This window comes from Buteo buteo, chromosome 15 (assembly GCF_964188355.1).
Source record: "Buteo buteo chromosome 15, bButBut1.hap1.1, whole genome shotgun sequence".
NCBI lineage: Eukaryota > Metazoa > Chordata > Aves > Accipitriformes > Accipitridae > Buteo > Buteo buteo.
Window position 1 is genome coordinate 19468141 of NC_134185.1, and position 144179 is coordinate 19612319.

General features: G+C 39.1%; 1 protein-coding gene across 10 annotated transcripts; it reads right to left on the minus strand.

Annotated features, from left to right (window-relative positions):
• Positions 1 to 62441: 62441 nt before the first annotated feature.
• On the minus strand, positions 62442 to 115210 carry HACE1 (HECT domain and ankyrin repeat containing E3 ubiquitin protein ligase 1). Of its 10 annotated transcripts, XM_075046679.1 has the most exons (25): positions 115042 to 115210; positions 110468 to 110522; positions 109100 to 109189; positions 107214 to 107318; positions 105745 to 105820; positions 105339 to 105470; positions 104127 to 104209; positions 101610 to 101706; positions 99007 to 99108; positions 96493 to 96599; positions 91791 to 92037; positions 89452 to 89563; positions 86870 to 87044; positions 83867 to 83935; positions 83109 to 83196; positions 81235 to 81346; positions 81046 to 81143; positions 80768 to 80855; positions 79572 to 79721; positions 74539 to 74735; positions 69841 to 69972; positions 69036 to 69134; positions 68669 to 68739; positions 63747 to 63860; positions 62442 to 63342 (listed from the first exon to the last, which is right to left on the minus strand). In XM_075046679.1, exons 1-25 carry the CDS (start codon positions 115115 to 115117, stop codon positions 63240 to 63242), a joined length of 2778 nt encoding a protein of 925 aa, XP_074902780.1. In that variant the 5' UTR covers positions 115118 to 115210; the 3' UTR covers positions 62442 to 63239. The 10 variants fall into 10 exon arrangements, with proteins under 10 accessions (XP_074902780.1, XP_074902782.1, XP_074902779.1 ...); XM_075046681.1 differs by lacking the exon at positions 89452 to 89563 and having other exon boundaries at positions 86870 to 87210; positions 91887 to 92037; XM_075046678.1 differs by lacking the exon at positions 89452 to 89563 and having other exon boundaries at positions 86870 to 87210.
• Positions 115211 to 144179: the final 28969 nt, after the last annotated feature.

Sequence of the window (144179 nt, forward strand, 5' to 3'; positions counted from 1 at the left end):
TGTGTCAGCTGTGAAACAGAAAATGTTAAACAAAGAGTTTTGGAGTTTGAAATTATCCCAGAAAAAGTGTTGCATGCCATGAAAATCAATTGCTTTTTTAAAAAAAGTACAAGAAATGGAGGCCAGCCAAACTAATCATTGCCAAATCCTCTGGAAATTCAGCCATCTAACCTATTCTTAAAAGTAAAAAAAGTTTATGTGGCAGAGAGGACAAATTTTGGTAGTTGTTTTTCCTGGAAAGGACTATGGCATTTTTAATGACATAATCTTGGTCTTTCATCCAGCAGCAATATCCAAAATATATCCAAGATCACCGTAATTGCACACATTTGCTAACACTCGAGCTTTCTAGAGAATACACCTTGTGCTTGTAAGCTGACTTCTTCCATCCTAACGAGGGGTTTGGGGTGTTCATTCACTATATTTAGTCATTTTACAAAATATCAGGACAGCATCATTCCTCTGAAACTACAGTAAGTTGTGTGCAGCTGTGTAACTACAAGTAATGATTACTCCGGAAACAATCAATTCATTGTTCAAGTGTTCTAACTTCTAACTACTCATCAGCAACTAGGCACTGGAGGTGATTCTTGAGTATCCAGTGCAACCTCAGGAAAGCACTACCTTGAGAACAATGCCGCATCATAGACCTCCACAGCAGTTAGTGTCATGATTTGAACCTAAATGATTAAGCAGTGCAAGTCCTGGTTACCTATATACTTACATCTGAAGGAAAGAGGTAACTTTAGCCAGACAAGTCATGGAGGGGTTTTTGAAAATCTGCTCACTCTCAAAATTCACCATCATTAGGCCTTCAGGCTCCTGATTTTTATGTATTCATACATCTCAAAAATATTGAGAAGCTTCACAGCTCTCTAATCAAATGCTTTCAGTCTATAAACCAGTCACAATAAGAGTCTGATGCAATTCTCAGTATGCCAAATTTCTCAATGGATATTAATAATAGGAGTAAATAACACAATAATAAATGTAGTTCTAAACACACTAAAACCTTGCAATCCAGCTGTAAGGCTTACTGTCATTTCACATGAAAACCCAACTTTCAAGAAGCAACATTATTCAGAAGGAATTGCAGCTCTACAAGCATGGTTGGCCAGTGATATATCAGGCCAGTGAAGCCATGACTGAAACAGACAGTCCACCCTCTAACAGAGGAGATGTATTTAAATCGTATATAATTGTGTAAAAATAAGAAGCTTTGTAGTCCACATTAACAAGATCTCACCAATCTTTTGGCCAGGTATCTAGGGAGTCTTGGGAACCTGAAGACAGTATACGTAAGAAACTGATGCAGATTGAGTTTCGTTACATTCAAAATAATCACAGGGTCTTTGTTGTTGTCACCTTTTACAGTATCCAGGTCTTTGAGTCTGGTAATACCTCCACTTACCTCAGTAAGTGCTTTTCTACCTCAGCTGCAACATCCTTTCCGTTGTCTTTCCAAGGACACTTTCTTTGGCTTCCTTTATCTCCTTCTGTTCTGCTTAGGGAGTTTTAAATCACATAGTGGCAGCTATTCTTCCCATTACTTTTTACGGTTCAGTCATTGGTTCTTCATGCAAATGTGCTGCCAGCGACAGACTACTTGGCCTAAAATCCTCTCTCTGATGGCCATTTTAGGATAAACGTGATTTGGGGACCATCCAAATCAAGGTCTGGCATGGTAAGTGCCTCCACCACTCAGCATCTCTGGGGATATAGCCAATAACAGAGCTAAAAGTTCTTTCTGACATGTGCCCTTGATCAGCACAAGAAATGGCTACACAGTCTTAGTTCTTTGGACAGGTCATCAGTTTGGCACTTTTCATCACTCAGCCAGCAATGACAGCATAAGTCATGGACGTGATGTTTCCCACATTTGCATTAGCAATGCCACTACCCAGCTGGACATTTCAGAAGCAAGAATATTCCCTGGGAATTGCTGCTTGGCTAGCACAGCCTGCTGGAAATCCACAATGTGAAGTGTATTTAGAGACTTCAGCTACCTGGACCATCTTAGAGGAAAGCCAGGAGCCTTTTGCAGCTTTGATGAATTGATGCTTTAGGATCTTTTTAGAACTAAAGCTTTTTGGAACGATCCCTTGGAATAATCAGTTCTGACAACACTCATTCCACTCCAGCCTATCCACTCAGTTATCCAAATTATGAATCAGTGCTTACTCTTCTCATTCATTCTCTTGAGGAACGAAAAAAGAAAATATTAGTGAGCATCACTCATGAAAATATGACACTACTGGAAATGGTCTGAGAGCAAGTGCTGTTGTATAAACACTACAGTCATTTTTATGTCTCCTAAACAATAGCTGACATGAACAATAAAAGTAAATGTTCCTATTGATTTCCTATTTGGTATTCTTTTTCTCTCCCAAGGCATATTATTCAAAATATATCAGCACAGATCCTCTGTGAAGAAAGAGGCAACGATTCACGTCAAAATATTATAGTCACTAATGGAAAGACTGTAGTAAAAGAACAGGATTTAACCTTATGAAACCTTGTCATCATGTTTTTCTTCATTCATTGCTTCAATATGGATAACTTCCGATTCTTTCCAAAAATCAACTAATATATTTATAACTAGCATATTTTGTCAGGTACTGAGCACTTCTTAGACAGCTTAGGCATCTGTAAGGCCCTGCACAAAACAAGAGTTAAAAGTCCCATTCAGTAACATAGACCTCTTCCTATCCATCAGAGAATATTTTTTCCTTAAATACCCAATGAAGAATGGGTTTCCACGAAGCAAACAGCATCTTGCCTGCTTTTGCCATGCAACTCAGACTGTGTGCATTCAGTTCCTGCTGTATCTTCTCTTTCTGCTGTCTCTTGCTGCCCAGGGAAAGCAGCAGTGAAGCCCCAGAAGGGCTGACTGGAGCGAGGAGCTCCCAAGGGGCTGTGGCCAGCACAGAAGTGGAACAGGACAACTGCAGGTCCAGTGCTGCCTTACATCACCCTGAGTGACAACCAAAAAGTGAAAGGGGGCCGATATATGACCAAATTTTAACTGATCTGTCTGCAGACTGAAGGAATAAATGTTAAAAGGCAAATGTCAGACAGATGTCTAAAATTCAGCGCCCAGATCCATTTTTAAAGGTATCCAAATAAAGAGCTCAAGTATCACAGATGAGGTACAGTACGCCAAAGATTTACCATCTTACCCTCCCTCCTGAAATATATCATTTAAATCAGGAGGATTCCCATTTCCTTTGGGATGATACTGGTTGCTTTCCAGATCGATAAGATTTTATGCTCCAAAATTAGAACAGCTGCTGCTAAGCTCCAGCAACCCAGCACTGCACTACTCCATCTGCGCCTTCTTTCATTTCCTTGAGAATTACTTCGCTGCCAAACTAATCCGTTCGTACTAACCCCACAGTTCCCCTGTGCCCTTGGACAAGACTAGCACAACAGGCAAAATGAGAAACTTAATGTTTCACATTTGGGCGCTTTGCTATAATTAAAATTATTCTTGTACATTAAATCTAACTACTGGTCATGATTTCTGCTCTGTATCTGTAGGGAACAGAATCATAGAATGGTTTGAGTTGGAAGGGACCTTTAAAGGTCATCTAGTTCAACCCCCCTGCAATGAGCAGGGACATCTTCAACTAAACCACGGTGCGCAGAGCCCTGTCCAACCTGACCTTGAATGTTTCCAGGGATGGGGCATCTACCACCTCTCTGGGCAACCTGTTCCAGTGTCTCACCACCCTCATCATAAAAAATTTTTTCCTTATATCTAGTCTAAATCTACCCTCTTTTATTTTAAAGCCATTACCCCTTGTCCTGTTGCAACAGGGCCTGCTAAAAAGTTTGTCCCCATCTTTGTTATAAGCCCCTTTTAGGTACTGAAAGGCTGCAATAAGGTCTCTCTGGAGCCTTCTCTTCCCCAGGCTGAATAACCCCAACTCTCTCATCCTTTCTTCATAGGAGAGGTGTTCCATCCCTCTGATCATTTTTGTGGCCTCCTCTGGACCCGCTCCAGCAGGTCCCTGTCTTCCCTGTGCTGAGGACTCCAGAGCTGAACGCAGTACTGCAGGTGGGGTCTCACCAGAGTGGAGTAGAGGGGGAGAATCACCTCCCTCGACCTGCTAGCCACACTTCTTTTGATGCAGACCAGGATGCAATTGGTTTTTCTGGGCTGTGAGCGCACATTGCTGGCTCATATTCAGTTTTTCATCCACTAATACCCCCAAGTCCTTCTCCTCAGGGCTGCTCTCAATCCACTCATCGCCCACCCTGAATTTGTGCTTGGGATTGCCCTGACCCATGTGCAGCACCTTGCACTTGGCCTTGTTGAACATCATGAGGTGCATATGGGCCCACCTCTCCAGCCTGTCAAGGTCCCTCCGGATGGCATCCCTTCCCTCCAGCGTGTCGACTGCACCACACAGCTTGGTGTCATCAGCAATCTTGCTGAGGGTGCACTCGATCCCACTGTCCATGTCACTGATGAAGATATTAAACAGTATAGAGCATCCTGTAAAAACCCTAAAGTCTTTCTCTCTCTCATTACCTTAGGTTAATTTTAAGCTTGCTTCCTTTACATAAAAGGCATTATAGTGCTGTCATTACAGAAAAGAGTGCAGTGTGCTTCCTATCATCATCACTGTACAATTAACCTTAGAGCCATTTAAACTTAATTGGGGAATTTTGTTTGAGCAGGTGCTTTCATACCACCATCATGGCACAGTACTTCTGGCTACCACAAAAATATATTTTGCTGGCACAACTCCTTTCACAAAATTGTTCTACTTTTATATATAAAATCCATCACTACCATGCTCTTGAGTTGTAAAAGCCTATAATGGGGGTCCAGGTTTTGCAATGGCTTCTCTATCCACTTGCAAAAATGTGTGCCAATGCTCCTGCCACCACCTCACGTGAATGTACAAGTAGTGAATGCACTAAGAAGTTGAAAATATAAATCCAGTATCTAATTCTCTATGCAAGACAGTATATACATGTAGGACCAGATCAATTATTCTAACTTTTTGCATCTAATCTGAGGAGCACCATCACTTAACTCTCTAACAAACGGATAATAATAGGTAATTCCAGAAGCTGAGGCAGGCCTTAGATGGCTGGAATGAGATAGCTGGCACCCACATGCATGCCTCTATAACACTGCCAGTTTTAAAGGGATTGCGGAGGACTATGCTCTTACTTTAAGAACTTCAGCTAAACATCTTGAAAAGCTATGGTAAATCCATGCCTTCATCACAAACTGTAAAATGCTTGTGCCGATTGAAAATCAGCTTAGTCTTTGAGACCTACTGAAATCCACTTCAGCAGGAAATGGCTTGTTAAGGGAAGCAGCTAGCCCTGTAAGTAATTCTACCCATATGGACCCAACATTAGTCAAGTTTTTTATGTGCATTAGTATTGATGGCATCAAAGCCTAAATACTACTTAACATTGACTTGGTTACCACATTCCAGTTCTTAATGCAGTGAAAGAAATAGCCTTTAACTTTAGCCATCTAAGAATTAAAAATACTATTTAAAAATACATGTATCACATTAAAAAGAATTTTAGGATAGTCTATTCACAAAGCTAATTTTATTTCACAGCTACAAACACCACAGATGCTAAAATCAATATATTTAATGTCTGATTACAAAATTTTGATTTATTACTATAATTCTATCTGATTAAAAAACTCTAAACAACTGTCAAAATTGTGGTTGATTAAATTTAGCTTCATGTGACTTTCTTAGCACTAACATGTAAATTCCTCATCCAGAGAGGGCAAAAAGTTAAACATCTTCCCTGGACACCTCTACCAACAAATCCACCCTTTTCTGCCAAGCCTTGACACCAAGGATGGACGGTTAGATCACCTGAAACCTGTGAAGCTCCTTTCACGCTGGTAGTCTGTCTAGCACCAGACAGACCCACTGATTCACTTCTGAGCCTTCTGTTTTCTGAAACCCTAATTTACATTTGCATAAAGGAGTTTCTCTTGTCTGCTTACTTTTTACTAGTATCAGTTACTTAAAAGATACTGTCTCTCCCTACAAGTCCTGTCTTTTTTTCTACCCTTCAACCACAACAGCTATATGGTTATCACAACCCTTTCCCTCTCCCAGGGCACTCCAGCCCCTCAGCCATGCAGCAGAGCCGACCAGATTTCAATCTGCCTGTATCCAGCATCCCAAGATGCCCAAACTGATGCGGTAGGTATCATGCCGAGGAGGCCGCTCTCACTACCTAATAAACATTACATTGATGTGTGATCCTCCTCCTACCAACGTCAGGCCCCAGAACCGTATTTCTGAAGACCTGGACGCTGCTCCCACTGAAGTAGTGAGCTTCCACACCAGGCTAACAAAGCCTTTAAAAAGTGCTTCGTTTCCAGCGTACACATATACATGCGGCATTCCTCTGCACTGACTGATTTTTAAAAGCCCAGTTTCTGACAGATGGAAGTCTTAAGCAGCTACATTCTTCTTATTTATGTGAAAAGATCCTCCATGGAGATAGATGAAGATTCATTCATTCTCCTGAAAAAAAGTCTTCTAAATAAGGAGTGGGAATGCATCACATATATTCAAGCTTTTTCAAGTTTAATTCATCTACTCATTATCTCAAAGATCTTCTCAAGATCTTGACACAGAAAGGCATAACACTTTAGTTTACTACCTCTTCATTTTCAAGAAGCATTATATGCATATTACCTCTGCAATAAACTGTCTGATGCATTTTCTAGAGTTTAGCCTGAATTCCCAAAAACACCCAAGTGATTCAAGGTACCTTGACTTTATATTTCCAAAAGGAGGAAACTGCAGGTTATTAGGGACCCTTAACCTTAACAGCACTCGCCTGCTATTTTGTCCTGTGTCGCAGAAGCCTATCCACGTCTACTGCTTTGTGGGTGTTCATCCCTTTGAACATCTCTCCCTGGCTCTAGGTCAGGTACGTAAAACCAGAGGATGCCATTTGTAAGTTGCATTGTAAATGTGGACTCAGAGACTTGTTCAGGCACAGGCAGCGGGGCTCAAAGCAGGACAGACAGTACAATTGAAGGAGTCCTTGTTTAAATCTGCATGCCATGCAGCTAACACTCACTTTAACCAAGCTCAACTGAAGTCATGTTAACTAACCACGTGCTGAGTTAAGAACTTATACCTAAAAGTAGTCACTATGAGTAAACAATAGTAGATATCAATTGTGTCACAAAAAGGTGACAGTTTGCCTGGAGGTAAAGCTGAAATGTTAATGAGTTGTAAAAGGGCCTGCTTAGTGACAGAAGCTATTACTTCACTTATTAGAACTTTTTTAGGCTTGAGTAAATTTAGCAATAAAATTTCCTTTCATTTTTGTCATCTACCTTTCCATGAGCTGTATCGTCTGCTTTCAAGCTTCATTGTTAAACTTATTCTGAAAGCAATTTTAAAACTACTAGATCTCAGGTTTTCCAGCCGTAGTTGCTATGGTTACATATATGCCAATATACATCTGGATAAAAGGAGGAAAAGCATTTGACTGTTTGCCTTTTTAAAGGAGAGCATTATGTTCCACAGCTAAAAGCACAACTGAAGATCATTTCACCTGCTCTGCTTCAAAGTCAGTGGAAGCAGAGCTGAACTCCATGCCACCTTCTCTCCCTCTCCCACAGACCACCGACCAGCACGAAGATTGACCACCCCGCCTGCAAAAGCACCTCTGCTACCTGTGCGTGAGCCGTCGTGCCCGGCAGGGCAGGCAGGATGCCTGCGTTTGCCAGGTACACGGGATGGACGTCATGCCTCAGAGCGGTGCTCTGCACCCTCACACAAAGCACCTCAACCATCATTCATTCCCTTTTCTGCTCCCTATCATGCTTTCACTGCAGGGTCTTCTGGTCCAAGGTGCATGCACTCTGTGTCATCTCCAGTTTTGCTTTATTTTGCAAATAAAAGAGGGGTTATTTCCCCTCCTTTCCTTGCACTTCACTACCTTTGGTAATTGAGATTTGACCTTACGGTTATTGACTCAGGCGTGCTTTGGTTTTCAGAAACACACAAGCCAGGTCTTCTTGCAACCTATTGTTTAATCCCAGTGAACAGCATTTTGTGCCAAAAATGGGCCAGTCAGGGTGGCCATAATTTGCAGCAAGCAAGAAAAAAATATCTAAAGGGATTTGGGGGCATTGTTTCTTTACAGCTGTTGTGGTTTAACCCCAGTAGGCAGCTAAACCCCACACAGCCACTTGCTCACTCCTCCTTGGTGGGATGGGGGAGAGAATCAAAGGAGTAAAAGGTAGAAAACTTATGGGTTGAGATAAAGGCAGTTTAATAAGGAAAATGAAAAAAAAAAAAAGAAAAGAAAAAGAAGTGACGCAAAAAAAACCCAATTGCTTAGCACCAGCCAATCAATGCCTAGCCAGTCCCCAAGCAACGGCAGCCCTGACAAACTTCCCCCAGAGATTATATTGCTGAACATGACGTCCCATGGTCTGGAATACCCCTTGGGTCAGTCGGGGTCAGCTGTCCCGGCTGTGTCCCCTCCCAACTCCTTGTGCCCCCCCAGCCTGCTCGCTGGTGGGGTGGGGTGGGGTGAGGAGCAGCAAAGCCCTTGGCTCTGGGTAAGCACTGCTCGGCAGCAACGAAAACACCCCTGTATTATCAACACTGTTTTCAGCACAAATCCAGAACATAGCACGATACCAGCTACTATGAAGAAAATTAACTCTATCCCAGAGTACAACAGCATTTTACCACTTCTGTGTTCCCAAATATCACAGTAATTCAGGTCATTAGTCACTATTTGAAGATTCATATTTTTGTTAGTGTGGAGGAAAAGTAGTTACCTCTCAATTACATCTACTTCGCAAGATCAAATTCTGTAGCGTTAGCACAAGGCATTGAGCCTGGCACAAAGAGCTTAAGGGCATGTGAATTGGCTTCAAATCTCCCAAGAGAGAATGTGATTCCTCCGCTTGTCTTGCAAAATTATAGGATATATTTTCTTAAATGAGCGTAGTTCTTAACAGAGCACAAATCAATTGTAAGTAGACTCTAATTTGAGTGGTTTCAGAGGAAAACCTTACAGTACTTTGTCCATCAAAATTATTGAAGGTGTTCCCTATTGCATATACAAGATGTAGCCCTGGACAAGCCTCAGAGCAGAGAAGCTTCATGAATAAACTATTTCTCCCCATGAGCTAGAACCGATGACAAAGCATACAACAGAGCCTTATGAGCTGATCTGACCAGACTGAGCAAGAAAAATTCCTTCTTAATAACAATTATAGTGACCCAGTAAATTATTAATAAGCATGTGCTACATATTTCTTACCATCAACTGGAGTGAGGCAGTAAAAGGAACCAAATGTTCCTCTCCCTTGGGAAAAAAAAAAAAATCTCTCCTTTGGGAAACCTCCACTCTACTTGTGTTTATGTTCTATTCCAGTGCCATGAAAATTAGTATTACACTGTATTAACACATTTGCACAAAGCCTGAACAAGGAGATAGTCATTACTGATATTAAGCTGCTGATACTTAAATAATTGCTTTTCTTTATCAGCTTTATTATCAAATGATCTTGTTACAGCTAAAGAATTACCTATAATCACTTGCACAGAGAGGATTTTAAGCCTGATCAGAAAAGAATCATCAAACATTAATTAAAATACTGCATGTGCACTCTGTATTTGGCTTGACAGTTTGCAGGAGCAGCCTGTTAAACAATTCCTGCTAAGTGCAGAGATAAAGCAAGGTGTGTCTGTACTGAGTGCACAATTGGGAACTGGAAACATGACTTTAGTCCATTTACAAAGTTTTCTCATTAGGTTTCAATTCAGGAGCAATGCCACAATGGTATTTAAAGGATATTCAATCATTCATGACAGAAAAGCCAGACTGACATTGCACAAATAGTGTTTGATTATTACCAATCTATCATGTCTGTTAGCAGGAGGAAAAGATACATTTCAATTGATTTCAAAAGACCACTGTGACAAATGCGTTCCAGGAAGCTGGGCAGCAACAGATTTCAGATCCTGATTAATCTGGTATACACAAAACTGTATACCCAGGCCTTTTTTAAGCACACAACGCACTCTTCAACAGAAAATTTGAGCAGTTAGATGACCAAACACTGGATTATTTTCTTTCCAGTCTTTTATTTGCTTCTTGTGTTTGTAGGCTTAAGCTGACCAGCACATTATTCTGTTCAGCTCTCCGAGAGGTAGTGGTTGCAACATTCATTAAAAATCTGGACTTATACTCATTTGTTATACTGTCACCATAAGTAAGAAGTAAAAGAGTGTCTTTGAGAAAATGACCCAAAATATTTGGGGACTGTAAAAGTGAGTTGGATTACATAAGAGAAAGTAATACAATCAGCCAGGCTATGCTCCTTACATGGTGGAAAGGGAATGCTACCCACAGGCAATGCATTGTACAGTCTGCTACCTCCAGCTGCTCTGAGGGGTACCAGGGTCTACTGAGGGGTCTCCCTCAATAAGCAGACCTCTTTGTCAAAGAAACATCTCCATTGAGTTATTTTTTCCTTGTTGTGGACACTGGTAGTGAAACCTGGTGTGTAGTGTTCTCCAGAAACAATATGCAGGTTTTCCCATGTCTTCTGTGTTCCCAGGTTTGTTTGTCAAGTAAACACAGAAGAGCTATTGACCTTCCAAACATGAAGAAAACTTAAAGCAATAATAGTATGTTCAAATCTAACACTCCCCAAGCAGAGAGTCCTCATACAAAGGTTACTGGCATACGTGATTCCTTACAAATGGTCCCTTTACAAGGCAAAGAATTGTCCTTGCAGAAATTCCCTTTTCTTTCCATATGGGTAAGATAGCCATACATTTTTCTAGGTCTTCTCCACTCAGGATACCACAGAATCTAACTTTTTTTAAAAAAAAGGTCCCTTAAGAATACATTTTTAAGGGTGGAGAAAGGAGGGGACAAGGTAGAATTTCTTCTATGAAGGCTATTGCCTGTCTAGTGAGAACCATGTGATTGGGAAGATGTTTTTGAATATTACTGTAGGTCATGGAAGACTAAGTGCAAGAACTCATAAAAAACACAAGCCCCTTCATCACACTCCTTTCACATTAACTCTGATGGTCAGGGCAATCAACAGAAACAGAGGAAGAGCTACCCCTTTTGCTAATGTGACTAATGATTAACTAAGACTGTCTAGCACTGAGGGAAATATTCCAACAATTAATGGGGAAAGTGTGAAATGTAATCTGCTGGCTTCTTCGTTAGCTGAGCAACTTGAGAAAAGAATTAAGTTTAACAGTAATTGATGTGGGCTGATATAGTGAAAAAAACGAGAATTAATCCTATGGTTCGAAGTTTTGTTCTCTTGCACCAGTGCAATCATAGAAAAACATCTTTTGCCTTCACACTGGGAAAATGAACCAGATTATGAATCAATGTGAGGCAGTCTTTCATTGCAATGACTGTACATCGAGAACTTTTTGGCACTTCATAGAATCATAGAATGGTTTGGGTTGGAAGGGACCTTTAAGATCATCTAGTTCAACCCCCCTGCCACAGGCAGGGACACCTTCCACTAGACCAGGTTGCTCAAAGCCCCATCCAACCTGGCCTTGAACACTGCCAGGGATGGGGCAGCCACAGCCTCTGGGCAACCTGTTCCAGTGTCTCACCACCCTCACAGGGAAGAACTTCTTCCTTACATCTCATCTAAATCTACCCTCTCTCAGTTTAAAGCCATTACCCCTTGTCCTATCACTACATGCCCTTGTAAAAAGTCCCTCTCTGGCTTTCTTGTAGGCCCCTTTTGGGTACTGGAAGGCTGCTATAACACCTCCCCAGAGCCTTCTCTTCTCCAGGCTGAATAACCCCAACTCTGAGCCTGTCTTCATAGGAAAGGTTCTCCAGCCCTATGATCATCTTCATGGCCCTCCTCTGGACAGGCTTGAGCAGGTCCATGTCCTTCTTACGCTGGGGTCCCGAGTGCTGAACGCAGTACTGCAGGTGGGGTCTCACCAGAGTGGAGTAGAGGGGGAGAATCACCTCCCTCGACCTGCTAGCCACACTTCTTTTGATGCAGACCAGGATGCAATTGGCTTTCTGGGCTGTGAGTGCACATTGCTGGCTCATATTCAGTTTTTCATCCACTAATACCCCCAAGTCCTTCTCCTCAGGGCTGCTCTCAATCCACTCATCGCCCACCCTGAATTTGTGCTTGGGATTGCCCTGACCCATGTGCAGCACCTTGCACTTGGCCTTGTTGAACTTCATGAGGTTCACACAGCCCCACCTCTCAAGCCTGTCAAGGTCCCTCTGGATGGCATCCCTTCCCTCCAGCATGTCAACCGTACCACACACCTTGGTGTCATCAGCAATCTTGCTGAGGGTGCACTCGATCCCACTGTCCATGTCATCTACAAAAATGTTAAACAATGCCAGTCCCAACACCAACTCCTGAGGAATGCCACTCATCACTGCTCTCCACTCGGACATTGAGCTGTTGACCGCAACTCTTTGAGTACAAACATCCAGCCAACGCCTTATCCACCAAGTGGTCCATCCATCAAATCCATGTCTCTCCAATTTAGAGACGAGGATATTGTGCAGGACTTCTACCACATTTCCTCCTTCCAGCAACTGGCAAGAAGCATAATACTGTTGGATGACTCCCAATAGACTGATCCATAACAAAGGCTTTGGGAAGCTCCCTAAATTCCAGATAGGGCTCCTGAATTCTGTATTGTAAAGCAAAAATGAAAGCAGTCAGCCAGCTTCCTTCCATACATGCCTATAGTTGCTGCTTTCTCACTGGGATTATGACTATGGCTGAATGTTTGAAAGTCTGATTTCAGATTTTTCTTAAGGTTGGTTTCTCAGTACAGACATCTTTATTTCCAGCCCAGAAAAAAAAAACATCCCCAGTTTGCCTCACAGTGACACTGAGCTACAAGGTTTAATCATGATTAGCTAACAGGATGCTGAACACAGTTTCTCCTGGTGTAATAAGACTGTAAAATCACAATCAGAAGCACAGCAGCCATTTTTTCTTCACAACAAATTTTGCACTTTGATAAGCTTTTAGTCATGTTTTCAGTGACACTGTTCATAATGTGAGGGACTGCTCAGTGAGAGTAAAGGAAGCAGAACTGAGATTTGTGATTGGCACCATCCTTGTCTTATCAACCACAGAAAGGCACCTCTCTCTGATTGGGTCCTATGGGGTGTTCTGAGCACATGTAAAAACAGAACTGCTGAACTAATTATTTTACACTTCTCATAAGAGCAAAAAACCAAATCTACTCTTGAGTCTGCAGTCTTGTGTGACAAGTTCCAGTCCATTTACTAAAACCCCTTGACATATGGAATTCATAACCACTCTGGCGGCCTTAGTTAAAAGCGTGCCATTATAATCTGTCGCTCAACATAACTATTACCCCAAAATGATGTTCCTGCATATTCGCTTTGTGAAACATGGGCAGGCAAAGAAAGAGGGAGGGAGCTGGGACAGGGCAGCATGGCATCTGAAGTGGGCTTCGCTGTCTCACACCATTTGTTGAAAAAAGCACTTTGAAGTTAATCACATTGCTTTCACCTCAATAACCAATGTAGACCCTGAATGTTTAATTATGCCACTGGTTTTATACCTAATCAATCTTTTTCATTAAAATCCAGTGAAGCAGACAACTGAGATAATTACTGAAGAATCATCTTAATTAAAAATTTTAGCTTCTAATTAAGAGTCATTGTTTACCTCATCAGAAAGCCATTAGGATTCAGGACAAGGTTGCCCTGTTCATTATGTTTTCACCTTCTTTTTTTTTTTTTTTTTAAGCTTTGGGCAAAGAGAGTGATACAGGATTTTATGTTAAAAAATAGAATTATTATAGTTGTCCCACGAAAAGAGAGAATATGCACAAGCCAGTGTCACCATTTGTCAGAAGCCCCATAGCATATTTACATCCAGAGTAATTGCAGAATATCTTTGCATATAAATTGACACTGCCTTGGTCCTTGAAGATAAAGCCACATCTATACTTAAAATGGACATGGTGTCCTAAATTATTTCTTTATGGCTTTCCAGCTACAATGAAGATAATTTCAAAATCCCTATCCTGCAATCAGAAATTTCTCTCTGCTTTTCACTGTTGTTTTCACAAATGTCTGACACTGACTGAGGGCTGCTTCAACTTCAGGAAAGTACAATCGGACATTTCAAATAGGGAATTATAACTGCATAGCAGTTAAATGACATCACTGAAGATGTGCAGCTTCACCACACTCACACTCACTGCAAGTATCAGCACCAGCTATACAGATGCAATGGTGCTTCAACTGACAGAATTAATCAGGGAAAATTATTATCCAAGTCCTAACACTTGCAGGTTTCCCCTCCCTGTATATTCCAAGACAGAAGGCAAGAAACAAAGACCTCTCCATATCGAAGTTTTTTCCACCTTCACGTCTAGCAAGCAAGTTTGTAAAAATCATAATGATGTCAGACTAAGACGCTGAGTTCAGACATTTGAAATGCAAAGGTAAACATGTATAGCTGAAATGGTTGCTAATAAGCACTGACCATCTGCTATAGACAAAGCAAACTACATTATGATCAGCACTAAAACAAAACAAAACCTATTTTATAGAAACATCTTGTTCCATGTGTTTGTTTATTTACATTTAGTGGCATCCTGCAGGACATGGTGTAAGGAGCAATACAAATCTTCAGTTACACTTCTCAGCTGACCAATATTTCTGACAGAAGGAGTTCACACTTTGGAAACTACTGATCCACACTTCCCATGAGGAATTGAGAAGAGTATTAAGAGTAGGAAGAATTTCTTTGTCATGCAAGTTCTTTGTAACCATTTAAGTAGGTAAGGGTAGAATGAATAGCTGCCAGGGAATTCATGTAAAACTTTCGGGTACCACCTGGCTGTTCTTAAGTAACAATTGCCTCCACCAGTAGGAATCACATTTGCCAATAATAGAAGGGAGGCGATTATGGTTCAGAAGAAAGTATCAGATTATAGGTTCATTTTAAGGGAGAGAGAGAGACAGAGAAAACAGAAGACATTTAAAAGAAACTACACAGCAGAGTAAATAACAGCAGCTCCTAGCTGGTTTCAGACAAAGAACTCACTTGTGCTAGCTGGTGCCAGCACTTCTTAATCAGTCATACTTGCTCTAACCTTTTAATAAAGTCTGATCACAGGAGTCTGAAACAGCTCTTGCTCCACTCAACAGGTATTTTGAGCATGCACAGCTGAGTGGCAGGCAACCAGCTGCAATACAACACAGTGGCACACCAAGACGGAGGCTTTAGGGGTCTGAAATGCCAGTAGGTTTATGTTTGCGTGGGACACTCTTGCACAGAGGAGAGGCAAGATAAAAGGTTACGTCTACAGATGCACCTGGGTGACCTCACTGTAGTGTGAGGTGATCTGATCCAAAATTTAGATCTTCAAGCTATCGTCAGGTGCTGACTGTACAATTTTCAATGCACAAATATTTCTATTGCACTTCCACTGAACTGACCAAAATCTCTTGTGCAGTAAGAGTCTCAAGCCCTCCTGGGAGGCCACATCCTGTAAGTGTGTTCAGATATCTGAGACGAAGTTCAAATCCTCAGCCTTTCTGACTTGGATGAGTAAGCAGAGGAAAACCCACACCATTGCCTAGCCATTAGGGAATTCAGACCCAACACAATGTTTCACATTTCTGCTCCCAAGTAAATATGGGATCTCATCACTGGGATCTTGGATGTAGAGGAAGGAGAACCAAGAGCAAGAGCAAATCAATCATTTTAAGAACCAATCAAGTCTCCTATCTTCTGAAAAAGAGGTTCATGACTGCTCATCCAAAAGAAGTAGGGAAGCATTTCATTCCCATCAAGGGTTGGGTGCTTGCCTGCCCGCGCTAGAGGACAGAAAGCTTTTCAGTATGGTATCTGCAGGTGCTTAGGCACCTCTTCACTCAACTTTTTTGATGCTCCGTTGTCAGCACTTCTGCCTCCCTGTGCACTACAAGGGAGCCTATCTAGACTGACTTTATTACAGAAACTTTCTAGTTACTAAGTTAACAAGACTAGTCCTTGTAAAGCTAAGCTCTATCCACCATTACAGTTTGCTGAGTCACCTTTACTGGTCACTTTATACTGTGCCCATATAAAGCCTTTATTGTAGTCACTAATGGAAAACACATGCCAAACTAGTTACTTATTACAGCTGTAAGAAAGCTAATGACTTAAAACAGGCACAGTGCTTCGCCACTGACCCCTCATAAAATTTCAGGCCTGCCATTTTAATTGGTGGAACTAAATCAATTTATCACTTAATTATGCATCAATTTATGAAGAAAAGTGGGTTTTTATTTGCTTGCAATCCTACCGGTCAGGACTGCAGTGGCTAGAAAGTCAGAGATTTAAACATAAAAAACTCCTGTCTTTGCCAGAGCCACCCACTTCAACAACTCCTTTAACAAAAGAAATTGTTTGCTTATCCAAGTAAACCAAACTTCAGAGGTTCTGAAATTCAACAGTAGTGAAGAGCAATTGTAAGGAGCGTGGCAGGTACACCTGCCCTGATAGAGACTGAAACGTCTCGACTGCTGAAAGGAAAGAGTTAAAACTAGAAGCCGTGGTTTGGGGTCGAGCTGCCAGGCCGGTGTGGTGACTGTGGTCATGACACTCCTTGGCCGGTGGCGACCATCACGTACAAACCTCGGATAGGAAAGGCAGGGCCCTCAGCCAATGAAACACCTGGGTCAAGAGAAGTTTCTAGGCTGCTGACCATATATGACCACAGACCAGATTTGGCTAGGGCATAAATTGAGCCCTGTTGGAGGGCAAACTGAGTTGGTCCTCCTCGGAGCAGTGGGTGTGCGGGTGGGGACTCTCCCTGTGGGTCAGGACACCACCTGTGGGAACTCCTGCAGGCCGAGAGCCCTCATGTTTTAGGTGAGCGATGTACACATTTTGGATCATCGTTTCTAAAGTTTAAGAACTCTTAAGCTGGTTGTGCAGTGCTAATTTACTCTTACATCATTGAACCTGTGGTTTACTAATGTTGTTGGAGTTATAAATGATTTTGATTGGAGAATAAATTTCATTGAGTTTAATGCCTGTTTGATTTGACTGCGTAAGCCTCAGCGACAAGGACTTGTAAGGTAAAGGTGAAGATTTTCTAGGCTGGGAAAACATATTTACAGTTAGGGTAGACAAGCAAACATTCCCCATCTCAGTCTTTTGCTATTTAGGAAACCCTGAGACAAACGACAGAAGAAAAAACTCAGTCTTTTAAGCATTGTGCTTACTGGGGCATAAGTAGCTCCAGATCCTCATGTCCACCTGTGTGATCTAAACTTACAGAGGGATTTTATGGAGTCTGCATAATAGTTAACATTGCACTCACATGAGGCACAGGAACTGAAATGCCCATGCTTGCTCTGTTCCTGGGGCTGACTTGCTTGGTTGGTTGTAGGTCCTTGTCTCTGGGACAGCGGTGGCAGTGCCTGCAGCACAAATGGGTGGTTTTCCATAAAGCAACGCAAGGTCTGGCAGAATAAGAACCAGGAACTGCTAGCCAGCAGCAGGCTCTGCTGCTAAGTAAATAAGAAGTTAGTAATAAAGAAATGTCTCCTTAAAGGAAACCTTGTACAACACAACGTGCTCTTGAGACCATTGCGAGAGCAGTGTTAACTTAGGTCAGTCTGAGGAAGGGCAAGTAGAGAGAGGCCTCTGACTACAGAAAAAGAGGGCTGTAGTTATCCTTTCTGTGGAAAGCTGATGGGCTTTCTGTTGAAGGGGCAATATGATCTGCCTGCAACACTGAAAGCAGCCTGTGGATGGGCGAAGCACATCAAAACTAGTCCATACATGCCCACTCTTGCCTTCAAAGCTGAGTGGCTACTAAGCTATGAAACAGAGTAAGGAAAGGGATAGTAAGGAGCTACAGCTAAACAGGCATCTTAATAGATCCAGGAAAGGTGCTACCAACCCTCAAAACTTCCAGAAAGGCATTAGTAAACTGTATCCTGGAAAGAGAATGAAAGAACGGCCAAGCCAACCTCTAGACGCAAGCACTGCATGAATGTGTATAACAGCAGGATACAGGAGGCATTTTTTACACATAGCAGGAGAACACAGTGTTAAAGGATAACTGTCAAATACCTAGATTTCATTCTGATTAGCACAACAAGAAAAAGAAAAAAAAAACCCAAAACGTTTAGCAGTGGGAGTGAAAGCTGCAAAAATCATTAATCTTGGCAATATACAGGGGAATCCACATAAGGACAGCTCAAGGCAGAGGAAATTAAGAGATTTACTGACATGTTGGAGGGCATGGGACATCTGCTAATACAATGAACTCTATCACTGAACGCAGTGTCTGTGGTGCATGCAGAGCAATGCGCGTCAGTAGCATTATGGCCAAAGTGGGAGAGCAGCTCCAGCATACAGCATAATTAAGTGTAATTGGAAAGGTGGAGGAATCCTCAGAATGGGTTAGTTTGATTGCTGTAAGTAATAAAAAATCAAACACATGCCGGGCCGGTCTGAATGTGCAGAGGCCTTTGGGACCCACATACAGCTAAAATGGGGAAAATTGTACCACAGCCACCCTCCCAGATATAATTTGCAAGGATTGCACAAAGGCTGGGTTCAGCGCGTAGGAACAGATACATTCTACTCTCATCTGCTGGGGGAAGCAGAGAGGTTGTTACTTCCATTACTGCATTAGGAGGAAAGCACTTCTATACATTAGAAGCACTTCTTATCTTAGAAAAGGCAATGAGATTAGGAGAGGGGAAGTGATCTGATCTAATCCTCAAAGGAGAAAACTTGCAAGGATTTAAAGCACCAACCTCCACGAAAGAACTGAACCACACTGAGACTGTGGACTCCCTCTTAGTATTTACACAATGATTAAGAGCCATGTCAGCACTTCCATGAGGTCTGAGGGATAGAAGAGTGCAACTGGTAGAGAAGGAGATGGACAAGAGCATCTGGAATACAAAGGATGACGATCACACTCAAATTACTCAAATGAATTAAAAGTCAAAAAAAGAGCGAAAATCCTGTAGCAGCTGTCCTCTCATGCAGCAGAATGATGGCATACAAAAAAGAAGGGACAGATGTTCACTCACACCTATTATCTGCCAACAGAAATGGGAAATAGGAAGGGAAGCACAGTGTGTAGATACCATTGATTTCTTTTTAATACAGCCAGAGAAGCCTGGATGTCAGGCACACAACATAGCCATCAGAGATGTTTGGATTAAAAAAAAAAAAAAAAAAAAATCAGGCTCTGCATGTGGGAAATGAACAAGTCCAAAAGTGGTTTAAAGAAAAAAACCAAGGGATTCCAGAGAATATTTCCTCTAGACATTTGGAAGAAAGTCTGTGAGGGATGCTAAGATGCGGCACTGTACAAAAGGCAAACGAATGCCGAGGAATTTTCCAGAAAGACTTCACAAGTAACATAAATTCTCCTAGACTGTTTTTTTTATGCAAAGTATCAGAAAAAAACAGCAAGGAAGCAATGATAGTTCATGATGCACCTAATAGAGGCTTGGCAGCAATTGGTGCCTGATTTATATGAACATAGGCAGAACCACTACCTGCTGATACTTGATTATTACAGTCGTTTTGTCAAAGTAACTCAACTTAGAAACACATTATACAGCTCTGCAATGAGTCAGACCACGGTAATATTTACCAGGCATAGTATTTACAGCAAGCTAATTTGGAATAATGGCTTGCAATACATACCGAAGGAAGTCAGAAAATTTGCAAAGGACAGTATTTCATACACACAACAAGCAGTTTGTATTAGCTGCAGTCCAATGGTATGGCTGAAAACACACATTTGAGTAACTGAGTAGACGTTACTTAAGACAAATGAAGAGGGATTGAAATCCATACTTCAGTTTAGTACACTACCAAGTTGTGGGGTTTTATCAGCACTGATGCTGAAAGTGCAAGCAGCACCCTATCTAAGAAAAGGTGTAACACCCAGAGGTGCAAATCACTGAACACAATAGAACGTGGTGGAGAAAAGATAATGGAAATTTCACTGTGAAATGTCAGGCTCCTAAAACCTTTCACAAGATACATCAGCGTCATAACATCACATTCAGGCAGTAAGGTGCAGTAACAGGAGGATAAGACTATTTCAGGTTCCTCTGTAATACAGAATATTGTAATATATATATATACACACACTATAACATAGAATACTACCTCATCTGCAGTAAATAGCAGCTCTTACTCAGATGCACCCCACAAAGAATCTACCAAACCCACCGACCTGGCTGAGCAGTGAGCAGCTGTCACTCTTGCTAATGCACCCGTGCCGTTTCCTCAGGTTCCCACTTGTAGCTGACAGGTCTTCTGCTACCTGATCAGATCTGCTTTGCAAAGCCTGCTGATATCCCCAGGCAAATGCTGCACCCTCACATATAACTATGGGATTAATAGAAAATTAAATATAAAATAACACAGGAGTGAATATTAAGAGCATTAAGTATATTGAGATTCAAGCATTTGGTAGTTAGAGAATATCAAGATAATGTTAATTCATGCATGCCTCAATCTGTCCCGGCAGGCATAAGAACTATGAAAAATTGAAGTGTTTCTTTTATTCCACGCAAAAATGGCAAAACCAGGGCTGCAGAAAAGGGTTGGACTCAGAGGTGCTGTACAAACCATCCAGTTGCGAGGCATGTCCCACTCTCAAGGGTTTAGAGTTTAAAGTTTCCCAACAAACAAGAACAGAAGGTAAAACAAAGGCAGAAGAAACTTACCTGGGGTCACGTACCATGTCAGTGTTCAAAATGGGACCAACACTCGTCCTCCTGAACCCCAGTTCAGAGTTTATCCTTCAGATGTTGCATCATAAGAAAAGTCAACCATTGGCCAATAACTTGGGCACACCATAGGGTGCCATGAAACCATCAGTGTGGTTCTGACTTTGACTGCAAGAACACCAGTGTATTCACAGATAATGAATCTTTCCTCCCAAGGTCACAAGTCTTGCAGACTCAGTGGTAAAGCAAACTAGACCTGCTGGGAGTAAACAGACCTTTGGCTCATAGCTATGTAACAGAAATTCAAATATTATTCAAATCTTTAAAATAATGAGGACTTAGTTTTTTAATATCTAAATAATCCAAAGAAGGAGACTAGAGGATGCAGCCTCTCCCCGGACAGTTATAAGCAATGACATATTTCCAGTAATACCCTAACAGCAGCCTGAATATGTAATAGATTAAAAGTACACTGAAAGAGATGATTAACAGACAGTCCATTATGGGCTCCCTAAAGTAACATTTTCTGAAATATTAATATTTAATTATGGAGGTGGCAGCAGGCTGCAGGGTTTCCTTTCTTTCTTTTCAATGTGTTCTCCTTATCCGTCACTAAAATATTAGAGATAATGAGAAATCATGTACCTGTGTAAACTCTAATAGCAGTAATATGGCAAAGCAGAACAGAAAAATAAAAAAAAAAATAGGCCTCAAGCTGTTCATGGGGTCTCTGGTAATTGGAAGAGTCAATGGCTATATGATTCAAGAAAATACCTTCCCTGGAGAAGGAGACTGATTGTCCCACATTTATACAGCAGCTAACCAACACTAAACAGGCTTTCCTTTGCATATTATTGGTGCCAGCCCAATGAGGCAGAAAATTGCATCGTGTCATTTAATTTCCCAATCTTTGTTTTCATTGTATTAATCTTTTGGCTTTGCTTCACTTTATAATTTGAAGGCTCAGCAAGAAGCAAACCAAATGGAAATTCAGCTTACTTTCATGTCTAGCTGAATGTTCGTTGCAGTTTTGGAAAGTTTAATTCTGCATAATCTCACCCATGAATAATAATCATCTGGTTTTGTATGCAGACATATTAGTGGTTATTAAAGACTGCCTTAAAAATTCTTGGGATTGTGCCCAAAAGTCAGTCACCAAAACATGATTAACAAATAGGTTACAGGAAGAGAGCAGATGATAGGTTTTTTAAGCAGAACCGTGTGCCCTGTTGTTATAGAAGAAAGTAAAGAAGTTGGCAAACTTCCCGAACTTGGCTAATGATTTTAAAGTTTACAATTCCCAAACTGGAAATTCAGATACTGAGGATGTTGAGACAGAGTGGTTATCTTGGAAAAAGCACAGGAAATAAATGTAGAGGTTTCACTTAGATGGAAGGGGAGGAAAAAAAAGAAAAGAACCCACCGATTCTCTCCTTGTGCTCAGAGTTAGTTGGCTCACCAAGGGCTGTGCTGTGCTGGGTACTGCTCAGACAGCAGGGACCTACCGAGATCTTCCGTTCGGAAGTAGGAAGGGATTAGCAGTATCATCTCACAGAGAAATGCCTTGCCTCCACCTCGTCCACCATGCCAGGGCAAAGTGAGGAAGAGATCCTAAGTCCAGGCCTCCAGTTGACTCTCTTCCCCCCGAGAAGCATGCTGACTCCTTGTAGAAGATCTGAAGGCTCACTTAATCACTCCTGGGTGCCTTATGTGCATTACTCTTGTTTTCATTTATTGAACTATCGTGAAGACACACTGCAAATTTATACAACACAGCTAATATATATTTCATGCTGTGGTTATATGATTCCCAGTTCATCCAGACAGGATTCATGAGCCATATCTGATTAATAAAGCTATATTTAAAATGAGATGTCTTTTTCACGATTCTGTCTCTGTTGTCAAAAAAGTGGATTTTTCTTTCAATCAGAAACTCTGGTAACCACCATGAAGAGTTTAAAGCTTCCCCTGCTCAGATCTCCAAGGGCACATCCTTCTTACCTGTAAAAGTTTAGGGTTTTGCCTATTATCTTCAAAATGGGGAAAGTTTCCACACTTGCATGCACCTTAGTCACATGAAAAGAACATATAGCAAATATTGCCATCACTGTCTCAAGACCAAAACCACAAAAACCTAAACAAAATGAAACTTCTGTTTAAAAAAAAAGAGGACGGGGTATCCTTTATACATTCATGACCCAGGAGAAAAAGGGAGAGCACCATCAGCTAGACTCTGCACTGCAGTGCAGTTCTCCACGTCTTAGTAAGAGACCAAAAACCTCTGACCTGCTACTAACTAACTGATGGTGAATGGAAGGACCCAAAAGAAACCATGGACACAAGACTCATGAGAGCCAAGTTTCATTACAGAATTTTAGCCAACATATTTCATCTCTGTCAGGGCGAGTAGCCCTACCCAGTCACTTTTCTCTGTTTCCCAAAGAAAGCTGTCCTCGTGGAACACTTCAGGAACCTGATTGTAATTAAAAGACTCCAAACTTGCTCTGCTGTTGTCACTTGATCTACTTGTGTCCCCTGAATGCACAAATCACATAGGGGTGCAATTGCTTCTTGCTACTGGTGCCTGTTGCAAGTTTCTACAATTAAGCATGTGTCAAGTACTTTCTTATCATCAGGAAGTAGATAAGATGTTTTTTAATGCCTCTTGTGAGATGGTCATCATTCAGAGAGATGCATTCTGGAGTTTAAAATTAGATTCTTAAGCTTCAGATTTTGAACTAGGCTTTTGAAAAGTTTAGGAAAACTTTGCTAGAGTCACCCATGCTCCAAATGCACCAGAAATTATTGGACTGGAGCATAAAATACATCAGGAAATTCTGTATCTATAGTATTCTAGATGCATAATCAGATAGTCATAATGTTCCCTGTAGCTCCTGAATTTTGCAGGAAAAGATGAGCAGCAACTCAGAGCTCCATTAGTCTTACTGAAATCCTAGAAATACCATCCTCTTTCATCTGAGTTAATCTAGCCTCAAGCAAACTCAGAGCATTCAGGGCTGCTTCAGTTTGCACACTAAAATAATCATTCTTCTCCCATTGTAGACTCCCTGTGAGCTCATTTAAAACAGACCAGAGGTACCCAGAGTAGTTTCATAGACCTCAAAACTCCCTGACATAAATTCAGATACTCCACAGATTAAGTTCAATGAAGTTTTCAAAGTTCAAAGAAACAAGAATTGGATTTAATTCCATATATCTAGAATAAAACAAGTTCCAGTAACAGAAGGAATTGACGTTTTTTACATTCTGACTTAAATTGTCAAGAAACATGACCTGTTTCACCAAACTGTAATTGAGGCAATAGATGGACAACTGTCAAATACTATGATATGGTATAGATTTAAAGGGTCTTCTTACATAAAGGCTGATGTGCCTCTGAAAGTTAATTACTAGTATTTTGTGCAAACTGTCATGCAGTTTTCATAGCCAGGACCTGTCATGAATATATTGCGGATACTTAATTACAGAACTGAGAGAAGAGGAAACATGTATCATGACAACCAAATTATAAATGACAGTTACAAGTCCTGACGTTGGTAATTTATGGGTTTTTTCTATGTTTGATATCACTTTTTAGTGGACTTTATGCTTTCTGTAAGAATGTTTTTCTGTTTAACTTGTTTTTTCCAAACACTTGTTTTTCCTTGTTACTGTGATTTCATGCAGAAAGGATGAACCTTTTCTTCTGGAAATCTTGGCTGCAGAAGTAGCATGAGTATTTTGGGGCTGCATTACTGGAGGAGGAAAAATAATGCACACCTTCCCCTTTTCTTCTTTCTATGTCAGAAGACCCCAGGATGAATCCATCAATCTTCAAAGACCTCTCTCCCACCCTGTTCATAAAACGTGAGGAAATTACCTCTTTTCAACTCCTTCCTCTATTCTGCCCTGTTGACAAACCTGCTGGGAAGGAAGAATTTTAAATACCAGTGCCAGAGAATGCCTTATGGGTCTCCAACCTGGGCACCAGAGGAGGACAACAAGGCAGATGGGCCCGATCCTGGCCAGCAGCCAAGGAGAGCAGGCACAGGTCTAGGGCAGCAGCACAAGTGTGTCTGGAGGATGAAAGAAGGGTGTGGGATAACCCTGGTACAAAAGGTTTTCTGCTATGGCTCAGCCTAGATGTTAAGGAGAAAAGTGAAAAAAAGTGAAGTGCTAGCCCTTCCCCAGAAGACTTTCCCAAAGACTTCACTTGACAGTTAATTTATATCTTCACGAAGATCTGTATGTGTGTAGACACATTCATCAATAGCTTAAGGCAACCATGAATACACAACTATAACTGGAATAATAATGAAGTAAACAGAGTTATAACATTAAGAAAGTTGTGGACATCTTCAGTAAAAGAATAAAAGGACTGTGCAAAATGTTAAATAAACTAAACAGAATCACAGACTCTGATATGTTGTACAATAGATTAACCTCCATGAGAAATTACACGTACTGGAATAGCTTAATAAGCAGGTTTATTATAATGAAAAAAAAACTAAAAGGAAAGTTGTTGGCAAAAAAAACTGATAAGAAGTAGTATTAACATTATAATTACGTAGGAATTTTTCATTATGCCAATTACTCTTATTATCCAAGTTGCATTAAGTGAAAAAATGAAAGCAGACTTGGTCAGCCTAGTCTTCTAGGCATCTTTCTGATGGGAGTGAGGAGGAGAGATACTGAAGTTATGGCTACAGGCAAGTGCTATTTTATTACTCCATAAATACCTGAATTTTGGAACTGGTGCAGTCTGGAGCCAATCCCCTCCCAGAGATTCTGTCCATCCTTGTCTGTCACAGCTTGTAGGTAGGTGACTGCTGCTGAATTTACACTGGCGTGCGCTGCAGCCCAACCATGTCCCACAACCATCCTGGGACTTGCAGCTTCTTATTTCTGCTCTGTTTGGGAACAACACATCTCCTAAAATGGGAGAAAAGGACAACAACAACAAAGAAAGATAAGTTCTGCTAATAAGCATTATAGTCTCCATTTCACACAAGGGGAAACTAGGGCAGAGATTTGTTTGCCTGAAATTGCAGAAGTCTATGCCAGAACTAAAAACTGGAACCAGCCTCCGTGCTTTGACTATAACCAACCTATCCTCAGGTAGGGATTACCCACATCCTGCGGGGTGCCTTCAGTCCCTAACCAAATCACCTCTGACACCAGAGAAAACATAAGGAGCAGCGATGGCACCATGTGAAAATCCTCAATCCAGCACCATCAGGGTGGTTTTTACCTTCTCCAGAAGATACATATCGCCCCGTGGCAGTGTTGGAATGTGGATGCTAACACGCTTATCCCAACATGGGGGGACCTGTGCAGGGACGACAAGGTGGGCACTGTCAGGGAGACGAGCGAGTGTGTTGGTAGGGACAAGAGGCAGCCCTGCCCTGCCAAGCGCTCCGCCAGAGCCGTGTCCCAGACAGGGAGGGAAGGAGGAGCAAGGAGCAGGAACCAGATGGAGCTATAAAGAGATTCATGGAAGAAGTGCAATTGGAAAAGGTAACCTCTCAGCTAGAAAGAATTTGGTAGTTGGGAAATGGGAACAGGTCCACACTCAACAGTTTATGCAAAGAAATTTGAAAACTATTTGGAACAAATATTTCGAGTTCACATTTAAAGTTAAATTGGGAGAGACAGCAAATAATAAGAAACAATGCAGACAGATAAAGAAGGTCTTAGAGTAGATATTTTAAATACCAACCCAGCTAATAAATGCAAATGAAGTTCAGTGCAGATAAGCACAGAATTATGAGACTGAAAGCGAAGAATAAAAAGGAGGAACTATCTGCTTAGTGGCAATCAGCTGCACTGTAATGACCAAGAATGAGATCTGGGGAATTATTGTGAAAGAAATCCCTAAAGCTTTCAGCCCAGTGAGGAAATGATTGAAATAAACAAGATGATAGGCTTTATTAAACCACCAGAGTATAATGTTCAGCTTCCACACCCTGCAAAGGGTAGGAGTGAAATGCACCAAAGCAAAAGGATTCAAACCTAAAAAGCAGCTCTAACCTCATGGAGTAAGATGGATTTTTGCCCTTGGCTTTTGTCTGGAGCCTGAATCTCCTCTATTGCTCTGCTCCTTTGTTACTATAATGTCCTCTTTTATTATTTCTCTTCCTTTTACTATTTTTTTAATCTGTCATATAAAACTTTACGAGAACTTAGCTAAGAAAGGACAACATCTCCTTCACAATCACTGTAATCTATTGTTCAGGTCAGGCAGATTTTTAAGACATAAATCCATATTCTATGTTGGACGCCTGCCTGGATTACCAGATGACCTCAGAATTATGTGCAGGAACAAAATTAAAAGCAGTATTACTGCAGAATAGCAACGTTCAGAGGGGGCGTCAGCAGAGCCTGGGATGTGGCAAGGAGGAAGCATGTTGGACAGAAGGAGAGAAGGACTTGCACTGACAAAGGTCTGCTGTGGAGATGATACAAGAGCTATATGCAGAGAAAACCTATCGCTCCAGCAAAACCTATCGGTTTGCCCAGCCATCTCTTACCACAGGCCCTCCAGTACTGACTGGGCAGCTCCCGGCAGCCATTGGCATCTTCTCGTACAACCTGATGCCCCTTCAATCCCATCCCTCATCCCCACTGCTGACTCTAAGTACATGGCAGAACAGAAGAATGGACATAGTGTGGCAGCCTGAAAGTTCATTTAGCTCAGACCTGCTAAGGGGTTAAGCACAGAGCAAACATATAGCAATATTTTCCCAGGACTTTTTCAAGCCCCTAAATAAAATGCTGTTGTTCTAACAGGTCGCTTTGTTTCTCTTTAGTTTGTCAGGTTATGTTTTAAACTCATGTAAACTTTTACCACCCACACAATCTTGTGGCAAGAAATTTCATAGGTCCACCCAAAATAAGACCACTGTACTAGCTGAGGCTTTTCGAGTGATGAGCAGAACAGAGGATAAAGTTTTCCAGCTTTTTTTTATGGTTGCATATCCTGCCTCAAAAACATTCAGCTTGTGGTCTGCAACAGCCTTAGATTTTTTCCACAGACCTGGTTCCCAGCCAGTTGTTATTAATCCTGGTTTTGGCAGCAGTAAACAACTGCACTGAGTGTGGAGCCCTGCCTTTGTCATTATCTTTTTTTGTGCTTAGACTGTTTCTACATGTTGCCAACACCATTTAACCTGTCCTTCACATGGCTGCTCTCCCCTCCTCATTTTGTTTCAACTTGAAATTTAATAGGATATTTCCTATCCCTCAAGTAGGACATTAGTGACAACATTGACTTGTACCTGAACAAGAACAGACCCTTGCAGATACAATTCCATTCTGTCAGTGAAATATTGTCTAACTACTTTTCTGCTGTGTTTTGCACCTACCTTGCAGTAATTCCATCCAGTGCATAATTCCCAGTGTGCTTCCAAGAATGCTGTAAAGACAGACTCAGAAGTCTCACAAGCTTCAAGGGTTTTTTTAATTTTGTTTTGGTTTTTTTTCCAGTAGGTACTTGTATGTGGTTCACCTACTCCTGTATTTTCTCCACTTGAATTCAAGTTGACTGGCCTTCAGCAGCTCTTCCACCCATTTTATCCTTCATGAAAATAAGCACTACCTGACCTTCTCCCAGAACCTTACCCACAATCCCTGAGCTTACAGAGATAACTTCCTATGGCTCGAGGATCATTTCGGGCTCTAACCCTCCTACCGCTAAATTTTATACTGCCAAGCAGGAGCAAATTCAAAAGCTTGAACTTCAGATAACTATTCTCCACCTTCCCAAACTTAATTAGGATGTACGTGAACCTGCAATGAAAATGAAGAAGTAAAAGGCTTTAGGCACTCTGTTTCCATGACATTTTTGGTCCACAGCTTTCCTGCTCTGTTGAGCAGCAAGGAAAGGGTTGGCCCTTCCTTGGGCATCATCTCCTTCAGCAAGTATGGCTGAAGAATGATTTCTTGCTGCCCCTTATGTCTTCTGCTAGTCAAGTCGATTCTTTTCATGCAGAAGACTAATGAGCAACTAAAATGACAGTGACACAGCACTGATGTGATCAGGGTTCAAACTGCTGAGCTACAGGTGCAGCTTCCCCATTGCCTGGTGATGTATTAAAAATGGGTCCTCTGGTCTATTCCTGCAGACAGCTGTTTTCAGATGGATTCCCACATAATTGCACTTTCCAGGGCATATTGCTTCTTATTCTGTTCTAATCCTTCTATTTCGGTCAGTCCAGTGTACGAAAGCTTAAATCGAACATTTTCAGGCTGTCACAAAGGTTAAAAAAACCTATTTACTACAGAATTAGACTCTCGTTTATAGGAGATGCCAAACTCCTCCGGACTCGGCAGGGCTCCCATCTTTATTAGGACCTCTGAAAACAGCCATGCTCCTAATCAGGAGCTCTCAAGGCTGGATCTTTTTGTTTCAGCAAGGCTATTTTGCGCTCCTCTGCTGGCACAATGGAGCCCAAAACCTGGGGTAAGTGCTGCCTGGGCACTTCTAGAGGGCACAGAGCCTCCATAAACAACTCTCTCACTTTGCCTAGATGTTCCCAGCACAGCAGTACAGAGCTGCTTTCCTTATCCCTTTGAGTCCTTGTGTATTTAGAGGGAGCTTCCAAACGGCAGAGAAATGCCATAGTAAATTTTGCATCACTACCAAATCACCCAAACATCTGCAAAATGTGCCTGGCTCAGGGTCAGCTGCAGCTCAGCAGCCCCAAGGGGAGCTGGCACATTTCAGTGCAAACCCAGAGATGGGGGGGACTCAGTGTTGGAGGGGGCTAATATCCCATCTTTAGCACCTCTCGAGCACAGCTCTGCCTTTGGGTCATTGACTTTGTGACTTTCTTCACAGTGAAAAAAAATGAAAGGAGGACATGGTGAAACATAAGCACTTGAAAAGTACACCTTTAATAGCCTCTCCTGGGCAGAATCAGCTGAACTCAGATGCAAAACTGCCTTTTGCCAAACTGCATGAAAGCATCATAAGATCTCACTTTATCTCTGTTCTCTAGATTTATTGTAGTGATGCCCTCTCATACTTCCACTCCAAAAAGCATTCCCATTACAAACCTCCTCCCTTTTTCAAAGATTTTAACTCATCTCCGTATGTGCATGATGCTGTAGCTTGGCATACAAAGTCCTTAGTCCAGATGTGATTTTTTTTTTTTTTTTACAGAGGCTAAAATGAGTTCTGCAGTTTTTGATTTACAGACACATAAAGACTGTAAGATTTACACTTTAAAGAGCTAGGAAGGGTATCTGAAAAACAGAAATGATTGAAACTGGGGGAAAGATTAACTATCCCAGATTTTAATCCTGGAATCATCATTTTGAAAAGCAAAATATTTTTTCTCAGTCCTCATCTTCTGGGCATCTACCCTTCTTAAATATAGCAAAGGCTAAATTGATTCCACCTGCAATAAAGGTGCTGAGGTGTAATATAGTAAGAACAGAGAATTTTGCCTGTGATACGCGGTATGAGGGAACAATTTTGGTATTTGTAGTTATGGCTCAAGGAGTTACAAGGCATGACAAAAGAAACCAATATCATGTCACCAGACACAGATGACAGTAAAACACGATGCTAGCAAAGCTGGCACTGCCTGCAAAAGCTAACAACTTCTGAGAAGTAAAGAACATGGTGTCTGATGCCTTAGAAATACAGCTGCTAACAAGCTGTCCACACACCCACATAGGGCAGTTTTCTATGTGCGGTCTGAGCCCGGCGTAGCGTTCCAGGCAGCCCCAGTAAAACCAACTCAATTTTGCTGAGAAGTAAAACCTGCTACACACCAGTACTCAAGACGCTCCAAAGGGGGCTGTAGGTGCCACAAAGCAAAGAAGGGTCCGCCTCTGCTTTCCTGCATTGTTGCCTGAGTCCACCCCTAACTGTTTCAACAAACAGGCATAAAAGTCTCAAAGAGTTAGTTTACAGCAAAAAGGAACAAGATGCAGCTGGTAAAGGACCTAAAAAGCAGTGTTCTTATGTTGGCTGTTGAAAATGTCTTGCATAATTTTATAACCCAAGTGGTGCTTTCTGTATTCAGCAAATGAAACCACGAGTGGCAGCATCTTTTATACCATCCTGCCGATAAGTTAGAGCGGGTAACACAGGAGACCTGCTCATCAGATGTTCAAGACCAGAATGGACCACTGGTCCCATTTACTGTCTCCCTCTTCAGTAGCTAAGGATACAGTGCTACACTCTGTATCTCGTGCCTCAGCTCGGCAGAAGCTAGCGGAGCCAAAACTCTCCAGTGTGCTGAGCACATATTTCTTTTGCTAGCCAGTGCCATCGCACCGCTGCTGCTCTCCCTCTGCTCCCATGGCCCAGGCAGACATGCTATTAGGAGACTGAGCCGACAGTTCAGAAAGTTGCGCTAGCTCCTCGCTAGATACATTGCTGGTCTTCGCAAGCAGAAAGCCTGACTAGTTTTTCTGCTGCCTCACAACAGAGGGAGCCCCTTTGTATGTATTTAGCCTCCATTTGCTTTGAAAGACATCCCAAGCACTGAGATGCAAGGGGAAACTGAGGCTGTCTCACACTCAGCATCACATCCTCTGAATCCCCTTGGATTTGCTCTTTTTCTCTCTCTTTCACCATAACACACGCATTGAAACAGTCTTTCAGCTATTTCAAGAGCCATGCCAAAAATTTGGTATTTTACAAACGTTGTTTGCTGTAATATTACTACCACAGACTTTGCCTCATGCTTGGAAGCGATCAAACAAGAGAAAATAGGAACTTCACACTTAAATTAGACAAGTTCAAAAGTCAGATCACTGAAGGTATTTCAGTAGCAAACCAAAATGGGTCAAGACACTGTTTATGGCCTTATTAATTGTTTCTTGTAAATTGAGTAATAGAAGAGATAAAATAATGACTGTTTCATTGTGTTCTTTTTTGATACATTGCCTGAAAGACCTGACATATTTTAAAAGGACACTGTCATTGAACATTTTAGATTTCCCCTGGCATTATTTTACTATATATTCTAGAAAATATTTAGCTTATTGAGACATAAAAGAAGTGCACAAGGAGGTGGAAAAAAAGGAAGTGACATCAGAATTTTCTTTGTAAGGTGATTCATAAACCAACGTCTTGGTAACTGCTGACTGAGATATTTCAGTATGAACTTCAGAGTATTCAGTATGAAACTTCCCCAATATGTTCTGCAATGAGCAAGGAACGTGGGAACAGGATATTAACAAAGGTACAGCTTTATGATAATCCATTAAACCAATAACTTAAACAGCATTTAAAAATTAACTGCATTTGCTCTTACGTTCTGGTTACATTTTCTCTTTAAATTTACATGTAAATGCCTTTTAGAGGCAGTATTCTCACTACCTATCTCCTGCAGCTGTGAAGGTTTTATTCTTCTCACTTGATGGCGAGTAAAATGATCCCCCAATACATGCAATTTAAGTGGGTTTTGTTTAAGACAATTCTAGAAAAGAAAGTGTCATGGTATTGCAGTGCATAACAGTAGCCTTTGTTTTGCAGTTTCACCTTTCAAAAAATAAAAATCAAACCACTTGAAAACAGAATCAGTTAAAACTAAGTTAGGGAGCTCAGTATTTTCTGCTGTGCTTGTTCCACTGAGCAAGCTCAGTTATGAGCAGGGACTTTTCCTCCAGAGCAATGAATCCTGCAATAACATACAAGCGTAGAGCATTTACTTTCTCTCAATAAATTGTCATACTTGAAAACATCAAAAAAATGTTTCTATATTCACTTTAATCAAAATCAGTTCTATAAAAGCAGAATACACGTTTAAAGAAGGCCTCAAATAATACCTTACCATGATACTATAAAGCACAGTGTGTATGAGGTATGCTACACTGACGTTGCTACTGAGCTGGAGAGACCTGCAATGCAGTAAATGTTTGATAGGAAACGAAAGGCTAGGAAGGTTTTCATTTCCCTTACATGTAGTCAAAGCATTTCATATTTCAACATACTTATATAAACATGCCCTTGTTTCAAGCTTTTAGGGAAAAAAAAACAAGCACTGTTTACTACTAAATGACTACTATCTGCAAGTGGCAATTCCAGCTAGCAGCCTGTAATTTGTCAGGGAGAGATAACAGAATGCTGTTATGCTGCACCTGGTTAATCCTAGCCCCGTTTATCTTGTGTGGCATGTCTCTGCAGCCCAGAGATGTAAGCAGTAACGAATCTCATGGCATATGCGCACATGCTGTTGCCTTGTTCATCAGATTTTACTGTATATTTTTAAGCCCTATATAAAATGATCTTCCAAGGTTTGCTAACTATAGAATGTACCTTTGAACTCCAGGACAACTGAAACTTAATGGGAACCTCAACTCTCATTCAGCAGTTTTGAGAGAGGTAATGAGAGAGGAAAGAGAGATTTTTCTAAACAAATGAGTTTTCATATTGGAAATAGTCTACTTTATGTTTTAGTGCGTCATGGCGGAACATTAAAGTGTGCTGTGCAGGCTTTTAAAAGAGAGAATATTACCATTTGTGGTTAGTCACCATCCACAGCCCATTATTTGAAGGAAAATATTATCCACTAATGGCAGCACATAGGAAATTGCTCCCTTGATAGAAATGGTTTACAGCAAGTAGGAAACAACTTTGGAATGGAGATTTGCTAATAGCTTTGCCTTGTCTCTGCAACTTTTTATATTCTTCTTTGCCTTTACTGCAAAGTTGACTCCTTAAATAGGATAGAGCCTTTATCGGAGAATATTAGTTATTCATATAGCTTCTGTGAGCAGTGGAAATAAATCATTGCAAGTTGAAAATGTTTCTCAAAGACCATGAAAAGCACCCCTTTATATTGCTCCATTAGGTACAATTATTTTATTTATTTCCAGCTTTAGATTTCTCAGTTAGTATCTTGTTCACTGGTGCTAGGGACACGTTGTAATTCACCTTATCAAAATCACCCAGCCCAGTCTAAGTTTAAATTTAATTGGGAAAACAACTGGTAATGATATAGTTCATATTTAGCAAATATGAGATAAGTGCAGTGTGCCCAGACTTTTACATTAGGCAAATACTACACAGAATAGAATGGACCCAACATTAAATCTGGATGCTGCATCTTCCAGTCCATCAGCAGACATTGCAAAATGCAGACATTTCGGTAAATCTCTTTTTCAGAGTAAGATTTAACCATGTAACTCTCTTACACACTACAGAATGCACATTAATACCTTTTTTCTATACTGCCTTTCATCTGACAATCTCAAGTGGCTTTTGACATATTAAGGTATTAATCAAAAATGGTTAACATGCTGCCAGATGAGACTTCTTTCTCTGCTCTTGATCCATTTGAGTTTCTGTTCCCTTTATGGCCAGAATCCAAACATGGGGGTTTTTTCCAAGCCAGCAATAGGAGTCTGTTTCAAAGGAGTGCTCACCCTGTCTCATTTTGAACCACTAACACATATAATGACCTATATGACCCATTGGTATTTGCAGAGAGTGAAGCCCTTTCTGACTTCCACCCCCAGTCCTTTTCCTCAGGAGTTTGGAGGGGCTGGAGAACAACTCGTAGGCAGAAGTACCTGGTAGTTGGTTATATTGCGAGCCTCTGTCTTCTGTCTATCAAAGAGCAATTAGTCAACATAGGAAGCGGAGGTCAAGGGAGATGCCTGCTTACCTGTAAAACTCATGGGAGCTGATGTGGGAATCTGAGCAAGTAGCAAGGTTTTTGTCTCTCTGGGTGCCCCAAGGAAAAAAGAAAACTTGTTATTCACCCAGTAAGATTAACAATATGCTTAATTCATGCTCAGTTCAAGGTCATTTAGATCAGAACATCCAACAGTTTGGGCAGATACCTAGCATCCTCAGGAGCCTGAGTTGCCAGCTGACTTTCCAGGTGAGTACCCTCTTGAGTATTCAGAAGAAAGGTTTGCAGGTTCAAGCCTTACAAAAATCAGGCCATGACAGTCTTCATGCTTATATAAATTGACATGTATTCTGCCAACTCTCAGTATAGCTACTTCATACGTTAGCCAACAGCACAAACAATAGCAGAGATTGTCCTTTTTAGCTAGCTTGCGATAATGAAAAAACAAGCTAACTCTCTTCAGCTCTCTCCTGGTCAGGAGCACATGCAGGCACAACTCTCCTCTCACATCACAAGCCCATTTCTCCAGAAGGCAGCACTTGTAGTCAGCTCAAGGCTGAACCCAAACGGATCAGCTCTGCAGGGGGAGGAACAAGCTAATAACCCACCAGTGACAGGAGGAGCAAGATGCTGAGCCCTTCCAATAAATTCTCCCCACCTAGTAAGAACAGGCTGTTAGCTGTCTGCATAAGTTATCCCCACAATCCATAAAATTAGGAGATTCTACCTGTCCAGCCTGAATATGCTGTAACAGTAGGACATAACTCAGCTGCTGCAGATTAAAACTGTAATTCAGATGCCCAAGTACTTTACAGGCGAATTAAACCTGTGTTTGAGTTTTGTCTATTAAGCATTTCAGTTGAAAGGGAATGAGAAAGTTACATAATTTATTATTGAATGTTTTCAACAGACCTCACTATCATACTCAAAACCAAATAGTTTGCATGAGATGCATATGTAGACAGGAGTTATAAAAAGGCTATGTCAAAAGGTTTTATGGTAATGCAGATGCAATAAGAAGATTGCTTTATAAACGTGCTTTCTGTGCAGTACCTCATTTAAAGACTGGAGAATTCTTTGTTCATTATCACAAAAGCATACAAGACAAATTTAGTTTTTTTAATGACTGTGGAGAGCATGCCTCAGTCTTCCAAATTTTGGTCCTACTCTTTCCTTACCTCTCCTCACAATATGATATTTGCCTATTTCCTAAGTAAAGGTTAATTTCTTTAACATCCCTCACAAAAGATGAACCAAAACAGCACACTCCTTTATGCCTTCCTTTGGAACATCACCATTGCAAGTTACCTGTCCTGTCAGTTCTCATTTTCTGTTAGCTAGATGGCTTACTAGCACCACATTGGGTTCTACCAGGAGCTGTGCAATGTAATAAAACCTCCTCAATTTTCCTTTCGAAATGTTGTTAAAAATACTAAAATCACAGGGCCCAGCTACTGTCATTACCCAGAACATGAACAGCCATTTCAGTCATTAAAAGTCAGTTATTTAACACCAGTGTTGCAACCCAGTAGCATTTCCACCTACCTTTTGCAGTGGTACAGGCATCATATCCCGCTCAAGATGTGATTACTCTGTCTCATACTGCCAAGCCCTTTAAGGCGATGGAACCATTATAAGTGCCAGCTCAATACTCTGTGCTAATAGAAAATCAAGCACACATTTGGCTCCACAATGCCATGCAACAATAAAAGCATTTTTTTCTGTTATTTGACCCAGACGTTCTTAACTATAAAACACTCCAATCTGTAACCCAAGACCCTGAGAAGGCCTCCTATTTCAGGGACAAAAGGCAGAAACTGATATCATCACAGCTGAATTAGTGGCTTGCTTCAACACTTTCTCTGTCACCAGGCACGTAACTTTACGCATCAGATGTTGCCAGCAGGCTTACGGGAGGCCAACTTGCTCAATGTCTAGAGACAACAGCAATGACACGCCAGCTGTTTGAGAGAGAAAGGAAACCAGCAATCCTAACCTCAAGGGTCCAGTTCTGTATAGGGGCATCGGATGACTGGGAAGCATCAGAGAACCAGATACAAAATTCTGTAGACTCAAGTTAATTGAGGGACCCTGTGGGATACCAGTGGTTTGCGACAGCAGCGATCATCGGATGGGATGGGGGAAAATGCACAGATAATTGATCGAAGCAACATTTATGCCCTGATAACCCTCCAATTCTCAACTAATACTTAAAGGAGATGTCAAAGGAGCAATAGAGCTACCAATAACAATTATATCACTTTTCATCCCATAAGATCTTTGGATGCTTTTCAGACCACAGGATTGCTCATCCACTGCTGAATTACAGCTGGCTACAACAGCCATTTTGCAGCACTATACAATAGCTATTATGAAGGAAATGAAGAGTAAACTTCTTCTATTGATCCAGCAATGGGAATCTTGAATCGACAGAATGTAATTGCCTGAACTAAAATAGAGGAAGGTTGCAAAATGGCAGTAACTATGAGTATTAACAAAGTACAAACAAAGTTAGCAAAGTTAGCCTTGAAACAGCCAAGAAATCTCTGTGAAAAGTTACAGAGGACACAGCGGCAATCAGCAGCAAGCTTTAACATCACATCAGGGAGCAAGGAAGAAGGGAATCTCAGCTCTGCCCAACTATCCCACCTTCCTTCCCCCACAAACACAGCATCCTTTCCAGCCAAAACCACCACTCCCTATGGTCTTGTCACAGGAGTAAACGGTGACTGTATGTGCAAATATAATTAACTTGGTCTGAAAAAACAGAGTGGGAAAGGAAGATAAGGAAGACATCTTTCCAAAACAGTCTCCCTCACACTGCCTGTGGGGAATTACACTACTTACAGCCTTTTTGGGTGGCAGTCCTCCCTCATTCTCTGGCTCCAACGGAAGCCCTGGCTTTGCCTGTAGAACAGCAACACATCCTGGGAACACCCAGGACTGGCATTGCACAGTGTGTGCTTTGTTCCAAAACAAAGGATCTAAAAGTAGCTCCTAGAGACTCTCACTCTACAGCCTGAGGGCCCACAAAAAAAACCCCAAGTGTGATACACACAGCTATATTTCTCTCACATTCTGCACCTTTGTTGCCTCTAGTTATTGGCTCCTGCAGAGGACAGTAGTTTTCTTCTGGAATGAGGTTTTCATGTTTTCCCAGAAAATATGGCTACTTCAAAGCCCTAAGTAACAGGGGATCAGCAAATCTCACCATCCACAAAAACAACATTTTCTGAATTTGCATGTTACGGTGCAAAACTACTCTTTTCTGTATCAAAGACTGCCTGACACATATAATGGAAGAGAGGAACAAAGGTGGATCTAAAATTTACCTGTAAAAGCAGTGAGCTCAAGACTTTTTTTTTTCCCCCTAGATCACCTCAGAGCTCCCTCACTAATGTCTTCCTACTCTATCATCAAACTAGCCTTAGGATTGTTTTTCCAGAAATGTGTTGAATTTTTGCATTCAGTTCAGAACTTAAACATAAAAGACATGGGATTTGAAGGAGTTGATTGGGTTTGTTTTCATTTACGTTTAAGATTATTTAAGATTATCCAAAACAACTTTGGCTTCATGCAAGTAAGGAATGTACCTTTTCACCCAACAGTCATGTACCTGCAGGAGAAACAAAGGCCACACAATACCAGCTCCTGGTAGTTAAGACCACACTTTGATTTGAGCCTTAGGCATCTGAAGGCAGCTTATTCATTTGAATTGCAAACTCTTGAGAAATGTGCAAAGAAATATAAAGTCATTACAAATGACAAAACTCAGAAAAGGCATAAAAATCACTCCTTGACAAGGTGCAACAGTTTACCAACCATGCAGGGGTGGACACTAGTATGAATAGGAAGGTGCAGACCATCTTCCACTGGTATGGAGGAGAGAGGAATGTTAGTCATGACAGTCTTTTACAACTTCCGTCTATCATTTATCTAACAAAATCCATCAACCTTCAAAGAAAAAAAAAAACATGTAGAAAAGTCCATTTTGAAGAGACTTGTTGGACTGCCTGCCATAATGAATATTACTGCCTGCAAGCTGGTATTTTCTACAGCTTGCAGCAAGTCAGATCAGCAGAGTAAATCTGAAATAAAAACAAAAAAACCAAAATCTTTCATCTCCTGTTTGTCAGGAAACTGGCTGTGACTCGGGTACATTTAATCCATATTTTATAGACTTTGTAATATTCTGCAAACATTCCACTAAATGTTAGTTGTTGTGCTGTGGCATGATGGATTTAAACAACCTGATGACTTCATTGATTTAAATGGTCTTTGGATAAGACCCAGGCTTGCATCCTTGCCTAGTCTCATATTTGCCAAAACCCAATTTAAAAACCATTAAGTCCTGTGAGGAAGGGATTATCATTAAGAGATTATTTTAATTCAATACCATTTAAGCTTAAAGTAATAGCTAATAACAGCAGTCAGTGCTTAAAAGAATGTCTATTGCGCTTTGAAGATAGAAAGTGTTCTTCAGTATTTAGGGAGGAAGAAGGAATAAAGCAAGCTACTATGTGTCAGTCTAAATAAATAGCTTTTGTGCTACTTGAAAAGGCTCAGACAACTAATAAGACTGACATCTGAACCAGAAGATTTCAAGCATTTTGGTGCTATTAGGTACTAATCTATTTCTTTGAACACTTTCATAATAACGGCCATCTTCATCGGACAAGTAAAGTGGTAAAAATCGGGTCTCAGCAAGACAGCTTTTCAAGAGCTTGCCAAATTACAAAAAAGGACACACAATTAATTATGGCTTTGATTTAATTACCTTGGGTAAACTACAAACTAGCTGTTCTAGTTTCATTTTTTCCTCACAATACTACTCAGATTACTGTCCTTCAGTGATCAGAGGTGGATGAATCTCACAGGTGAACAGATCTCCCATGCAACAGTTGAAGTCATAAATGTGTTGATTCATATCCACCCTAGAGAGTGGAGGTTGCTGGGAGCTCAGAAGGGTAGAGGCAAACCTGCCTGAGCTATATCACCAGTGTGAAGCTGCAGCACATAAAACAAATGTTATTCCAGCACATATTAACGAGAGTTTAATTTGTTAAGATAGCAAATGGGGTTTTCAAAAAAACCTGAGACTGCTGCCTTAATGAAGCAAACGTCCAGGACCCTCGCTTCACTGCTCTGCCTTCAACACTGAGCGCAAGATTGAGCAGCAAGCAGTTCTACTGTGAACCCATTACCTTTCTGTGGTCTCTAATTCAGTGTCAAATCCGTGATCAGCGCCAATTTGACTTACTGTTGTCAAGCGCCATTGTAAAATCATCTTCTCTGAGGCCCTTCTTTTGGCTTTGCTACGTGGCAAGGGCACGAAGGCAGAGCTGCCCCCCTGTGGGGGTCGGGGGGGTGAGGGGGTGAGGCTGAGAAAGGGCAAGGGCGACTCGTGACTCTGTGTGAAATGCTCCGCTGCTGCTCATGCCCTGAGTTGTTCTCTAGCAGCACTACTAGGTTAAAAAGCACAGATGGAAGTTCATTCTGGTTACCCTTGAATAGTTACTTTCTTTCAGACTCAGCTATGCCAGAAAAAAGGGCAACCGTCATAGCTGCTGATCACCCTTCTCCCTCGTTGGAGGCTACTGTCCCTGCCAGTCTGTAAGTGGGGAAAGTCTGTCCCAGCACTCTCGTCTTGTTTCAAGCCAAGCCACGTGAATTAGCTCACACACCACCACAGATGTTTTCATCCTGAAGTGAATAAGAGCGAAAGCTTACACAGAAGTCCCCACAGTCTGACCAACATAGGAAGTAACCTCTTCCACCAGCTCAGCTAAAAGACACCTACGCACAGCCTACACTGCTGGTTTCTTACATTACTACCTTTTTCTTTCAATGGACAGATCCCCCAGGTCTCAACCACATGATGCCACGAGACAGTTTGTACAAACCGGTTACCTGTCTCCAGATAATTTGGCCAGTTCTCCTCAAGTTTCACTGTGTTTCAGGAGTGCCGTAGAAAGGGTCAGCTAAAGAAGAGGAAGAAGAGTAGCATCAACAAGATGACGCTTCTCTGTCAGAGTCTTCCTGAAGCCAGCACGAATAGGTCAAGACAGAGGGACATCAGGACATCAACAAACAGCCTCAGAAGTCAGATGATGTCACGAAGCTCTCAGTTGTGCTGAGAAGCATCTCTTGGGAGAAGTGTTTGCTTCTTGGGAAGCAAAGAAAGGAAGGAGATCCCCTTGAGGAACTGGGAAGAAAGAGATCCCTTGTTTTGTGCATTATCGTGGATCGCATGAATCTGCTACAGATTCTGCTCTTCGCTCCATGGGTGCCTGGCTGCCTATGCTAGATGCTGTCTGAAGGCACATTTACTTTCAGGTGCATGTTTGCTCAGGGTGACCTTCAGCAGATAAGTGCTATGAAAAATCCTCTTACCTGTTCTAATAGCAAATGCCTTTCTGGATCATGAAATGAAATCAGGATGAGTAAAATGACATTGAAATTGCACAGAAAATGATAGTAATGAATCAGCAGGAAGACAAACAGTACTTCTGCAATTACATGTGCTACACAGAAAGCTCTCTGTCAACAACAGCTGACCTCTTCAATTTGTCACGCATAATATCTGATTGTACAATTCACCATCTATAGCACTGAAGGGAGACAGTTGTCAAGCATCATTTCTTTATTATTATCATTTTCCATAGATTCAAATGCTCTTTGAAGTGATCAGAGATTAATAAATAGAAACAATTGGTCTGTTCCATCACTCTGCAAAGATTAACACACGATCGTGTCCTTGGCAAAACCTTGCCATGCAAAGCTAGCATGAATGCAGCAATAAGGAAGATGTTCAAGGGACTCTTCCAGACCTTGGAGCAATCTACAGCTGCATCCTCTGAGTGTCAAAACAGGAGTATAGCATGAGGCCTTGTCCCATAAAAGTTGAGTCTGGTTTAACATATCTCAGGAAAGGATATGAAATCAATGGAAACTGGCAGTGTATTTAACAAAAATCAGCATTAAAAAACAGTAGAGCAGGCTGCAATTTTTCTTTTGATACCTCCTGCTGTTATCACTGATCACCTCATAGGCCATACCAAGAACACATCCATGAGCTGAAAAGTAAGGCTAAATAACATGCCCAAGCTTTTTTAGGAAGTCTGCTGAAGAGGGGAGAAAAAAAAAAAAGAAAAGAAAAAAAGTCAACCTGATCATCCAAATCCCAGGCTAGCTTCCCAAGTACTGGAGCATCTTTCCTCTGCCAAGTACTTATCAGACCACTTCACAACTCATTGCCTTTCCAAATAGCTTTTCACTGAGGAACAGTAAGTTGCAAAAGGCTTTGTAGATTGAGCTAGAAAGGTCTTCAGAAGGTGAGCCAGGAATGATTTCAGGTACAGAAAGCAAAATGCTGTCTTGAAAGAGGTCAGAGAAACAGGTCCACATCACTTCAGTGATGCTGCAAAACTGATATGCTGAACATTTAGCCTCAAACATGAACTGAGGAGCCTCCATCCCCCCTCCCTGCCCCTGCTGCCTATTCCTTACGTGCTACTTGAGGATTTTTCAGCTGTTTCATCTCTTACAACAGCTTCTCAGAGCTCTTCTACAATCCCAGGGCAGACTCTGTTATAAAAACAGAATTATGCCTGTTACAGATGTGTCTTTTGATAAATTACCAGCATAACCCTTTATGTAGATACCAACTGCATCATGATAGTATCATATATGAACACTATTTCTTTTCCTCCCTTTCGAGTTAGACAACCAGCCTTACTGACTCTGTGAGCCGTGTACAAAGCTCCTATGACCAAGAGCCATAAAAACAGGTATATCAGAAAACTAAGGGGAAAGGAGGGGGCAGGTGACAAGAAAGGCTAGGGCATAACGGCTGCTCAGACCTTAAGGCTCCATTGCAGGATGGAACTTGGCAAAATATCCAGCTGGATCCAAGGGTGCCCCAACAATGTTCAGACAAACATCATCTAGTGACAGGATCCTGTAGTGACATGCTGCACGTGGCTCAGGAGTCACAGGCTGGCCACGTGGGAGTCCTCGGTACCACTATCGGACGCCTTCATAGTGGTATCCATGGGTCTGTCCGGGATGAGAGGAGGGAATTGTCCTGGTTTGGCTGGGATAGAGTTAATTTTCTTCCTAGTAGCTGGTGTAGTACCGTATTTTGGATTTAGGATGAGAATAATGTTGATAACACACTGATGTTTTAGTTAGTGTAAGCACTGCTCAGCCACAAGTCAAGGACTTTTCAGCTTCTCATGCTGCCCTGCCAGCAAGGAGGCTGGGGTGCACAAGGAGTTGGGAGGGGACACAGCTGGGACAGGTGACCCAACTGACCCAAGGGATATTTCAGACCATATGATGTCATACCCAATATATATAAACTAGGGGGAAAGCTGGCCAGGGGGCTGCTGCTCAGGAACAGACTGGGCATCGGTCAGTTGGTGGTGAGCAGCTGTTTTTAGTTTGCATCACTTGTTTTCTTAGGTTTTATTTCCCTCTCTTTTTGTTATTTTTCTTTTCATTACAATTTTATTATTATTATATTTCAGTTATTAAACTCTTCTCTGCTGAACCCACAAGCTTTCTCACTTTCACCTTTCCGATTCTCTCCCCCATCCCATAGGCAGGAGCAAGCGGCTGCGTGGTGCTTAGTTGCCGGCTGGGGTTAAACCACGACAGGAAATTTGTGCCCCTACCATCATCCTGACAGTTGGAGCAGAACAACTTTCACACTCAGGCAAGATTTCATTTCACTTATCTGACATAAAAAACTCCAGGGCAAAACCTTCTCAAGTGGATTTTGACAAAAAAAAAAGGAACCTACTTGCAGCTCAGCCACTAAGGACAACCATGCTCTTTCTGTCTGAAGCTGTCAGCGGTCCCCTGCTCAGCAGAACATCGACTCCAGCACCACAGGGTTTGAGGGCTGCGGGGAGGAAGAAGGTAGATTTTAAACAAGTCCCATCAATAATGTCTTACTGGGTAAAGTGCAAGAGGTTATTAGACCCAGGACCTTTCAACAAGACTTTCAGTTTTCTTCTTCTGAAATCCTGATTCACTGAATATTTTCCTCAGTCTGATCATATAAAATATGATTGAGGGATAAACAGAGACCTGGACACTTCACCTGAATACCTGCTTTCAAACAGCACATCCAGTAGTGTTCAAAAGGCAATGCCACATGAAGCGCTCCTCCACATTTTGCTTCAAGTTCTTTATAGCCTACCAGCATTTTTCAAAAACAAGACAGCACATCTGTAAAAAAAAAAACAGAATCTAAAAAGAGCTGCCAGTTTAGGGTCTTGAAGACTAGTTACTGCTGTGCTAGAGGAAGAAGACCACAAGCAAGGGGTCTAGTACCAGCAGAAGAATAAGGATAACTACACAGGTGCTTTTTTTCATCCAGTGTGCTCACCTCAACTTGCCTTGGGGAGGACAGGAAGGTACCTGGCACAGGGGATGAGCAATTGTTTAGTTGTTCTGAAAAGAAACTGCACAGAAAAAAGTTTAAAGTTCTCCTAGTTTTGGAGAACTGTTACTGACCTTTTTCACTGAGCTGATAAGGGTTTGGGAGGTGGGGTTTGTTGGGGTTTTTTTTCTTTTAAACTCTGAGATGTCACTTCCCAGTCTAAACTCAGGTCTCTGCCAGAAATCAGCTGCTACTTCTTCCTTGACTTACTGTCATCATTAGAAGCACTTTGATTTGAAAAAAATCAATTGAGACAAAAGTGCTTTTATTTACAATTCCAAAATATTTTAATGTAAGTTTTTCTTTAAGGTGAGCACTTTTGAGCTCTTAAAAATAAGAGAACAAAACTTAACATAATGAAGCATTTGGCTTCTACCATCAGCACTTCCCTGGATTGTGGCTTAGTTTTCTGAGATAGCTTAACTATCCTTAAAGCACACCAGGGTTAGAAAGGCATCAGACATACCCTGTGACTGTTGTGAAATTGGCTCAGAGGTGAAACCAGTAGAAACTGGGCTGCCAGCAAAGTGGGGAGTGTCACTGTCACTCCCAGAGACAGGTCCTCTGCCATGTGCCCCCCCAGCACGTGCATGTTGAGAACAGAGCTTCAGCTTTCTCCTAAGGGCATGGATTTTACACAACTGACAAAAACATATAAGCATCTGTGAAAATAGCAAGTGTAGAGATGTTCATTGTGAGTACGCCAAGATATCAAGTACTGAAATGTTATATGTTGTTATAAATAAAAAAAAAAAAAAAGAAAGAAAAAAACCCCAGAGAGATAAAATACATCAACTTCTAAGTAAAACACCTCTTAAAACAACCTATTAGAAGTAGAAGCTGGGGAGGTATTCATATTTCATTTCTTGATAAGAATATCTATTTGGAAACTCTCAGCCATTATTAAGAGACTTGATAGTTTGATGCTGCTTATGTCTAATCAGTATTTTTAGAGAGAGTTTGAGGGTTTGTGAATTTACTTGTACCATAATCCAGAAATCTTCCTCGTATTTCCTCACTTCTGTATCTCATGGTTGGTTTTAGCAATTTATTCTGACAAAAAACAAATACATTCATGCTAAGATGTTAAATACACATGCACTCTCCCAAGGAATTTCAATCTTGTTTATCACAAATGCATCTTTCATTTCTGATTTTTCTATTCCACAGTGGTAACCAGATGAGCCTTTTGCTTGTTCATTTGCATCCCATCCCATCTCCCTTTCAAAAAGCTCAAAAATATACTGCCAGCTAGGTCCACTGTATTTAATTATGCCCTGACAGTTCCTACACATTTGGAACTATAGGGGTAACGCTTTTGCTTTACACCATTAGCAAGCAGTAAGGTTGGGCAGCTCTTTCTTCTGATCCCCACCCACCTATTCCACCTGGATCTCTAAGCACTTCTGCAGTACAAGTATCATTACTTGCAATAATCATCTGCAGCTTATTTGCATAGACAGTACGTCTTGATGAGCAGTGTCAAAGCAGCATTGCATTCTGTTGAGATCAGCAGTGTATCAAGTTTGGTGCCAAAGGACAGTGGAAGATTTCCTGTATAAAGCATTCAGGTGGAGTGTGTTAAACCATGACGAAGAATGAAAAAAAAACCCACAATTCTGCTGCAGTTTTTCCATTCAGCTGCATGGTCTGTTTTGTCTTACATCTGCCTTTCAGTTTGCCAAAAGGATGTCAAATTTGGAGTACATTCTAGAAACTGTAAAGAGGAGTCCCACGTAATGCCAAGCCGGCACTTGTTTGTGCATTTGCCTTGCCTAAAACTAGGGTCTAAGAAAAAGCTCTGTAGAAAGGAAGGCATTTCAGTTAAAATACAAAAGCCAGGAGAGTTGCATTTCCAAAGTAAACACTTTTGACTTCCTTCTGTTCAAAATGGATATTTCTCGTGTCATTATCCTAACTTGTAAAAGTAATTGCTGAAACAATCACCCCAAGATCCTTCTCATGGGACAGAAGGGTTAGACATTTCCTTGAGCACTTCCATACACTTTAAGACATTGCTGTTATTAAACCCTCCATATGTTAGAACTGCACAAGAAATTTATCTGTTTCTACACGCCCATTCAATAATGGCATGGTCTGCTGGCCTATTGACAACAACGTTCCAATAAGGTCTTGCCGTGACAGAGCTGACAGCTAGGGTTGGCTTGCTTAACAGAATCTTAACATTAAAAAATATCTCTTTGGATCTTACAAAAACACTACCACATCGTGCCACAAGCTCAGTGAACTGCAACACTGTCTAGGTTTCCTTGAATTGCTCTAAGAAAAATTAATCTTTATTAAATATGAATTCAGAACAGAAATAAAACAAAATGAAGTAGCTTTTGGCAGGAAGCTGCTCTATGTTCTTTATCAGAAGCCAACCATGATTAGAAGTCTACTGGATCAATGTCAAAATCAGGGTGCCCAGCAAGAACTGAAGTGTGTCACCTTCATTTCCAGTCCCTGGAGTATATTTCAACCTGTATTTTCCCCTTTATTCTAGAATTTTTTTAATCACTTGCTCCAAAACAGCATTTAAAACATGCTTTCTAACTTGCTGAGTTATAGGGGGTCATTCCTAGGGTGCCATAAATAACGGCCTTCATTTCTGGTATTATTATCTTTCCCATTTTAGTATCTCTCAAAGTGACACTTTGCTGGGTGCCCCTGTGCCTGAGATGAAGTAACAATACTCACTGGTACTGAACCACATTTATTGGAGAAACATTCCCGGAGTTATTGACTTGTACTTTAATGTGGTTCTCCTTTACATTTTCATTGCAAATTTTAGATCCAATTATTTTACAGGTGGTTTCAAAGCAGAGCAGTACAGTTTCTCACACACTTTTCTTTCCTCTTGGAGGCATGTACTTGCATTAGTAAGTTACACTCATGTTTTACTGCTCATAGATTGAATTACATTTATCACTCTGCAAGCAGAAACAGCATGACTGCCCTTCTACATGTGAAACATGCAATTCATCGATTTCTGGAGCTGTAACCAGAGCTTTACATTTATCATATGTCAGTTCTGGTTTACTTAGCAGTCCCCTGTGCGGGACAATGTAGTTTAAAATGTTGCTATTAAAGAGGAAAAAAAAGAAACATTTCACATACAATGGTAACATTCATCAACTGTTCTTTGCAGAGTGATGTAGCACTATTTATCAACTACCAGTTTCCAATCTCTCTAGCAATAACTTTCTTACTCTTACGGATGGCTCAGAGATCCAAGTACAAAATGACAAAAAGAATAGTTCAAACACGACCCATATAAACCTGCTACCTGTGCTGAACTACAGCCCCTTTTTTACAATAGGAAGAAGCAATTTTTGATCCCTGAACTTTTTGGCTGAAGGTTCGTGACCCTTAAGGAAATTACTTTGCCCCCAAAATTAAGAGCGTCACTCCCAATTTTGAATACCCCCATTTGAGTGAACAACTCCGTATTGAGGCATCCTATTTCAGAAGCCTCTGAATCCCTCAAGCGCTCGGCTTCGTGTGGGCAGCCCCCGTTCAAGGGGACTGTCTGCTGACCTCATGGATGTGTTACAAACCCAAACAAACCTCGGCACCTGCCATTTGGTTTTCGGATTAAATGAAAGCGAGGGTAAGTGACAAAAACCTCATCCCTACCTCAACTATTTAAGTGAATATCCATAGAGATGAAACATCTTTACCTAGTTCTGAAGCTCTTCCACCCACTTGCCCCTTTTTTTAATTTGTGGCTGTGATCAGCACGAAGGCTCTGGCAATGGGTCAGGTGTACAGGGCCACTGTCTCTGGTTCCTGGTCAAGCAAGCCTATTCTGTTGTCCACGAAGTCAGGAGAAGGTTTTGTTCCTTTCTTTTCTGGAGATGTTGCACGTCCCTTCCAAATCCCAGATGGACAGTGGGAGAGAGGCTGCAGAAACACACCTAGGACCATCTGCAAAATGTTTAGCAAGCAAAATTTCAGCAACTTGGAGCTTGTCACATCTCTCTAGACTTTAAGGAACAAAGTGTATTGTTTGCAGGTAAATGCTAATCTTCTGTCTGCAAATGCACACTTTGTCTGCCCACTGCAGATACTCTCTTTCAGTTTTATGAAATGCAGCTATTCACGTCAGCAAAATCTACATGCCTTACCAGGCTCTTTACCATTAATTCTCATCTGTACCAAAGAAACAGGATGCTCTCTGAGATACCTGATGAAGGTACTCTTTAAGCACTTGTCATTGCATATATAGTGCATACAGAACACCACTGTTTGAGTATACCTCTGCAGTGCAGCATTGGAGAATGTACCTTATATATTACCATATTGTAGGCAACAAATACAAGCTTAGTGTAACAACATATTATTTTCAAAATCATCCAATATATATGTTAGAAGGTCAACTCTGCAGACTCATCTACATAGACAGCATAGCAAAAATGTTTACAAGTGATTTAGAAATAAAACTCTGGATGCTACAGTTCCAGGAGAAGTAAAAACTAAAAGCTACAAAATCATACAGGCTTCGTTTTGGACTGATTGAACTTCCAAGTACAGTTGCTTCAGACATTTTCCCAAGAGAATTGAAAGCCACTGGAGGAAAAAGCATTTGTGTGCACGCGTGCATATCTTGTGCATACACACAGACACATACATTATATTTATGCTTGCACATGGTGCGATTTCTCCTTTACACTGAGCAAAGCATACAGGATCCTAAGAGCTACCAGTTAATTTGGCGGCTGTATGTTCAGATACAGAGCACATCTGCCAAATGACAGAGAAATTGATTGATCGCCACAGATTCTTTTTTCTTACTTGATGCTGATGTAATTTATATCAGAAGCAGAGTTGGAATGCCAGCCTGGACCAGCAGCCGGCTGCGGCCCCAACACGTTAGCTCCCAGTTTCCTCTGTTAGTTGTATACCTCTGTAGATCTATCAACCTGTCAGGCCCAACTTCTGAACTGCTTTAATGTGCTCCAAAGATAAACACTCCTATATTTAGGAAAGGAAATGAGAGGCTTCTTTTGCTGATAAAAATATGATTTACAACAGGCATTGAGACAGAACCCTTCCAATTAAAAACACCACTTCAGCGTATTTTTTTTTGTCCTTGATATCAATGAAATCAGAATGCCGGTGTAATTCTGTTTGTTAATTTTAGCTTGATTTAACTAGGAGTAATCCCCCTGAGCCCGTAGCTGACCTCCAAAGCATTCCAGCTTCCTGTGGGATAACAAGGAATAATAAGAAACATGCTACTGTAAAATAAGCAAGGCTAGTGTCAAGTTTGTTCCTGTGTTGTCAGATAGACAAGCCTATAGCAAGTACTCAGCAATGATCAAATAATGTCCAGAGACCTTTTTCTAGCAGACAACTCAGCAACTTCAAACAGATTTCTTGCACTAATTCACTCATGGTACGGGCCAATAAAGTGGTATTAATCTCCTGCTTTAAATCAAGTTTCTGTCGTAAGGTTCCATTAATCTCTCCAGTGTTATCAAATGTCTTAGTGGTAGGAAATTATATTTCTAAATTGAATTTTGTTCTCTTTCAGTGTAATAAGAAATATTTCCCAGACTTCTAATAGGAAGTATAAAACCTATGACACCAACAATACATTTGAATAAATAAAAGCCATAAATTAAAGCCACTTTCTTCCAAGCCCCAACGTTGGAGCAAAATAACAAAAAATTGGTTACCTAGAAAGAAGAAATTTAATACAAGATTTTAAACAGAAGTGAGGCAACAGATGGTTATTTTTTTAATTACCTTTTTATAGCAATTGGATTTAAAAAAAAAAAAAATCTATAGTCAAATAATCTCCAGGCATTAATAAAAAACTTAGTGATTCTTAGTGTATATACTTTACAAGATGTCCTAACTTGCAGCCTCTACTATTTTTAATGGAAACAGATACTCTTTACACAAGTCTGCAAAGTTAGTGCCCCTTTGTTTCATAGGAGACAAATTTACAGTAAGTAAATGTCTCTGCATTAAATTTACTACGCTAAAGTTAAAATGAATAACCACAGGCAACAAAACAACGTAATTTTATGGCCAGCAGTAGAGCTGCAGGGTGGATAGGGGTAGGAGGCAGCAGAATCTACTGCAGCATTGTCATATTTTACAGCTTTTACTTTTCAAGAACAATACCATGACCTCAGTAATGTTCAGATAGACTTGTCCCACAGACTTTTTGAATATTATCTACTGCCAACCATTACCATCTCACTGAGTGCAACAAACAGCACTGGACAGGGACTTGGATCAGAAACACCACCTGCACAGTTGCACAGCAGTAAATAGAGAGAACTCTTACATATCAGTATATTTGAATTTGCACTGGGCAGAGCATTCAAAGCCACATGCCTGGGCACCACCACTCAATCCACATCAGCTTTGCAGCCAAACCCAAATCCAGGTGGTACAAAAGAGAGGAATCATCTTAATATATCAGGCTTTGGTTAAGTTAGATGGATTCAATTTCACTCAGATGCAATTTGCATTAAAAAAAAAAAAAAAAGACAACCTGTGTAGCTATAGATTTATTCCCTCTCTATAGTAATTAGACTTTTCTCACAAAATGAAAGGCAGAACCCTTACCACAAAACCTTTACTTTGGGGAGAGGTGAAGGTGGTGCTAACTTTTAAGTTCAACTGGAAAACCTGATGTAATGACTGAATACAATGAAGAGCACAGCAAGAACTGACTTGCCTTAAACATTCCTGCTTTCACTCCTATGACAATGGTCTCAGAGAGTCCCCTCCAGCATCACTGTGATCTTCATTGCTGCATTTTCTAATACATCCCAGCCTTTAAAGTATCTGTCCTCATAATTAGAGCTGATCATGAAAACATGAAATAGTTGTGAAAGTTTTGTCCATAAGGAAAATTTATTATAAACATTTCCCAAGGCTAATATGGGCATGTGCATGATATATTTGCAAGTAGAGCAGTCTCATACACACACAAAACTTACAGGAGTGAGCTGAGGAGGCTATGGCGAAAACCATCTCTCAGACTGCTGGATACTTTTGGTGGCAGGAACTAAAAAAGGTCTGATGCAGAGCAAAAATATAACTTAAGTGTTTCCACAAAACAGAGCACTTCGGTTTTGGACAGATTTCTTCGTGACAAAGGCAAGGATCATTCTCCTAGTCAATAGAAAAACAAGGGAGAAAAGAGAGAAGGGGGGGGGGAAGAGCGAAAGAAAAGAAAAAGCACCAGAGGGAGAGAAGGGCGGCCACAGCCACTGAGGCTGGGGAGAAAGGGGGAAGATATCCAAGAGCTAGCAAGCCTCAGGTTAGCATTGGAGCAGTGGTACTGCAGTTTCTGCAAATGATTAGTAATCAAAGGAGCCTGTTCCTGACGATGCATCCAAAGGGGCCTCAACGGTTTTTATAGTCCTTTTGTTTGCCCATCGGGCTACTTCTTCACAGCACTAAGTTTTTCCTCTTTCAAGTAAACCTGTTTTACTACACACATTTGAGAGGCATTTGCAGCCCCAGCTCCAAAGCATATAGATGGTGCGTACGGCCGTGTTCAGTGACCTGCACACACCACATCTCCACAGAGACTTCTTTGCCAGTTTGCCCTAGGCATGCCCCTGATAAGTAGCAGAAGAAAAGTCTTCCCAAAACACTGATGTCTTCCCTGGAGACTGCTGATCAGAGTCTTTTCCTACCATAACTGAGATCCAGCCATATAGAGGAAATACGGTCTTAGGACAATATAAACAGAACCACATGCTCTTCAGGATTTTAAGAAATCTTCAAGAGTACGTGTGAAAATATGTAGTGTAGGGCAGATGTTAACTCTCATATTTCAAGGTGCTCTTCTATGTGGAGAAAGAGAATCTAAAGAGACTAAAAGACTACTTTAAGGTAAGTGTCCTTATTTGTACTACCTGAATTCAGTAAAGATTTCAATAAGTCTCTGCTCAGAACATAAATATAGCAGTTTGGCAATAAAGAGAAAAGCCAGTAATCAAAAACAGAAAGAAGTGACAAAGCAAGTTCTTCAAAGGTCAAACCCACACCTCCCATAGACAGCAGTCTATTAAAAAAGGGCTAACATACAAATACTAAATTCACTAGAGGAAATCATATAATACTGCTCACTAGAGGAATATTGTACTGTATGATCCTCCCATTCCAGCAATTTCTTATACCAATTTACAAGCAAGAGACAATTTTCTTAAAGAAGGTGTTGATAAAAATGCTTTTTCCCAAAAGTTAAAAGCCAAGCACCTTTGGAAGCTCAGCAAAGGTTTCTGAACAGAGACTTCCCTTTACCCACCAAGTTACATGAGCCTGATGAACAGGGTGGCCAACATTTAGTTTGGCCTTTGACAGGTTTAAGGCCTGGCATCCTGTAAAGATAGAAATCAGAGCATTCTACCACTGGCAAGGGAGACTTAGCAGCAAATAATTCAAGATAATTACAAGTTAAATGCATTCCTATTGCTTGATGATACCGATTAATTCTTTGCATGAAGCGTGCAACAAAACCAAACCAGATGTTTACCTTCTGATGTAACTTTATATACCAAAAAAGCAGCTTAAATCCCTGAAGTAACAATGTCATATAATATTTAACGGAATGGCTGGCAAAATGATCTCACTTGTAGGGCTGGGTGCCACCAATATCTCAATTCTCCTGCAGTCAAAAAGAAAACACAATTGTCAGCAAATGTGGGTGTTCTGCAAGTAGCCCTGTACATTTTGAGATCTGATACTTTGAGACCATAATCTGAATTTCACGTGCTGTAATTGGAAATAGGGAGGTTATGCCATCTACATACATTGTATCTTTCATTATGAAATATTTTTAGTGTGTGATTTCTTGCTTCTGATGACGTTGCTCTTTGCATTACACCCAAGGAAATAAAAATGTCATGAAAATCACAAATAATTAAGTTCCCTTACTTAAGCAGGTTCAGACATACTGAACTGGCACAGCTTTATGGCCCAGGATCAGGGTAGATAGTTATCCTAAGGCAGAAAAAGCAACAGAAATATTTTAGACAGATTTATACTTGGCACTCCTTTTTTTAGGGCTGGCAGGAGCTGGTGTTTGGCGTATATCACCACCTGGCTATATAACACCTTCAGAATTAGAGGCCTTCAGACCCCACAGATTCTTTGCTGGTTTACTGCCTTATATCCTTGCCTTTTCAAGACATGCTCAGAAGCATTCCTGATGCTGTGAAGTTTGATTTGTCTGAAGGGGAGGATGACATGAAATTTAAAGATCTCATATTCCACAGTCACAGAAAAATAAGGTCTGTTTTAAAAAAAACAGCATCTCTAGAGCTGCAGGATAGCACCCTGGATGAAGAGGCTGGCATATTTCTGGAAAACCAAGAAACTTCCCACCCTTGCTCCCCAACTTCTTTTTTTTTTTTCTTTAAATGCTGCCTGTTTCAAATACAGACTTAAAGTTTTTTTTCATGTATGTAACTGTTCATCTTACAAAGACAGAAAGCACAGAGCAAAACAGACCAAACAACACTTACTTATCTTTACGTTGTCAGAAAACTGCTTTCTACTTTGTAGAAAACATCAACACCCAGCTTGCTTTTCCCCTCCAGGAAAATTTTTACAGAAGAGGAGGCATGTACCTACACCAATCACACCAACAGTAGGCTTTAAAGCATGATGACAATGCAGTACCGGGGGAAAATAACTCAGGAGTTTGAGTTAGACAAAACCTCCTAAAAATATAGGCATTGGGCTTTACTTTATTAAACTAAAAAAAAAAAAAGTGTTATTTGTAGCAAATATATATTGAAGGCACATATTAGATTTAGCATCGGAGTCTCTACATAACAGAGAAAAAAATGCAGACTTTAAGTATAGATTGTACTAATGAGAGCTTGTATGTATAGAAACAAGGTAGGATTGACACAAGATGGACTGTAAGTTCAACTTTAGGTGGTTTAGTCTTGGTACAGAAGTTGGCAGGTGATGTTGAATGGATACAGAAAAAGACCCAAACAAGAGGAGCATGATACTGACATCAAGGCACCTGAAAATTAATTTCATTTCTGCTGCGAGGAGAAAGTAAGATTTCCCATGAGACAATCCCTACTGCTTAAAAGCAACTTTCCAACTTTGCCAGAAGTTGGAAAGCAACAACTAGAAACTTATTTATCTGAAAGTTAAGGAATCGGCATTAAACCATGGGGATTTCCCACCTTTATCAAATGCACCCCTCCATTCAGACCATCAGCTGCTGCACATAAAAGCCTCCAGTAACAAAGCAGTGAGGACTCTTGAGAAGATGATGCCTCTAGGGCAAGTTAAAGCACCTGAGTCACACTCTTTACAGAGCATTCCCCACCAATTCATTAGCTCTTGAACATAACTGCTTTGCAGACAGGTCACAGGAATGAACCTATGGCTCCACACTTTACCAAGTATATAGTCAAGGTGACAGGGGAGGACAAGACGCTGAAGCAGAAGCAAGCCTTGGAGAGCGTTTGGCTGACCCTGAGTCCTTCTGTATAACTTTATGACCATTTTGAAAATTTGCGACCAGTGAGCACTGAACAGCATTTTCAAGAGAGAGAGTTTCTTGACTGGCTGTTTATAACAGCCCCTGCTCTGGTTTGCTCCAGCTGCCAGAAGAGCTCAGCAGGATGGCAAGACAGAAGAAGAGCAAGGAGACTCCCAAGGCCCCATCCAAGGGCTGTCTCCAAGGAACGGTCACCAGAATTAAGCCCTGGGTAAAAATAGACACTACATCTGGACACTTCCAGATGTCCCTACCGAACTCATCTGTTCTGTGAGGCATCACGCAGATACACAAAGGGTGTCTCCTCTCTCAGAAGTTTACAGCCTAACTATAATAGCATGGGCCTACATACAGAGACACGAAGTGATTTACTAAGGTTACAAAGGAGGTCAGTGGCAGAGGTAGACATCAAACGTGAGCCTCAGCAGTCTCTGTGTAACCTGTCTGTCCATTGAACTTTGCTGGCTGTAAACCACAAAAGATACACAACAGAGCAAAAGCCCCTGGTGAACTCACATCAAACCAGTCAAGACTGAGTAGCAAAAAAGCTTGGTACTGGAGACAAGACAGACACAGAAGCAGAAATAAACCCTACAGTCCAGCAGCACAAGACATGGCCAAAGGTGTTTTCCTGTAAAAGGTCCCAAGGAAATGATTTTCTTCAGGCTTTTACACACACACACACACACACACACAAAAATAAAGTGCACATAGCTATGAGCTGTAATTAACATACTGGCCTCTTGAAGAGTTTTAATCAAAGTACAACTTAATACAACTTATAGAAAGCATAGCTTGACATTAAAGGTTATCACAGTTACTCACTCATACTTTTCCATTACTTCAGTCCATTTCTCTGGTAACACTATCAGCAGAGATGTGGGAAATCATCACCAAATACACTGAAAGAAACTGTAATGAATAGCAAAGACTGTAAGCATGTTTGGTCTTTCCAACACCGTTCTTAAATTGCCACAATCCAGTCAGGGCTGGAGATGGAGACTCTAATTATGCTAAAACAAAAAGACTTCCATAGGAACACGAAACATAAATAAAGCAAGCAATGTCTACCTGAATTTAATCCAGTTGGATTTTCAACCTTTGTGTGTGAATTACTTCAGAGTAAAGTCAGGTGAACAGCTCTTTGCTGGCAAGAAAGGTAATATTAACAGTCAGAACATATTTTTGTTTTAAAAGTACACATACACTATTTCCAAGACATACAGGCAACATAAATAAGGTGCATTTGAAAAACATGTCAACAAGCTAGGGACCAAAAGCAGAAATATGGTAATCAGTTCCCACGTGTCTTGCCCACGCAGTTTACATTTGGAGCTTTCTTAAATTAGAGACACATTTTAGCAGTTATGCATGCTGTTGTGCTTAATGGGTAGCATCTTGTCTGTACAGAAGGCAGCCCCTTCTCATACACAGTCGGAAGCAGCGCCCTTTCAGCAGAAGCTTAACTTGCTTCAGCAAATACTGCCAAGAAAACCTACTTTAAGGCACAGGAAAAAAGAATCATCAAAATTATGAGTCAGCAGAAGATTCATTCTGGACTAGTACCAAATGTGAAAGACAAAATTCACCATCCCCACCAACCCTCCTCTAGAGCTGCTGAGCTCAACCAGTCTTCCCAGTTTGTGGCAACAGACTGCAGCCTTCGGACCAGGTGGGGAAGAAAAAAGGATCACATCTCGAGGGGGCCCAGGCACTTTTCTGACCTGCCAGCTGAATGACATATCTGTTGTTGAAAACACCCCTGTTATTCCACATTTCCATAGGATACAACTCACCTCTTCCCTGAAGATACCCTTCACTTTCAGAAGTGTGCTTCTACCATTTATTTTCTCTTGCTTACGTCTTACACAGAGCATCGCTAATACGTGCCACAAATCAGGGGTAAAGTGCATTAGTTGTCTCCAGGCCTAATCTATTACGGAATTTAGATTCCCTATAGTACAATCCCTTCCTTTAGGTGACATACACCTAAAAGCCATACTGCCATAACATCCACAGGTGTCCAAATACCAATCAATAGCATCACTTTATTTCTAGAGACAGCAATTAGAAGAATTTATCTAAAATAATGATTCTACATAGACTCACCTAAATACGTCAGAATAAACTTACTAACACAGACAAGCTGTGTAGTAGATACCTGTGAAATCTTCGCCAATGTGCATGTAAACCACTCTTCAGGTATTCAGTTTTCTTTCCAGTCCATGTAATTTGTAGACCAAGGTGTTTTTATATACTGGACAGCACTAAGGTTCAGTTTCCTTTTACCAGAGGTTATAAATTTGACTAGACAGCAACAATTGCTTTTTAATCTAAGCAAACTGATCTGTCAGAGGCAATCAGTACAGTGAAGCTATCCCAGAAGAATCCTAATAATCCCGATGAATCACTCGGCGCTATATGAAACTCAATAGCTGAACTCTTGGCACAGAATGTCACAAGCACTTAATGCAGCAAGTATATACAGCTGCAAGCAGCGGGCTCAGGGACACATGCCTACACTATGTTTGCACTCCTGCTGCATTTCTACACGTTTTGGCATTAATCAGTTTCTAATCATATTAGCATAACTTTGGGGGTTTTTTTAACAATTTCTCATGGAAAAAAAATAACACGCATTTAGGGATATTATTTGTTATTTCCATCAATGGGTACATATTACATTCAGAGAAAATGGTCCAGAAAAATCTGGATTAGAAATTGGAAGGGTTCTATTGTAAGAGAAAAATTAGCAATATACAGTAGTCAATGACATGAGGAGACCAAGATAGATGGAAGACATTGATTTCAGTGGAAATATTTCAATGGAACATTGCAGCCCTTCTCATTGGTGTTTTGAGCTTACCTGTAATATTTCAAACATACTAAGTAAGCATTTTAAAAAATTGTGCTCCACTACATTATATGCCATGTATGGAAAGACACACAATAATGCCATTTTTTAAAACCAAACTAAAGGTGCATAGGAAACCCATTCTATTTTAATTCAAATTTTATTAATTTATTCCATTAGTTAAAATTACATGCAGATTTTTATAACTGCAACAAGAAATACTACTTTATACGCTTAACTAGAAATGTTACAATCTACCTAACTGTATAGAGCTACTTTCAAATGAAACTAAGTATAAGAGTAAGCCAGTAAGTAACCTTATGCTAGGTTTCCTTATGTGGTTTGATTCCTACTGCCTCTAAGCTACAGCTAGTCCCACAAACGTCCATTAACTCTGTTATTGTCCTTAGAAAGTAAAAAATTTGTTGAATTGACAAGTGTGTCTATAAAACATATATCACAGTCTCTAGTCTATCAGCTGTATGATTATCTATAGTAAGTCTGGGTATAAACAGATGTTCTGACTTGAAAAAGCACTTATCTTTACAACTCAAGAATCCCTCAGGAAGTTTAATCTAGTTGATTTAAAGCTTTGGTTCTTAGCATCAGTTTAGTAGTTGGGTCATTTTACTTCTTAACTGGAGAAATACTTTTCTATGGACATGATAAAAATTCTTAGTAACAGCTGCATGTACAAACTACTGGTTTGCCCATAAATTCAACAGCCTAATTGAAAACCGACCCACTATTTCAAAATGAAGGTAAGGAAAACACACACATACATGCAAAATTCCCAACTACAAGGCCAAAATTGAAAGCCTTCTTTATTTAATCTGCAACAAGATTAAAAAAAAAAAGCACCCAGTTCATCACATTAATAGAGGGAAACAAAATCTCCACAGCCTAAGACACTCCGGTATGTAACATTTTACTATACTAGTACTAATAATATTGTATATATATTTTAAATATATTATATATAATCTAAACACTTTGAGTTTATGTAATGTATATATTTTATATTGTTTTATACTTTTTTAAATATTTATTGTTATATATTATATATAAAATAGCATAGAAACTACAGAGAAAAAGAAACTAGCCTTCAAAATCTGAAAAGCCATCTTGGGAAAACACCTTGTTCTTCACCCTTCAACATCTGCATCACATTCGAAAAGCTTGTGGTGGAGATAAAAGGTGCTAAATACAGATGACTATGCCTGTCTGGTAAGATTTAAGACAGGGTCATCCATTTCCTCTTACCACAGTTCATATTTATCAGTGTGTTAATTAATCAGCTAGTTTTCTTACAAGCATTCTTCCTAACACGCAAGAGAAATTCCCAGAGAGATAGTACCATCTTTGTTTTCTGATTTCTGAACTGATTGCTTCTGCCGCGGTTTAACCCCAGCTGGCAACTCAGCCCCACACAGCCACTCACTCACTGCCCCCACAGCGGGATGGGAGAGAGAACTGGAAAAGTGAAAGTGAGAAAACTCGCGGGCTGAGATAAAGACGTTTAACAGGTGAAGCAAAAGCCGCACACGCCAGCAAAGCAAAACAAGGGATTCCTTCAGCACTTCCCCTGGGCAGGCAGGTGTTCAGCCATCTCCAGGACAGCAGGGCTCCAGCATCACGTGTAACGGTTACTTTGGGAAGACAAACACCATCACTCTGAACATCTCCCCTTCCTTCTTCTTCCCCCAGCTGTATATGCTGAACATGACGTCATATGGTCTGGAACATCCCTTGGGTCAGTTGGGGTCAGCTGTCCCAGCTGTGTCCCCTCCAACTCCTCGTGCCCCCCCAGCCTGCTCGCTGGTGGGGTGGGGGGAGAAGCAGCAAAGCCCTTGGCTCTGGGTAAGCACTGCTCGGCAGCAACGAAAACAACCCCGAATTATCAACCAACCAACCCTGTTTTCAGCACAAATCCAAAACATAGCCCCATACCTGCTGCTATGAAGAAAATTAACTCTATCCCAACCAAAAGGAGCACAACTTACTACCTGGAATAGAGGATATCATTCAGCAGCTGTATTCTTTAGATTCAATCAGTTAAAAAAAATTAAGTCTTGATCATTGAGGGAACTCTGGATTCTGCTTTTCAGCCACGGATGCCTGGCTGTCAGAGGGCACTGGGAGGAATGGAAGCAGGCCAGTGCCAGCAAGAGACTTCCACTGCCTGAACATCAAAGAACCTCTTGTGTCCAGGGAGCAGAACTGCAGAGACGACTTTCCTTCTGAGTGAAGGATCAACCCACTACATGTACAAAAGGAATGACAATCGCTTGGTTCAATTTCTGTGCTCAATTCCTGTGCAACGCCATACAAGTATTACTGGAAAATCACCTACACGTTAAGACCTGGAGAAACACCTACGGCGTACTGCTTGTCTGCATATCATAAGGGAAATAAGATTTATTTACTTATTTATTCAAATGCTTTTCTAAAGCCATCTGAGCCATCTTCTTCACCTTCCTTGCCAATCTAGGTTGGATGTCGTGAAGAGAGCTTCCACTCCCGCTCAGGTCTGGAAGAGGAAGAGCAAGGCTTTTCTGAGGCACTGTTGAGCTGTACTTTGAAAGCTGAATCAGCTCATTAGACTTCAAGAACAGTCCAAATAAACAAAAACTTTATTTAGGAGTATAAACTCAAAATTATAGCGTTCACACACTTCCAAAGCAAAGATGGTCCTAACATTTTTTTCTACTGTACATATGCAAGTCCCAAGACTCTGGAAAATTCAGGCCAACCATCTTCTCCCTCTCATTCCCTTTTCAATCTTACTGACTACGGAACATACAGTGGAAGTCATTAAGCTACATTTCACAGTTTATGGTTTTAATGGTTTTGCAACATTAGATGCACAACACATTTTCAAGCATCAAAACCCAGGCTTTGCTGTCTAACATTTCATAAAGATAATAAAAGTTAATGAGCGCTCATGATCTATGATCTGACAAGACATCTGTTCTGTTCTTTTTGAGATAAAACACTCACCCTGCCTTGTTCTAGCACAGTGGGAGAGAACAAATACAAACCAATTAATCATTCTAAACTATAAGCTATATTAAGTTATAGTTTTTCAACAGGCTTTTCATACCCTGTTGCTAACAGGGCACAGGTGTCCGAAAAACAGTCTTTCAAAGCAGTAATTAAATCCCGCTAACTTCACATGGTCAACTGCAGCAGACAGTACTGTTCAGTGTTTCAGCAGGAAAAAACTTACTCAAAACACGCAATAACAAGGTTGCTGTTATACCAAGGGTCCAGTATCAAGAGCTCTATTCCCATTTTCTACATATTTTCATCATGCTTTTTTATTGCAGGAGTATTTTAATAAAATTTCATTCTGACCTATCAAGGGAGTCTTTGGTACAAATATTACAGGAAATACTACAAGATACCTCCTATAGGACATGACTAACATCAGTATGGGGGAGGAAGGAGTAATCTGCTTCTGAACCATTTGTGAGGCTGTAACGGAGATCTGTCATAGGGAACTGCTGAGAACATTAAAACTCTGTGTTCCATTACATTTCAAAACTAGTTGCTGAGCATTTTAAGAATACTGTTTGAGACCAAATTCAGCTTGTTGATACCTATGTCACCTACAGTATAACACAAAAGTGTAAGTGCAAAAAAAAAGAAAAAGAATCTGATTCTTTTTTCCCCCTTGTCATGGTATGACATGTTTTGGACACTACACAGGAGTACACAAGGTTTCCATTTCCTGCAAATCGCTGTATATTACCATGAAACAGAACATGTGAAATGAAAAAGAAAAAAAATTACAGATTGCCTAGCAGTAAATGAACAACAGTATTTACAGTAAAAGCCTCAGATAAAGATAAAATCCCAGTTTACATAAAGAAAACAAAAATACATAATTCTTGACAAATACCTTGTATTGCTCAATACACTGTCCTGCAATCAATCTACCTTGCAAAGGCACACAAAGAAATAAGCTATATAGCCAGGGAAACAAGCACTGCCCAACTGTGCAGAGAAGTGAAGTACTTTTGCTAACTGAAGGATGCAAGATAATTGGGATTTAATGCTAAAACCCCCTACAGCCTCAAACATCTAACCTATCTAAACAGTCTAAGCTTCCTAGAGCATGCCAGAGACAAACAGCAGCTCTCCACTGACTGAAGCAATAGTCTAACCAGCTTTCACTGGATTGACCTGCTGGAAGAGTCTGCTCTTTCCACTAACTAAAAGCGGTATTCTCCTTAAGTTGCAGTCAGAAACACCACGTAAGAATTTAAACCAACATTTATGCATACATGTGCACAAACAGAACTGAAAGGAAAATCAAGCTAGTAAGTCTATGTATAAAGCTTAGCCCAAAGGAAAATTACTGTGGCACCACTGAATCAGATGGTCCACAGGTTTCTCTCTCACACCCCTGGAGAGGTTATATATGTTTTAGATTAAAATAAGTAAAATCTGATAAAACAGCACTAAGTAAGCAGCCCAGACAGATCACAGCTGGTGAACTCAGGCTACACATATATTAGCACTTCGTTTAGGAAAGCATGAATGGATCAGAAGCAGTTTGTGCTGAGGACCTGGATCTTAAAATTTAGGTGGTTAGGGGATTCACTATATCTGCACTCATTTACTAAGTCTTCAGATCACCTCTTCAGATCAGTTAGGTCTTGGAGACATAATTAGATGTTCATCCATTAGCATTTGGTACATTTTTGGATCATGTTTTTCATGATCCAAATGTTTAGTTTCACCTGGAGAGAATTCAGTTTGCATGACAAGCAGGGATGACCAAATTAAAAAAAAAACAAAAAAAAACAAAAAAAAACAGACAACAACAGAAAACACACCATCAAACAAAACCAAAAAACCACTACTAGCCTGAACCAAAACAATAATGTAGACCTACTGTAGAGCCCCTAAAAAGCAGTTATGCAAATGCATCATCTACCCCAACATGTGCAGCTACTTATCAAAAACACATGCTGATTTGCCACTGCTGTGTATTTTTATATATTATTCAAGTGATATATTCTAATTTTCTATAAATTTTGGCATGAGATTCTGATTATTATAGTCTTGCCAGTTAATCTCAATAAGCTCAACTTCCTTCCTTGTGCATTTACTTATGTCCATCCACACACTTTGACAATGCCTTCTCAAATGCTGCTTCCATGACAATTTAAATTATAGTAAGATGAATAAAATCCGGGGGGGGGGATAAATAAAAAACCCACAAAGACACACAAACTTGTCACATTCAGATTCTGATAAAAATATTAAAATTTAATAATACCTTTTGAACATACAATTATGTCAAGGAAAGAGTAAAGGCATTCAAACAAATGGATAGATCTTAAATAATATTTACAAATTCTAAACTGCAAGTTGACTATAAAGTCACAAATACTTTAAATACTTAGTAGAATATAGTGTAAATTCTAATATAAATTAGATATTAAGTTCATCTGTTATTTTTTCCAGTCTAATCTTTACAGACTATATACATTAAAATACTAAAAAGTTATAAAATTTTATTTCTGTTACTATGCAAAGAAATGGAAAATACATCAGATCTGTCTTACTGTACAATATCCAAATTGAACTTTCTATAGCATTCTCTCTAAAAATAAACGGCACTTTCACATGCAACAAGGCATAAAGTACAAGTCTGTCCATTAGCAGTATGCCATCTGAGTGCAAAGTAAACTAAAATGCAAATGTCATTCAACCATATAGTTGAAAATCAAAAGTAAACTACGGAAAGAGATTCTGACAAACTTTCTGATTCAGACTGAAGTAATAATGAAAAGCATGTAAACTGATTTCCATACAGATCTATAATTTTAAAAAATGAAAATACAGCATGCTGAGAAGTTTGTCATGATGGTATCAAAGTTACTTTGACAACATGTAATGGAGGAAAAGCTGATGATCCTGTACAAATTCTGAAGCCCAGCCCTGCCAATGGGCTGCAGCATCTAAGCTGCTTTTCTATTGACAGTTTCTAAAATTACTTCTGCCACTCAGAATTGCACATCAGTAGTCAGATGAGTTTTCTAGACTTCTTTATGCCATTGTATAACCATAGCTTCCACAGTGCAACGCCACAAGAAGCCTGTCCTTAAGGATTTCTTTACTTGGGTATTCAGGTAACTTGAGCATGTTGATACTGAAAAGAAAAGAACAAAGCCACATCACAGTTCAGCAAGAAACCCAACAGTAAAGTTTTCTGATTGAAAACCCTGAAGATGTCACATTCATGAGAGAAAACAAACCTGTGCTGCATTACGACACCATTGAGCATTCAAATATATTGCAGGAAATAAGGTTTTTTTCACTTCAGTAAATTGTAATACAATAATTTAACTTGAATATTCCCTTATTGATCCCACTGCTTTTAGTTAAGCAAAATGAAGCAGTTAAACAACGAGCAAGCATAATGTAACATCATCTGAGATAAAACCCATCACTTTCATCTTGGATAGTGAATACTCTACACTACTCTACTTTTCACTGCGACTGACGTGAAAAAGCCCCATTTTTAAGATATTTCAACAACACTAGTTAGCATACCACGTGCTTGATGTTGGTAAAAGATTTGCAGTATATGGCACAGCAGCAATTGTAAAATTTTGCAATCCACTGCCACCCATTATATGGGCAAAGCCACCATGAGGCACCCTGGAACTGAGAAAATTCACAGAAATTAGACTATTACAAGAACATTATAAGCCAAAAAATATAATCTTTACACTGCAAATATCTCCTACTGCTACATGTGACCATTTACTAATACTTTTATCAAGCCTCTCCCTTTCTTACCCATATCAAAATTCTCACTGTCTAAATGCTTTTAATTACAATATTGAATAATGCATTTGTCCATTTACATTAGGCATCATATTGTTTGAATGATATTTAAGAGAATTCTGTTTGCACTTCTACAACCAGTTTTTATAACGGAACGTTATCTCAGTTCAGGCAAACATCTATGGATATTTATATTTACAGTTTAAGAAATAATGCATCATAAAAGTTTATTCTCCAATTACTATCGATGGGACAACTAACCAGTGTCCTTGACATCTCTTTTCATTTATTACTCCAGACCACATATTTCAACTAACTAATAAAACCATTACATCAGTCACACTATCACCCAGTGACAATATATAGCAAAACCAGAACACACTGAAAAAAATCACCAGCATCTTCAGGAATGCATTCTCACTTAATCGTATTACTCATTAATATTATCATTATTTTTTTCCTTTTACCAATATATTATTCAAGGATTACTCAAGGTGTAAATAGACAATAGCCCTGGAGTCTTCAGAGTCCCTTCCTATAATTTTAAACAGAGACAAATAGAATAAAATTCAGATATTTTTATAATATCAGCTTAAGTCGGTATGCATTACGAGGCAACATGTTGTTAGCATGGCCCTCACACACCAAAAAAAAAAAAACAAACCCAAAAACTATAATGAAAGGATAAGAACTAAAAAGAAGTTGAACGTGAGCCAGCAATGCATCCTTGCATCAAAGAAGGCCAGCAGCCTCTTGGGCTGCATCAGGAAGAACATCACCAGCAAGTCGAGGGAGATGATCCTTTCCCTGTACTCTGTGAGAAACATGTGGAGTCCAACTCCAGTCTCCCACTACAGGAGGGACAGGGACAAACTGCAGCAAGTTGAGCAAAGGGTGACTAAGATGGTAAGGGATTGGAGCACCTGACGCAGTAGGAAAGCGAGCTGGGACTATTCAGCCTGGAGAAAACAAGGCTCAGGGGAATCTGATCAGTGTATAGAAATACCTGAAGGGAGGAATAAATAAGATGGAGCACAAGGCTCAAGATGGAGCACCCAGTGGTGCCAAGTAACAGGACAGGAGGCAATGGGCACAAACTGAAATCCAGGAAGTTCCATTTAAACATGGGAAAAACTGTTTTACTGTGAGGTGGTCAAACACTGGAACAAGTTGCCCAGAGAAGCTGAAGGGTCACCGCCCCTGGAGACACTCAAAACCTGACTGGACAAGACCTTGAGCTCTACCTGATCCTGCTCTGAGCAGAGGGTTGGACTAGACAATCTCCAGAGGTCTCTTCCAACCTCAGCTATTCTGTGATTTTGTAGCTAGCAAAGAAAGAATCTGATAAAACAAAATAAACCTTCCATAAAATATATAACAGCTGTTAGAATTTTGGATTACAGGTACTTACATTAAAAACAATGGTCCCATATTCACAAAATCAAAGTGACTCTAAAAACCAGGAGCAAGAATGGAAAAGAAGAATGAAGTAATGTTTCCACTCACAATAGAGCTTCTTGGCAGAAATGCGGAATAGTAAGGGGTTGCTACTGCCAAATGTTAAGGAGCTAGGACAGAGCTTGTAATAATATTTTTTGAACATACCTTTAAGAGCTAGCTATATCATCCAACACATAAATCTGTATCACCTAGCCTAATGACAACAACATTGGGCATTTAGTTCTAGCACTGGTATATAAGGCAACCACTATGGAGGAAAGTGCTGTTTATTTGCAGCATGCTATTTCTGACATACAAACAGAATTGAGCTCACAGCCACAGTTCAGAACAGTTGTAAAGATTTTACAGCAGTACTCTTTTATACCATGGTTTTGGCTCACATTTCTAATACAGTGCTGCCTCCCCTGCACTGAATTTTTTTTTCCTCCCTCCAATGAACCAAGAGAATTCCACATTCAAATCAGCAATAAAACACAGACCTAACTGTTAAAAATTTCTCATTCAGTCCACTATTAGGTAATTTATTTTCTTTTTCTTTTTTACAATCTAACCTATTAAAATGTTTTTCATACAACAGGTCAAAATCATATAGTATGATCAGGGCTTTGAACATTTAAAAGTAACAGATGGCTGCCAACATATGCCTCCAAGAATGAGTTTTCTTTCCAAGCAAAACACTGCCAATATAGTAAAGAAAGCCTTCCAAGTATGTGCAAATAAGATCACAAGATCTTCTCTCTCCTACTGCATGTGCAAATAGCCTTTAGCAAGAGCAACAATTCAATTTCATAGCTTTGGAAACTTCAACGCTATTAAAATGTTTAAGTTTACATCTGAATCCTAAGTTTTCTACCTATTTTTCCACCTGCAGATTTTGCATAAAATTACTTGAAATGAAAAGCGTAGAACAGATACTTTAAGCCTTCCCTTATGTTTCATTTTACTTTTAAAAGCAGTTGTATATCTATCACGTTTATCAAATATGCTGAAATTCCCTTAAAACAGTAGATAGCTTATTACTCAACAGAAACTACAGTCCCCTAAGAAGTTAAACAGCAGTCCCGATACCTGCAGAATACCAATAAAGTAGAATTTATCATGATAAGCTGTCAACACTTCCGTCTAACTTAACTGAAAACTTGATCAAAAGTTGCCAATGGATAATTAACAATAATTTAGCCAAATACTATTATAAACACCAAACAGATCGGGGGGGGGGGGGGAATAAAGAAGTAAAATGTGGAAGACTTCATTACGTTGAAGCAAAAAGGGGGGAAGAAGACAAAAAGCAAAAGTTGAAGAAATATTTAGAGATCTCAGAGAAACACCAAAGACAAATATAAATGTTTTATTTAATTTGCTAAATTAATTTCATACTCTTGATTGGAAAGAATAGTACCACTTCACACCTCACCCCCACCCCCCCAAAAAATAGAAAATCAAGTGACTATGCAGAAGAGATTAAAGAGAAATGGAAAAAACAATGAAAATTTTGAATGCAGCCTGCCAAGCAGTACACACAGAAACAAATTCTTCACTAAGGAAATGCGACACCAAAAAAAGATAAGTTTGAAATCAGGTATACTTTTAGTGTAAAATGTCACTTAAGATACTGGCCTGTACTAGACTAACTGCTGTTTTAGCTCACAGACAACTCAGCATCTAAATCTTCCATGCCCAGAACCTAGGACTGTCTGGGGATTTATTTGCAAAAATGCCAGCTCTATACCACTATTAGAAGGTAACTCAAAGGTTAAATTTTTGTGGAAAAATATACCTATTACATTTCAACTACTGAAGAAAAAACACAATGGGTACCTACTAGCCAATACAGAAAAAAACTAAGCAATTTGTTTTTAAATCCCAGCCCAGAGTTCTTAAAAGACATACCAAAAATTTCTTTCCTACTAACAAGAAATCGGTAAGAACAAGTCAGTATGTGATTTGTGACTAAAATTAATGGTGCTCAAGCACGTATTAATCAGACAACATAATTGTTTACTTGATAGAAAGCATCCCTTAGAATCCAGTAGATAATCCCAAATGCCATGAAAATAGTGAATGCCGCTTCAGTATCACTTGGAATGTTTTAAGAAGCATTTGAAACATGACCTTACATCTTAAAGAACCTTATTTGCCATCTAGATTTAGAAATGGACTAGTCCACTAAAAATGAAAGACCAGCAGCTGGCATGCAACAGATGTGCAGTTAGAACTGCAGGAATCATTTCTGCAGAGGACAAAAAGAAAGATCGATGTGCACAGAACTAGCTTCTTAAATTGTCTGTGATCCCTAAAAACAATGAAATTCATAATAAATCAAGTGAAACTAATACAATTTGAAGACCGTGCCACTTGATGATACATCCATGACTCTGAAATTCCTTGGTATAAAAGACAAGGTTTGATGATCTTAATTTGTATTTTACCATTGCTTACCCACAAAACTTATAAGCAAAAGGTCAACTACTCTACTAATCCTAGAATATGAAGGGAATATCGAATTAAGGAGATGGTGTGATCTCTACTTGCCAGCAGAAAAATACATGGATTACGCAGCTCAGGTGCCACACGTATGTCTATGGATGCACTTTGCAAAAGGTCTGTATACACAAACTCAGCAATTCACCCAGCTCACAGGGGCATTTATTGTTCAAAACCTTCCCACACTGCCCCCAATCCATAAAGGAAATAAAAGTGCTTTCCTTGAAGAACAACTAGAATTTAGGACACAAATCCTATATAAAGCAAACATTCTTGCATAAGGTTACATCTTCACTTGATCTTGACACGCTGCACTAATGTTCAATTCAACTCAGCTTTGAGAGAATGATGTTCTGTTTACACTGACTGAAGTGATATCTAGTTATCTCATATATTAAAGTCTATATTGATTATTGGAGAAGCCAAGAGCCACATAAATATGCAAGAAGAAGAAGAATATAAAGCACAGTTAAATTCACTACTGCCTTGTTAAAAATTGCCTGGGACAGCAACAAAGGCCTCTTGCAAAGTAGTCAAGTATAACAAATATGTAATCAATCATTTTGCTGGCAATACAGGCAGCAAAAGTATTAACACACACTTTACTTTGATCAACATACAGAACACAAAAGCATGCAAAACAGTTTCTAGTTAGGTGATCTTGTACAGTAATCTGAAGTCTCTAGACTTATTTCAGAGTATTCAGACAATATATTTGTTGCTACAGAAGCGTTTCTCACCTGCCAGTAACGAACTGTAATAGTAATACTCTCTCTTCCTGAGTTAGTTCTTCCACAACGTCCCAGAACCACTAAATGAAAAATAAGTTAGTTTGTGTTCTCCATTAAATACTTGTAGTACTTGAAAAGATAATGGTAAAACAATAAATGGAATATTTGTGTGTTTGTTCCTTAAGTGATGGAAATTTTCATATGAAATTCATACATAACTAAGTCACTTAATGCAAGAATATAGTATAAAAAACCTTCACGAATTTCAACCAAAACAAGCTTCCATAAACACACAGAGAAAATGACAAGAACAACAAAAGCACCTTTTGAGGGATTAAAATGCAGTAGTCTACATTATTTAAAAAGACAATTTTACCTGAATAACTTGGTCTCCTCTCTCATAGCCACTGGTGTATTCTGTATTTTTTAACCAATCATTCACATCAATTTCTGGCATACCAGACAACAAAAGTTCCTTCATAAGAAGCACACAGATTGTGATTAGTCCTCCTGACTAACCATTAATTTCAAGTGTTCATGCTATTTTAAAAAGGCTTTAAGAAGTATAAAAATTACAGTGCTTTTTCTGTTTAATTGCAACCTTACAGAACCTACAACTAAAATTTAATACGAGAATCTTCTCGAATTCAGGTAACTTCACATGATCTGTTAAATTTAACTACACAGTATCAAGAGTTAGAAATTATTGCCAAAGAACCTAAAAGAAAAGAGCTCTGAGTCTTGGCATGACTTGAGACAAAACTTAAGATGTGCTGGTTACAGAAAATCAAACCACCACAAAAACTTATTGGGATTTGATTCTGTGACTCAGAAAAAGTAAAGACAATAGACAGCATCACCTTCCTTCCTCCCTTCTGAAAGAAAATCTGAAAAAGCTTAAATGCCAAAATATCCCAATTCCATTTTGAAATAACAATTTAAGGCACTTATCACTGGCATGTGAAGTTATCACGTTCCAAGAAGACAGTCATTGTAAGTACTTAGGATAAGCAGGAATACACATATCGAGAACCTCACTGACAGATGCCCAGAAAGCAAAAATAAAGTGAAAGATATAAAATTTCTATTTTGTGGGTACTGACCTTTACTTCTACATCATTACACTACTGATTAAGTATGCTGAACGAAGTATTTTAAAAGGTATAGGCATTTCTGCTTACCAGTTCATATTCATCAAAAAGCTGGATCAAAGATGGTGGAATGAACATATGGAAGCCTTGTAAAAAGGCATTTATCTGAGGCTGAATGGCTCTTGTCATCCTAAGCTCTGTGACAAGCTGGACATACTCAGCCTGCAATGTAGAAAACATCATTAAGATATACAATAGCAAAAATACATAGTACTCATGCAAACTCACACACACACAAATGCAGTCCTCAATACATATTACAAATCTCATCTACTGTCCCTATGCACTTTTCACACACAGAAACCACCCAAAATAATTTGGAAGACCTCTCAGAGTTCAGAGCCCCTTCTATTCTTCCCCTTTCCTTCCTTCCTTCCAAAAGCAACTCCCAAACAGAAGTGTTTAAATTATAACACAAACCAGTCAAAAAACAGGGATTTGGACTAAGGTAAAGGAAGTGAATAGACCTTAGTTTGTCATGCCTGCATCTAATACAACCACCATTGCAACCAACTAAGGACATAAACAAGGCAATGTTTGTAAAGAAAAACATTCTATTAAGCAAACTGAAATAACTCATGGAGAAAAAAAAAAGCATTTATACCATAGCCATGTGAGTAGACAATATCATAGTTTGCATGCTTTAGAGATTTGGGGATTCCATCCCCTTTAAAAGATGCCACTTAGAAAAGGAATCCACCAGAACCATGCTTTTGTTGAAAACACAAAAAACTAAGAGGCTGTTTATGGAGGGAGGTTTTCAGAATAAGAGAGACAAAAGTGCCTACAGTAAAGCTGTATAAACAGGTCTCATCTACCCTGACAAAAACATGCAAGTCTAATAAAGTTTCTTTACTTGAAAAAAAGAGATTTCTACTTGAGAACAAAATTTACTCCTAGATTAAAGGTACTCAAAGTAATGCATTTTTAATAATGAAATCATGAAACATATCTCCCAATTAAACCATCTCAACTATCACCTTTCTTCAAGACAATAATCTTACAAAAATACTACCTTGATTTTTAATTTTAAAACCTTAACCTAAACTTTTATGTTCTGAACCTGCACAAAAGCAACCAAGCATTCTTTCTTTCGTCCATTTCAGAAAAACAGAATTAAGTATAAACATTTTAAAACATAGAATATTTTTCAAAGGCAGTTTCTTACATTCACAGAAGTATAAAGGGATTGTCATTTGCTTTGCAGTTGGAAGATATTTTTAAATGCATTACCATCATTTTATTAGAGTGAGAAAACAATTAATGTGTGAAGTGCTCTGAAGAAGAGAAATGTAACCTAATCATATCTTCAACTGCAGAGCTGTTTCCAAAAATCTACTCTCAATCTAGTAATAGCCCTAGGTTGCTTCTACTGTCAGTGGAACTGAAAACACCTCCCTTCTTTAAGGAATTACAGGGGTAACGAAAGGAGGTTAACTGCACTAGACAAAAGCCAGCCTCTGTGAATACATCTTATGAACGCCAGGAAGAAATCAGAAACTTTACTAATACCAGGATGAGAAGTAGTGTTACCACTGGTCTTCAATGATCAGTAATACTTGTTTTACATCTCTGAAGTTGCTGTTACATAAATGAGGCTATTCAGAAAACAGAGTTGTAGAAAAAAACTCACAATCTTATTTTTTAAAAAAATCCACTAGAAAAAATAAGACACACACTTATTTTCTGCATTACAAAAATATTTACAGTGCTTTAGGTGTAACAAGAAATGTTTTGAATAGCCTGGAACAGCCGAGCATCCTGACTATCAGCACTAGCACACGCTTAAAGCCCTGTACCACAGAATTCACGTAATACATGTCAGTAAAAAAAAGCTGGTCAATTTTTTTTTTCTCTCTGTTGACTTCATTTACATTTTATTCCCTCTCAGAAGCCTTAGGAGCACATTACAAAACAGAAGTATCTATATAATTTCAGATCTACATATGCATTCCCACATAGTGCATAAAAGGTACAATCCAGCCTTCTTTTAAGAGGGGAGATTTGATTGAACACACATGAGACAAGCATCACAAATATGATGACAAAGTCAGTTTGAGTGAGGGGTTGTTCTGTATTTTCCTTTGAGGTAAATCAAGCAGAGATCATGCTTCCCCGATTTGACAACCCCATATACTGTGAGACAAGGATCAATGTTTATTCTGACGTTCAGATTCAGAGAGCAGCTCCATTCCAAAGCTGTTTGAAAAAAAAAAAAGGTAATTTTTTACTGCTAAACATCACAGCCAGCTCACAAACAGTCAAGTCCTGGGAGGACAGAGAAAGCCATAGGCTTGTGAAGATTTGCACCAATTTTTAAAACAGCATATGGTCAAGCTTTGCCTAGCTCTAATTTTATTTTTTTCCTCAAAAGGATGTAGAAAGCTGCAAAAACATACACAGCAAAGAACAAAGAAATGTGTAGCATGGACACTGGACAAAGCCTGACTTTTCCCTTTGAAGTCTCTCATTACCATGACAAAAGGCAGCTGAACCACTACTATCTATAACTGATACTTCAGTTGGCACTACATGGACACTCCAATTGCAAGACTGGAACATTTGCATTGTATGGTCCCACAGCCATTCACCTACTACACAGCTGATGTAAAGAAAAGGAGATTCCCTTGTTCAAAGAAAACAACTTTTTACAAACAGCTATTACTACTGCTCCTCAATGGAGCATTTACTCTTTTTTAGTTTGGTTTTCAGTAAGAGGGAGATGGATTGTTTGGGTGGATTCTGTGGGGTTTTTGTTTTGTTTTTTGTAGGGGGGTGGAGGAGATTGTTGGTTTGGTTGGTTTTTTTAAGGAATAAAGATTCACTCAATTTCATTTAAAAAAAAATGCTATCCTTTAAACAGGTAATCTGCTAGTGCGCATACACAGTAAATTCCTTTAGAAGCTGAATTTTCTTCTCCCAAAGGTATGGCAAATACAATGAGTTTTAAACAGCCATCTTTTGTTCCTCAGATAAAGGCAGAAAAAAAGAAAGGTATCTCTTGCAGGAGGAAAAAAAAAAAGATGTTTTATAAAGTAAAGTAAAAAAATATAAACTTTCCTGTTTAACCTGTTAGAACTGCTAAGCTAAAGCATACTGCAAAACCATGTCACATTAAAGAAATTGGGAACAAACCCCAAACGCCACTAAAACACAGATCTACAATTTTCAACAACTTGGTTCGCCGCTGTCAAAATCAGTGAAGACACAGTGCCGTCTTACAGGTGTTTGTTGACTTCACATTTTGCAGATTCAAATTAAAAAAATAAATTACTATTAACAGTTTCAAAGCTACCACAACAGTTATCTGTTTCTTACCACCTTTCAAACAAAAGCTACACAAACTCTCACCCCTTCCTGCCACAGCTAAGGAAGGCTGATGAGCTAGAATGGATGCATCTGTTCTGCACTTGTTCAACCACCCTTTTTAGTCTGTGCCCAAAGTCAGACGTTAACAGTGCAATTTAAGCTACTAATGACTGAGGGTATTCTCGTGTGGGCAAATTTCTAATTTCATGCTAACTGATAACAGTTTTTAAATCGTTGTTATGAAACCACAATTTATGTCAAGTACATCTATTTTATACATTGAGAAGCTAGGACTGCCCAGAAACGAGAATCAACATCCTTGCTTTCTCTGATAGGTAATAAAGAAATTAATCATCCACTGCCCTCACAATTAGATCTGGTTTACCATCTGTATTCTTTCATGAATGACTATATTTCAGGAAACAGTGCAGAATCAGGCTAATAATATGTATTCCTGTTATTGGAATGACATTCTGCCTTAATGAAAATGAGAATTAAGCATACAAGAATGCGGCGCCAATTGCTCCAACACAAACTAAAATGTTGTTAAAACAAATGCTGACACCAAGTGGCCATTTACCAATACAGCAGCTGTCTACACGACTGGTAGAGCTGAATGAATACTGTGTACACAAAGTGAGTTAGGCTAGCTCAACAGAAATGAAAATCAAAACACAAAGCAAACATAAGGATCAAAAGAGTCAATGATTCAACAAATTGCAGGTCTACCCATGACAGTCCTACAGTTACTCAAAACTACCTAGTGGGTAACTGCAGAATTCAATTAGACTGATGTGTATCTTAATTTCTAGATGATTTTCAAAATGTAGCTGTGTTTTTCCTTATTTGTTTTTGAACTAATGCTGCAGAGAACTCAGGGACTTTCCAAGCTGTTACTACTGAAGTAAATTTAAAAGGTAGATTATTTCCATAGAGACCAAGTGACTTGCAAATGGCTGAAAAAGCTTCCTGCAGCCTTTTACTTTGTCAATTATCCATATGTCACTGCAGAGCAATCCAGTGCCATAGGCTGCCCTACCAGGCAGCACACTTTGCAACATTACCTACAATTTTACTTTTAGCAATTGCTACTGTTTTACCTTCCTGGTATACATATCCATGACTTGACTTTAGTAATACTTTTAACTTTTAAAATAAACCATTCATTTAAAGTTGATCCTATTTTCCTTCCAAAAGTTCTGTCAAAAAGAACAACCTCAAACCTGAACACTAATAAGAGACTTTAAATAGTACTATTTCTAACATGCTAAGCTAGAAAAGGGGGAAGAATGTTGGCAACTTTTTTATTTTGTGTATTTCCTTCAAAACAGGTATACCATTTATGCTTCCAGTTACTCAGAAAGTCAGTCCAATTGCTTTTCTTATACTATCAACTTCTGAATAAACCTGTATACTCACCTTGTTTTCCTGTGTAACAAGTATACTTGCACCACCTGGCTTCAGTGGCACTTCTTCCATTGCTCCAAACACATCAGTCTCAACAGAGAAGGTCAGCTCTAAACCCAGATCACTGATATCATTATCTAAAATCCACTGCAAGTTCTTTGCATACTCTGGATCAATAGATGCTACATCCTGATAATTTACAGGTATACCTAGAAAAAAAAAAGAAAAAAACAAAGAGACAAAACTGCTCAAATAAATAGAATAAAGCAAAAAGGGTTCTACTTAATATATGGTAGAAGATTGCCCTCTAGAGAAAAAACAGAATAACGCAGTAATAAAAAAGGGAAAAAAGAGATTCACCATTATGAACTACAGCAGAACCGTACTTATTACATTTTGAAAGCATTGAAGAATCAAGTTTCCTCTATATGTTTTCCTTCCTAGTGAAGCAAATGGCATTCCACTTGACCAACAATTTGCACAATTTTAGCTCACTAACAGATTTCAGTAAAAGCATCTAACCACGTAGAACACAATGTTAAATGAGTTTCCTAAAAGATCTTAGAGTTTTCCACATAACTTTTAGAAACCCAAATATCATATTTCTTTATACAGTAATATCTTTTCCCCCAGAAAATTATTTAGAACTGCAGGGGGAAGACAACCTTTCTGTACTTGGAGAACTGTTGCTCTTCAGTTTTCTTCTTTTTAAATAACTTGCTATGAGACCTACTATACAGTTGAAAAAAATTATTTATAGGAATTTTACATTTTCAAACTGAACTTGCAAGTCATTTAGAAGCATTAACAGGAGAGTTGCTAGAAGTTTGACTTTTAGTCAAGTACAGAAACTGCCTCTTTACAGTCCCTTCGCAGACATGGCACTCAAACAAATTTGAGCAAAAGCGCCCAGAACAAGGTGACCGAGTTTGCACAAGAGAACTACCCTCTTCACTAAACAAGAAAGCAAATCCCAATTACTTTAAATCTATCATGACAGATACTTTAATGCTACCCAGACAGATAAATACCTGGGAAAAGGGGCAGGGGTGAGGGTGGTAGTAGGTTTAGAGAAAAGCAAGTTATAGGGAAGTACTCTCTTTGCTTCACCATCTTCTGTGCATTGTGAAGCGTCACAGAGGTGCCCATTAGTAGAAGTCTTAGCACGCTATAGACTGCAGAAGCAGCGCCCCAGAGAATAACACAAAATTCAAAGGTTAGCAGTGGGTGCAAACACGTAAGTGCAAAAACTGTTAAAATATTTCCCTGGAAGAGCTGACTAGTGCTGAAATGGTGTGTACACAAGCTGTAAGGTGTTGTTTTTCTAATAAAATCAAGCAACGCTCCAGTTTAAGAGAGGGATAGATAATTTACTAATAAAATTCAGTGTCATCCCTCAAAAAAAAAAAATCTAACAGCTGTCTAGTAGTTTCTAGAGGACTTTCACTTTTGCCATCTAGTAAGCATATGTGCATTTCACATATGAAATGTGGAAATAATGATGTCTCTGAGGGATATAACCAAAACATGTGGGAAAAGGAGACTGAAAAGCAGGAAACGGGAGACTCCTTCAGATAAGAAACCGAACTGGAGTGTTACAATGAGACTACACTCCTAGGCAGCATGTTGTGGGACCAAAGCACTAAGCTCACTCATTTGTTTGACAGGTATTTTACCAATCAAGAGACTCAAGCCAGGCAGTTACAAAGAAACACTATCAGATTTATCAGGAAATAATTTTAATCCCATGAAATATTATGTATCTTTCTCTTGCTATACCCCTAAGGCACCTGTAGTTTAAAAAGGAAGGGAAATCTGTCTTAGCATAATTGCAATAAACAGGTATTTCTGTGCAACACAGAACTTCAAGAAGATACTACAGGTAAGCTCTGAGACAAGTTCAGTAAGTATTCAAGGATTTAAGACCTCCAGCCTAAAATACCCTGACCCAGAAATTAATTTTTGTTTTTGTTTATGCCATTTCAAGGAGTATTTTCATTATACTGTGAAAGAGGGGACTTAAGTCTAACAGCAAATAGCACAGCTGGGAATTTATCTCTGCTATGTGTCTTTGTGGGCTGGAAGCAGAAGTTTCCTTTTCCAAACAGAAAAGTAATTGGTTCCTTAGAAAAAAATACAAAGTAACTGGACAACAGCACTAGTAAAACTATCTTCTCCTCCCCTGTTTAAGCAGAAGGCAGACATATACGAAGTTTGAGAAAAACAAACCTAAGAGGCCTTATTAATTTCTGACTATATTTCCTGCCTCAGTTCTACATCCGTAGAGTGCAGCCCTAATAAACATGAAGACCCATGGAATAACGTTTGATTTCACAGCACACAAAAAAAATCACGCAAGCTGCATATCTAACATCTTATAAAGCACATTAGTTGTATGTTAGCTGGGTCATCACTGAAGTTAGTGATCTTTCCTTGCCTACCACATATTGTTGCAGAAAGATCTCAATTCATCACAGTGAAAAAAGCTGATGCACCCACCTGAGTCTCAAAAAAGTAGCTACATTTGTTCATACAGGTTTCGGCTTCTAATTAAGGTACTTCCACATCATGTCTGTTGGCTAAAGAGAAGAGTTCTTTGAAAGAGGTCCACACTGTTCCTCAGATACAGGATGTCTTACCACACAACCGGTGGATTCAGTGCCATCAACAGGAAAGGCTACAGAAAACAAGGATCTCAGTGCAAGGTGAGAAACCAAAGGAATGGAAATAGTCTCAGGCTTCGAAAAATTTCATACTCCATTACTCAAGGCCTGACAAGTAGCTGAAGGGAATCTCTATGTCTGTAACCTGGTAACTTGTATTTGGCATGAACAACAGTTAGCATAACCCATAGCTGAACCTGAAGCAAAAATAAAACAAAAACCACTCAGGAGCATCTGCTGCTGTGCAACTCAGATACCTTAAGCAAAAAAAGAAGAGATGCAAAAAGCTGAGGGAAAAGGCCTTGAAAAGGTTTAAAGAAACTACTGTGAGGCAGAAAAAGCAACTACTCTGGGGAGTGGAGGTATAATTTTTCCAGTTCTCTGTGTCTGATAAGTAACAAGAAGCAATAAGAAACCTGTGAACCTTTTGAACTTAAAGAAGATGAATGTGCACAAACATCTAGAGAGTTAAAGGATGCCTGTTCAACAGATTGTCAAGACCTTACTAAGAGGGACTGGTGAGATCATATTAACAGACTACTCACTGCTGTTTGGTTTGCAATAGTCACTCTAGCAAAATGAAAAAAAAAGAAGAAAAAAAAGAGGAAACAATATGTAACCTTGTCAATTCAGAAACCAACAAATCCAATATGTAATGAGTCAAACTAGAAAAGAACCCGAATTCCTTATTAGTCATTTCCAAAAGAGGTGACAAAAACAACACTTGACTATTCTCAAGGTGTCACTGAATGGCAGAAAAATAGGTTTTTCTCATTTGTGAATACATCACATGGAGATTAGCCTGTGAGCATCATTATTCTGCTCACACAGAGGAATCTCTTGATGTCAGAGACCAACACTTAAGTTAGTGCCACACAAAAATATGTCTACTTTGGAACCACTTTCCTATGTGAAGTTCAATGACTAGGGAATCTCAATGCATTGCCAACATGGTACTGCTTCAGATTGGCTGTCCTCCATAGCCTCTTGCCCAGTACACAGTCACTCTCCTGCAGCAGAAAAAGGTACTGGGAGAGAGAAGTAAAATGCATCCCTTTGCCAACAAGATCTTGACAAAGATGACTGAGCCTGCACCACCACCAAACTGCAACCGTGTTCCCTGAACACTTTCAGGGAAGAGAAACAGTAAATCTGAAGTTAAGAGTTGATCTGTCCTGGACTCAGCAAACACCACAGGAAGACTGTACGTTGAGAGAACAATTACAGAAAAACAGAATGAGGTGCAAACAATTCCTTGAAAACCTTGCTAGGTCTTAAAGTAAGGACTGGTTCTTGAGGAGAAGTAAAACTTCTGATATTAAGATTAAAGAATAGAGCTTTTAAACACAAAGGAAATTCTGCATGCAGCAGCAAAGGAATTTATGTACTTATAGGAGTAACAGGAATGCAAAGGGAATTTACCCTTTCATCACATCTTCACACAAGAGGAAAAGTTTTTCATGACAATGCAGAACAGGGGCATCACATTCAACAATCAAGAGGCACAAAGTTTCTCAAATAAGAGCCCTAGATGACAGATACCACCACCTAACAGCAGTCCTTCTGTATGAAAAAGAAAAGTTACATTTTTATAAAGACTTCTGACCAATCCTCTTGAATGCTACAGTAAGTGTATGAATTGACTTTCCTCAGGAAGGAGACAGCATGAACCTGCATTACTTCTGAAACACTATTTCAGGAAATACGTAGTGTTTGTTGAAGTGGGTAGACAGGGAAGTTCGCAAGAGTATGGATTCACCTTGTTCAAACATTACACGACTGAAGAACTGCAGACACACTAAAGAACGCCTGATAGATTTTTGCCAGAGCTCATAAACATTATCAACTTTGTAAGTCTGTCCTAAGTTAACTAGGGAACGATTATTTTCATTTCTCAAGAAATGTATTACATGGCAGAACAGATGAATTTCACAACTGTGATACAAAAATTGCATATACCACAAAAACAATTGGCTGCACTAGTCTGCCTTTCAGGCATTCCTAGTCAGCAACATTAAAAGACAACTAAATTATATGATTATGCTTTAGACAGATTAATGATGCCTTCCTTGTTTTTAATTTAAGATTCATATTCAAATATAAATTGAAAGATTAGCTTTTATTAAAAGTTGTTAACTGTACAAAATTCCCACATAGTTTTGCTAATGTATTTCTGTATCTTGCAACTGTAACAGCTCCTAAGAGAGGCTCAGAGTGGAATAGCAATTACTGCTGTTGTGACTCTGCTGTACATAAAAGATTAGCAAGACATTCACTTCCAAGACTTTTTCATTTTTAATACAAACACAAAAGTAAAAAAGGAAAACATTTACTGCTAGACAACTGTTATGACTAGTAAACAGGATTTTAATAAAACCATACCAAGAATATGTTTGTAGAATGACCTCGTGAAGTAGATGTTCACTAACTGCCTGTGATTCAGAGCTAGCCCCAGGATCTGGCCTGCGAAACGGAAGTAGTTCAAGTGATCTGGATTTACAGAAGAGTTGCTGTTGGGCTGGAAAGTTGTTCCTATAAAATAGAAAGATTATCATGTTTCGTGATTGACTTTTTTTTTTTTTAATGTGAAGTTCTTATTTATCAAATACACTAAGCATCTGAAACCACTGAAAGGGTTCTATTTTTGGAGGTTTTGTTTACATCAAAAAAGATGTCAGAAAGAAACATATTAGAATGTAATGACATCCTATTATTACAACGATACTGCTTAGCCACTCTCAAAGGCACTACTCTGAAATAACTATCATCAACATAAAGGTAATGATGATCTGCTAAATCTGGTCCTCCATCTTACTATATTGCTCTGTGCATTTTTTGCTCACTCTAATGGGCCACGCTTCTATCAACTTGTGAACATGCTCAAGGAAGGATCAGAATGCATCTACTTCCTTTCATCTGGCTCCAGCCAGATGCAGACAGGGGACAGTCAAGCCCTGCTCTCCTTGGGAAAGACCACCTCAAGCAGACATCCCTGAACTTTTCCTTTTAACTTTCAGGAACTAATCTAGACCTCTACTGTTAACTGAATTCCTTGCCACTTCCCAAGATTCTGTAAGGTAGAAAGCAAAGCATTTATCACTGATGATGATGTGAAAACTTTTATTGATAAAAGATTTGCCTTATATGAAGCACCCAAAAGACAAAAAGTAAAATACAAGGTAGACCTGTGGAAATCAACATCTGGTTTTACCACAAGAATTAACTGACTGAATTTGTGGTTTTCTAACAGGAAATAAAGGAATACCTCCACAGTTCCCTTGCAGATGCAGAAGAAAGGAAAACACTTTCTATGCTGCTCAAAGTGTTATGTTCTTCTACTACCAGGCAGAAATAGCATGTACTCATTAAAACCAACTCACTCTCCTCTTACAAGAGAGAACAAAATCAAGAAAACTGCAAATTAAGAAAAATATTTCATCTGTCTTATAAAAACATGCAATTAATAGATCACTTATCCATACATGTGAGATCAATTCTGTCAGTGTTGTTTTTAAAAATGTAAGAATCTTATATTCTGAAACCCTAAAATTAGGGGGGAAAAAAAGGCAGACACATACCATCAGCTGACTGGGTAAATAAGGCGTAATCTGGGTTAACTATTTCACTGGATAAGATATCAAACCACTCACGCACCACACCTTGTCCCTGCATGTCAAAAGAATAAAACATATCAATACATAGAACTTTCACTGTACAAACAGTTACACTGGGTAACTGCATATTTCTTAATAAAGTATACAAGTTATTTAAAATTAGGATTTAGTTCAAAACAATACTTGTGAAAGAATATTTCCAGATAAAATACCATAATGGAAAACCATGCAATTTTACCCACCATGCCTTCTTCTCCGTGAAATCTCACAGCAATCCCCTGCTTTAGTTTTGCACAATTTGCTTTAGACACAACTTCACAGCTACTCCTAAAAATAGAATCTAAGTACAAAGCACCAATTAATTTTTTATCTCAATTCATTATATTTCAATGTTTTTCAAAGATATACTAATTCCATTTATAACACAATACCTCTATGAACCAAAAGGATATCATTTTCATTGACAGGTCTGTGCACCATGTCCGAATCTGGCTGCCCAGCATGCAGATGTTCATAGAACCATTCACAGCGATCTTTAAATGGCTACAAAACAAGGGGTAAGCCATATTATATAGATGTATTCAACTGAATTAATTCCTTTCACATAAACATGACTGGAAAATGGTTCTGCATACTTCTCAATTCATTTGAGAAGTGCAGAGAGTCACTCAGGGCTACCTCAATATGCTACACAGTATTTTCGGAAGAGGAAAGGACTAGACACGCCCTTGAGTGATGGCTGAAGTCTGGTACACAGAAAGACTGGACCACCAGTTATCCAGAAATAGCTATCAGAGTTCACCACACAGGAGAAAAATAGCACAAAACTTTTTCCAGGGCAGGGGGGAAGGAATCTAGATAAGTTGTCACTGGCTTCTGTAACACTACTTATTATCAACAACAGCTGAGCACAGAAGCACAAGTGATATAAACAACTCATATTTGTAGTAAACTTGATCAGCAATAAAAAACAGCCCAAAGGAACCAGAAACTTTCCAAAGCAATTTCTAGGTGAGAAGGTCCTAGTTTGCTTGACTCAGTATTTAGATTGATATTTTGCAGTTCTTCCAAGACAGATATGACATAAGTATGACTTCTCTCATCTGTCATAATTCACAGCACATACTTCTAGCTGATCTAACAAACAGGGTATCAGTTCTCAGGGTCTCTTCATGATTCGTAAGTAATGAATTTCAAAAGCACATGTTTTAACCAAAGAATGAGTAAACAATACACCTACTCCATGTCCTCAAAATGAAACTGGATTATCAAAAACAATGTACATTTAAAAACAAAGGCACAGTACTGTTCACAACTAAAGAAATAAACCTTTTGGAACAGACCCTCCACAATTACTGGGGGTGCGGAGGGGTGTCCTGGTTGAAGAATTTTACCTTTGTTTACAGCAAATTCTGTCTTTGACCAAAACAGTTTAATGTAAGGAATCTTTCTAATAGAAAACAAAGCAAAAGTAAACCAGTGTGTGCTAAATGAAGGAGTTCCACATAGCTCATTATCACCCAAAGACCATCTTCATTTGTAATAGAACAAATACACAGCTCTGTTCCTGAGCTACATGTAGACAATCATAATCTTGTAAAGGTAAGCGATGAAAACATGGCAGATGCTTAACACTACAGTGTTATATAAAGCAGCAGACTTCCACACAGGGGTTTGCTCGCTAATATTTCCACTTAACTACACTAGCCTTCCCTAGAGTAGCTCTTTAGTCTTGAATTCATGTCCCATGTTAAACTGAGAAGTGAGTTTAAGTTACGCAAGACATCAGGATTTTACTCAAAAAGAAACCCAAACAAACAAAAGAAAACAGGAAATGGCACAAAGGGTAACAAGACAACATGATGTTTCACTGAAGGAGCTACCGCTAATTAACTATGGCCAAATCAACTAATAGTGGTGTATTTATCATCTGGTTTGTCTCAAAATGTAAGTCAATTAAGGAAAAAGCACAGCATTTTAAAGCTCAATCTATTAGATGTGCACAAACAGATTTAATAATAGCAAGTTAAATCTGTTTAACTGGAAGTTTGACTTGTAAGACATTTAACAGCGGTCATCTCAGATGGACTTACACATGTATTTTAAAGAATTAGAAGTACAGAAATCTGACTGCCATGTCTGTTTAATGTGATCTTTCAACATCCCAGATTCAGAATCACTGGAAGCCACACTTAGTTCTTCCATCTTCCCCAAATGGATTTTTATTTTTAAATATTATTATTTTTAAACACAACACCCTCTTTATATTCATAGAAAATGTAACTAAGCATGTCCTGACATTTACCTGAGCTTTTATGATGTGCATAAATCTGGACATTAGTTCAGGACACTCAAGAAGAAAATGAAAGTGATCAAAAATTATTTTGGGATTCCTGAAAGAAAAATAGGTTAGAAGCCTGTTAGAGATCTAATAATAATGCTTCACGATACGCAAAGTATACATAAAGAGACAATGCAATCAATCATATAGAAAAGTTCCAACAGACTCTTCTGTTTTGTAACAGTTTCCTAACTCCTGTTTCCAAATGACTTATACTACCCATCCGTTGAATAAGAGGATTACAAGCAGCTCTCCAGACAGAAGCAAGGTTATAAACTGGGCAGTCCCAGAGAAACTCTGGAAACAGTCAAGTGTACAAAGATGGTTTAGACTCCTTTAAGAAGTCATTAAGTATAACATATTTGAGGAAGAATGAAAGTTTTCATCTGCCTCAAAAGGGAAGGCTTTACTTGGAACAAAGATGACGAAAGAATCCATTAAGGAAATTATTCTGTTGCTCTGTGAAAAAGATTTTGTTCACAAAATCTCACAGAACCTTACAAAAAGATCGCTTACATATGCAGAAGAATTCATTTAAGCCTGAGCTCTGAATCATTAATATACATTCCCTTAAATTTGGCAGGACCATTAAAATGCATATGGTACATATGTCACAACAATAACCTAAAAATATAACTCAGAAGAAAAATAGGAGTCTGAATTATTTTGAGGGAGGGAAAACAAAAAAAGAAATTAGAATTTCCGTATTTCTTGAAGCTTACCGGTTAACAAAACATTTAAGGACATCATCATGTTTACAGACAAATTCTATAAAACGAGGCGATGTCATCCTGTTCAAAAATCATAAGATGCTTTTGGTTAATGAAGTTGGAAAGAATTTGAATTACATAAATTGTTTTTTTTTTAATACTATGCAAATAGAAACTGATGTTGTTTAACTAGTTGATCATGAAATGAAGTACTCAGCAGCATTAAGATTCATAACAAACTAATAGAAAAGGCAAAAATGCCAGTAATCAAGGTCAAGCAACCTGACCACTAACTATATGAACAAGAAAAGCTCAGACTAATGGAGATACACAATTTTCTATTGAATCCTTCCAGTTTTCAATACAACAATGGAAGCACATACATGGAAGGACTGATATTATATGCACAACATACACGATATACACATTGTTCTACATTCTTAAGAGTTCATTGTATAAAACTCCCACCACACACCTTGTAAGTTGTGGTAAGTGAGGAAAAGAGCCAGGAAGAAATAACATTACAAATGTAACAAACTTATGAATGGGGGCAAGGTAGTATTTAATGACTTCATGAAATAACAAAGCTACTTGCCAGACAAGCGTCTCATACACTAGTATGGAATTTTATTTTTTCTCTTATATATATCTGGAGAACAAGGGAAGGATTAACATGGGTGCAAATTTTACTCCATTTAGTTACATCTATGTTCTGCATTTTTTTAAAAATAGAAATTCTTAATTGGATCCTTCAGCAAAAGCTAAGGAATACTTGCAAACAAGAATAAAACCCTCTCATGAAGTGACTTGAAAGGTTGTGAAAAATGGTACTTTAAGTAGTCCAGGATAACAGGCCTAGAACTGTTGCTGTTCCCCAGACCAATTTAGACAAGAGCTGTTCATTTTATATAAAACTGAGCTATTTTTGTTCTCTCCCTTACTCTGTTTTGAACACACAAGTCTCACCATATCCTTCGCCTCATACGCACAAAAAATAAGCTAATAAAATCTTCCAGAGACCAAATATGAACATTTTAAACACAATTCTGGTCTGAGAGATGATCTGAAAGTATTAAACAACTAAAAGAGTCTTCACTGAAAGGAAATGAACTCTCTCTACCTGTAAACTGCCACACAAGCTATAAGATGCAATATACAGAGAAGAAAAAAAAAAAACCAGCCAAAACCAAACCAACCAAACCCCCAAACTTAGCATACACTCATCAGTTTTGATGCTGAAAACTTGGAACATTGTATTTCAGTATATTAACAAAGAATGCCTAGATTCAGTATCAGCATTTGCAGAAGAAAAGCAATCGTGGCAAGAAAATAACCTCAATATTTCAAATGTTAACCAGCATGAAATGCCATCTTTATTGTATGAATATTAGGTAGAATGGAAAACTATGAGTTCTGTTTACTCTCCTCCATTAAACATAAAGACACCCAAATCTAAAATTATAGCCATTTAAAATTATTTTGTCTGAAAATGTCATTTGTTATAATTTCAAACGTTATTTGAAGGTGGTAGCAGTATTGAGTTATACCATTGTGCCATTTACTCCTACTAATATGAAAACTTCAGTAAAACAGAGTAAGTCTTAGATCTTTGTACTTCTCTACACAGTTCTGAAAAGCCCTAATGCCAACACAGAATTCATGCTCTGACTTACTTTCCTGCATCCCAGGGAGTTCTCTCAGTTGCCACTGAAACAGTTCTTACTCTGCTGGCTTCCATGATAATAACTCTCAGTTAAACTTATGTAGTATCCACCCGAGCTCTCCCTAACCTGAAGCTTAAGTTATGCATAGGGACAGACCCATTGGGCAAGGCCCATCAGCAAGTCACCTGGACACAGGGAGACAGTCACCTCTCCGACTGACTTTTGGTATAAAGAGATGAATTGGAGGGGGGAAAGTGTACTTGATCACTTCTATAAGCATTTCTGATTTTCATTTGGCTGCCGTAAATACTGCTTTACTGGCATTTTATCTTAGTAAGGTTTGATGGACATTTCAAGGGAAATGGCTAAATAGCAGTTCCTTTTTCAAGGTGGAATAAAATTGAAAGTACTGAGGTCCTTGTAGAACATGCTGATCTCCAGATTGTCTTCCAGAGCGTCCACAGAGGAGTGTGCCCCAGACAAACAAGTACTGGCCAATTTGAAAGCTTTTATTCCACTCTGTCTGGCAGAGAAAGAAAAACCTTTACAGTGGCTGGGAATAACCAAGAGTTGTCATGTAGTGGGAACCTTGCTTCTAGATTCCTCAGGGAGCTTGTAATACCACCATACTTGCCTAATCCTCCACTCAAAGAGGGTCAAAGGATCCCTTCCTTGCAAGTTCACAAATATAATCCATAACAATCTTGGACAGACTAAGACCTCAGTTACAGTGGAGACACTTCTTTTCTTTTTAAACCAGACGCTGATGGTATTAAATTTGCCTAAGTTGTAGGGCGTATTCCACGCAAAACTATGTTTGCCAACCCGGGACAGGATTCCAAGTGAGCATTACTTTGAGACTGAACTCTCTTGTTATAAACTTCTGCAATATAGCTAAATAAGTTTTGCCCCAGCTGTCATTTTCATACACAAAGATAATCCACATTTTTTTCTGAGCTTACGGCTGCTCTTGTTGGATAATCACATTAAATTCAGAGATAATTTCACATTAGGAATCAACAGCAAGAACAGCTAAGTTTCAAGAGATCAAATTACATTACCTGCTAGTATCCCACATGATTACAAAGAGCCATTAGACGTTCAATATGAAATCTGCCCCAACGCAGCTACATTCATAGGCAGCAGCACCATGGAAAATTTGCTGTGCTGTTTGGTGCCATTAAAGCCAGAATAAAAAAAAAAGGCATTCAAATAATTGAACTAGTGAAAGCATTAAGAAGTATATCCTTGACTGCCACTAGTATCATCTGGTCAGCACCAACATTTTTCCAAGAAAGCATAGATTTTAAAATGGTAACAGTTTAGGTAACCAACAGGATCTTCTCCTTACCCCTGAGGCATCTGACAGGAGCAGCACATATAAAAGGCTTGAATGACAGCACTTAGCCTGTTTGCTGTCATGGAGATAACATCCTGGCAATCAGCACAAGCTTCCTGCTTCCTGGCAACATCGTATGTTTTCGACTCGCCAGCATCTGTGGATAGCTCTTTTCTGCCCTCGGCTCCTGCAGCAGCAAAGGAAGGTGTAGGAGCATCAGCATCCTGGTGATCTGGTCCTTTTTGCTTCAGTAAAATAGAAGTAATGTTGGCAGAATCCCTTTTGTTTTTCATCAGCTCTGTGGCTATAAGAACAAGCCATTCATCTAGAGAATGCCAGAGCAGTTCCAACGGCTGCAATAAACACATGCAAAAACAGACAAAAAAGGAACATGCTGACATTAGATAACATTAATACTGTGATAATCCTCTTAAGGCAAATAAATATCATGCACATTTAAAAGCTTTAAATGATCCTTTAGAAGTCATGTTAGAGATAAGAGTCAAATACTCATAAAAAATTCTGTACTTGTAGCCATAGAACACAAAGAAAATTTCATATAGAAGGAAAATAATCAAGCAGCAGATGGAAAAGAGATAAAATAATTTAGAACGAGTGAAACACTGAACTACTTAACAGAGTTTGGCCTCACAGTTGTTACACAGCACCCTACCACCTGACTGCTGCAGTCAAGCAGAGAAACAATAATACACATGGTGAGTTTCCGGAGTAAGAGCACATCAGTTCTTTCAGACCCTGGTCAAAGAAACTCCCTCTGCCAGGTAGATGGAGCAAACTCCAGACAATACCACTGAGATTCAGACTCATGCACATATCTAGTAAGATGTGCTTTACGCATAGTGTGAGCTCATACAGCTCATTTTGATAGTACCCCAGATGTCTCGGAGTAAGGGTCACTAATACTTAGCTTTATGAAATGGAAACAAGTATCAGCAGAATCTTGTATCCATTTTTAAAGCTATAAATTTTATTTTATTTCAACAAAGTCGCTCTTTATTCACTACCACCAGCTTAAACACAATATAATTGAAAACTGGTACAATTCCATCACTACACATCCACTCTGAGGTGCAGGCCTACTACAGAGAAGAGAAAGGGCTGAAAGACCTGTGGCTTTCTCATGAGCATTTAAAAAAAAAAAAAAAAAAAAAACACATGAGGGCTGACTGTGCTGTCCCTTAATGGTATTTAAGGGGACATTTCAGAAGCATACAGTCTAGTGAGCACAGGGATATGTATCCTACAGGGAGGCAATTCTGACTTAAGTCTTTCATAGCATTCCAAAAATATGTGAATTTCTAAATGCACTCCTTTTTCCATATATTACTGTTGCATCAACATTTTTTACCAATTAAAGCATTCAAAGACTTAGCAGATACTGAAAATTATGTTTTCATCTTCTAAAGTTGCCTTTAAAAATTAAGAGCTATTCACAGCACACTGCACTAGAAGTCTACACTGTCTGGAGCACTGTCAGTACACCTCATAGCGACACACTCTCAATACACAACAAATTACTTCTCATAAAAGCAGTGTATTAAAAAATTCTGTTGAAATTTACCATTAAAAAATTTCCCATTATGCTTCCATTTTTTCCCCAATTAGAATTTTGGGGAAAGCCACCCTGATCTCTAAGACTGGTAGGCTTTGCCCAACATACTGTATGACATTCAATCCTTGTACTCCTGCATGTTTTTGTAGAAGGTGATCTGAATACCTCCAGTGCAGGGACTATTTTCTACATAAATGTCTGCCATACAGGATTGAGTTAGCTCCTTTCTAAGACCTGCCCGGCAGACCTTCACCACAAAACATAATGTAGAAAAACTTTCTAATGGAAAATAGGATTCATTGACTATATGGAAGAATTAAAATGCAGCTGTGTTCTTAACATCTAACGCACAAGAAACTAGGTAGCTATATACTAGAATACTGAAATGTAGTTTTCTTCTCCCAAACTTTTCAATGCTTAGCTTGCCAGACACTGTCTTTCCACTAATATCTTGTGTTTTATCTTTTATTTCCCACAGACTCAGCATGCCTTTCAGAACCCTTGCAACTGATTTGTTTTTCGAAAGCTAGTTTTTCACAGATTCTGATCACAAACTCATTCAAAAGTGTAGTCAAGCATAGTGAGTTCAACATTTCGCTTACTTTTTTTTTTCTGGTCTAACTTCAGGATATAAAGCACTCCTCTAAATATTGCCCACCACCTCCATATCCATGGCTATCAACATTTTATGTTAGCACCCACGATCAGACCTTTTCACAGGTCTCACATTTAAATATACTCACATTTTCAATCCCTTCCAAGCTAGATTTCAGTGGCAAACCATCAAAATATGTTCAGTCAGTATACTAATACAGAAAACTTCCTCTAAAATTGTCAATATGGATCTCAAATTTTAAATCCTTTAAGTTCCGTGTTGACTTTTTTAATACAGATTTAACTCCCATTTCGGAGCAGCAACCTCTGTGGTTTCCTTAATAGTCTGTACTAAACAGTTAACACAGCCTATATTCAAGAAACTCATAAAAAACAAAAACCAGAAAAGGAGTTCTTTGTCACTGACCTGCATGTCCCACATGCAAATACTGGTACCAATGAAGACATACAACTGCCACGTCTTCAAGTAGACTCCACACCATTGTAATAATTAGAGATACAGTGGGCTTTTTTCCCTCCTCCCAAAAAGCGAAAGGGACCATCGCAATCACATTTTCAAGGAAAGGACAAAAAAGAAAAGAAAAAGGAAATGGAAGGTAGGAATAAGAGAGAACAGGAAGTCACCCAACTGACTCAGCACTATGTCTAATCTCCCACTACCCAGTTACTGTAAATTCAGGGAAGAACAGGCTAATCCAACCACAACTGAAGATTAACTTAGCGTTGCCAGACCTGTGTGCCCTATTCCCAAATGAGAATAAATTCTCATCAGCAGTTTTATATTTCTGAGTTTGAAATTTAAATCAACCTTAAAAGTATCATGGAGACAACAGTGGCCCTAATGAAGGGCTGCCTCAGTTTTAATAGTTTTTAATAGTTCTAAAATAAATAATAGCAATAATAATTTTAAAATCATCCTGAAATTTTTGTTTTGTTAGTTAATGCAACAGTAGTAGATATTTTGCTCATTTATTAAAAAACATATGAATGTTGTTTTTTACACAATTAAGAATTACTGATATTTTCTGGGGCAACTGCGCCAGTTGTGTAATGTAAGTCTACTGCACAAAACTTAACTAAATTGAGGAACAATTATTTCAGCATACAAAGTAGTTTGGGCACACAGATAAATGATTCTGCTGAAAAACAATTTCCTTCACAAATTGCAGTTGAATGTTTTTGTTTGTTTTACAGTGAGTTCTGAAATGATCTGGGGATGAAAAGCATGAAACTTTTCCCCCACCCCCCCCCTTTTTGGGCTATGAGCAAACAAAAAATGCAAGGAGATGAGGTCAGCTACTCCTAAAGCCTTGAAGAAAAAAAGGCAGCAGAATATCTACACAGAAAAGTAACAGAATATCTCACTGAAGACAGTTCCTGTATTAAGCACATTTAACATCTGCTTGTTATTCAATCTGGTATATTTAAACCAATTTTAATGAAATTGTTAGAAAATGCTGTATTTAATAAAATTATTCTTGTGATGTGGGTAGGGCTTTGTTTTTTGAAAATGGAAATCTGGTTAAACTCACAATTTGCCAATCTAGTTCAATATATTTTAGTGAACAACTCTAAAGGACAATTATTACATTGCATACTGTACAATGTATTACATTTTGCACACAGTATTTTTCATACTCTAGCACTAGTTTTATATTCATTATATAAATCAATTCATTATTAAAACTATTCTGCTATCAGAAAAAACAAACATTTGGTGCCTTTTTTTTTTTTTTTTTTTAATAGTCTAATGCTTTCCTTCTTTCTAAGAGAAGGAATCTAAATAAAACCTGAGCTACCTAACTAAATATAGCCGGAATTAAAAGTATCATCTTTCACGACCTTATCAATATAGCTGTCTTAAAAGTCATTAGAAGTAACCTGACGAACACATATCATTAAACAAATGCAGTAATTTCAAAATATTGTTTTCACAACACTCTGGAAGAAATTCAAAGGTGAAGGAAAGTTCTAATGTAATCATTGGCATCTAAATTTGGTGATATGAACTGTGCCATGTAAGAGTATGGAAGAAGACAGGCAGAAAAAAAGAGACTACCCTTCAGTTCTTACTATTTAAGTGCTCTGAATAGTATGTCAGTTATATACCCAAAGCAGACTGAATGGCACACAAGAAACTGGGACTGCTTTACAGAAAGGCAAGCTATGATTTTCTACAGAGGGATTCCTCAACCAACAAGTATAAAAAGAAAAACCTTCAGAAATTAAACCTCTAGATGGCAAGCACCTAAAGCAAGTGTTTGAAAACAGCTACAAATCAATAACTTTGCAAGGGTAGTAGTAAGCTGGTACATTTCAAAGCATGTAATAATAAAATTCAAGAAGAACTTGGGATAACACCTCATGATCACAGTGAAAACTATGAACAGATTAAGAATCCCGTTACTTCCACTTATCTTGTGAAGCTGGATAAAACTGATCAGAACTCCAAATGAATCTCCAAACATCATTTTGAAATTACATTAAAACAATCTATTATATTAATATTATCACATTTTGAGATTACTACACTCTTAAATAACATAACAGAAATAAAAACAAAGTTTACCAAAATCAGCTGGGTACCTAAACCTTCAACATCTAATAAACAACATATTAAAAAAGAAATAAACAGAAATCATGAGATGTGCATTAGTGGTTAAATGAATCCAGTGGGAAAAAAAAATTAAGAAGGAAAGAGGTAGGCTTAACTTAGGAAGGGATAGGGACAACAACCAAACTTACTTCCTGTTCATGAGATGTCTGATTAATGAATGCATGCTTTGTGAAATTCATCTCTTTAACGTCTATCTTCCTAACAACATCATATACTTTTCTGACCTTGAACACCTGACTTCTTGGAGTTTTATTTCCATTGTAGCCCATGTCATTTCCATTACTGGGAGAGGATGGGCCAATGCGAAAGACATGGCAAAATATCCTCACGATCCTTAAGAGACTCTTCATTTGAGCTTCATAATTACTTGACAAGCTGGGGGAAAAAATGGAATATTTAAGTTTCTTTTCCTAGATGAAACAATTTAGTATATTAAGGAGTAAGCAATCTAATGGTAGTGTCTGACACACATGCTGAAAAAAAACCCTAAGCTTTAAACCCTAGTGAACTTTAACTTTCATTTCCTCCACCAGCCCCAAAAGCCAAATATAAGCATTATAATTTTACTAATAAGTACTTATAATTTTAACTAGAAGTGAAATAAGAACAGCAAATTACAGATCTTGCAAAAATACTTCACTTGTTTTTACACACATGTACGCTTCTTATGAACCTCTGGTAAGAAATTCAACTTACCACAGTAAAGATCTCAACATATGAAACAAATTGGGATATCCAGATGAAAATGTTTTTCAATCCAGAAAAGATAGCATCCGATGGTAAAGGTGTATTGACTCATCAGATATGCCTGCCATCCTCACCAAGCTATTATCCTAAAAGCCCATTAACTACCTCAATCAGACAAGGGATCAGGATGGTAAAGATGTCACTATTTCTACATCATCTAAAAGATACCACACAAAAGCACCACTATGTTATTTTTTTAATCCAATAAATATATTAAAAGATTTATGTCTTCTTAACTGAACTGGCCAACGCTGAACTCTGTACCAATACAGTGTAGAATGAGATACGCATGAGTTCATGCACAAGCAGAACATTCTCCACCAAATTCAACTTGGTTTCTTTCCTTAAATCCCAAGTAGTAAGAATTCTTCTGTCTTGAACATGTAACAAAAACCGCAAGAATTAAAACTTTTGCTACTGAACTCTACTCACTTATATTTATAAGTAAGCACATATTTGTTCTATCCTTAAAGTACTTGCAACTTAAAAGCATGCTTTCTAACTATAAGATCAGTATACATCAGAAAACTGACACCTTAGAGGATACTGTAAACCTCCGATGAAATTAATAATCTGTTAATTCACAAATCTGAAAAATAGCTAGTTGTAACGTCACAGTACCTTTATCGTGACCTCACTCTCCCTGTGGCATGGTAAAAGCAAAAGATCTATTCGTTTTCAGCACTACATTTTAACGACTGCCAGTGAGGTGTTAATTTTAAAAAGCCATATACTAAGAATTTTACCAAACTGATACACAAAGTATGACTTTCTTGTCACAATCTAGACTTTAACCAGAGAAGTTTTCAGTAAATTGAGATAAGAAAGGAATACAAAGAGTAAACAGAGTAAGAATAAACAGTAGAAATGTTAAGTTTTTAACCAGGTAAAGAAAACCCCCTGACTAGCAGGCTATAATTATATTACCAGAAGCTCTGGTCACAGCCACAAATTAACATTTATAAAATCTTTGCTTATATACCAAAAGAATCTAGGAATACCAGAAGCTAACTTCAATATTGGAAGAAAACATTTCAATTGATGTTTATCATCCCTCAGCAGCAGTGTTTTCCCGGTGAAATTACAATTTAAATCTCCCAGTCTCCAGGAAGAGGACCCACAAGTATACGAAAACCTTAAAGTGCTTTTAATAGTTTACTTAAGCTTTTACTAGCATGTTTGTAAACATTCAGCTAGGCCCAATCTACACCAGCAAGACCAAATCATGTCACACTACAATTATTTCTTGGAAAAGAGGAATTATGCAATGGAGGTAATGCTAACTGAACAGGCTCCTTGCTGGCATTCAAGGCAGAAGTCCTCAGGCAGAAGCTTGGTGGCACTCCTGGCTACCTGCTAGAAGCATTACAAAAAACAACTTTAGACACTTTTGAACTAAACAGCAAACAAACCCAACAGCAATGGGCTGCGACTTAGCACCCAGGAAACTAACAGTGATGATACTAGTTCAGCCATTCAGGAGTATCATTATTGGATGTTTTCATGTACAGGGTGCATTTTACATGCTATTTGTTGGAAGGAGGAGAAAGAGGAAAGAGGCCCAAGCTCAGAGTTCACCAAGTACTACCTTCATCCTAATTACATTAATGATAAAGCAACTAAGAAATACTTAGTTGAAGTAGAGATTGAAACCTGTAACAGGGAACAGAACTGGAGAGAACGCAGTTTTTGTGAAACTGCATCTTGTAATAGAAAAAGAAAATAATTCCATTTCCTTTGTGACATATTACAAAGTACCAAAGAGAAGTGAGCCAGTAAGAGCCCACAGGACGCTCTAAGTACAGGCATCTCTGGAAATGCCTGCTCATCCAATGCAATGCAAAGCTTCCAACTTGTCTTCAGCTCCGCTAGTCAACCCACATGCAGCAGTACAAGAGTACATACTGGCTCAAATTCAGAGACAGTACATGCACATAGATAATGTTTCTACAGCCATACTGAGGCAGCATTGCTCAATAGAAAGGAGCAATAATAAACAGTAATAAATCAAACCTAAACACAGTTTAATTTATCTCTGAAGATACTGAAATAGAAACAAACAGTCTCACATGATCTAATCCAGCTACCACGGCTTCTGATAATGTCCCCATAAAAAGCTAGTGTGAAACCCTTTACTGGAGAATGGTTTTACACTTTATCACAGTTTATTTGTGGGAGATATGTTGGCTTTAATGAAGTCTGGAGACAAAAGGTATGTGTTACAAGTTAAGCTGATTACATACTGAAGCCCAACAACAGCTGAAGTTCTTAAAAAAAGTTATCTTTGCAGCAGCAAAAATTACATTAATATGTCTATGCACTTTAACCCCAGACATTTGAGGGGTTTAAGTCTTTTCTGCTCATTCACTGATGCGAACACCCATCAGAACAAGATTGTCATTAATGGTGTCATGAACTTCCTAGCATTGTCTAGGAGTTCTAACCTCCTATCTACAAGCTCCATCCAAATTTAACAAGACTGACAGGGAAGAAAAGGCAAAAAAAAAAAAGCACCTAGAACTAAGAATGTATTATATAGTCTCCATCTAACTGATGGGCTCCTCGTGCCCCAGCCCCAGTTGAAAATAAGCATTTAAAGTCTTATTCCTCTACAACCTATGCTGCCAGGACTCTCTGGTTCCAGAACTCTCTTAAACCTCTCTTTTCCAAAAAGCCATCCAGAACATATTAGTGAGGAACTTCCACTCATGCTTTCCAGCTCTTGACCTCTTTCAGTGAAGATTTTCATAGAATGGTTTGGGTTGGAAGGGACCTTTAAGATTATCTAGTTGAAACCCCCCCGCCGTAGGCAGGGACACCTTCCACTAGACCAGGTTGCCCAAAGCCCCATCCAACCTGGCCTTGAACACTGCCAGGGATGGGGCAGCCACAACCTTTCTGGGCAACCTGTTCCAGTGCCTCACCACCCTCACAGGGAAGAGTTTCTTCCATATATCTGATCTAAATCTACCTTCTTTCAGTTTAAAGCCATTACCCCTTGTCCTATCACTACAGGCCCTTGTAAAACTCCCTCTCTGGCTTTCTTGTAGGCCCCCTTTAGGTACTGGAAGGCTGCTGCAAGGTCTCCCTGGAGCCTTCTCTTCTTCAGGCTAAACAAGCCCAACCCTCTCAGCCTGTCTTCATAGGAGAGGTGCTCCAGCCCTCTGATCATCTTTGTGGCCCTCCTCTGGACTCGCTCCAACAGGTCAATGGACTCCTTATGTTGGGGCCCCCAGAGCTGAACGCAGTACTCCAAGTGGGATCTCACAACAGCAGAGTAGAGGGGAAGAATCACCTCCTTTGACCTGCTGGTCACACTTCTTTCGATGCGGCCCAGGTTATGGTTGGCCTTCTGGGCTGCAAACGCACGTTGTCGGGTCATGTTGAGCTTTGCTTAGCTTAAAGCATAAAGGTTAGAGCAAATTCCGCTAGCTTTTGAAAACAATAAAACATTACTGGTGTTCCAACAGATTACAGATTAGGCATTTTGCACTAACCCCCTCAGATTCCACAAAAACTAGGAAAGCATACTAGGAAAATATGCTTGCCTATTTTACGTGTTTCTCCAAGTAACTGTTTCTTGCCCTGCTGAGACAGCACACTGGTAGATGATATTTTTGGTCTCATATATATTAGTAGCCACAGAAGGCAATCACAGCCAGCAAACAGGAGACAAGTGTCTGAAGTAACAAAACTCTCCTCAAACATACTAAGAAAGCATGCAGAAAACTAAAGATGTGGAAGAGAAGAAAAAAGGAGAGGAGAAAAAAAAAAAGCAATGATTGATAGTTGGCTAAAAAGCTTCCCTTCCTAGAGCTGACATAGCCAAACTAACCAAAAAAAAAATACCCTTCTCTGCAACTCAAGCTTCTAGGCGCCAGTAGCTATACAAGGACACCAACTTTCTCTCCTGAAGTCCTCATGAAGACAGCGATCTAAACAAGCACTGTCATACAGAATCAGATTTGAGATCCACCTACTCCAGCATGTGCCCAGCATCAGATAGTTCATATTATCAAAACTGTTAAGTGGCACTAACTACCAGATAGCTTATCAACCTACTTATGGTGGTCTCACACTTACCTAAGCAGTTTGTGACCATTTGTTGTAGCAACTTCAGCAAGACTTGTTAGGATTTTAAGATACTGGCTTTCACTCTGCTGAGACAAGTGTTCCAGAACTTGCCGCAACTGGTACATGAAAACAAAAGAAATTGCATAGTGTCATGGAGCATCGGATCAACTTTTAATTTAGAACATTATCACCCAAGCATTAATACCTAGAAATATTAATGTACATCTATATTGTCCAATGTCTAATCTAACCTCAGTTAACACTTCATTGTAATTTACAAAGATTACTGAAAAGGTATACATTCTAGCATCAATGTATGTACTACAGGATATATAACATAGAACGCTATGAATACTGAATGCTTAACCATGTATTATTAATTCATAAGAACAACTTATTTTCATCTGAAAAATTAGTGGGATACACTTTCAACTTCTGAAAGCTACGAGCGTATTTTGAGTTGCATAATTTACCTGTCTCCCCAGTTCACTCAGTTTATGACACAGTGTCAACAAACCTTGGATCCTAGAGTTTGCTCTCGCCACCTTCATTTTTGCTCAAGATACTGAATATCCTTCCTTGGATAAGAAGTCATACCCTGCTAATCAACAATTGTTATGATTACCCTCTTCTCAAAATTGTCCTTTTTCTTACTAATACCATCACTTGGCTCACAAAGACTAGATGTTGCAAATGCCCAGACAGTGCCCTGACTTCAACTCCTTTGTTCTACACTTTTCGCTAGCCTAGACATCTTTTTGCAGATAAACTAACTCTTCAGTGGCACTGCTCTTCATGCATTCCTATCGTAACTTCATTTACTCCCTCATCTCTCTTTCAGAAAGTTCACTAATCCTTCTCACCTTCTCCTGTAGAAAGGTGGAAAGAAAGGAATCTCATAAAGGTCATCTAGTCCAACACTGCCCCAAGCAAGGAGTACTTGTGTCTGTGATCCAAACTGGCTTGCCCAATTTGCCTGCCTGTTTTCAGATGTCTTCCTCTCTGGAAGCCCTGCAGCTTCACTAACTGATCTCTTAATACTTCACTGTCCTCGACTATGTGAAAGTTTTTCCTCAAGGTTCAGTTGAATATCTAACTACAAATGGCTAAGGCAATATCTTTCTCCCTGCAGTCTGTTGATAGTTTTCCCAGTTTGTCAAGAACATTTAAATATGTGAGTCCTGACTTCTAACATACACCCAGTCTATTCATGTCACCACTTTCAGATAATAAGAACTGGTCAATATCCAAGACTCTGGGCAGAACAGCTCAGACTTGGCCAAAGAAAACCACACTTAACATATGCTTCCATTTTGGCAATGAAGTATAACTATACCAGGTACTTTCTAATGTATTTTGCATAGCTTCTCATTCAGATCTTGTTTTTGCACACACCTCCACCTTTACTCAGGCAGACAAAACATTTTTCTCACCACCTTCACTTCTACAATATACCATAATATGCTTTGCCATCTACCTTTATCTAGGAAGTCTTATTTTATTCCGTGGTTTTAGTACTCTGTTTTATTTGAAATCACCTACATCACCTCCCCATGCTTCTAACATATACTTTGAGAATTCTCACCTCTCTTGTCATTTTATGTTCTAAAACTCAACCCTGTCTCAGAAATTTAAACACTGTTTCTATACAGACTTATAAATTCTCAAGCCTTGTAGTGGAAGCAATGGGATTACAGAGAACAATAAAAACTTCAAAAATCTAGCAAACCAAATTCAATGAAGTGGCAGTCAATACCTTACTAAATCTATTCTTCTTTTTTTTTTAATTTACAGTCTGTAAAATTGTTTGCAGTTATTTTCAAGCAAACAATACATTAAAAACCTATAGCTAGCTAGATTTGGAAGGGGAAAAAAGCACCCCATGCTTCCTTCCCCCTACACAATCAAGAAACAAAAATTCTTTTCTGTGCTTTAGATTGCACTACCCCACAATAATAAAAGAAACAAGGTATAGAAAAACCACTGAAAAAGGAACAGAATAGTTTCACCTACAGCAATAATAACCAAATGAAATTGTGGCTGCAGTCTTTACACTCTAATTGTACAAGGCAACTTCATACAGATGAGTGCTCATACTCCAAATGTTAAAGTCCATTCTAGATGATTCAAGCCTTGAGACACATCCTAAAACAGGTATCTGCAGATAACCACTAAATGAAGGAAAATAGGCCCCATTACACAAAGTAATTGTATATACAGAATGCTCTACCAGCACCTTTGTATTGAAGCTTGCAACAAGTCTGCTCTTTCAATTCTTACACTATCTAGATCACTTTGCCAAATACATAAAGTTAGAACACTAAATTAAAATAGATCCTACATTTAATCCCAAATTCTTGTGTTTAAAACACTGTACATTTTCTGTGGGGGAAAGAAAAATACATCTCAATTACTGTGGCACTGACAGTCAACTGTTGGTAATAACTTCTAAGCAGGACACTCGCATTAAGCAATCAGATCTCCACAACGCAGACAACTATAAAACATGTAATACTGTATTACCATGTTTTCCCGTAGATCTTCATTCTGCGTCATTTGAATTATTGTCTGGAAAAGTCGAGGATGGTATTGTATTAAGACTTCACAAGTCTCTCCATAACCACCCTAAAAAGCAATAGTTCAAAAAACATTTTAATTAAAAGAAACATTAGAATTAGTGTTTATAACATTATAGGCATTAAAACCTACTGAGGATTACAAATTTTTTTTTTTTTAAATGCTGCATGGAGAAATCCAATCCTAAAATACACTGAAATTCAATAACATATCAAAGTTAGGTATCACAAAACTTTTGGAAGATGATAGAATCAAATTCTCTCAGTGTATCAGCTCACATGTATCTGCTCCATTCTGTTTTTTGAAACAATTCCCTACTTAGAAAGCCAAAGTTGCATTTGAATTAACACTTCACCTAACAATTTACCAGAGATTAAAAACAGTGCAATATTTAGCTTCTCTTCCCGTTGCTGATGGATGACACACGTCTACCTAATTACACCCAGAATCTAATCCTTCAAAATAAATATTTTCCTAAAGGTTCATAGAGCACAAATCTGTCTTGTTAAAGGAAGAAATAGGATAAACCCATGAAAGGGTTATTTAACTTTAAAATCAATACACAAGTATGATTCCACTTGTGCCTGAGATCAACAGCTGAGACTAACTTCACAACCTTTTGAGCAAAAGGTTTTTTGGAAACAACATAACTTGAATTTGTGGTTTATTTGTAACAACTCTTATTTAACACAGTTGCATTTTTAAGCAGGCACCTAACACCTGAACATACATCAAATTCTACACTGGAGAGATGACCATGTAATGTATTGAATGCTGCAACTTCAGAGCCTCCTTCTCTTTGCATGACAGTTTATAACTCGCTTCAGTGACAGCAGATTCGTTTAATTGTTCCTGGTGCCAAGAAATTAAGTATTAAAATTAAAACCACACAGAATCTGCAAGAATTAATGGAATTCAGCTCTTCAAAATCAAGGTAATACCATGTTGGCAAAAAGTATATGAATTTGTAATTTCAGTCTTCTAAAAACACTTATCTACTCTGAACAGCAGACCTGTAAGTAAAGAGTAAACCCCTTGATGTAAGAGGAAAGAAAATATTTTGTTTCTTCCTTTTTTTTATTTAGTATCATGAACTTGTAAACTAGATGATCTTGAACACAGTAAGATCATCACTACAAAACAGCAAACACCAGGTGTCACTACTCATACCTAAAAAAAGTTGACAGAATTTTGATGTATAAAGTGGTGCCCCAGGGATTGTAAAACTGGAGACTGAAGCAGACATTTGAAACACTAATCATAAAAAACTAATAGTACCATTAAGTACACACTAGTATACTGTCTTACAGGTCTGTGGCTGCAGAAAGCCTCAACACTGACTAGACTTCACGTGGTTTTATGGTAATGGTAAATCATTTTGCCATAATAAAGAAAAAAAAACATCTGACTCGAAGCTTCACAGTTGAGTCAGTAGTGAGACAGTATAGTGATCTGGCACTTCTGAGCGACCAGAGTTGAGGACTTAATATATAAGGGTTCCTTATACCCAAAAAGAAATGCTGTAAGTAACCTAACTTGATCAAGACCTTCCACAGATAGTCTATGAAATAAATTTTTCAGAGTTAAACATTCCAAAAATATCCCACAGGTACTGGAGACAGCAGTCTATACCATATGCACATAGCTACTTCAACTGCAGGTCTTAGGCACCTGAGGAGTCTTCAGAAATTAAATAACTTGAGATTAAAACAAACTGCTAGTACAGCAAAAAATTTGAACATTTCAGCTTTAACCTGCCAAACTAATGACATGCACCAAGATAATGTGATGTCCACTAAGTGCAGTGACTATTTTTTTTAGCATCCAGTTCACAGTTTTCTAGTCTGCTGATTACTAGCAAAGGTTCAAAAGCTTCCATTCATTCATTCATTGTTATTTACACACTGACCTTAAACTGATCCTACAGAAAAATGTGTAAGTGCTCACAAATCAAGAAAAGACACGCTAGCAAGCAGTACAAACAATATTTGGTATCAAACAAGAAAGACTGTGTTTTGGCACAGTAGTTGAAAATGCTTAAGACTTTTGTTCCTCATACAGATAGAGTATTTGGAATGCCTTTGAAAAAGTAAGTCAGCACCATGTAAGTTTTGGTTGTTTTTATTAGTAATATCTCTTCAAGAGAAAAGAAAATCTATTAATTGAGATTAAAAAAAACCAACACAACACTCCTTTCTGCATGCCTTTACCTCTTACTTGTTAACAGTTAAACACCTAAACAGAGTCTATCACCATTACACCAGGGATTCCCAAACTTTCTAGTCAAATGGAGTTCTGTAAACTCTTTGTTTCTCATCAGTGCCAATCTTGCAAAGTCTTTAAAGATGTTATAGACTTTTAAAAGGGTACAAATTGGGAACCTGCCTGTAGGATCAATTTAATGGCAAAAAAAAAATTTTTGCATTTCTGTTTCACCAAAGGACTACCATCTTTCAAAGGCCTTAAAAATAAAAAAAGATAACACTGATCAGGTGACACTGTAGTAAGTGATAGAAGTTCACAGAAAAAAAGTGTGGCTAACTCAATACCTGTACACAGAGATCCAGTGGAGTAATACCATTTTTGTCCGGTAAATATTTGGCTCCTCTCATCAAAAGAATTTGTGCAGTGTCTCTCTGACCATGGCTATTCAAAATAAGAGAAGAAAGAGAGTTAATAGAGCACTTATGCTCTACTATGAGTGATAAATCTGACTTTATTGCATCTAACAAACAAAACCAACATAAGCCAAGAGAAAACAAATAGTTATGGCACGAAACTAAGCAGAAACACAGGATTGAAGATAATGCCACTTATATTCTTCTACTACCTTTCAAGGCCACTGCAGAAGTACAGTGCAAAGTTAGGTACGGCCCATTTATCAAGCCAGAGTCACCTTCATCATTCGGAAATTATTCATCTTAGCCTAGCCTCATAAATACATATGAGCGGCATTTCCTGCAAAGAAAGAGCTCTTTCTCAATTCACACCCTAATTTACTTCACAGATAAAGTTTTCTTCACCGAGTTCTTTGGTCACTCCTCCCAGATTCGGGGGAAAAAAATAACGTAGTTGTGCTTTAACCATCAGTAAAACATTAGTAAGATTTTATTTTTTTTTAATTGATAAAACAACTTTTTTTGCACAAGAGTTCAATACATCACTCTTGGCTCTAATTTCTTTTAACCAATACATGTGAATGTCTTGCCTAGCCTTTAAATGTGAACAGTGATGTGTTTTACTTTTCCACTTAGAGTCTATTTATATGTTGGATAGGACACTTATGTTTCCTTGAGTCAAGAATTTCACAAATAATTATTCCAACAGGCCATCATTGCCTAGAAAAAAAATAAGACCAAAAATTATCTATATCCCTCAACACCTACAGCATACACTTTCCAAAACCCCTTCTTATGAAGAAAATGAGAAATTGGGTACCAGTGGTTAGATGTTAACCTCATTAAAAACACACTGAAAAACTAGTTGACTATTGCTCTCACCAATATTTAGTGCATATACTGACAAGTGTAGTACAGAAGTATTTGACCTTGAAGTGAAAGACCGATACAAAAGACATAGCAACTAAGGTTATGGATACAAAGTTTTTCAATGAAGTTTTAGATCACAAGCTAGTTTGCAGTGCACCCTTCACACAAAAGTATATGAATATTTGCTGTCCTGGAACTCACCATGGCTGCCTACACTAACTGTTCAGGAAGGACACAGGAAAAGTGACAACAGCTGAGGGGCAAGAGGCAGCTTCACTGGTCTCTGAATAGTTCTCAGTTCCTTCCAGCCCAGGAAACCAACAGGTTAATCTAATACACCAGACTTTGCCCCAGTGCAAACAAACATTCAGAGTCTGCTACCAGATCTCAGAAAGAAGCTAAGACTAATGGCCTACTTGAAGCACCTCTTCACTGTAATTCTCTAGACTAAGTGCCCAACCCAACACCTTGAAAAAACAGGGGTTTCAGTCAGACTTTGATCACCAATACCCTTTCTCCAGCCATCACCAGCCACTGCTACCACATCCTGCTCTCCCTGACATCAGGGACCTGTAACCTTTCTTCCCTGGTGGCAGCACCACCAATTGGCACTTCTGACAAGGAGACATTGGCTTCTGCTATGCACCCTGTTCATTCTACCCTGCCAGCTGCTCCAACTGTTAATTTCTAAAAGAACATCATCACTGTACTTGCAACACATGCCCTTCTCATGGAAAAACTCCAAGCCAAGGCAAGTTGCTTACTTCTTTTAAAGTGGATGCCAATACCAGTCCCTAAATCAAGCAGCAAGGCATTCAATTAGCTAGCAGCTATTTATTCTCCACTTCCCTTCTTCTCAACTGCCAAGAGTCAGCATACACTAGCTCCAGAGACCAGGGCTCCCCACAACATAACTCTTGGCAGGCCACCAGGTCAGTCCATTTCTCCTTTTGTTTATATTAGCATTTAATCATAAGTTAACTATTTAACCTGTAACCAAAGCACAGGGATTATAAAATTGTAAATGTTCTAGTAAATAGCAAAAACACTCCAATTAAAACAAAAGGTCATTTATCATATGTGATTAGTTTTGAAATAAAACTAAACTGTGAAGAAAACAGCACTGATCAAAGCAACAATACAAATTTAATTCAACATTCTAACTTTAAGGCATATATGCACATTTCATGTATACTGTAATACCATAACGTACATTAAAGAATAGTCAAGCTTGCCTTATAAAAGGCTGCCTTTTTAGTTTACTCAAAATAATCTAAGTTGATAGATCTCATTTTTTCAGAAAAAAGTTCAGCAGTCATTGATTTATGACTCATGCTAGAACATGCATGCCTACATGTTTAACATGCTGGTTAAAAAGAGGTATATATAAGCCTGTGGTACTAAGATAAGTATTTAGATGAGACACCAAACTACATTCAAACATGGGGCAAGATTAAACACCAGTCAGCTTTTATGTTCCTTAAATTTTGTGCTTTCTGATCATTGTTGTTGCAGAAGGCAGAAAAAAAAAATAGATTTCACTTTTAGCACAGTATTCAAAAGTTAAGAATATATAACCTGCAAGCAAAATAGAGTGGAGTTGCCCCTGACACATTCGGCCTGTTTATATCCGCACCGCTGTCTAGCAAACACTGCACCGTCTAGAACAGAAGAAAATACCAGCATTAGAAAAACAGCAACAAAAAAGCCTATTGGCTTGCAACTATTTAGCGTCATGCACGTCTAATTACACTGAAGGATTTAATTTTCAGTAATGAATCTCAAGTTCAAAATCCTAAACACTATATGGAAAATCATGGCTGTCAGAACCCATAAAGCTTCCTTTGAACTTCCCATTTTAATAACCACGCCTTTTATTGAACTTCAGCTAATCCCAAAGACCCCTGGAACTACAAGCCATTTAAAAAGGAAAATGACACTTTTTAAAGAAGTAAACCTCAAGTTAGTGATAGCCATAAACAGTCTTATCACAAGCTGAAGTTTTAAACACACACTAGAATAGAAGAAATAAGCAAATTCTAAAATATGAAAGCATTGAGCAGACTCTCAAACAACTTTTGCTATATTGCAGTCACATAAAGTAGGTAAGTCTATAGATAACAGTTTGTCAATGATAACAGAAAGGATCTGGGTAGAAAGATAGGGGTTTTTTGAACAGTAAATAGTCCTGGAGACGATCTGTATGACTCTACATGGCTGTAAAGCATTTCAAGCAAAGCATCCAGACCTGTACTCTGAGAGTAAACAGTCAGCCACAATGCAAGGCCAGGCCTAAAAATTATTCACACAGATCCATAGAAGAGTCTATGTGAACTTGTTTACTTCCAATGTTAAATATCTAACTGACCCAACTCCGTTCATTTTTTATTCACAGTAAATTAAGATCCTTTCAGATTTCAAAAGTACATAATAGCTAGTACAATTATGAAGCAAACAGTCTAAAAAGGAAGAACATTTTCAAATGTTTAACATTATATCAAAACCTGCAATCAACAATGCAATAATAGTACTACAGAACAGCTGAATAGTATACAGTAAGTCACTTAAACTCCCATAAACACTGAGATCAATCATCTCCACAAGAATAAATTAATTGTTCCCATGGAATTGTATGCAGTCAATACTAAAGACAAACAGAGTTCTTCACACTTCTAACCATTATCATGCACATGACTAGCCTGAAGTTTACAAAAAACCCACACGCAACAACATTGAGGCATTACCCAATTCTTCATAAATCCAATGTGTTAATAAAACTTAGAAACTTACTGTCTTGTGTCCATTTTGACAAGCTACGTGAAGGGCTGTCTGTCCCATTGCATCTTCAACATCTACATTACTGACATGCTGAACAAGATCATGAAGCAATTCTGTTCGTCCATTGACAGCCAACCAATGAATCTAAGTACAAAATGATGATATGTTTCCTTTAGCAATGATATTTCATAAATATGGTTTAAAACCTGACTGTAGTATTGTCAACGTTTTTACAACAAGAAGCGTTGAACAATACTATCACATGCTTAGGTACTTCAATCATATCTTTTGATTCTTAAGGGCACTGGACACACAGCAGTTTTGTTTATTTACTTCTAAGATGGCAGAAGCTTAAGAAATGAGAATCTTCAAATTCTTCATTCATTTTAAGAGCACCATGATAATCAGTAGAACTTACTGCAGTCAAACCTTCATTATTACAAATGTTGACATCTGCACTGTATTCCAGCAGCTTGCTCATACATTTCTTCTGGCTATAAACAAAAGAATACATTAAAACCCAGCCAGGGAAAATCATTTACAAAACCCAAGTATCTTAGAGCTCCACTCACTCTAATTCATCATTGTACAAACCACAGTGGGTAGTTTTACTTCATAAGGAGTATGGTACTGAGCATGTAAAAAGGGAAGTGATCATCAGTAACACCAGACACTCACACAGAGCAAGGGTAGCATATGACAGCACAGGGCTAAAAACATAGTTGTTTAGCTGAATGTTTTTGTGGAAAGTGTATAAGTACTTAACCACTGCTCTAACAGCTTCAGCTCAGCATGAACTACACTCTCAAGACAAGAAGCTAGAGTTCAACTAATGAAAATCCATGAAGTTCATCATCATCTCTGCACTTCAGTGAACACATTTACAGTACACTACTGAATCATTATTTAATGAGACACCCATTGTAACACTATGTAAATCTTTGGCAAGCACAAGAACTGCCTTAATGAAAGTAGGAGTGTTTCTCCTGCTTCATATTTCGTTTGGTCTTTTAACACTCTAATGCTCCAGGTGCTTTACTCTTAAGAGTTTATTCATACTTTTCCTTTTTATTTGGTATGTCTCACACCTTCTTATGCCTCCTTTCCACATAACTGTCTCCTGTGTGTATTTCTGCATTTGATCATGTATCACTTGGCTGCTTCTTAATCCCTGCTCCTACAAATACTCCTCCCACATACCTAAAAGCCACTAAACACTACCTCCTCCTCATTTGAAGTACCAGCCATGATACAATTCAGTTACTGTAACACATACGTACTCTAAAAAGAAAAAGACAGCATTACCACTATCAGCTGCGCGTTTCCACATACTACAATTCAAGAAATAAGACCTTAAAAGATCTTAAAAAGGGACTTGCTCACTGTTTCGGGTTTTGGGTTGTTTTTTTGGTTTTGTTTTGCCCCTCCCCTCCTAATATTGTGCAGGCGAACTTTGTGTTCCTTTCCTTGTAGTAAGAATTTCCTCGGAGACACTATCTGAGAAAAATCTGAAATCTCTGAACCCTTCCAAACCCTCCAGTGTCCTCCAGTGTCTTAGAAATCTTTTCTTACTTAGGTAACTGGAAGGTGAATGCATCCCTTGTTCGATCACTGTTGTAAGAATCATTAGGCTCCTGCTTAACAGAAGACACTAAAATGACTGGCAATGAAATTGGCACTTCAGACATAACTTCTTATTTATAAAAAATTATTTTCTGAATATGCAAATTATGAACTTTAACCTCCACATTACCTGTGAGCCACCCATATTTTCAAAAGTGAAAACCAAAGTATTACGTTTGAACTTTGCAAAAATATTACAGAACATGTCAGCTCAAGTGCATTACGCACAAAACCTTTTTAAGAGTTTTAAAAACTTTTTCTTACCCATTCCTTGCTGCTAAATGGAGAGGTGTGCATCCTGAAATATCCTGATAGTTTGGATTTGCTCCTTTTTTTAATAATAGAACAAGGCATTCAACTGAACCACAGCTAAGAACAAAATAAGGAAGGGAAAAACTGTAACAAGAATATTTACAAACCAAATCTACATTGACATAAAGACAACAGCAACACTATGTACAGATTACATTCAGTAGAAAAATCTTTACACTAAACCATATTTTACCCCCTCATAGTTCAAGTTACACAAAGCTAAAGACACTCAAATACAGTGAGAACTGACTGATCATAACTTGTATTAATGAATAGATGCTAGCCTCCTATATGATTTTAGTGACTTTTAAACCCAACAGTAAACCTTTAAGACTGCCAGTTGTTTAAAATGTAAACTGTTTAAAATGTTTTTTCTTACTATTTCCTCTCATGTCCCTCATCTTTTATCTATTCACAGGACTGAATTTTCCATTAAATAACAATTCCAATGTATTTTTTTTTGTTGTTACGCTTCAGTGTCTGGAACTTACATTTAAAAGTTTAAATATCAGAAAAATTCCAAAACTCATACAAATCTTTCTTTGCTATTTGTTTTGAACCTGTAACTCCTTTTTACTTTTCATAATACAGCAGCTCTTCAGGATAATCAATGTCACCAAGAACACAGAAACTTTGCATTATATGTTTATTTTACCCCTGAACTCTTCCAGGGGAAGAGCCAATTGGGAGCATAAACATATAGTGTTCTTGTATCCATCACAACCAGCTTATCCATTGTTATTAGTCTTCCCAATGACAGAACCACTACACAACCCAAAGAAACTGAAGTCTAGCTGTACAATAAGTTGAAAAAACAGCATCTTGATGACCTCTTAATGACCCAACAACTAGCCAAGATAAAAGAGAATCCAGAAACTAAGTGTAACACAATTTCTTGGGGTTTATGATCAATAAATACAGCTTTTCAAAGATACTTCCAAAATGTATGCTAAAAATTTGCTTGCATTTTTTTCTTTAAGTACTTAAGTAAACTTTACATAAGCAGCATATAATTCCAAGATGGAATGTTTGGGAAACAGATATTTCTGAAACATTCTACTTAGAAAGCTGGAAGTTCTACCTTTATTGTACCCAAATACCTGCTATTTACATGCAATACTACTACTATTTCTTTTATTTTTACTTTTTTTTTTTAACAGTTTAAACGTAAGAACTTTCAAGATATTTAAAAGGGACCCAAATATAGAGCACTCATTCATTAGTTTAAAGTTTAGTTTCCTGAAAGGCCATTTCAAAAACTAGCTGGCTCATTTCTATTAAGGTTATGTTAATCTGGATGTTTCTTGGGAATATTGATTTATCGCCATTGAAGAGCTACATAAATAACAATCTAGGTCACGGATTTGAAATTTGCACTTCAGTCTTTTATCTAGGATACAAAAAAATCATTAGAAGTGAGTGGCCAAGTTATAGTCACATGAAGTACTTTGGAACAGCTGCTTCCCACTGAACATCCAACTACTTCCCACTGTTTTAGAATACTTTAAAACCAAGCAGCACCTGCAGACAATCTACAAAGGCAAGAGTAACCCAGCTATACAAGATACACATAATGGCTACATTTCTTCACAGAAAGGAAAAAAAGTATCAACCAAGACTTCCTTCACTAGAATTTGGAAAGCCATTTGATACCAGGTGCAAAACCTGTCCTCTCCATGAGGCAGGCACATTGCTAAAAGAACAAACAAAATACAAAAAGGAAGTGTAAAAACAAAACATTAACTGGTACTACAGAGTTTTCCAGCTTACATTGGTGCCTTAGATTTGTGGTAATACTTTCATTGTTAACTTCTCGACTGGACTCAAGTAAGTCTTACTTTGCTGCAATATGAAGCAAACTTCTCTTCACACGTCCAAATGCATAATTCACATCAAATTTTGAATTTGATAGCAGCTCTGAGACAGACCTTCAAACAGAAATATAATTCTAATTAAAAAATAGCTCACAATATCCAAGCAAAGTATATACTGTAAGTGGTACACAAGTATTCTATTTCTTACTTGATCACAATTTCTTTTCTCTCCAACTGATTTCTGAACAAGAGACCCAACAGCTTTCAAGCATTTGCATATTAACAGTACTTTTACTCTTTCTCTTCTTACCTGTACATAAAAAATGAACTGCTGACACTATGCAACTGTTTCAGATGTAAACTAGTAAGAATTAGACAAGATGGCCAAATCCCTTCTTTACAAATATGGAAAAAAGCATAGTAATAGCTTTGGTTTCAAAACTTTAAATTCCCATTTTCCTCCTTATGTCAACACAGACACCCTAACCAGATATCCAGCAGCTTTCCCAAACACAGGCAAAGTTCAGAAGGATGACTGGTATGTGAAATCATCATGATGAAGTAGAAGGACACATGATATGCCAATAGGATAAGAAATTTATATAGGACCCTTCTAGTCCTAATGAATTAGTAAAGATAAAATATTAGTGAAGATAAAATATTTCAAAATAGGGAAAACCACAAGTGAACTAGTGATTTCAACCTCCAGTAATGAGCTGATCACCTAATTTAAAGCTCTTGCACACAATCTCAACAAGGTACTACATAGCAGAACAAATGTTTATCCTGATTAGATAAACAGTTTACAGTTTAGTAAGAGTTACTACCTGCTTGCCTACAAAACTCATCAGAAGGTAGCACCACTTAGCTGGCGCTATACAGCCCCCAGGTCCCAACCACTCTGGGGACAAATGGGTAAGAGAAACAGCTGCTCATCTGAGGAATCCCAGAAGTATCAATCTCATCATCCAACTCTTACACCATGTATCGATCTCATTGTCCAACTCTTATACCATGTCTTTCTGGGACATCTAATGAGACTAAGAGCTTCTATGTCGTCAATAAATACACAGAGCTACAACCCAGTTACAAAACAATGCTTTTGTTCTTATCCTATGACAAATTTCTCTATGTTCATCAACAGAATAAATCCCAGCTCCAGTCTATGGCATAAAACAAAACAGGTTTCTGAGGTGGGAATATGCTGGGATGCACACAGTCAGTGACTAACTTCAGCTACAGAAGATATCTCAGCAGTTCAGCAGCAGAACTCCCGAGAATGCTCTAGCAGCTACAACTCTAGCAAACACGCTGGGTTTTTTTTTTTTGGGGGGCGGGGGGGAGAAAAAAAAAGAAGAAAAAAGAGAGAGAGAGATTTAAAGAAGCTCTCACCTGTGCTGGTCAGCCATAACCATCGGCATTAGAGTATAGACAGCAGTTTCATTATCTGTGAAGAAATTAAATTACTCCATTATCATAAAGAAATCTTTTATGTAAAATAAATTCATCTAGCAACAGTGATTTACATTTTAAAGTGTCCATTGTTCAATAGGTCATTCTTTTTACGCAGGTTATACATACCTGAAGTTTCATTATGAAGAAAAAGCCACCATACTTAGAAGAGGTAGTTAACAGGACTGCAGTACATGAAATTTCAATGTGGCTTTTTTCTTTTACAAAGTAATAATCACAGAATTTTCAATGGAGCATTAATTTCTTTAAATTGACAATTCTGTTAATTAAGTCAAAATATTTAAGAAATGTGCATTAACAACAAAAAAAACCACCTTATTTTAAAAAGAAGGAAGTTTCCTGTGTTCCAGGGTGATTTCCATAGTCCTGATACCTATGAGTTTGTAAAAGTGATTTCTTTAAACTAAGTTACTCCACAACCACTCATTTTTGTCTCTAAACTTGAATACCTGAATGCAATAAATTTCATTTTAATTCCTAGTCAGTTTCATATTCCACATCTGAAGGCAATGAAAAAAGGCCAGAACACAAAGATCCAAGTCAATGGTGGGAACAGACTGACATTCAACTATACAGTCCCTGTCAGTACTAGTGCTGCATGTACCAGCACACCGTATGGGTATAACGTGCCTGTTTGGTCACTTACAGACTTTCTGGAGTAAAATATTATTTTTAAAGGATGAATTTGACAAAACTTAAAAGGCTTTAATGTATAATAATCACTAATATTAATGTACAATAATTATTATTAATTATTATTGATGTATAATGATTATATTTTCTAGTTTAAAGCAAATTACCCATTGTTGGGAGTACAATCTCTACAGACTCTTCACATACACACCAGCTTATGACAGAAGGAACTACACTTTCTGAGACCCAGGTATATGGTTCCAAGATATGAAAATATAGGACTGTTCTCGTAAAACATATTTTGAACTCTTTCCTCACCATCTTAATTGATCCAAATACCAAAGTTACAAAGCAATCAGAATAAGAAGAATTAAAACAGTCCCAAACAAGTATAGCTCCTCATATCTTTCACATACCATGCTTCTATATATTCACTACTTTCACTAGATAGGCAAGCTGACATTTACCAATTATTAAACAAAGAAGTCTTCAAGAGTTATCAACTGGAGTCAGAGAAACACTTATCATGCTGCAGCTATGCTATTCGTTATTATTATTCTACAGTGGTCCAAGATTAGTGCTGCTACCCACTATTTGAAGCAGCCTGTCTGTAGCTAACAAAAGAAAGAAGCAATGCTAATCTATTATTACCTTTGAACACCGAAAAGACATAACTCATGTTCAAATTCAAATCACTAATTCTGTTATTTACAAAAATTTTTTAAAAATCTATGTTGCTTACAACGAACGCGTGGCAGAAGAGACACATGCCTCTCAAAACACCAAATGATGTTTCAAAGCTGCAGAGAGTCATTCTAACCATCACTAAGTTCAAGAGTTTGAATGGTCTATAAATTGTTCATTATGGCACAGCTCTGTGGGCATCAAATAACTCCATCTCCAACATGCACCACTAGAATGACTGCTGGGGCAGGAGGAGCAAGCTGGGAGGGAGGCAACACATGCAGAGGGAGAGTCCTGGAAATAAAATTAAATAGATGCTAGATAAAGATAAATTGTGGAAAAGATTTGATCACTTTTTAAAAATGTATCCATGATTAGCTCCCAGTATATACAAATGAAAAAAAAATTTCCTGCTTAAGCTCTTGTTCCACAGATCTCTTGGCAGGAAGGCAAAGCTCTCCAACTGAAACAAAAAAACAGAACTTGAGAAAGCCAACTAAATCTAAGCATGACATCCTTTACGTCTTTCCACACTCATGTCCTATTAAAGGGAAGAGACCAAAAAAAACTATATTGCAAGTATAGTGATCTAGAAAAAGACAATAGTTAAATGTAAGTGTAGCTGGACCACCAAAGGTGTTTATGGTATAGTTACAAAACTAAGCCCTTTGCTATTCTATTAACAGAATCTACAATGTGGAGCATATGCAGATTTTCCCAGAGTTTGTCCGTACAGAAATAATTAAAAAGGTGTGGAACTAAGGAGCATTTGTGCCTATTTTTGGTAAATATTATCCCTATTCATAAACAAACTCCTATTGATTTGAAATAAAAGTACAAGACACCTGGGAAAGAAAAAGCATTATATGCCTCATGCACTCACATAACTTATTTGTTATCTAACTCGCTTGCATTTCAAGTCATGAATATCCAAAGACAAAAAAAAGCACCCAAAATGCCAAGTCAGAGCCAAAGAGCGTAAAACCTACAGCTTTGGGCTGCAAAACTTAGTTTTCATGCACTGAGCCTTAACAGTATAATCCAGAAATTTGTGTCAAGCTCTTAAGTTCCCAGAAAACACCTGATGAAGCATACTTCAGAAGAGTGATGAAAAAACTAATACTATTTCCTGCTGGCAAGGTCAGCTTAGTGTATTCACTGGCATTGGACTCGGGTATTAATGCTTGCTTTAAAAAAAAAAAAAAAAAAAAAAAAATCACTTAAGATTCATCATCTAGAATCCTGCCTGCCCTGAAAAGATACACTTATTGGTTTATTTTGTAAGAGATATTGGCTTGAATCTGGCAGAGATCACAATCTTAAAGAAGTGTCAGCACCATCCATATAATACCCTAATGGCTACAGCACATGCAAAGGAAGTTAAATACCTGGATTTAGTACCTTCTTCAGCATAAGGAAGTTCAAACATACATGTCCATTTCCTAAGAGAATACTATGACTCTTCATTTAAGGGTGGAGAGGTAAACTATGTATCTTTCAAATTAAAGCTATTCAAACGCATGTGGGAGGGAAAAAAAAAAATCACAATTCAAGATGTCAGACACAGCACACAGGAAGCACACAGCACACACTAGACTGGTGGTGGTATTTTCTAAGCTGGTCCTGCCAGTACATGTTTGGAGCAAAACACTACAACCCAAACCTGCTTCTCAAGAAGAGTTTGGGCAGGCCTGCATGAACCTAGGAAACACCAAGGTCAAGAAAGAAGACATGAGCTAAGATGCACCCAGAGTTAGATGGCCATTGAAAGGAAGTTTTCTTGGAATGTAATTTGAGAGTTCAGAGCCTGAAGTCCATTTACCTCCTTATTTCAGTCCAGCTATGATTTGCTTCATGTAATTCTTAGAGAATACATAGGATTGACATTCCTTCTCCACTACAGGGCAAAAGTAGTACTTGTTCCAGAGGTCACAGGGCTCGCACTTGCACTACCACAGACATAATTACCTCTGAAATGTAAGATAATAATGCCCAAGATGGGAAGAAAACAGCTGAACTCAAATTCGGAATGAATTTGCCTACACTAGTACTGCAGTAAATTTAAAGCAGCTCCAACTGGCATAGGTTGTGCTAAGCATTACTCATGTTACCATCATCAATTAGTTAAACTGGTGCTACTACATTATTTCTGTAAGTCTGAGCTTACATTAACAGTATTAAGTCAGTTTTCGCTGCTGTCATTCGAGGGCTTACAAGCAGCAGCAAAATCCATCTGAAACTTGTCTGTCAATTTGTGAAACTTATGAGCAACTGCACTGACAGACATCAAAACCATTGATGGGTGACAATAAGGAAAAGTTGTAGCAGCTCAGTGTAGGAGGAAGTCCATATGTAACAGCCAGGAAGTCCAAACAGAGAGTGCATAGAGAAAACAGAATATTACTCCCTTTCCTCCACCACCGGAGATGAAAGCTGGCAGACAGACAGCCAAAGATTCGTCCATAAAAATAAACCCTGAAGAGAGTACAATAACAGCACAGGACTCACAAAAACAGAAACTTTTGCATATCCAAAAGCTTTTGCAGAGGTAGTCCTCCCAAAAGCTGGACATGGCTGGACCACTAAACTACTTGCCATAAGAGCCTGAAGCTGTGTTTTCAAATCCATCCCAATATTGGGTGGCTGCAAAAAAATCAGGCTGTGACCAGGGACAGTGACTTACAACATGTTTTCAAACAAAATTCAGCAATATTAAGAAAAAAAAAAAAAAAGCAAAGACTTGTCATCACTAGTGTGCCATCGACGAAGCACCTAACGAAGGATTTAAATAAAACCGGATAGAGAGGGTCCAGCACCCCAGACCACCTGCTCGCCCGGGCCCAGGGGCGGCAGCAGCCGGCAGGGGCACCCCCCGCCCTGTGACAGACACCGGCGTCCTCCGGCGGCGAGACACCGGGGAAAGGGCGAGGGCGGGGAAGCCGTTGCTGCTGTTGTTATCACCGTTACAAATAAAAAAAAAGCCCCTGGGAGGCGGAGGGAGGGAGGGAGCCGGTTTCCATTTCCCGAGTCGCCTCGCCGGGAGGGGGGAACCACGCAACGGCCCGCGGCTCAGCTCACCCCCGCCGGGCCGGGATGACCGGGCCGGGCCGGGCCGGGGAGGCCGCCGCGGCCCCGGGACGGACCGCCGGGCCACCGCCCCGCCACCCCTCTCCTACCGTCCGGCAGCTCCACCGTGCGGGCGCGGCGCAGGGACCTCGTCAGCCGGTTGAGCTGCTCCATGGCTCTCTCCATCCTCGGGGCGCCCACCCTGGAGCCGCTGACCCCCCCACTGCCGCCTCTCCCCTCAGCCCATGGCGGCGGCGGCGCGAAGGCTCCCCGGGCCGCCGCCGGCCCCGACCCACTGCGCATGCGCAGAGGCCGGCGGCTGCGCGCATGCGCGGGGGGGGGGGCGGTCTCCGGCGGGAGCGGGAGTCGCGCGGGGGGCTTAGGCCGCGCTGTTCAGCTTAGTTTTTTCCTGGGGGACAAAAGAAAGGGGGTTAGGAGGATAAATTTTCAAAAACCTGTGGTATAGGGACATTTAAACTTCTGTTTGTTACAGTTTTTGGAAAAAAAAAAAGAAGACTGCCTTTTGGAATCGCCTCCCCTGAGTGGTCCTGTCAGTGTTGCCTTGAGGCCTTCGTTTCCTGGGCCTACGAGCTAGGGGCCGTAATGGCGCCTGGCAAATGCAGCTGAGCAGGATGGGGCAGCTCTGCTGTCATCCCTGGCCTGAAATTGCAGCCAGGCTGCAGCGTTGATGAGAGTAAGCCCCAAGCCAGGGATGAAGGGGGTTTCGCCAGTCAAACTCTGGGACCTGTAAGCCTGAGGTGTTACTGAAAATGAAGAAGGAAGCATGTAGCAAGGATGAAAAGTGTGGTGGGCTTTACTAGCACTTTAAAAGTAAGCTCAGGGAAAGCAAGATGGAGGAACTGTAACCTAAAAAAAAATGTAAGCAGCATTTAATAATAGCAATAATACATAGAGTAAGACATGAGAAGCAAAGAACAAATGTTCATAAATTATTTATCAATTCTTTTTGTGTTTCAGTTGTCACTCCCAACTACAACAAAGCAGATAAAGCACTTGAATCCAAGGAGAAATTGTTACACTCCGAGAATAGACTAAGGAAAGATCCGTTAGGTGTTCTCAAGTGAGCTGCACCTCATGAACTCCCTCCTAAGACTTGTCAAGACCTAGCTGACGCGGACTCCTGAAGGACTGGTGCGGCTTGAAAACAGTGAATGTAGGTGCGAGGGAGGAAAAACCAGGGATTTATCAGTAAGTCCGTGCAGCAAAAGTGCCAAAACAAAAACTGTAGGCACCTAGAATTGTGCAAGGAAACAACTGCCAGCAGGAGTCTATCAATTCATTTCTTCCTCTGGCAGGATAATACATACACACACAAGTGAGAAGAAGCATTCAATGTCAGGTATTTTGGCTTTAATGATGCTCCAGGTGTTAATGTAATCTTGGCAAGACAGGGAAGTATGGGTTACACGAAAAGGCTGTAAAGTGGTAATGTAAAAATGGTGGGATAATCATAGCCCAACAAGTTGTTATTAATAATCTACTTCCAAATGCAAGGAAGTGTGTGGGAATCCACATGGATCTGTTGTGATCTGATTCTGTGTAATGGCTTCATTGTTTCATTCTGTACAATGTTTTAGTGAGATAATGCCGTAACATGTTGCCCTGACTCTGACCTGGAAGGATAAATTGGAGAAGAGAGATCTAAGAATTGGAAGAGGTTTGGAAAGGACAACAAGGACCATCAAGAGATGTGTGTTGGCTTCCATCCAAGTGGGAAGTGAGTTGCAACTCTGCTGTCTGGAAAAGAAACACTGGAGAGGAAATAGTAGAAGTGGAAAAATGATGAGTGGCATGGAGAGGAGAGATGGGGATCTATTGTTCACTCTCTGCAGTCAGACAGGGGACGCTGAACGAAGCTGGTAACAATTAGTTTCAGAAGCAAGCAAAAAGAGATAATACAACTGCAGTTCTTGCCAAATGATGTGTTATACTGACATAGTAACACTGGAGAACTTCATGGAGTGGACAACCACAGAAGACAACTGTGGTGGGTTGACCCTGGCTGGATGCCAGGTGCCCACCAAAGCCATTCTATCACTCCCCCCTCCTCAGCTGGACAGGGGAGAGAAAATATAACAAAGGGCTCATGGGCTGAGATAAGGACAGGAGAGATCACTCACCAGTTACCGTCACGGGCAAAACAGACTCAGCTTGGGGAGAATTAACTCAATTTATTACCAATCAACCAGAGTAGGGTAATGAGAAATAAAACCAAATCTCAGAACACCTTCCCTCCACCCCTCCCTTCTTCCCAGGCACAGCTTCACTCCAGATTCTCTACCTACCTCCACCAGTGGCACAGGGGGATGGGGAATGGGGTTTACGGTCAGTTCGTCACACATTATCTCTGCCACTTCATCCTCCTCAGGGGCAGGACTCCCCACACTCTTCCCCTGCTCCAGCAGGGAGTCCCTCCCATGGGAGACAGTCTCTGCTCTGGCGCCTGGAGCACCTCCTCCCCCTTCTTCTTCACTGACCTGGGGGTCTGCAGGGCTGTTTCTCTCACGTCCTCCTCTCTCACAGCTGTTGTGCAGCGTCTTTTGCCCTTTCTTAAATCTGTTCTCCCAGGGGCACTACCACCATCGCTGATGGGCTTGGCCTTGGCCAGCAGCAGGTCCATGTTGGAGCCGGCTGGCATTGGCTCTGTTGGACATGGGGGAAGCATCTCGCAGATTCTCACAGAAGCCACCCCTGTAGCCCCCCACTACCAAAACCTTGCCACAAAAACCCAATACAACAACTGAACACATAAAAGTCATATCTGCCTCAGGAAGACCCTAACTGTCCTCAAATTCTTTGGAGCTTTGATTTAGCTTTGATACTAGAAAAATATTTCCTGATAGCCATAGAGATAGTAGAATAGATTGTCTGAGGAGACATATGATTAGACAATTTGCCGGAGGAGCATATGAGAGGAGTGATGTAGATTCACTGGTCTTGCTTTGGGATGAAGACATGACTGCATGACCACCTTGGAGTCCCTTCTAAAATTCTATGGAAAATGCTAGATATTTATTAGTTATATCACAGTAACACTGAACATTCTTTGAAAAAGAATTCACAATCACAAAAATAAGCAATTTACATAATATGAAAAATCAAAAATGTAAGGAGAATAATTTGAAGTGAAAATACAGAATTTTTTAGGAGGAATAAAATTATACAATGAGTTCTAATGATGTAGCAAAGGATGATGAAATTCTGTGAAAATGTAAAAAAAACTATTCCATTTTTCAAAAATAAATGTTCCAAATACCCACAGCATTGTAAAAAAGAACTCTATAAGTTAATTTGTGATGTGCAAATTTTCTATTTTGAAAATGCTAATAAGCTTAAAAACAAATGAAGCTTTACCATTAATGTATAAATGAGATACTAGCTAACAACTTTCTTTTCTCAGTGTCATGGTTTAACCCCATCTGGCAACTAACTACCACACAGCCACTCGCTCACTTCCCCCCCCCCCAGTGGGATGGGAGAGAGAATCGGGGGAAAAAAGCAGACCACATGGGTTGAGATAAGAACAGTTTAATAGGACAGAAAGGAAGAAAATAATAATTATAATAATAACAATAATAATAAAATGACAGTAATAATAAAAAATTGGAAAATACAAAACAAGTGATGCACAATGCAGTTGCTCACCACCCACCGACTGATGCCCAGTTAGTTCCCGAGCAGCGATCCCTCCCAGCCCCACTCCCCCCCCAGTTTCTATACTGGGCATGACATCACACGGTATGGAATACCCCTTTGGCCAGTTTGGGTCAGCTGCCCTGGCTGTGTCTCCTCCCAACTTCTTGTGCCCCTCCAGCCTTCTTGCTGGCTGGGCATGAGAAGCTGAAAAATCCTTGACTTAGTCTAAACACTACTTAGCAACAACTGAAAACATCAGTGTGTTATCAGCATTATTCTCATACTAAATCCAAAACATAACACTATACCTGCTATTAGAAAGAAAATTAACTCTATCCCAGCTGAAGCCAGGACACTCAGCAAAATTATTTGAATGCAATTTTAAGAACTGTTGGTTGTTAGACATATGTTTCTACTGGTTAGCATTACATGGAATATTGTGCTAGACTAGAAAGGATCTGGTGTACTGCAATACCTAGTTCCATGCGACAAATTTAAATTAACTTCTTAAGGTTTACTTTTTTGATCTTAAGAAGTTAATTTTTAAAAAAGAGGGAAGATTAGTGTCCTGCGTCAATAAGATCCTGTCTCAATCTAATATCTACTAGACATGTGGTGACTAGACTCCAGTCTCTCTAAGAAATTATCAGATGGCTTCCAGTCCTTTTATCAGATTTATTTTTCACAGTGTTTTTTAAAAGGTAATTGAGATGTTGATTATGCGGACAAGACTTGTGAATTTAACACACTCCAATAATGAATGAAAGGAGATTGTGCTTCCTAGGGATAAGACTTGGTTTACAGATAGCAGATAAAAACAGAGTAGTTGTTTGAATTCTAAGAGAAAAACAAAAGAACAGAAATCAAATGGAGGTTCAGAGGAGGAAAACAGGTTGCTAACCTGCCTACATATCTTAAAAAAAACTCCAACATGTAATAACACTACCTGATCTTCAGAAAGCTCCTGGGTATCCAGATGACAACCTGAACTCACCTGGTAGATGATAGCAGTGGAAGTATTCCATGTAAAAGTCAGTAGAACAAAATATCTGGAGAATGCTAAGAGGGCATGGCATACACAGTAAAAGACCTTCAGCACTGGAATTCATTGTCTCCATTGATCTGGGAGTCTGAATATCAACTTTCAAGATGTTGCAAAGCCCATTTGTTTTCTCAAGTCTTTGTTTTATTGATGATTGAAGAGTATTTTTTAGTTGTAATTACGAATGACAGTATTTAAAACTGTTGGGTTTATAGCTCTGTAACATGTAAAAGGCATTAAGACCAGAAAAAATTTACATGTTTTTAATATTATGGGCACATGTCTGGTCCACCTGGCTCAGAAAAAAAAAGGTTTTATTACCTCTGAAAAGTTACGAAGAGAAGCAAGAAGAATGGTCAATGATGTGGAATGGCTTGTCTATGAGATAAAACAAACAAGACTAGGACTCTTGCATGTGAAAAGGGTGGATTCAAGTGGGCATGATAAAGATTTATAAAATCTTAAAATCAGTGTCGAGAAAGTGACTAGGAAAGGAAGTTAACAGGCAACAAGCTTAAAACAAATGTGTTGCAGAGGCCAGGGTGCAAAGTGTGTTCCAGCAAAAATTAAACAGTTCATGGAGTACTGGGTCATCAGCAGATTTTAAGCATGATGGGTGTAGGTGCAACCTGACTCAGCTCCTGAACTACAGAATTCCACAGCCAGGTGTGGAAACCAGGTAAAGAATCACACTGCGCACACCTTGTTCCATAAACTCCATAAGCACGCAAGAGATGTAAGAGGATGTATTCATCACTCGTCATGGTCAGACACGAGAAGCCACACTGGCCTTATGTGGTATGACAGTTCTTACCTGCAACAGTATGTGCTCTGGTCTGGCATTTTTAAATCCATGAGGATGCCTTTGCTGATCTCCACAGAAGAGCAAATGTGCCTATCCCTAGCTGTGTTGCCAAAACAATGCTTTCTCCTTCCCTTGTTCACAGGGTTCTGCTAGCTGGATCTTGCCACGCTTTCCTCCTTCCTTTCCAGACCTGCATGGAATTGTTGCCAGGACAATATTCACCTGCAGCACTGGTACAGAACACTTTCTCTAAGTGTGGAGGTTTGGGTGCAAGATGAAAAATGGGTCCTATACATGCTTTTTAGAGCACAAAAATTAAGTACTTTTTTAAATTTTATGAGAAAAATGTGATTTATTTTGCTACAAATACTTGATGGAGTAGAGGAGCCCTTTCAACAAAAAATGTTAGCCCAATTTGAGTTTATCATGTGTTCCTTCTTGCAGATAATGGAACAAGCAAGAGGATATAAATGAGGTGTCATCATGTTATTCATAGTTTTGAAATGCATCCTGTGTCACAGTCTACCTCTATTGGTCCAACACATTCTATAGTTGTCTTTTTCTTATTTCATTGGTATTAAGAAAGAAAAAGTACCAACTATAGAATGTCTCCATACTTAAGTGTTCCTTAAGAAAATTAGTGTGTGAGTTCTATTTAAGTAAAATAAACAGTATAATGCAATTCTCCCCTCCTCGGTCTACTTCTGTAGGCGAGTCAGCATCACTTCACATTCAGCTTTGCCAAAGGCAGCTGATGCTGCTAATAGAAACAAACAGTATTAGTATGCTATTAAACAGTGATGTTCTGTGAGCATATCCAGTGCTTTTTCCTTTTATTCCAAGGTTGTTCAGGGGCTAAGATTAGAGCTTACTCCAATTTCTAAATGGCCTTACTAGGGTAGAGGATGAATTAAACGACCTCTTCAGGTCCCTTTCCTTTTGTGTGTGTATGATTCTGGATATACCTAATAGTAGGACCACAACATGTGTGAACAACCACCATTGATTGCTGTTGCTCATCATAGCAACCAAAGAGGAGTAAAGCATGGAAACTTGAGAATGTATGTCCTTGCTAAATTAATGTCTCTTGAGACCCTCATGAGTGCAATGATATTTCAAGGGTATATCACTGCCACAGAACATATTTAGTGGCATCTTTTAAAAGCATCAAAATAAAGGGCTGAAACAAAACAAAAGCATTAAGGGTATGCAATCAATTGCAAAATGTTATAAATTTTTATGTATTTAGTTTCTAGTTGGGTGCTAAATGCAAAATATATTCAGGGATGCATGTTCAAAAGTTAAAGGATTGTTACAGCAGTGATATAAAAGCCTTAGTAAATTTTGTTTTAAATAGAGATTGTTTTACAGTCAAACACTGGGTTCACTGTTATTTGCAGTCAACAGGGCAGAAATGCTACTAGAGAGCAAGTAAGCAGTGAAGAGATAACAACATAAGCTCTTGCTCTTACTTCAGCCAGAGTTGCTTGAGTTTGTTGTGTTTTTCCTTAGTTCTTCTTGGGACACAGAATGGAGAGAATCAATGATTATTACCTTCCATGTTGTCACAAACTGCTCAGGAAAGAAGGGAAGGAGGATACCCACTACCTGACTCCTTTCCCTAGCAATAAGCTATGCAGTCTCCCAACCCTAAATACAAGGTCTTCCTTGACCTAAATTACAGGGTCTTCCACTACCTATCTCATGAGGTCTGCTATCCAGCCAAACAGCTTTGGCTTCATCAGACTAGGAAAACAAGACCCTTTTCCCTGATTCATCAGGGAAGATCGTCAGCCAAACCCTTTGACTAATTTTGCTCCTGCATTTTTTGACCCTATTTCAGGTTTTCTTGTACAAACTCATTCTACTTGCCGAGACATTCTGAAACAGATAGGACATATTGATGGGCATTTTCAGCTTTGAAGCCTTATTCTTTCCACTGTAGCAGGAAGAAGTCCACAAGCAAAAGCATCTCCCAAAGTCTAACAACTCCTCTGGTTGGTGACTGTATAAAAATTCAAGGAAAGAATATCCAGTGGAGACCCAAAAGCAAACCAGGTAGTAGTAATGTGATCTCAGTGGTCAGTGTCAGCGGTCACAAATTTCAGTATCACTTTCAGAGGCTGACTTAAACTCCAGATCCACCCAGCTGTTTTGAGGTCTGCATAAATGCCTAAGTGCCTTTCTTTTTGGTAGACTACTTTATAGTAGACTTCATCACCCGAAAAAAACTCAGCTCAACCCTACGAGCTATTAGTATGTCGTGGGAAATTCCTACTTGAACAGTGTACTCTTCTAGTGGTATTGCTACTGTCTGTGCCTATATTGACTGCCATGGAGAATTAGGCACCTCTGGGTGGTAATTAATTCCATCTAGTTTAGAAAGTGGTATTACACAAGGATGAAACACCTTCTGAGGTGTCTGTAAGACACCTGTAGTAAGACTGGGCCTCAAACTGAAAACTTTTAAGTGGCTAAAATTAGTTACACCATGACAGGTATCATCAATAATACTTCCAGATTTTATTAACTTCCTTGGTGTCAAGGAAAAGAATGTTATCCCAAGGAAATACTAAGATTTCTGACTCACCATTTACAGCTTTTAAGTTATTTGCTCACTGAATGCAGTCAGCAGAGTTCTCTTCAATACTGAGATAAGCAGACACTAATATATCTATCCATTGCACTCGCATATCTAAAGATGTCATGTTCAACTGCCTAAGAGCAGTTGGCCAAATTTGTCTTTCGCAGTGAATCAAATCAAATCAATTATCAGTCCTGCAAGAGAAACACTGTCCCTGGATTTTACAGGAAGTTCATTGCCGTGAGCATTCTCAGGGGAGACCAGAGATAGGCTGTGTTTCTTTTCAAAAAGATAATACCATCAAAACAATTAAAACTGTGAAGCTCATGGAATTTATTTTGCTACAAGCAAAGTCTTCTTCAGAGATAAAAATTATTTTATTTTCAAGATTTGGAGGAATGCAGATTGTTGTCAGAAAGGGAATGCAGTACAAAGTAAAAATAAAAACCTTCAGCTCTTTCACTCTGTTTTTCCTCCGTACATTCTTCACACATAGAAAATTATAAGAACTTTAAGCTAGTTAGCCTACAACATAGAAGAAAGAGAGAAATTTATATTGATATTTCTGGTTTTAAATCCGCAGAGGAATTTGTGGCATAAAGACTTCAGTGAACTTTGGATCTAATTTTTTGTTGCATCTTGTCTATCATTAGATTGCTAGATCTTCACAAAGTGTCTTCTTTAGACAGTGCTGAGCCAAAGCATCCAGTCCTAAACTGGACCTTTTTGGCCTCACTGGATGCCAAAATACAGGAGTTAAGACAATGTGTGGGAAAGCACATTTCAGCTGTATTCTATTGTCTCCTTTTACCAAAAAAAAAAGAGATTCTGCTGAAGTTCAGATTCACTTTAGCAGGCCCTGTTCAGTTACTTGCAAACTATGAGACAGGACTACTTGAAAAAAAGATCAGATCTCTTCAGAAAGGAAGGATATCATTAAATACTCACAAATAGGTAAAAGAGTACTTTTCTTTTTTGTTTTTTTTTTGTCTGCCACTCATACTGAAGGAAGAGATAGTGTGGTTGCTCATGTTTCATCAAGGAGTGAACCAAAAATCTAACAGAGTGTGACATTTTTATGGGGTACTCCAGATAGGCAGGCATGATCCCACGTGCTTTGTCCTGCAATTTCATTAGCCTTGATTCCCTTCCCTAGCAGTGGACTCACAAGTGCAATCTGAGTCCTTTCTGGAAGCTGCTCTGCCAGCAGAGATTTTCTTCTCTGCTGCATTGCAGTGTTAGGAGTCAGCACATCTTCAGAGTGTGGCTTGGAGCCATTTTTCCCAACAGCCACATGCTCCCTGTGGGCTGAGCCAGCTTCATCTGGACATGCCAGCACACTGAGTTTGGAAACTGCCTGCATCTTCTGTGCAGGAACTTGCCTGTGCAGAAGATGAGGCTATGTGTCATGGTTTAACCCCAGGCAGCAACTAAGTACCACACAGCTGCTCACTCACTCCCCCCCACCCAGTGGGATGGGAGGGAGAATCAGGGGAAAAAAGCAGACCACATGGGCTGAGATAAGAACAGTTTAATAGGGCAGAAAGGAAGAAAATAATAATTATAATAATAACAATAATAAAATGACAAGAATAATAATAAAAAATTGGAAAATACAAAACAAGTGATGCACAATGCAATTGCTCACCACCCACCGACTGATGCCCAGTTAGTTCCCGAGCAGCGATCCCTCCCAGCCCCACTCCCCCCCCAGTTTCTATACTGGGCATGATGTCACACGGTATGGAATACCCCTTTGGCCAGTTTGGGTCAGCTGCCCTGGCTGTGTCCCCTCCCAACTTCTTGTGCCCCTCCAGCCTTCTTGCTGGCTGGGCATGAGAAGCTGAAAAATCCTTGACTTTAGACTAAACACTACTTAGCAACAACTGAAAACATCAGTGTGTTATCAACATTCTTCTCATACTGAACCCAAAACACAGCACTATACCAGCTACTAGGAAGACAATTAACCCTATCCCAGCCAAAACCAGGACACTATGTAACAGAGGACCTTTGCAGAATTACAGTAGAGATCAACTTAATTCACGGAGACCTGCTTCAGCTACCCTCCTCTTTCGTATATTACCATCAAAGAACAGAAGACATTCACAGAAAACAAGTCCGTGCTGCTTTCCCTCTGCTCTTGAGAGGACTGCTCTTACTGCTCGATAGTTGCTTTTAGGGACTGAGGAAATCAGATCAAGCCACTCCAGACAGAGAACTGTGCATAATCCCAGTGAAAACAATGATGAAGGATCTATATGTATCTCTGTGAATTCTACTACTAATGCAGCTGCATGACTGTCCTATACACTAATTCATACAGCTGTATTTTAGTATATCTGATCTTGTAAAATGCTACTGCAGTGAGACTTCCAGTAACCTTTTCAGGATCTATTAGCTGTATGTCATTGGATAGATAGGCTTTATACATATATACATGAATCTTTGTTTTTCCAGATGCTTTTCAGATTCCAAAATCTATCTTTAGCCTTCTTATCAATAGTATTGAGGGTAAGAAAATGCAGCATTAAGCTGTTTCGATTTTATCTGTTATCTGGACTGGAAATCTATTGTTTCATTTGCATATCCATCTTAAAAACAATCAATGCAACCTCACTCTCATTGTCAATGGGATTTATAAGACAAAAATAATTATATGCATTATGTCCACATGTATTGCTACTGCCAAATGAAATGTGAACTTGGCTGTGTTCAGATTTGAGTTCTGAGCCTCATTATTTGTGCTATATGTGCCAAAGCAATACTTATAGAGGCTCTAATAATAATAATAATAATAAAAAATCTCAAAAAGTAAGATCTATTATTTCTATGTCTTGTCTTATTTTTGAATAAAATATTATTTAATATTAATAAGGAATATTATCCTATGTAAAAAGATGCTGGTTTTATAATCACTTAATGGGATTTCTTAAAACTATTTTAATATCTTCTTTTAATGGACAAACTTAGTTCTCTAGATAATAATGAAACCACGTTCTAGAAAAGTACAAATTGTGTATACTTTGACTGGGTTTTTTTTCATTTTACTATGAAGAGATTTCATCAAGGGGGGAAATTCACCCAGAGAAGGCTCTGAAAGCACTGCATTGCTTTGATTCTGCCAACTGACAGGTAAGGAGCTGTGGGTCAGGACATCAGAGAAACTCCACATCACTTTTTTTTTGGTTTTATTTTATCTGCATTGTTGAACTATTGAATTCTTTCCTTCTATTTCCTTCCTGCTTTGCTATATGAACTATACCACAAAAGAGGTACAGATCTTTTTTTTAATTTGTTTTAATTCTAATTAGAACCTAACATAAAGTTAAAAATGTTATTGCCTATTTTTATGACCCACATGATTTACACTGACTCTCAAAAACATTTCTAAACTAAAGTTTGTGCAGCATCCATTTCTATTCTCTGTGGAGCAGTTAGTGCTACTTGACACCTACCTACATTTCCTTAAAGCTGAGTTGCTGAAATTTCTCAGTAATAAAGTGTCCAGGCTTGAAGATATATATTTTTAACTATCTTTGTCTAATATGTCCATGCTCCTGGTCTGAAGCAACTCTGTCAGTTCTGTTATATTTCTGCTACATTTCTGTTGTATTAATTTTTTGAAAGGAAGTTTTACTGTGCCTCAGAACAAATCCACAGTGCTTGAGGATTAAAGTGAAGATACTTCGAACTATTTTCATAGTGTCATAGCCCTTAACTTTGCAATATATTTACTGGAGCTTAAAAAGCTCACAACTATATGTCATATGTAAAAAACAGCATCATTCTTCTTTTAGTAAAACCCCTCCTCTGCACGGAGCATTTTTGAGCAGAAAATACCAAAGGGTGAGTAAGACATAGACATGAGCCTTTGTTCTGCTAATCATTATGCTCCTTTCAGTATTAGCCTAGGTGGAATCAGCGAAGAGATGACTATTTAAACATCTGCTTGGGCAATAAGAAGTCAATAATCAGTTTGTCTTTGTCTGTCTAACTTTGGTGATGCTGTTCTTGTAAGATTCTTGCTGGCTGTCATGTTTTCCCTACCACTTCTCTGGTTAGTTGTGTTTGCAACTTTATCCTGTGCAGCTGCAGCTCTCTACAGATGTGAGGGTTTTTTCTTCCAGATAATTATGGAAATTTCTTTATATTCTCTCATGTTTCTAGAACATGCATATTTACAGTTCCGCAACAGTAATCATGTCTTTAGGTCTTGTAATTCATTATCTCTATACTCAAGCAGAGATCACAATATGGAAACCCACAAGGTGAACGATGCTGAAAGGCTACATTACATCCTGAACAACAACCTAAACATATTAAATGAACGGTAGAACTAATTACTTTGTTGCATTTGCTGCAAATTTAGAATTTACGAGATACTGAGATTTTCATTATCCCTGTTTCAGGTCCTCATTAACTCTGTAAAAATTGCATTCAGGATGACACTATTTGCTGTCATTCTATTTTGAAGGACAAGCAAAATCTATTAATTTACTCCTGATCAACTAATTTCCTTCTTGGAAGTATATTAAAACTGGGCTAATTTTAGTTGTTGGGAGGCAAGAGAGCATTCTGTCACTCAGAAAAGTTCAAAGGAAGGCAATCTTCTTTCTTTTCTCAAGCAAATAAATAGATCAATTAATTATATACACATGAGAAAATAGTGGATTGATCTATCCTTGCTTAACACAATAATAACTGGAGATAATTGATCTGCTGTTTCTCTGCGACTTGCTGCTGGTGCTATACAGGTGGACTCCCCTTGGTATCCCAGGCCTCCTGTAAAGTATTGCCACAGAAGTTGTTGATGCCTGTGAACAAGCTAGTAAGGTACTAACAGAAGATCAGAAAGTTTCAGTTAAACATCCAAATTACTTTCCAGCTTTGTATCAACATATTGCAAGTTGCCAATTGCTGTCTAAGAAAGAAACTTCTACCTTTAAATTCAGAATAATATGAAGATGTAGCTTCATATTATAACAACACTCCTGAGATTTAAAAAATAGTGTAGCAATTACTATACTCTTTGGACTGGCAGTAATAGTATTTCATGCTCTGAAATGGATCCTGTTTTGCAGACATGGATGGTGTGTCTTTTACGCTTGCAGCACAATAAAACACATGATGAAATCTTAGGGAGCACAGCAGTGCTCCCAGTAGCTATGTTGACTAAATATATGCAAAAGGCAGGCCTCACTACGCACATTCTGCTGGACGCTGGTAGCTTTTAATTCACAAAAGGCAGAATATCCTTAGAGAGATTTTCAAACTAAAGTGTACTCCCATGTTACTCTAGCCAATGCCTTTAAGTTTGTTTAGTGTTCTAGGGTAGCATTACTAACAGTTTTAAAAATATTTTAGCTGATAAATATCAGCATGTAAACAGAGACATGTTCAAGAGGGCTGTGATTGCAGTGGTAAGGATGCTTTTGTGCATTAGCAATTCAAAACCATAAAGATCTGGAAAAAAAATGGAAGTAAATTTTGATACCAGCATTACTTTTTTTCTCAGCTCCCTGTTGGGGTTACTGGATAATTTTCAGAATCATGTAGCTAATATGCAATCAGTGACCTAGAGATGTGCAATAGCTATTTGAGCCAAGGGAGAAATTCAGTCTTTTCTAAGAAACTCGAGCAGAAGGTGGCATACAAAAAGCAACCACAAGATGTCAGCCTTAATGAATTACAGTAGATTATTCTGATTGGCTCCTTCCTGATAAGTAACTAGATAGGGAAAAACTATTTATCATGTTGAAAATTTTGTGGAGAAAGTAATCTAAGAATAATACCCCTAGTCATAAACATAGTCAGAAAAACGAATGATCAGCTCCAAATATAGTCCCTATGCATATTTGTTTCTACTAGAAAAAAAGCTGAAGATTTAACCTTTCTGCTTGAGACTCACAGGAAGGACATAGCAGGGATTTGTCACTCCCCACTTGCCCTTTTTTTACACTTTGTCTAAGCATCTGCTGTCAGAGCTGGGGTATCAGACTAGATGGACTTTGGGCTTTTTCCTGTAAAGCTATTTTTATTTTCCTAATATTCTTGACCGTGTTCTCATCCTGCAGTTCTGAAAGCTTGTAAGATAATAAAGTCCAATTTCCATTTCCAGTCCAGGCTTGGAGACATCCAAGTGACAGATATTGATCGTTATTCCTGGAATACTTTGCCATCTATTCCCCCATAGTTCACCATTTGAAAGCTGACAAAAGAGTTGTGCTCTCAATTGCTTTTTTTGAGGGGCGCTCTATTTGCCTCTAGCTACTCACACTAGAAATGTTCTTGTGTTTGGTACCGGTTGGTCACACTAGCCAGGTTTACCATTAGCTACTGCCATCCGTCGCAACCTCCTGTTGTTTCTGCTGGTTGTTCACGCTGTGCTGCTTTGCTCTGCTCTGTTCTGCAGCAAAACTGCTGACTGCTTCTGTGTCGCTGCTCAGCCCTTTCTTTCTGCAGTCCATACAGTCTTTCATTTGTGCTTATAAAGTTGAAGTGATACCCAGGAACTGCACAGAGAACGTGCCACAACCGGCAAATTTCCCAGCAGGATCTTACCCGTGCTCTGAAAAAACAGACAAAACACCAACAGATGCTTTGACCCAGGTTTGCTTTTAGTTCCTTTATTGTGAGATGCAATGACAAGCTGCACCATTTGCTCCCTCCACGATCACAGATAGGTTGCCCAGAACACAATTAAAACCCTTACACATCAACTTGTAGCTGAAATACCCCAAGCCATCACAACACTTAATCAGGAAATTAAGTCCCGAACCTTTAGTTCCTTCCCCAGCTCTCAGGTCGCTGCGAGCCAGCAGGCTCTAGGCTCCCATCTTACAGGGTTCTCACACAGGCTGCCGTCCCCCCCTGCACCTCACACCTCCAGCCTTATAAACCACCTAACTGAAGTTGACCAACTCTCGTCATTCAGGTATTAAGTGAAAGCACCTTTGCTAAAGTTACTTTGCCTTAAAGTTTAATTCACCTGCTGTGTCTTCAGGTTTCATAATGCACCGTTTGATGGTTGCCAGTCTCCCTTGGGACATTTGGTTCTACTTTATGAAGAGAGCAGGCATCCTAATATGCAGATAAAAGATGCTGTGGGGCTTGGCTCTGGGTTTTTGAGTGGTGAGAAGCCAACAGAGAGCAGAGACAGGACCCTGCAACTGCCTAATACTACCCCCAAAGCAGGGGCAGCCAAAATGCACTCAGACAGGACAAGGAGATGACGCACTGGTGTGGAGCCTCCAGAAGTCTGAATCTGCATCCCATGGCTGAAAGTCACCTGCCATCTGGGACAAGCATGTCTGCAACGTAGGTTATTTGTGTGCCTGGTTGAAAGATGACTCACGTTCTGCTGAGATCTGTTCTGTGCTTTGTAAAATGAACGTGTTATGGTAGAATGTTTCCAAATTTAGGAGGGAAAATGTTTGGGGATGTTAAAGCTTCCTCCTGATACATCACTCATTATAACAGTATCCTTTACTTAGAGTAATCCTTTGCAAATATTAAACATAAAAGAGTAAAGGATTAAAAGCTGTTATTTCTTGCTTCTTTCAGCTTCTGTCTTGTATTTGTCTGGAATCTGTCTGGGTTTTGGTACAAAATCAGTTCCTTCCTGTGTACTTTCTTCTCTGAAAAGCAACTAGACATATTGACCACTACCGCAATCACAAGGGATATAGAATCATAGACTCAGGAGTTAACATACATTGATTTAGTACTCATCAATTATTTTGTAAGTACCACAGGAGAAATACAAAATGTCAGCAAGACAATGAAATACCAGAACGTATCTAAAAATGTATCTGACATAGATACTTTCTGCAGAAAGTCCAATGCTTCCAACATATAAAAATCAAATTTTCAGACCAGTTAATTGTATTTATATTTTTCAGCATTTCTAAACACAGTCTATTAGGATTTGCCATTTAAAGAGTTTGTTCATATCGCAAAATTGATTAGTGTATCTCCTCAGCTCTTACACCAGAAGATCCTAGAGCACTTGGTTTCATGGGTAACTTTACATTAGTCAGTACAACCCGCGCTCAAGTTTCATTGAAGACAGCTAATAGAGTTACTGTATTCCATTAAAGAGTTTTCTTTCCTTGCCTGATGCTTAATCAGCTTCTTAGATGTTATTCACTTGTTCACCTGCTCTCAGTATGTGATTTTCTAGTTTTAGCATTTTCAGACAAAGTTATAGATTGACATTTCTTTCAACATCACTTTTAACCACTGACAGTGATGATGATAGATGATGTATACCTTCCCCCCATGGCAAGATGCTAATTCACAATCCATTTCCTGCCCTGCATTCCTAAGCTTACCCATCACATTCCTTATCTTCCTATTCTGCCGCTTTATTTTGATTTTAAAAATATGCCCACCTACAACCACTACCCTCATCCTTCTCCTCTGCATCAGCTTCCAGTATCACTTTGAGCTTTCAGAACACGCACTTACGGGCAGAAAGAAAAACAACCCAAGCCCAGTGAGACATGCAGAGTTACCAGTTTTCTGTTGCTGTCTCGTTTTCCTCCTTGCACTAGAATGTTTCCCAGAGGGCAGGATGTGGCTTAGTAGTGTGTCTAAAGAGCTGGCCAGGCAAATGGGGATGTTGTGTACTTTAAGATAAGGTTTCTTTTTAACAGCGCATGGTAAAGCTGTGGAAGGATAGGATTCTTGGCACTATCCCAGTTTCAGCCTCCAAAAAAACATAAAAAGCTGTTTTTCCAGATTTCTTTTTTATGTTCTCCTGTACTATGTGAAACCCATATTTGGATTTCGAAATTTTCAGACCTCTTAACATCTTTGTCAACCACTTTTTTCTCCCTGCATTTGGACACGTGACAAGGCTCCTGTGGCTCGCTCCCTCCTTGAAGCACCGGATCATGCAACAAGGGACATCTGAGGGGCAAAACTGTAGCTGGGGAGTCTGTTTTCCAGCACGTATTGCTGGTTGCTCCTCAACCTTGTGGCCTCCCTTGTCCTCCTTGCCGCACGCAGCTGGGCGGTTGGCCTTTCAGCTGCAGGTGACCTATGGGACCCTGGAGCCAGAAAACAGATGCAGTTTAGCTTGGGGATACGTCCTGGAGGTAGCTGATTGTTTGGTACCGTGGCTTGGGAACGTGGGACAGGGGAGGCTGAGCGAGCGTCAGTTTTCAAGGATGATTTGACGTATCTAGATTTGAGAGGAAAGGTCATTCATTCCCTGTTACTCTCTAAACACCTGACAAACCTTGAGCACCTGAATACAAGTAATAATGATAATAAATGGTAACATTATTATTTTTTTCTTATTATAGTATTTTTCTTTCTTATAATATCTATAATATCTATCTAACTATTCAGAGAGGTTAGTCATTGAGTTGTGTCTGTTGCCAAAGAATTCAACTTTATGAGTGAAAGGAACTTTGTAAATGAAAAGTTAATCATCTGAAATATATATATGGTTGGGAAAAATAACTGTATAGCATACCCAGTCCTGTCATGCTTGCTTATGTTATCATCTCAGTAACTTCCTTGGAGCAAGCAGAGGGTGTGGATCCTGGGAAGGGAGGACGGGGTGTGCAGGTCAACAACCAGAATATTTTACATCACTCCAAGCTATTATTTTAGGCCATTACTCGCTTCCCTCTTTGGGGTCTTTGGGGCCACCTGAGAGAAATCAGTAAGATGAATGTTCTACTTTGCACATTTTGCAAAAACTATCCCTATTTATAGGTCAGTTCTTCTGAAGACAATGTATGTATAAAAAGATTAACCCATGGAAAATGAAGCTGTGATAAAAGCAGCTATGGTAAAGTGCTAGAAGATGTAGCCATAGCCAAAAAGTGGCACACAGCCACAGACCATTCAGCAAAGTTTCCTCATACGCTGGTTATTTGTAACTTGAGTTACAGAAGCAAGGAAAAGTGACACTCTCCAGCCAGCTGCTGCCTGTAATATGCATGGGATGCCAGAAAGGGCACCTGACAGCAAAGAGCATCGGCACGGTATGCCCACAATGATGTGGGTCAAGAAGTGGCCGTGTGGGGCAAGAAGACAGGAATGCACAGGAAACAGCAGCAGCAGAAGGCTACAGGGAGATAAGTACTACAGAGGAGTTTAATTTATTGCCTCCTGCTGGCTTCCAGGGACTGGAATGGGTTTCCCATGAACAGAACACTACCAGCAGAGCCCCGTGCTCAGGCCACCCGTCCTGGCTACATTGCAGGGCTGCATGGAGCACCAGGACCGTGCCCTGTGGAGCTCGCCCAGAGGGACAGAGCAGAAACCTTGAGTTTTGAAACTTTCATGTGCGTGTGCAAGGAGTTTTAGGGCATAAGGTCAAGAGCCTTCTGAGCTATCGCATAAAAATTGCTAAGGCAGCCTAGCACCCGCAGACTGTGCTTGGCTTCTACATCCCTTGGCAAGTTTCACAGCTGACACAACTGAAATTAGGCTGTGCTAGAATAAGACATGCCAGATCTCACATTACAATATACTGTATTGCCTACACCTAAAAATATAGAATATGACAGACCTATGACAGACCACTGGGATGTTTTCAGTTCTTGCAATGACCTAGTTTCTGACTGTTCATAAAAGCAGACAATAGCTATTTTAATCTGAAACCCTGATTTTCATACCATACCTAAATAATTAATCAAGCAACAAAAATTATCATCTAAACATATTCATCTACAAAGGTACATGCAGCCATATATATACAAGAGAAATATGTCATTTTTTGTCTCTGTCCTTAAAAAAATCCCCTCAATAAAACTGGAACAGTGGTTGAATAATATTTTTTGTCAGTTTTCTATCTATAGCAGGGGCATCGGATAATGAGCGGAATATTCTTCCTTGTGAGTAAGGGACTCAGAATCCAGCCATAAAGGAATTAATATCTATCTATCTACATACAAATTATGCCCTTATGTAAACATTTAAATAGAGCATTGGGGAGATGTCTATCCCCATGCAAGGCCAGATTTGAATATGGGTATGTATGTATGTGAAAAATTCTTTAATGTATTATTAAGCAAAATCTGATTTCTGGATATGCTAACTCTGCAGAACTGGTGTGCTCCAACGGTTTAATGTCTGTATCTAATCCTGATTATTCCTAATCTTAAATCAGAGAAAATCCTCCCCTCCCCTCTGCAATCACCTGATCTTGATTCCTGGATTACCTTATAAATACTTAATTGCTTATTAACATGAATCATGTCCTTCTTTAAATATATATTTTACATAAATAGGGCCTGTTGGTCATTTTCTCAATACTAAGTGTTGCTCTCTTATGCTACTATGTCTCCTAGGTATTCTAGGTATACTGTAGAAGAAAACAGCTGGACTCATCTCATTGCTGAACATTTTGCTCCTGCTCCAAGTACAGAGCAAATACATGTGGAAGCAACATCACAGCTTTGAGAGGACCTGCATCCACTCCGCATGCACACCGCAGTCCTGATCTTACCCACCCCTGAGCTTCTCTCTGTACGAGTAAATCAGTGCCTAGGACTGTTGCCGGGCACTGGAACTGAAGTGTCTGTATTGCTAAATGGTTGAAGGAGTCCTTGGAAGAGTTTTGCCCAGGCACAACTCTCCCAAGCAATTCCCAGTCATAGCTCGGGAACTGGCCAAGGCCAGGCACCATTTCCAACGGGGCATGCATATGGCCACCCTCGTTTAGAAACAAGGGCTAACACTGGCTGTTTTGTCAGTCCCAGAGAACTACTAGTTTGTTAATTAATTGACTAGTGAGCCCATTCCTGTGAGTTCATTTTATTTTGAAGAGCTGATGATGGCTTCTAACAAAAGAAGTCCCGCACTAGGTCTCGTAGAAGGAATCCCCAGCCTCCTGCCAGGCGTGACCTCCCCGCAGGCACCATCTCTTTCAAGGGCAGGCAGCAATGATGCCCCATGGTATTTGCATGGGAGAATGATCTGTTTTCCTAGGTAAATCAATGGAGAAGAAAGAACAAATAGAAAATGTCATTGCACCACTGAATACTGTGGGCACTTCTGCCCCCTCACCCAGCTCAAAAAGGATAGAAAATGATGTCAGGGATGGGTGAAGTTATCAAACTGCTCCCATCTGAGGAGTCTCTAAATACTCAAAGAGAAAGCTGGGGATGAGGAGGAAGGTATAATAGAGCTCTGTAAAGTCAGGAATAGCACAGAAAAGGTGCACACCAAGTGATTATGGAGCATCAAGTGAAATTCCCAGGTAGCATTCTGAATATGAACAAAAGGAAGAATTATTTCAGACAGCACATAGGAAACTGGAACTTATTGCCACAGGACATCGTGGTAGCTCAAAGTATAGATGGCTTCAAAAAGCGTTAAGAGAAGTTCTTAGAGAAAATGATCATCAAAGGCTGTTAAAGTCCTGGATACAACTCTGGCTCTAAAATGCCAGTGGACAAGACCAGGAGAATATACTAAGTATGCTTTGCACGCTTTAGTGAATCATGCTTATCATTGCTTGAGATTAGGTTATTGGGCTCTAAATTTAAATTAGTAAAATCATTCCTATTTTCTATTCTCCAACAGAGTTAACTACGTAGTTAATTATGGAGTTAATTGTTAATTACTGCCAGGCCATAATTTGCATTGCCCATTATATAATGACTTTCCACTGACTGTTTCATAAACTGTCAGTCTGTTTTAATGTGTGTTAATTAATGCAATTACAAATTGTAGTGCAAACACTATTTACATATTTGTCCCATGACTCAAAAATTTCCTCCTTAAACATGATTAATCAAAAATGTATGTGTCCAGTCTATAATATAATCATCTTAGTTAATTAATGTTCATTAAGTAGAGCTTAAACGCTAATGAAAATTCAAGTTGGCCTTATCCAAAAAAATCTTTGGTTTGGATCTTTGCCTTACTTAAAGGCAAATGACTTTGAGGAAGAATTGTAGCACCTCATCAGATACTGGTCTGCCAGATATCCAAGATGTGCAATTGAATACTTGCTAGGGACAGGTTTAGAAGAACAGAGTAAAGCTTTCATGCCTGTTGTTAAAGGGATATATCATCATTACTGTAGCTCAGAGCTGGATTAACTTTGGATATACAAAAATAGCTTCAGCGGCTGTGTAAGGTGAGTTTTGACTTTGGAGATTAGTGTTTCACAGGAAGAAAAGATATTCTAACAAAGTCTCTACTCACAACCACGTCTCAGGAATTAATGAAGTCAGGCCAACTAAGCTGATGATTCACTTCAGTAACAACACTGAAAAAGCTTGACTTAACGTAGCTCTGGACCCCATTTCTGCTAAATTAGACCCTTAGTAAGTGAGTTACAGAAGAATGGGTATCAACATAGCTAGTTCTGGGCACACGACATCACACGAAGTTTATTTATTTAATATCCTGACAGATCTTTAAGCTGAGCAGAGAGAACAAGTTTGCCCTATTTCTTTCCATCTGTTCATCATACATACATTTTTCTTTTTTCGTATTTCTCCTTCCTTCTTTCAAACCCTGGCAGAGCATACATGTTCCCAAGTCTGACAAGAAAAACACTACACTATCTAAAACTACACAAGGCAAAGGAGTTTTTTTTACTTCTTAGCCACCTGAGAGCTTGGCCAGTGAGCTTGTGCAGATCTGTACTTTCTAAGTATTATCCCCTCTGTAGGATATAATTTTAAAGTAATATTGCTGTCAGCACAACCTTAGACTTAAAGGTTTACACCAACTCTCGGTCAGCTAAGCTTTATTGCCTCAACCTTCTTTTGAACTGATCTGTGCAATTACTGAATCCTCAGCCCACAATGGAGTAGCCTGGGATGTATGCATAGAGTTGTTACAATGTGTATTAGTGGAAGATACCTTGATGGAAAAAGTAATCTCCTGGTTAAAGAGAAAAAGAGTATCTTAAAGGTAGGCCTATGAAATTTTGGGTTCCAAATATGGCACTAAAACTGTCCCTAGAAATGCTGGAATTGAGTCCTGCAGTTTATTCCATTCTTGAGCTCATTTGTATATTAATATCTTAAATAATCATGCTAGAAAAATATGTAATTATGTGCCCACAGGCGCTGGGAGCAATGCAATTTACCATCAGTGAGGTGCAAATGCTGGCTCATTCAGAGATGGGGGGGGAAAGAGTGGAACTGGCAAAATTGCCTGAGAAGACAACTAGCAGAGAGTTATAAGAGGGCAGCAAGACAAGCACCGTGTCTTGCAAACATGTGTAGACCTCCAACCATATTGCCTTGACATCCTAAAGGCATTAAGTTTTCCATTCCCTTGCATCTCCCTCGCGCACATGCTGTTTTCTCCTCCCTTCTTGTTCCATGGTGTGTAAATCAGTAGCCATCCCTAAGTGCCTGTGTGTACTGGTGCAGGTGGTGAGCTCAACAGCACAACTGAATCTTCTCAAATAGGCGGTTAGGGAAGAGCTGTCTGTGCATAATTTTTCTTATCCTTTTTGTACCTCAAAGACCAAATTAAGAAGCCTTCTGGGTGGCACCTTGTAGATATATGAGTTTCTTGGGGGGGAACAGGTCTGAGGTGAGATACAGTTCAGCTGAGGAAGAAAACTCATCCTATACTTGGTATTTAAGTTATACGTTTTTCAATACTTTCCCACATAAGTCCAGATAATTGACAGGCTTAAATGCAGAGAAAATAATACAGGTTAAAATATTAGTTATCTTTTCTGGATGATTTTTTTGTCTTACTTTTCAGCCAGGTCCATTAATGAAAGTTTCACTGGCCAACTGCACAAGCATAGGCTCTGGTGTAATGCAGGGAAAGATGTAAGCAGAAAAGTTGGGAGTTTTGCTGATGTGAATTTGAAAGTGAGCTTCCACACCAAATTAAAAAAAAAAAAGAATTATGAGTAAATTTCACCAAACCTCCAACCTTCTCTTGTAAGTTCAAAAAACTTTTGAGGAGGCGTTTTCTGTTTGGTTTTTATGAAGGAGAGCTGATGACTAGCTTCAAGAGTATGCAAAAATCTGACACTATAGAAAGGGCAAGAAAGCACTTTCACAGTTACGAAACATACTCCTCCTCACCAATTCCTTTCCTGTTGAAATTAACAATTTGGTAGTTGGAAAATCTAATTCCTGTAGTATTTTGAGAGATGAAACAGTTATCAGGCAACAGCAGAACAACAAATTCTTTAACACTCCCTTTGAAGAAAAAAATAATTGAAGTTAGCATTGATCAGTGTCACAAAAGATGGAACAATGTCCTTAAAAGAGAAGTGTTGGTGGCATTTCCTACTCCGGATCATCCTCTTCTCTGGAAGTTTGCTCTATCTCTGTATCTCTTTGACAGAGAAAGTTTTGTCTCCAGCCCTTCCTTACTTCAACCACAGCTTTGAATTGCCCAAGAGGAGCACAGCTGTGCTGATACTTCAAAGGTCAGGACATAATCTGTAATGTAGGTCACATTTGACAGATGAATTGGTTCAGAAGTCAGTGGAACAATGGTACTTTACTCCATGAAAGTTTGCCTCTAAGTAGTTTGGTGTCTTTCATACACATAGCAAATGGTTGTCCCAAGTTTCATTTACTTCGTGCTCTGCTGTGGTCTTGTTTGAGGTTTAAAGCGGACAGGAGAGTTGGTCTGCTGCTAGACTCCTCCTGGTTAGGTAGAGTTTTTTGGATAAAAATGAATTGATTAGCAACCACTATGTAGTTTGCACATCACTCTCCTGATGGCTTGCTGGTTTTTCAAAGAACAGACTTATTTGGCAAGTACCAGTGAAAGTCAGTAGAAAGTGTGTCCAGCTTCATTTAAGACAAAATGTAAGTAGGAAAGGGATAAAAGATTATTTAGTTTCTCCAGAGTATGTTGAAGAAAGGCTCTTCACTCGCCTTGCTGAGTGCTGGGGTAGACATATTGGAAGGCTGAGACAATAGCAGCATTGTTTGATGGAGTCTCTGGAGAGAAGGGACAATTAGCTTTACACAAGATTTGGAGGATGTCAGGAGTGCCTTGGGGTGGGGGAGGAAGGGGGGAATAAGAGAGCAGCTTCACTTCAGAGTTTGATTTGCTCCCAGTCTACTTTCTTCTGTGTCAACAGGGATTCAACAGGAGCATTCATGCAGGAGAGAGCAGGTGACAGGACTGCTGGCTCTGGGAGAGGGCAGTACTGTCACATCTCTGACTGCCATTCCACATACCGCTCCCCACTGAACTCAATTTGTGGTGATGAAGTCATTTGTTAGTAAGATGTCAGTTCCTGTCTCAGGTCAGGCGCTACATTGCCTATTTGTTAAAATAATTTTTAAAAAAAAACAACCCACAAACACAAAACCAAAAAACTGTGATTTTTCCCGTGCTGTTCCTTGCACTTAGTAGGAGCTCTCTACAGCAAGGCCATTTCATTATCCTTTTTCAGATAGGTCCCTTACACTTCTTCCATGATGCCTGCAGAAAATATAACAGTTAGATTACTGGTGTGCTGTGATCACTGTTATCTCATTGTCTCCTGATACCTTCTTATCAAACTTCATTCTTATTTTGAATTGTAAACTCTTTACTGAAGATACTGTCCTTTTTTTTCTCTATTTGCATGAACCCTTACACAAATAGACTTGACACTTAGACATCAGGTAGGAAAAAAAACAAGCAAGAAAAAGAGTTCGTCCCACATAATCTAATTCACCTATTCTCTGCCTGCTCCACTCACTTTGTAAGCTCTAGTCCCCTTAAATAAACAAAAGTTGTAGAAGACTTGCATGGCTACAGTTCAGCTTTCATGAACAGAGTCTGAAGGATGAATCAGTTCAGGAGTATGCAGGCTCAGTAGAAAATCTCTTCTGTTTTTAATAGACCTTTTTTTCCAGACCATAGAGATAATGAAGGGATAAAGCCCTTATTTCCTCCTTTCCTTATTTTTGCTATTTCCCCCCTCATAGTTGCTGACTGGTTAGTTAAACAAAATAAAAGAAAAAAAGGAATCCTTTTTTCTTCAGACTTCCAGTTGTGTTAGCATATCTGTTATTTAGATGTTCCCAGGTCTGGTGCAGCACAATAGGATGGCTCTGCAGAGCTGTATGAGACTTGTCTCCCCTTATTAAGTGTCACTTTATGGTTGAATGGCAGAGGAATTTATAAGCAGAGTTAGATATCCAGATCTGGGAAGGGCTATAATGAAGGGCAGGAAGTGTTCTGTATCTATATCTGTTAAGGAGTTACAGAAAACTCCTCATTGTGGTTTGGTTTCCATTTAATTTTCCTCTGAGGGTTCCACTATTAGCTGTTAAGTAGCACTCACAGCATGTCATCAAGCTGAAGTATGTGAATCCCAGTATTTGTCACTTATACTAAGAGAACGGCATGCTGAGGCAGACAGTTCTCTAGGCTTTCTTGACTCTTCCTCAGATTGGCAATTATTTTTTTAGAAAGGCAGTGAGAATTGTGGTTAACAAACTTTGTGAGAAATTCTTTTCTCTTAAGTCTTTCATTAAGGGATGTTTTTATTCTCGTGCTATAAAAATGGAACAGTGAGGGAATCCAATTCCCATGAGAGAGAGAATTTTTAACAGGCGGAATGGATTCCCCACATTCCGTTCAGGGATTCACTGAGTGACACTGTACAATTTATTCTTTTATGTCTTAATTTCTGTATCCCTAGAGTGAGGCTAATATTTTTGTAAGTACCAAAAGTAACCTACTAGAAGGATGCTAAATGACAAACAGCACTGCTACTTAGTGTAGTACGTACAATTAGGAGAACACTGATCTTATCTGATTATCACCTGAGAGCAGTAACCAATAAATAACTTCTTAAGCTATCAAAAAAAATTCTTCAGTCATTCAAGGACTCTTGAACTACTCTCATGAAGCACTCCCAATGTACACTTAATTGCCATGAACTTAGGGTAGTGAATTTACTTACGTTTAGTAAGTAAAAGTAAGCGTATCTATTATGTTACACCTAATCTATAACTTTGGAATACTTTCCTTTTTTAAAATTGACATTTTTCTTCAAAACTGGTCAAATATTCACCCCAATTTTCTTGATGTAGGGTATTTATTTCATGTAATTACAGTGGTGTTCACTCCTGTTCACTGAAGACATCTTGTGTTTGATATGTTTGTGTTTAATGCACTGTGAATTTTACAATTTTTTTTAAATTTATATCATACTGTAGGGGGTTTTACCTCAAATCAGATCATAATCTGATGTTACAATATTCCTATAAAGAACTCAAAGAACTAGCATATGATGACTTAGTAAATCAGTGGTGTAGAAGTTATAACAAAATGTGTAAACATATGTACACATATTTTTTTTAACTGAAAGGTGATGAAAGCTGCAGAAACTTGTGCTTATTTTATCAGGTCAGATCTGCGATTCCCTTTGGCTTAATGCAAAGCTGAACACTTTCTTAAACATAAAATTCTACACATGTTGTGCTCAGATGTTCTCTCAGAGCAGCATTCAGAGTTGATGTTTTATTTATTCAGATCTCTGTGATCTATAGTAAATCTTTAAATGTTCAGTTGTTTCAGCTTTGCTAACGACCCACTTAACCTCTTAATTTGTATAATCAAATTTAACTTGCTTAACTTTTTAAGGTTTTACTTCTTAAATAAAAATAGTCTAATGAATAGGTTACTGGGCTAAAAATGAAGTGATAGTAGTTCGCTTTCCAACTCAGGCCTATAGCCATCAGCAACAAGAAGAAAATACATCTTTTTAGTCTATATCTCTTATCTGTAGAATTAGAAGAATACTTCTTTTTCTTTCATGGCTGTCATAAGAAATAAAATTCATTAATGGCTATGAGGCATTCAGATACTGGGATGAGAAGCATATGGATACACATACAGTAGTAAACTAAACAGAGCCAGAAGATGGGTCTGAACACAGGAACTTACATACACAATCACTGAACTGATTAGCCCTTTTCTCAGGAATTTTAGGGCACAGCTCAGAAGTTAGCAAAGGGGGGACACCATTTCCAATTATGAGGTTATATCTGGCCACTATTTGAAATCTAGAGAGTTTAATAACACAGACCTTGGCTTGGCAACCCCAAGCCAGCTGGCCAAGAGGCAGAGAAAGATATGAAGCCTGTTGGTCCTGAGATGCATTGTTTTCTCTGTTCCAGTAGGACTTATCTGAAGAATATATTTCCTGGTGACAAAATTAGATCTACAGACCACAATATATGGTATATCACTTTTTTATGTGAGCAGATCTGAGGCAGAAAACAGTTTCCCATTCCATGACAATCAATTTTTTGAAAGCTCTCTGCTCTGCACTGTGAAGAAAACAAAGGACTTTCCAATTTTGCCTTATTTTTTTAATTGAAAGACAGAGAACAAGATAGCCATGCTGGTTGCCTCTGCTCCCCAAAATGTTTTAGAGACCAGTTTAAAACCATGGTCTGAATTTAGCAAACAATTCCTTCCTTACTTGATCAGCTCCAATGTGCACAATGCACTTTAATTGCACTAATTCTGTATCATATTCCACCACTACAAACTCTAGTCAGACAGCACAGACTTACCCAAGTGACTTGGCCAGATGAGTTCTTAACCTAAGTTAAGAAGAACTTAAGTTTTTCTCACTTTTCTTAATTTAGACACAGCCTTACCTGAGCACTGATCTTGTAAGCTGTTCCACCCAGATGAGCCCATGTGGCTACACAGAGCTCCAGCTGAGCTGCAGGTATCTGCCTGGCTCTGTCTTCTCTCCTCCCCATCAGGTATTTATACTCATTGATCAGATCTCCTTGAGCCTTCTCTTCTGCAGGCTGAACAGTCCCAGCTCTCTCAGCCTCTACTCATACGGCAGATGCTCCAATCCTCTAATCATCTATGTGGCCCATTGCTGGACTCACTCCAGCATGTCTCTCTTGTACTGGGAAGCCCAGAACTGGATCCAGCTCTCCAGATGGTCTTCCTTAATGCAGCCCAGGATACCGTTGCCCCTCTTTGACACACCGACTCATGTTCAACTTGATGTCCACCCGGACTCCCATCTCATTTACTGCCAAGCTGCTTTCCAGCTGGTCAGCCCCCAGCATGTGCTGGTGCATGGCATTGTTCTTTCCCGGGTGTGGGACTTGTCACTTCTCTTTGTGGAACTTAGAGGATGCCTCTCAGCCCATTTCTCCAGCCCATCCATGTCCCTCTGAATGGCAGTGTAACTATCTGGTCCATCAACCACTCCTCCCAGTTTTGCACTAAGAGCAAATAAAAAGCTCTTGTAACACTCTCATATCTGAAATTCATCTTTACAAAGCCACTCATTTCTCTAAGACACTTTTTAGTCTTTGTGCAGGCTCTTTCTGGGGTTTGTCTCGTAGAAAGAATAGAGCAGCCCAGGTCTCCCCCCGTGAAAGCCCGTATCAAAGCTAGCATGACTTCTAATGAGAAAAGGGATAGACATTTTTGTTGTTTTTTCTTTATGTCTGTCCCCTTCTGTAGAATGCATCTCAAGTTTACAACTCCCATCAATCCTGGGATATGCTCCTAGAATGACCTATTCTTCAAGCAAGATTGTTGCAAGCTATAAATCTGCCTTAAAGTGTCTTTCGTTGCACAGGGGAGCTAAATGATGCCAGGAAAAAAAGCCTTTTCTCTTAGTAACTCTCCTTTCCAAAGTAAAACTGCATCTTTGATAAAATCCTGCAGGTTCAAAGGAACTTGGTAGAGACCAAGATCTTGGAAGAGATATTTGCAGTGGTTTTTTTAGGTTCTCCTAGAAACAATCAGTGTTTGAAGAGAAGCTGGAAAAGGCAATACCCTAGTTACCTTCTATATATGGCAGGTTCTGAAGCAATGAAGGTTATCACGTGCATTTGAGAGTAAGAAGAGCACTGCGAGCTGCTAAACAATGTCACATACTTGAAGTATGCAGTTAGACCAGGTGATTGTTACCTGGGAAAGGCATATGTTTCTAAAAAGTACTTGTCAGCTGTGACTATTCACTGTGATGTTATAGTCCTGTGTATCTATAGAATAAGGTGAGCAGGTCCAGCGACGGGTCACTAAGATGATTAAGGGATTGCAGCACCTATCATACAGGGAGAGGCTGAGAGCTGGGGTTGTTTAGCTTGGAGAAGGCTCTTCTCAGTGGTATCCAGTAACAGGACAAGAAGCAATGAGCACAGACTGAAATATAGCAAATTACATTTAAACACAAAAAACATTTTTACTGTGAGGGTGG

Coding starts and splice junctions, on each gene's coding strand:
- HACE1 (XM_075046678.1), bottom strand. CDS start 115,117: ATGGAGAGAGCCATGGAGCAGCTCAACCGGCTGACGAGGTCCCTGCGC. Junction 81,347..83,108: donor TGCACATCATAAAAGCTCAG/GTAAATGTCAGG, acceptor CTTGTTTTGTAG/CCATTTAAAGATCGCTGTGA. Junction 81,144..81,234: donor TATCCTTTTGGTTCATAGAG/GTATTGTGTTAT, acceptor CTTTGTACTTAG/ATTCTATTTTTAGGAGTAGC.